The sequence below is a fragment of the Monodelphis domestica genome, chromosome 3, assembly GCF_027887165.1.
Source record: "Monodelphis domestica isolate mMonDom1 chromosome 3, mMonDom1.pri, whole genome shotgun sequence".
NCBI lineage: Eukaryota > Metazoa > Chordata > Mammalia > Didelphimorphia > Didelphidae > Monodelphis > Monodelphis domestica.
The window spans coordinates 382,808,312-382,952,490 of record NC_077229.1 but is presented as its reverse complement, the minus strand read 5'-3'; the positions used below and the strand labels follow the sequence as shown (position 1 = coordinate 382,952,490).

Genomic DNA, 144,179 nt, shown 5'->3' with positions numbered 1-144,179 from the left:
GGTGGGGGAGTCAATATACTAGAAATAACTATAAGTAAATTATATTTATGTATATAAATATATTGTATATTTATCCTAAAATCCAAGATTTGAAATTTTTTGGAGAAATTTTAGGAAAAAAACCCTGTCAAATGTTAGAGCCCAAAGGGGGGAAAAGAGCCCCAAAGACTCAGACCAGGGGCCAAGGGTCCCTTAGGTAGGAGTAAGAAATAAAGACCAGAGAGCTTAGAATCTTTGGGATCAGAAGGGCTAAACAGCTGATAGTTAATGCCAGCAAAGTTTATTGAGTAGGGGCAGGGTTTATAAAGGAAAAAAAACCACAGGAATGCAGGGGGTGGGGGGCAGAGCATGAGTACATATGGGTTTCAGCAAGTTCATGGTTAAATGGGTACAAAAACATTCTTTCTCAACATTGTTTTTTCTGATCATCTGTGCCACTTCCTAAGAAATTTAGTCTCCTGGGATAAGGGAAATATTCACATTCTAGTCTTTGTTCTTAGACCTGGAATATAATTTCCAAAGTTTGTACCTTTGCCTAATTTCTTAGGCCCCAAACTTGGTTTGTCTCTGCCAGCCAACACCTTGAATCAAGAAAGCTGATCCTTTGGAGAAGGTGCCATAAGAATGCCTTTGGAAACCACACACTGCATCAAAAGATCCAGAATGAACTTTGGGATATAATGAACTGAGTTGAAAGGGGTTGAACATTTCATTTATTCTGAATGTAAATTCTTATGCCAAAACTGTTTGTCAATACACCTATTAACCATTGTTTTTTGCTTTCTTTCTCTTTTATTTCCCTCTTATCTCCAACTATTGTAATTTCCCCTTAGAAAGTGCAATATTGTATGCACCTCTAGCTAGAAGAACTTTAGAGGTATAAGCTGGTTATGTGAAATGATTTATTGGAGAGACTAGGCATGTAAATCTGGGAGATTTCAACATGCTTATCTCCCAATAGAATCATAGGGAGGATTATGAAAGAGAATTTAAACTCTCTTTGTCCATTTTAAGTTAATCAATCAAGAACCTGGATTCCCCTGCCTATCACACTTAGTCATTAACACTTAGGACTTTTACTAGAAAAGGAAGTTCATACCATAAAAGACCATAAGCATTGCCCCACCCTGGGCAGTGCTAGGAAGATTGGGAGATTGTGATTGATTCCTGAGAGGTGACAAGGAGAGCTAATGGTTGTAGAAAACTACATATAGGAAATCCCTGGGACCCTGCATTCTTTTGTGGTCTTTTGCCTCCTGAGCATGAGCTCTGGTGAGATTCTTTACAGTCTTTTCATTCCTTGGAGGATCTAGCTCTTGGACAGCTCATGGCTAAATGTCTTCTGCTGCTTCAGATTTCAGCTTCCTGATTCAGACTTTGGATTCTGGGGAAGAGTTAGCTTTCTGTGTTGGAAACTTGGGCTGAAAAGGGACATTTATGCAGGCGAGACTCTTGCCTCCTTGGTGGGAGAGACTGCCTTTTCAGCATCTGTTTTTGGTTGTTGAAACACCTGGCTGGAGACACTTTCATGGGCTGGTGAGATTTGCATTCGGGGGTCAGGAGGCACTCGGACCAAGACTTAGGGTATTTTTAGATAGGCAATATTTTCTACCTACTTCCTATATTTCCCTCTCTTCCTATCTATACCTTACAGTAATAAAGCTACTAAAGCTTCTAATAGTCCCATGACTTAATATTTAATTATTATAAACAGCAACCACAACTTTTTTTATTCTTATATTTGTCAAACCCATTTTAATTATTACAATATTATGATAAATTAGGGCAGCTAGGTGGTGTAGTGGATAGAATGTCAGATAGAATAGAATCATCTTCCTGAGTTCAGATCTGGTCTCAGACTAGCTGTGTGACCCTAGCCAAGTTACTTAATCCTATTTGCCTCAGTTTCTTCTTCTATAAAATGAGATAGAGGAGGAAATGGCAAACCACTCCAGTATCTTTGCCAAGAAAACCTTAGATGGGGTCATGAAGAGACAGACATGACTACAAATGACTGTACAATAACAGTATGATATTTTGGAAATGATCAACAAAGGCAAGACACTAGAATTAGAGAGATCAGGAAAGGTTTCCTGTAGATAGTGTATTGTATTTCATAAAAAATCCAAGATTTAAAATTTTGTTTGAGAAAAATTTCAGGAAAAGAAGTGTGCTAACTCCTTAAATGCAGAGAATGAACTGTTTGGAGAAAGATGTCTGCAGAAACCTACACTGTGTCAAGAAGATCCAGAATGAACTTTGGGGTACAATTGATTGAACCGAAGGAGGTTGAACATTTATTTTGATTGTAAACTTTTATGCCAAAGGGGACTGCCCCCTAATTGGCTTTTTGTCAATGCACCTAGCAAAACATTGGTTTTACTTTCTCTCTCTTCTATTTCCCTCTTATCTCTAACTATTGTAGTTTCCTCTTAGAAGGTGCAATATTGTGTATACACCTGTAGTTAGAAAATTTTTAGGAGTAAAAGATGATTATGTCAAATGATCAGTTGGGGAGACTAGTCTCCTAAATGGCCACAAAGGGGATTGTGAAGATTAAATTAACTCTCCCCAGCCCATTTTTAGATTTAATCACCAAAAGCATATATACCCCACTTACACTTGAGTGAGGGAGGTCTGTGACTCACATGTGTGATAAGAATCAAATGACTGCCCGCAGGGCAGTCCTAAGCAAAGCTTTAGCTGTAATTGGAACACATAAAATGTGACTTTCTTAAAGTCACAGGAAGTGATGAAAAGTAATGATCTTTAAAAATGCCAAGAACTTCCTGTGAAGGGACTTTTTGGTCTTTCTTCTTCAACTTGACTTTGGAGGAGCTCTGACTGAGGACCACAGACTGCTTCTACTTTCCTTAAAACTACCATGTGGGGTGAATAAAAAAGACGGACTCCTTTCCTGGATTTTCTGAAGGGATTAACCTCAGGAGAGACGGACCTTATTGAGAGAAGCTTTCTGTAACCTCAGGTCCTCCGGCTCAAGGCAGAGGCCTCTACAGCTAAGGGCTAATTAGCCCTACCTGGGTTGAGCCAGGGGCCAGAGCAAAATACTTAGTGCATGGGCTAGATATCTTACCCTATCCTCTCTCTGATTTTCTTATTTTTACTCTTTCTATATTTGATAAATAAATTATTAAAATAAATTCCTTTGGAATTTGACTAAATTCCTGGTGACCCTACTCCTAAATAATCTAGTCCAACCTTTTATATTAACCCCTTACATTCTTCCCCTTACAATAGTGATATTTTAGCTGGAATCTGAAGAAAGCTAGAGAAGATGGGAGTTTGAGTTGAAATTGGAAAGTGTTCCAGGCATGGAACATAGCCAGTAAAAATGCCCAAAATCAAGAGATGTGTGGTACCAGGGCCCACTGACTAAAAATGGAAAAAAACAAGACTCTAAGATCACAAAGCAACAAACCAATTTATTACTCTTACTGGCAGAGGGCCTCATCAACCAAGATGCAAACCCTGTTGGGAGGTACCTGCTGAGCTTAAGGTAGGTGTTTAAATATAGTTTCAAGGTGGAGGTTGGGGAGGAGTGGGGGCAGGGTTCCTCATGCACTGTGGGGCTTACAATCCAACAACCAATCAACCAATCCTCTCTTCCTCCTTACTCATGATCACTTGAAGGTCTATACCAGGGGCCTGGTCATGTCAAAAGAGAAGGCTTAACCAAAGATTTTATAAAAGTAGAATCAATACAACTTGGCAACAGATTGGATAGAAGAAATAAAAAAGAGTGAAGTGTCAAAAATGACACCTAAGTTGTGAACCTGGATAATTGAGAGGACAGTGGTGCCTTTTATAGTAATAGGAAAATTTGGAAGGGAGGAAGGTTTTGGGGGAAAAGATAAAAATTTCAGTTTGGGCATACTGAGTTTAAAATATCTATGGGACATTCAGTTTGAAATGTTCAAGTGGCAGATGCAAGCAAGATTGGAGGTCAACAGATTGGTTAGACTTAGTTAAGGAGATTTGAGAATCATCAACATAGAGCTGATAATTGAATCTGTGATAGTTGATAAGATCACCAAGTGAAATAGTGTAACAAGAGAGGAGAAGAGTGCTCAGTACAGAGTTCTGTAATAGGATACTCACAATTAGCATCTATGACCTGGATAAAGATCCTACAAAGGAGACTGAGGAGTGGTCTAATAGGTAAGAGGAAAACAAGGAGAGGTGGATCATAAAAACCTGGAGAGAAGAGATTATCAAGAAGAAGAAGATGGATAATATCAAAGTCTACAGAGAGGTTAAGAAGAATGAGGACTGAGAAAAGGTCATTAGATTTGGCAAATTCGGAGATCATCAGTAACTTTGGAAAGAGCAGTTTGGGTTAAATGATGCAAGGCAGTAGAGAATTAAGAAGAGAGTGAGAAAAAAGGAAGCAAAGTATAATAATTAAAGGGATTGTAGAAGATTAAAGAAGTGCAAGGGATAAGGAAGGTTTTGTAACAGGGAATGGAGGAATTGAAGGGATAGAGGGAATATGGATGCTGGTGAGGTAAAAGGAGAGAGATATCCCTGCTGAGGGGCCCCAGAAATGGGCCAACTATGATAGCCTGAGGGGATGTCTTCTCTATTGATTGATGTGGAAAATACCACAGAGCAGGTAAGCACGGACCCACCTGAGGGACAAGCCTCCCCCCAGACCAAAGTCGCCCAGCAGGGGTCCAATAAGGACTGTTTGTGGCTGAATGTCTGTCCTTGGTTCAGCTCCCTCTATGTCCCCCTAAAATGATAGTCCTCTTATCTTATTGCAGATATTTAAATAAAGATGACTTTTAATACAAGTTTGGATTGGGAGGTATCAGGGAAGAGGGATTTTCCTAGATTGAGTTTGAGTCTCTCTCAGCTTTTGAGCTGAGGTCAGGCCTTGCAGGCTGGTAGAGGGTTTCTTTGTTTCTTTTTTTCCTGTCTACGCTGATCTGTGCTAGTTTTTTAAGTTCAAAAAAGAAAAGGTTCTGACCTTCAGAGCTGGTTGGGCCTGTCTCTTCAGGCTGATGCCCCTAAAGACTGGCCATGCAGTTCAAACAGCTCCCCTTAAATCCTTTTGTTCAATGACACGATCACAGGAATCCAGGTAGAGCACACAGTTGGGAAAATCAGGAATAGAGGTACTTCTATCCAGAGACAAGGAGAGAGGCTCCTTCCAGTCCGTGGGCCAGGAAGAGAAACCCCAGACCAACTGTCACTCCAAGTTCCCCATCCCCCACCAACTGTCATTCTTGTCAATATCTTCTCTCTAACATTCCAACTGCTGTTTGTTCCACCTGAGTGGCAGAAAGTCCAAAACTTGCTTCAGTTTTCCTTTCCACAGGAGGCACTTGTAAAATATCTTCTCAAGGAGTTTAGCCACTGAAGATAGCAGAAATATGGGTAATGATTAGGTAGAGATGCCTACCTAATAAATGCTTGTTGAATAAATTAATGAATTAATGCCTCCCTTCATGTTAATGAAAAGCTTCATGCAAAAATAGTTAGGAAGTTAGATAACTACAAATCACATACTCCAAAGTAAGCAACAGAATCTCAGGTTTGGGGATGAGAAAGATAGCAATTTGGAATAGTTCCTTTCATTTCCTCTCATTAAACCACTAGAGGGCAAGATAATTACTAGTTAAAACTGTTGAAAATTGAAGTTCTTATTCTCTTTAAAGAGCTACTGTCTAAATATGCTGCATTTGAGTTGTCTGGTTTATAACAGAAGGAAGAATTCTTAATAATGGAATTTAAAGAGACAGATTTAGGATGTTCCAAGGGAAAAAGCTTTTTTTTTTTAAATAAAAAAATTTCATTCTCCAGACAGAAATGGGCTGCATTGGGAAATGAGGTACTCTTCCTTACCAGAAATCTTCAGGAGATTTACAATTGAACACTTGGAAATATTATAGAAGGAATTCCTATAGAACTACAGCTAGACTAGAATACTACTCCTGGATTCTTTATTTTATAAAGCTATTATAATAAATCTATGAGTTATTATATGTTCATGTGTGTACCCAGTTCTGCATTGTATCTGTTCTTCTAAATAAACAATAACTGTCATTTCTGGAAAATTATATTCAGAACAGAATGTGCTAGAGTCCTCAATATCTTCATTTTAATAGTTATTTTTAGTATTAACATTTCCACTTACAACTTGTTTTGCTTACATTCATCAATTAGCATTAAAGGGATTTGGAGACTCATGAAAATATGTGAATTGTACAATAATAAAAAAATAAATTATTACTGAGAGAGTTATCAATTAGACTTTTGGTTGTTAACAGAATATGCTGAAGAGAGACAATTTCATAAATCTAGATTATAGTGTCCAATAAGTTTTCCTTACTTAAAAAAGTCTAGCTGTGGCCAATTATTTACAATAAATGACTTTTTTTATAATGAAGGATTTTAAACATTTTTGCATTTAAAAATAGATTAGAGGGGGCAGCTGGGTGGCTCAGTGGATTGAGAGTCAGGCCTAGAGACATAGGCCTAGGTCCTGGGTTCAAATCTGGTCTCAGACACTTCCCAGCTGTGTGATCCTGGGCAAGTCACTTGACCCCCATTGCCTAGCCCTTACCACTCTTCTGCCTATTACACAGTATCGACACCAAGATGGAAGGTAAGGGTTAAAAAAAATAAAGATAAAAATAAAAATAGATTAGAGTGATAAAAAGTGTCACAAACTTTATAAAGGATGAACTTAATATCTTTTTTTAATTTTATTTAATTAATCAACTTAGAACATTATTCCTTGGTTACAAGAATCATATTCTTTCTCTCCCCTCCCTCACCCCTTCCTGTAGCTGACACGCAATTCCACTGGGTTTTACATGTGTCCTTGATCAGAACCTCTTTCCATGTTATTGGTGTTTGCACTGGAATGTTCATTTAGGGTCTACATCCCCAATCATATCCCCTTGACCCATGTAATCAAGAAGTTCTTTTTCTTCTGTGTTTTTACTCCCACAGTTTTTTCTCTGAATGTGGATAGTGTTCTTTTTCATAGACCCCTCTGGGTTGTTCAGGATCACTGCATTGCCACTAATGGAGAAGTCCATTACATTCAATTGTACCACAGTGTATCAGTCTCTGTTTACATTGTTCTCTGGTTCTGCTCCTCTCACTCTGCATCAATTCCAGGATGTCATTCCAGTTCACATGGAATTCCTCCAGTTCATTGTTCCTTTGAACACAATAGTATTCCATTACTGAATTTAATTTCTTAATTTCTAATAAGGGAACTTTATTTCTCTCTGTGACCTGTGGGGGAAGCTATGCATGCAGCAGTTTAGTCAATGCTGATGATCAACTATTTGAGTGAACCATTTAGTGAAAAGAAAAACCAGGTGGTTCTTAGACAGCAGCAATGAAAACAAGTTGCAGCCAGAACATGAAATTGATTTATATTTTAATTACTTAAAATAGTGGCTATTTATGTGCATGGTTATCATGTTCTTAATTATTACTTGTTATTGCATCTAAATTTACCATTTCAGAATGCCCAAATAACCATTCTAAAAGAGAAAAATTCATTCAAATCAGTTGACTGTCATCAAGAAGCAGGACAGCACGACGGGAAAACTATTGGCCCCAGAATCAGAAGATCAATATTGGAGCCCTGGCTTCTTGAGGCTCTGTGATGACAAACAAGCCACTTCATCCTTGAATCTCAAGTTTTCTCATCTGCAAAATAGGGATATTTTTATTAGTTATTCACAGGGTTGTTGTGAAGATCAAATAGGTCATTTGTATAGCCTTAAAGTTCTATATAAAAGAAACCTACTATTTAGTATCACTAATTGATCACTAATTCCTACTATTTGCTCAACATTGTTCTAACAGCAAAGTATACAAAAGCAGAATCAAACACGGTACCTGACTTTAAGAAGTTTGCAATTTACTTCAGAAGACAATTTCACATCTTTGATGCTTTCTCATTTTCTGTAAAGATTACTTGAACAAACACAACCATTGTTTTTAATTGATTTGGTTAAACTGACTTTTGCCCAGTATAACTTGGGTCTGGATGATGTGCAGAGTGCATCAACTTGCTTGGTGATGCAACTTCCTTTCTTCTAAGGGGAAAAGGAAGGGCCAATAGTAATTCTTGCACTGGAATATCCTAGCATACCTGATCCCTACTGTATACTCTCTCCTGTGATTTAGAAGTAAAGGACCTGAGTTCAAAACCTGGTTCTACCATTTACAATCTTTGTGACCTTGGATAAGTCATCTGAGTTTCTAGACCTTAGTTTCCTTATTTGTAAAATGAGAGGTTAGACTAGATCACCTTTAGTCTTCTTCCAGTTTGAAGCTGATAATATCTTTATTATTTCCCTTTCTTCCTTCCTCACTTTGGAATATAATATTTATTTTTAAAACACACACACACACACACACACACACACACACACACAGAGCAAATTTAAAATAGCCTAATTCAGTCTAGGGCAGCTAGGTGGATAGAGACCCAGGCTGGGAGATGGAAGGTCTTGGGTTCAAATTGGACCTCAGACCCTGCCCAGCTGTGCAAATCTGGGTGTCACTCAACCCCAACTGCCTAATCCTTATGGTTCTTCTCCCTTTAAACCAAGACTCAGTATCGATTCCAAAACCAAGGTAAGAGTTTAAAAAATAAAACAGCCTAATCCCTCAAATAGAAATTTGCTGATTTTATTTTCAATTGTATATCAAGCTTTTAAAAAATGATTACATGTAGTAAATACTTCATAGGAACTGCTCCTACAGGCAAATGCCAGCAATTATCTATTATAATTTATCAACACAATAAGTTGCTTGTATGTAAATTGTTTTTACTTGGTTATATAATGGAAATGGCCTTTGGTTAGCCACAAGGTACAGAGTCCATTATAAATACTTAAGAGCAAAGAAACAACACTCATTAAAAATTAATGAATTCTCTGGAACAAAGAACATACCCTAAACAAAAATTAACGTGAAAAAGCTGCTTATTCTTTGTGATGAAAAATTTTTCAGCGATAAATAGCTTCTTATTTTGTATAAGTTACAATTTTCAAAAAGTATGAATTATTTTTACTATTTCTTTAGTTACTTGCTAGAAAGCATGGACCAAAATACAATTTATTAAATCAATCTGTATCAAGTAAGTCCATAGAAGGGGAATATTTACTGAAAGTGGATTCCTACCTTGCTAGAGATATGTATGTATTTTCTAGTATACAAAAGGTAAGGGAGACCTTCCTAAAACTTGTTTAGCAATAAAAATTTAAACTCAGCAGTCCTGTCTTCTCTCATTTTAGTGTTGCTGTTCTGAGATAACCAGTCATGTAACACTGCCAGATTCTGTTTCTTCCAATATCTTCTCTTTCTACTGTCAAACCTTCCAATATACTGCATTTAATTAAGCAACATAAACACCAAAACATAATAATAAACATAATAAGCAACATAAACACTGAAACAACATAAATATCAAATTAAAAGAAAATACTGTAGAAGAGAATATTGTAATAGAAAAATTCACAATTAACATAAATAATGAGCGAAATCTCATATCTCTCCTAATTGAGGGAGGCATAGGAAAAGAAGACAGGAATAAACCTACTGAAGAAAATTTACCATGGAATAAGGAAATGCCTCTCAACTTCAAGGTGGTCAGGTTGATGAAAATGATAATCACCTTCCCCTTCCTTTTAGCACATTCTCAGTTGCCAGGATAGAGATCTACCAGCAATTCTTTTGATCATTGCCTTTGATCATTTATCCTTTAGAGAATAGTTTATATATTTTATATAATCTTACATGTTCGTTGTAATAGCCTATGTATCTTAGATAGCAAAGTCTTTTAAGAAATATTCTATGCAAAAAAATTTCCCCCCAACCAACAACTCCATTTTATCCTACTTGCACTGATTGTAATCTTGCAAAAGCTTTTAAATTTCAAATTATCTGATCTTTCTTTCAGGATTGACTTTAACCCTTGTTTGGGTAAGCATTCTCTCTGTAGTTATACTGGTGAAAGATACTTCATCTGGATCTCTTCTTCTTCTTTTTTTTAATAGTGTGACTTTTAAAACTTAAGTCATATATTCATTTTGATCTTATAATGGGTTGTGGTATCATATATTCATCTAGAGGTGAATCCAAGATGGTGGATTAGGGGTAGCCATCTGACAGAACTTTCCCAACATTTCTCTCCAAATAATTTTAAAATAACACCTCAAATCAAATTTTAGAGGAGCAAAACCAACAAAATGTTGCAGTGAGTCATTTTTCCAACCTAAGCAAATTTAAGAGGTCAGTAGGAGAAGTCTTTGACAAGGGGTGGAGGCCTTTCCAGATCCCACAGCTATGATGAAAGGAATAGTATCAGCAGTTTCAGGAAGTCTCAGACCAAAGAGGGTAATAAAGGTCAGACAACTGGTCAAAAAGAGACTACAGGGGACTCTTTGCTGGCCCTGGGTAGAGTTGGAACTGATTAGCAACGCTATAGTCCATTAGCAGTTCTGAGTCATAGTTCCAGGATGGAGAAGAATGCTAGTGGTTGGTCACAAGGGAGCAAGGGCCCTGGTCATAGCTCCAAAGCAAAAAGGAATACTATCACTTGCAGTTGCAGGGGACCAGGAGAACACTGACCATACCTCTCCCAGTGTCACATCACCTTGGAAGCAACAAAAACTTGTAGATCCCCAGAACTAGCTCTGAAAACAGCAGCTTGAAATATTCAGAAGCTTGGGACAGTGCCTTCTCACTTTCTAGTGAGCAGAGCCAAACTTGAATATAAAGTTCAAAGATCTTTTTCTTGTTAAAATTTTTTTTTATTATTTGCTCATTTTTTTCAAGCCTATATGTTTTTTCTCTCTCTTTTTAAACCCTTACCTTTTAGAACATGATCTTCCCAGAAGGCAAAGGAGCTAGGATTACAACCAGTAATCGCCCACCCAGCAAAACTGAGTATAATCTTTTAGGGGGGGGGGGATTGGTTTGTTTAATGAATAAGAGGACTGTTAAGCATTCTTAGACCAGAGCAGAATGGAATTCTGATATTTAAATAGATGACTCAAGAGAAGCACAAAAAAGTAATCACAAAGGACTCAATAAAGTCATACTATTTGTGGGAAGATGAAATTTGTAATACCTAATAACTTTATGTCAATTAAAAAGAAGTTTACATAGGTGGCAGCTAGGTGGCTCAGTGGATTGAAAGCCAGGACTAGAGACAGGAGGGCCTAGGTACAAATATGGCTTCACATACTTCCTAACTATGTGTCTAAGGTATAGGATTTAAATTAATATCCAATACTCCAAGTATTATATTTTTATAAAGCTTATTATCTGACAAAATAGAACCACATGACTAAGGTTTTCCACCTGCTCAAAAATACCTGCTCTACCAAAGCCTCAACAGGAAGGAAAGAGACCTAGACATCAAACTCTACCCAATTTATACCTTTCTACATCAGCACATAAAGACAGGAAGTCAGTTGGGTGCTGGGAATCATAGTTTTGATGGGGATTGTAGTTTTTAGGGTAACAGATGCATTTTTAAAATTTTTATTTATTTATAAAAACCCTTACCTTCCATCTTGGAGCCAATAGAAGAAGAGTCGTAAAGGCCAGGCAATGGGGGTTAAGGCACTTGCCCAGGGTCACACAGCTGGGAAGTGTCTGAGGTCAAATTTGAACCTAGGACCTTGTAGGCTTGATTCTCATTCCACTGAGCCACCCAGCTGCCCCTAGGGTAACAGATTCAAATTACACACTGGGCAAGTCACTTAACCCCCATTGAGTAGCCCTTACCACTCTTCTGCCTTGGAACCAATACATAATACTGATTCTAAGGTGGAAAATAAGGGTTATGAAAACAAAAATTTTAAGAAAAGTTTACATAGATAGAGGGCATGGGCATGTCAATTATTTTTTTTAACCCCTTACCTTCCATCTTGGAGTCAATACTGTGTATTGGTTCCAAAGCAGAAGAGTAGTAAGGGCTAGGCAATGGGGGTCATGTGACTTGCCCAGGGTTACACAGCTGGGGAGTATCTGAGGCCACATTTGAACCTAGGACCTCCCGTCTCTAGGCTTGACTCTCAATCCACTGAACTACCCAGCTGCCCCCATGGGCATGTCAGTTATGTTGGAATGATCTCCAAAAATTGAAGAGGTGAGAAAGAAAGATGCATTGGAAGAAAGGGGAAGGAAAAGGTAGAATGGGAAATATTTCTCACATAAAAAAGGTGTCCAATGTTGTGAAATAGAAATCCACAGACTCCATATAGACAATTTGGATAAAGTCAAAAAGCCAAATTTCTCCAAGTCAAGGTAGAAAGTTAGATTTTATTGGAAGAGGGCCAAGTCCTTCAATAAAAGCATTCTCTTGCATGCATTACATTGTTGGACCTGGCAAGAGACAATTCCCAGAGGTTGAGACCTGGTTTTTATAACAAAATGAACACTTCCATACAAGATCACAAGACATAACATCATATAGACCTTATTTTAAAAACAGTTACCCAATTACAAAGCTGATTGGTTAGTTCATTTCGGAAAGCCCATATTAGTCCTTTGACTAATGACTTAGTCAAACCAAGTGACCCTTACCTCTCTCTCATATGATCTGGGGGAAGAGATGACTATTTCCAAAAAGAAAAGGGGGCGTGAGGTTTGTGCCATATTTGGACATGAGATCCAGAGAGTCAGCATCTTATGATAAGGGGAAGTACAATCTTAGGGAGGGGTTAGATATCCCGTTAAAAGTAGTTTTTATGCTTTAGTTAGAAATCCTTGTCAAAATTATGAATTTTATTGATTGTATTAAGATTATAATGGAATTTATACTAATCGCTTTAGAATCACAAGACTGATTATCTTAAACCTATCACTATCACTAAGATCCAATCAAGTATAAGGGAGTAGGGGTATTTTTCCCCACACCAACAAAGAGCTTTTATAATAGAGGGGGAAACAGGGAGTGTGTGGGCAATGCTTGAACCTCCTCTCATTACAATTGGTTCAAAGAGGGAAGAATAAATATATACACTCAGTTGTGTACAGAAATCTAATTTACTTAATCGAGAAACAGGAGGAGAAAGGGATAAGAGAAAATGGGGAGGGGGGGAAGAAAAGTGAGGGCAGATTAAGGAAGGGAGTGGTTAGAAGCAATATAGACTTTTGAGGAGGGACAGGATAAAAAGAGAAGAAACAGAAGAAAATGGAATGTAGAGAAATACATAGTTAACAATCATAACCATGAATGTGAATGAGATGAGCTCACCCATAAAATAAAAACAGCAAAATGGATTTAGAAATCAGACTCCAACAATACATTGTTTACAAGAGACACACTTGAAACAGAAAGACATACAAAGTTAAAATAAGGGCTATAGCAGAATCTAAAATGTTTCTGCTGAAGCAAAAAAGGCAGGAGTATCAGTCATGATGTCAAAGTAAAAGCAAAAATAAACTTAATTAAAAGAGATAATCAGGGAAACTGCATCATGCTAAAAGGTATCATAGAAATGAATATAAAAATATTTGTAACAAGTTTCTCTGATAAAGACCTCATTTCTCAAATATATACTGGTTATAAAATGGAGTCAATGTAATAAATATAAGAAGGATACCCTAATTGGTCAATAGTCAAAGTATACAAATAGGCAATTTTTAGAAGAAGAAATCAAAGCTATCTATAGTCATATGAAAAAAATGTTCTCTGTCATTATTGATTATAGAGAAATGCAAACTAAAACAACTCTGAGGTATCACCTAGCATTATCAGAAATGACAAATGCTGGAAGGGATATGGGGTAGAAGGGAAGAGGAGAATTTGCAATTCAAAATTTAAAAAGAAAAGAATGTTTAAAATAAATAAATAATAAATTTAAATGTTTTTTAAAATATCAGTCTGCATCTAATTTCCATTGGACTGACTTCCAGTTTCCCCATCATTTGTTAAATAGTGAGTTCTTATCCTATAAACTGAGATCCTTGGGTTTATTAAGCATTGAGTAGAAGTGTGGGGAAAAGTAATAGATTTTTTCTAGGTCTTATCTAGTCTGTTTCATTGATCAATATTTCTAATATTTAACCATCATCAGTTATTTTTAATGATTATTGATTTATAATAAAGTTTTAGATCTAATCATTCTAGGCCTCCTATAGTCTTACTTTTTCAGTATTTCCTTTAAGACTAGCATTTTCACACAACTTGTTAGTGTGTAATCAATTTCTGTACTCTAGAATTCCAATTCCCAGCATCCCATGTTCCTTTTCATGTTAGGTGCTGAAGTAGGGAGGATATAAATTTGGTGTAGTCTCACTTCTCACTTTCTCAGTGATAATGTGCTGTGGAGGTGAAGCCAGGCAAGAGGCAGGTGTAAAAATAGACTCGAATCCAGGACTCCAATCCCCAGAATGCTTTGCTCCACTTCCCCAGAATGCTTTGTAATCACACTGAATTCTCACCTGGGTGAGAACCCAAATGATTATTTAAAGGAGTTCTCCGCCTACTGAGGGGCTTTTGGACTTCCATTTTGGAACAGAGGTGGCTCTTTTCATAATGTAGGTGAGGTTGTGTATAGGCCTCTCTATAGCCTAGACACGTGTTTTCTTATCCTGTATTTTCTTTAATCCTTAATCTTTAATAAGCCTCATAAAAACATAATACTCTTTGCAGAGAGACACTAATTTCTACCTGTCTCTGTCTCCCCTAAATTTTAACTGTTACAGTTTTGGTGACCACGAAGGGACAACGAAATACTCTCAGTCTTCTGATTCTTTTCTGATCTTAAGTTCAGCTTTTAATAGCTAATGACTAGAAATTTTTTTGATCCACTTATCGCTGTCTGAGGTTTTTTTACCCTCGCAAAGCTGCTACTCATTCCAGCCATTTGATCCCGGCCCTGCCTGCCTGTTTGCTATTTGCCTCTCACCTGGTTCCCGGCCTCTTCTCCATGCCTGCGTGTGTTCCTGCCTGTAGCCCCCAATCCTGACCTCCCTCTGTCCTCACCTGGTCCCGGCCCTGCCCACCCTGGTGGCCCGCTCCAACTCTGGCTCCTGCTCTGGCTCCTGCTCCTGGCCTCTCACCTGGTGCCCGATCTCCCGGCCCTGCCTACCTGTTTCTGCGCTCCAGACCCACGAGCGCAACCCCAGCTGGCTCATCACCCAGATCCTTGGAGCAGATCGCATAGGACTCATTTCTACCAGCTGGTAACAGGGGTATTGACCATGTGAGCGGATAGGAGTGTAGGAGGGGAGAGATAAGAAACAGACTTTCAAGCAGGAACTTAAAAGCAATGGCTATTTTATAAGGATGTCTTTTAATTGAATTGATCCTTTTATTGACTTCACCTGCGTTCCTTTTAGCTAACTTTGGGGGAAAAACTCTGCCTCTCAGAAAACTGAGAGCCAGGCCTCAAGACATGTGGTCCTGGGTTAAAATCTGGCCTCAGATACTCCCCAGCTGTGGGGCCCTGGATGGGTCCCTTAACCCCCATTGCCTAGCCCTTACCACTCTGCCTTCGGACAATAGACATTTAAATGGATAATTAATTAAAAAAACACACACCTAAGGAACTTAAAGACTGGAGGTTCAAAGGCATTTCAGACTCCAATAGTTTATAAAAAATCTCTGTATTTCTATTGCATTTCCTGATTGTTCTGTTTAAGATATAACTTTGTGATTTTAAGTTCATATATTACTGGATTCAATATTATTCTGTTACACTGTTCATTTAATGTACTGAGTTTTAACTACTGTTGTTTTCCCCCTATAACTGTGCTGAACAAATATTATTGAATAAGCCCATATATGAAAAAACAGCCTTTCTATTTTTGACTTTGTAAATTGTCACATAGAGGATAGATGGACTTCAGAACTGGTTACAATTGCTATAACAACCTTTGGAAATTTTAATGTGCTAAATATCTCAACTGATTTTAAGGGTTTTTTAAAATATGATTTTTGTAATTTTTTTTTAACAATCTCTGGTCATTTTTGCCTGCCCCTACCACAAGGTAAGGCCCATAGCTGAAGTGAAATACATGAATAAAGAGTGATTTTGACTATTTAATAATTCTGTGTTTTTCCCCAGTCAACAGGTCAAAATAGAAAGGGAGGAGAGTATAGCTGGTTTAGGAGTAATGGCCTGAGGAAGAACTGAAGGGTTAAAGAATTGAAGGTCATCAAGAAGACAAAGTACATCCTTAGGGACTGCAAGAGGAAGATGTAGAATATTAACTGAACATGATCAGATAAATTTATGAACATGAAAGTGGTGTATTTGTGTGTGATAGCAAGAACAAGAATATTACCATCTTTGTGTATAGGTGAAGTAGAATAAAAAAGTAGGAAACTGGCCTTTTGTCAATGTGTCCAGCAATTATTGGGTTTTTTTTTTCTCTTATCCTCAAATTACTGTAATGTTTAAGTTGATTATGTTTTCATGATCCTTTTTGGGGAAACTTCTCTCCCTAATAACGATCAAACGGGGGGAAATGTAAAAATAGACTCGGATCCAGGACTCCAATCCCCAGAATGCTTTGCTCCACTTCCCCAGAATGCTTTGTAATCACACTGAATTCTCGCCTGGGTGAGAACCCAAATGATTATTTAAAGGAGTTCTCCGCCTACTGAGGGGCTTTTGGACTTCCATTTTGGAACAGAGGTGGCTCTTTTCATAATGTAGGTGAGGTTGTGTATAGGCCTCTCTATAGCCTAGACACGTGTTTTCTTATCCTGTATTTTCTTTAATCCTTAATCTTTAATAAACCTCATAAAAATATAATACTCCTTGCAGAGAGAAACTAATTTCTACCTGCCTCTGTCTCCCCTAAATTTTAACTGTTACACAGGAGAACTTGCTCATATGGTTTTAATTTTGTTAGATAATTAGGTTTTTTTACTTCTATTTCCTTTTTATTCCTTCTACTTCAAGAGATTATTAATAAACTCTATAAAATATAATTCTTGGAGTGTTGGATACTAATTTAAATCCTACATTTGGCCCATTGGTGTCCTGGAATTAACAATTACTAGCCACCAAAAGCTACAAATCATGGCTTGATTTATCATTTTGTCGATTGTCTAGAGTTAAGAAAGTGATAGAGAAAATGTTAATTCAGTTAAAAATTCTGTTGTGTGCACCATTCCTCCTTGATTCCTCTAACAGTAAGATTTAACTTTCCATGAAAGGAGACAAAAAATTGTCACTAAAATATGATTGGCCCTGGCTTTCCTGATGTAACTTCATGGTCATCAAATGGCATTAAAAAGTCACAGCCATATGGAGTCTGAGCCTTTTAGAATTGGTGTATGCTTGAGACCATTCAAGTCACCATATCCTTTTTCAATGACCTATTAACTAGATTCATTTCCATAAAGAGGTATGGGAAATCAAGTCTATCAAAACTGAAAATGAGTGTCACAATATCCTAGTTGCATATCTTTGTAATATTAAGGTGAAGGAAATCTTTCTGTTAACTGTTTACTCCCAAAGCTGAACCTGAATTATAGAGAATATACTAACTTTGGTCTAGCTCTTACATTTTCCTTGAAATTTTTCATCTTTTTTTTCTGCAGGTGAATATTTTTAAATTATTTTGTATAGTTCTATAAAGTAATCATTGATAGTCTAATTAATATGCCACTCAATCAGTAAATTGAATTTAGTAAAACCATCATTTTTATTATATAGACACAAGTGAGTCATGAGTAATTCTTAGCTACAATTTTTAAAAGCTCATGGTCCCCATGTTAAGAACCATTAAGCTTTACACATCTAAATTTATAACAAGGACTGATCAAAGTTATTATTTTTTATTTTTAGAAAATTTATTTAATTAATTAATTTAGAATATTTTTCCATGGTTACAAGATTCATATTCTTTTCTTCCCCTCCCCCTGATCAAAGTTATTAATGATAATTAGCTTGCCATTTTATATCTACAACTGAACAGTGAAGGGAAAATATAGGATCCACAATACTATTAATAAATAGTGGGTGACCTCATGTAACCCTTCATCACTGTAGGCTATCATTTTACCTTATGCAATAATAAACACACCAGTGCCAAAGAACATGAAAACAATATTTGGGTATGCTTTGAAGTTTTCTGGTCTGGTTCCATGAACTCACCATGAGGACAGGTCAATGAGATTGGTCAAAAAGTTACTCAAGCTGGATCTTGCATTTACCAGATTGTTTAACCTACTCAATTACTACAAAATTGAAAATACATTTACAATTATATGTTTTCTTATAAATCATTGACACTTCTGTATATTACTGACAAACCCCACCAAAAAGTGAAATTTCTTTTAAAATAACCATAGTATAAAATATTTGAGAATCTACCTAACAACACATACAAAGAAACTACATAAATAAAACTGCAAAATTCTTTTTTTCAGAAATGGACAGCCCTAAATAATTGGAGAAATATTAATTGCTCATTAATCACTCGAGCCAATATAATAAAAAGAAACAACCACACCAGATCTCAAGCTTTAGTACAATGTACTAAACTCAAAATTATTTGGAAATGAAATGGCTAAAAAGATAGAGAAATCAATTAGTGAAAGAGATTGGATATTATAATATACAGAAGGAGGCAGAGTATCCTACTGGTTGATAGGCCCAATTACTGGTATAAGAAAGTTATAAAAACATTTTTTTTTCAACAATATCTTCTGGGAAAACTGAAAAGTCATCTGGCAGGAACTAGGTTTAGACCAGTACCTTGCCCCATATATCAAGACAAACTCCAAATGGATATGTTATGGATATAAAAGATCATATCATAAACAAATTGGGGGATCAAAAAAGGAAATATCTTATAGAATTACTGATAGGGGAAAAGTTCATGATAGAGAAAATCATAAGAGATATAAGAGATGATTCTGATTATATAAAACTAAAAAAAACTTTAAAAAAAGAAATTTATAATAAAGGATGGCTTTCTGGTGAGAGGAAAGGAAAAACACACAGTGAGAAATGTAAGTAATGCAGAAACAATGCATCTCAAAACAAAAATCTATTAAAAAAATTTTTTTTTCCACAAACAAAACCAACATAGTTAACAGAAGGGAAAGAGTTAACTGGGGGAAAATCCAAGCCTTCAAAAGCCGTATGACAAAATACTCTAAATCATTAATCATTGAGAAAGGTAACTGAAAATTCCTCTGAACTTCTATTCATTATTATCATCATTAGATTAGCAAAGATGACAAAAGTGGAAATTGATAAATGTTGGAGGAAATAAAAGAACCAAGGCACACAAATACACTATTAGGTGGAGCTAAGGATTGATCCAGCCATTCTTGAAAGCCATTTGGAATTATGTTCAAAACATTACTAAAACTAAATATGCCCTTTGATGTAAAATATCACAAAGAAATATGTGTCCAAAAACATTCATAGCATTTTTTTGTGGTAGCAAAGAACTGGAAACTAAAGGAGTTTTAGTAATATTGTTGTTCACATGTTTTAGTCATGTTCTATTCTTCATGACTTCATTTGAGGTTTTCATGGCAAAGATCCTAGAGTTGTTTGCTATTTCCTTCTCTGGCTCATTTTAAGGATGAGGAAACTGAGGCAAATAGGATTTAGCTACTTGCCCAGGCAATTAGAGACAGACCAGATTTGAACTCAGTAAGACTCATTTTCCTGACTTTAAAAATACATATTGATACTCCTTCAAACATGTTAACATCTCAGTCCCTCAACTTACATTGTTTCCTACTTTTTTATTCTACTTCACCTATACACAAAGATGGTAATATTCTTGTTCTTGCTATCACACACAAATATACCACTTTCATGTTAAAACTGAGTGCTCTTGTTTGGGCAACCTCCGTGGATGCACAGTTGTTGACCCTTCGGGGTGGAACTGGCCATTCTGCATCTAAATGGGACAGAGACAGAGAGTACCCCAACATTCCCCTTTGGGGTATATACTTAAAATTGGGGGGGGGGAGATTGGCACTAAACAGCTTAAAGAAAAAGCAATTGATTTCTTTTTGTAATGTTGACTGGCCATGATACATCTTTGATAAGCAAGAGGCATGGCCTATCCATGGCACCCTAAAATTTTAATACCATTTTTTTTTCAGCCTGAGGTCAAGCCAGATAGGGACTAGCCAACCCAATTAAGACAAAGGGAGAAGCATGCTTGTAGGCCTCAACTATGGGGAAGAGATCAAGTCTAAGCAGCCTGAGAGAAAATTCAGTTGGATTTTTTGTTTGTTTGTTTGTTTTCTCTCATGTTAATGAGCAACATAAAAAAAATGATGAGAAAATTGGCTTTTTGTTACTCTAAATTCTAACACCAGGTGGCAATTAGACATATTATATGGACAAAACTCCTTAACTATTAGCTTTATTCTCTCACTAGGATCCCAGTTCTCTAAACTCTACTCTTTACTTGGATTTTAAGGCAAGGGCCTGCTGAGAAATCCAGGTGGAGATGGGGAAAAGGAAACTTGGAAGCTTATCAGTTCACTGTTCCTCTGCTGCAGAGAGCCAGAGGGTTGATTCTGAACAGAGAGACAACTGGTGAGAAAGCCCTATTTTGGGGATTTTAAAATGTCTTACACTTTTAAAACTAAGGTTTTTTTCAACTTGTAGAACAACCCATTAATTATCCTCTGTTTTGAGGTAAACAGGGATAGACAAGAAGACCTGATAAATCTCCTTTCCCTGTCTGCTAGCCAAAAGGAAGTAATGCTTAAATCTATAAGAGGTATTTATTGGCATTTTACTAATACCAATATAACTGTGATCATGTATTTACATGGGTTTGAAAAATAACATCCTAATTTTAATTTTGTCAGACAGTGAGAAAAATTTCAGTTTGTATAGAAAAGCCACGGATCAGTTTTGTAAAATAGGTTTTAGCGGTGTTTAAACTGACCAAAAATGGGTTTTTGTTTAAAATTCTCAAATGGTTTTCATCTCAATGGTTTTTATCCCAGTGTATTAAAGTTGGACTAACTTTATTATTACATTTTACTTCTTGATCTTGAAAATAGATAAACAGTCTGCTTGTCAAAAGGCTTGCTTTAAGGTTTACAGTCCTTAAAAGGTTTCAAATCTCTAAATTTAAAATAGGTCCTGTAATACTAAATGCTTTATGAAAAATTTCTAAATGTTATGTGAGTTGCCATTGAAATATGTATGTATTTTAAGTATTGTTTGGATGTAAACAACTCCATAACAATAGTACATGAATAACCCAGATGAATTGCTTGTCAACTCCTGGAGGGGGGAGGGAAGAGGGGAAGGAGACAACATAAGTCATGTAATCATGGGGAAAAAAACAAACAAATATTTTTTTTTAAATAATGGAAAAAAGGGGGACAGCTGGATATCTCAGTGGATTGAGAGGCAGGCCTAGAGACAGGAGGTTCTGGGTTCAAATCTGACCTCAGACACTTCCCAGCTGCATGACCCTGGGAAAGTCACTTAACCCCCACTGCCTAGCACTTACCACTCTTCTGCCTTGGAACCAATATACAGTATTGATTCCAAGATGGAAGGTAAGGGTTCAAATAAATAAATAAAATAATGAAAAAAAATTTGAAAAGTGGGATTCTGTATGAGACTTGAAGAAAACTAAGAAGTAGAGATGAAAAGGGAAAGATTATTCCAAACAGGGGAGAGAGCAAATGAAAATGCATGGAGATAGTTGATTTAGTGTCTTCATCATTAGATTCATTGTAATATCATGATGATATTCATTTAACAAACATTTACTACATGTTTTATATGCAATACAGTGGGAAAGATTCTGGTCATGTGCTGGGAGCCATCAGGATATCATCCACGTAGTATATTACATATGCATCTGGAAATTGTATTCTTATAGGATTTAAGGCAAGATCAACAAATTTCTGACAAAGGGTAGGGTTTGTCTTGCTGCTCTGGGGTATATTTTTCCAGTGAAAGCTTTGATATGGTCTTTTCAAATTTACTGAAGGCATGCTAAAAGCCAACCTGACCCTATCTTGGGGGGATAAAGGGATGGTAAAGAAACAATCTTGTAGATCAATTGCTATGATCTCATACCCCTTGGGAATGGCTACAGGGGAGGGAAGTCCTGGTTGCAAGCTCCCCATAACTTCCATAATATTATTTATTTCTCTTAAATCTTGTAAGAGCCTCCACTTGCCTGATTTTTTCTTTATGACAAATACAGGCGTGTTCCATGGGCTGTTACTTGGCTCTATGCGTCCCAAACATAGCTCCTGGACTAATTCTTGTAAAGCATGTAATTTCTCATCTGTTAAGGGCCATTGCTTGATCCAGATATTGGACTTCCACGTGATTGGATCAACTGTTATCTTGGCAATGGCCCCTATGGAAAACCATTATTCATTATTGGGGGGCATTTGGGTATCTTCCTCTGGTGTGACTAAAGAGACTCTCATTTGTGATAGTATATCTTGTCTCCATATAGTTTACAGGGAGAGAAGGACCACATGTGGACAGAACTGTCCTGACAGGTTACATTCTGACCATGTTAGAATCTGAGAGCTTTGTGCTGCATTAGAGATCTTTCCAATACCTATGAGGTTAGAGGGGCTGATTTTGGTGGGCTACGTTGGTGGCCAGTGTTTCCCTGCTATACAAATAGTGTCTGCACCTGTATCCAGTAATCCTATATTCTTTCCATTTATATTAAGAATTTTCATGGGTCTTGAATTTTTTATTTCCTGGACCCAGAATGCCCAATTAGAGGATCAGAATCCTCCCTGACCTCTGAATGTTTTGAGGATTGGATTAACTGTTTGTACATAAGGGAGAATGAGCAGTTGGGCGATTCTCTGTCCCTTCATTATTGCCACCATTTTAGATGGAGGATGTACTATTATTTGTAATTCCCCTGTGAAATCTGAGTCTATTACTCCCAGGGTTACAACTATTCCCTGGAGGGAGACAGAGCTCCTTCCTATAATGAGGCCCATTTTCCCCTTGGGCAGGGGGCCCTTCACCCCTGTATGGATGAGTTGGGGGGGGGATCAATATGCTGGGAGTCATCAGGCCATTAGGCCTTGACAGAGTCATGCGTGATAGCTAAGGAGGCCACAGTCCTCCTAGTCTCAAAAGGAATACTGCAAGAGCAAAATATCAGTATCCTAATTCTCTAAAACACCACCAAAAGATCAGACAATTAAACCCAATCCCACAAAGACTATCATGGGTTAACTTTTACTTAGGTACATAATCCCCAGTGAAACTGCAGCTACAGGCCAAGCCCAAAACTTTCCCACTCACAGAAACCTATTCTCATGAAGCCAGCACACAAATCAATCATAGAGGCCCATACAATAAGTACAAGCACATCAAGCTTCAATATGCCTCAGTGACTCGATTACAGAAATCAGTAACTCAGAAACTCCCTAGTAAAAAACCAGAAGTCTAAATTTGAATTTTATTCCCAGTACCCCTCAACCTCAATGATATGATTATTGAATTGTCTTTTAAGAACTGTTGATTAATTATTCCATTTTATTAAAAGCAATAAGTAATTTTCCTTGATTGTTTGTAAGCTCAAAACTTCTCACAGGGTAATGAGAAAATTAAGCCACCTATGACAAAATCATTCATCTTTTATACTGTCTGTAATCACAATATAAGATCATAGAATGTTAATCAAGTTATTTGCTAAAAGTTAATATATCACTTTTCCAATTATCTCTCTTTGAACATGCATGTGTTTTAGGTAATGTATTTGTGTGCCAAGAAAATAGTATAAAAATAAAAACCAGACATGGGAGTGGCAGAGCAGCTATCAGATGCAAAGCAGTCCCATGGCCTTAATAATTAAGCTGTCTTCCATTTGTTATTTTTTTGACTGATCCTTCATCACCTGCTGGGAAACCCTGGAGTCATGAGCAAGGGTGGACTTTGCCCGTGGCAGTCATGGCATGTGAATATATGATAAATGAACTACAGAAGTGACCATAGTATCAGGGGAAAAACTGGAAATGAATAGAGATAATGAAAGATTTCAAATACTCTTGTAAGTAAGGGCATCTGATTTTTATTTTTTACAACTTCAAATGCTTAGTTTCATTCCTTTATTCTATTCTAACTCCACCTGTCTGGGAAGCATGTTTAATACCAATGACAGATATGATTAAGCTGCTGTTCCAGGATAAACCAAATAACAAATAAACAGCAATTCCTAAACACTACTCCAATGTTCACTGCTTGAATCTCCATCTTCCTCTCTACCCCACAAAAACAAAATTTTATGTGGTTTAGAGGAAGATCAAGCATACAAGCTACATAAATATACCAACCATTGCACTGTATCCAATCACTGGGTTTGGTTGGAAAAGCCAACCATGAATCAAACAACCACAAAAAACAAATCACAAGTTTCAACACCCTCTCTGCCATTGGTTGGTTTCAATGAGTTCTCTGAGAGGAAGTGCTTGGGGTTGTTGGGATACATAATTCCAGAAAAGACCTAAAAATGCCTTCTCTATTAGAACACAAATAGCTATGGATAGAATGGTTTTCTTGCACTTTGATTAACTTAAGAGCCCAATAAAAATTGATTAATTACCTCCAATCAAAGTCTTATTTATTACCCAGTGGAATTACACATCAGCTGGGGAGGGGTAGAAGGAGGGGAGGGAAAGAACATGAATCATGCAACCATGGAAAAATATTCTAAATCAATTAATTGAATAAAAATTTTCAATTCAAAGTCTTACTTATTACTGAGCAAAGTCATTTGTGAAGCTATAGAATAAAGGATTTCACTGCAGTTTTCTAAATGTAAGAAAGATTTCACAAGTACCAATTACACATTACCCAGAATACTAGATACACTGATAGTGAAAAATTATGAAGTTGGTTAAGAGGAGAAGAGTAAAACACCTGGAAATCTAGTAAGTAGAAAGATACCATAATTCAAAGTACAGTAGTGGATCCTTAGGTGCCTAGGAGTGGAAGAAATACTTGCCTTACATCTGCAGAACTGCAAACTAAATCCAGGGGAGGAAGCAACTGAGGTCAAACTGGTTGCCCACTCTGAGCTATTTCCATCCTCTGAGCTCAAACCTCAGACCAAAGAGGGAAGCATGGGAGAGGGCAGGACACTGGAGACCAATCAGAATAGCTTTCTCAGCTGAAGAGTTCTTTTAGAGCAACCTTAGATTTGTGTCATATTATGTCTTATTATCTTAATGGATTTATTAAAACTTCTCAAAATAAAATTATTTGTAATTTATTTAAATAAACATATATAGGTATACACATATGACAATTTAGTAAAAATCTCCCCTAGTCTTGTATTAGCCACAATTTTTAAATGTACCTACCTTTCTCCAACATAGTACCACACCATAGAACCACACCTTAATACTTTAAGAAAAAATTATTTATTCAATTATTTAATTTAGAATATTTTTCCATAGTTACATGATTCATGCTCTTTCCCTCCCCTCCTCCCACCCCAGTCCCACAGCCAACAAGTAATTCCACTAGGTTTTACATGTGTCATTGATTAAGACTTATTTTGATATTATTATTTTTAATAGAGTGATCTTCTAGAGTCTACATGCCCAATCATATCCCTGTTGAACCATGTGATCAAGTAATTGTTTTTCTTCTGTGTTTCTACCCCCACAGTTCTTCCTCATGATGTGGATGGTGTTCTTTCTCATAAGTCCCTTTGAATTGTCCTGGATCATTGCATTGCTGCTAGTAGAGAAGTCCATTACATTTAATTGTGCCACAGTGTATCAGTCTCTGTGTATAATGTTCTCTTGGTTCTGCTCCTTTCACTTTGCATCAGTTCCTGGAGGTTGTTCCAGTTCACAACCACACCTCAATGCTGACTAATGTTATACATTTAAAACAGGAATGGACTCTCTATTCCAACCCCTTTATTTTACAGATGAGGATACTGAAACCCAAGGAAATGAAGTGACGTGGCAATGTAAGTGTAATGATAACAAGTAATTTAACAAGTAATCAGGAAGCTCTGAATTCAAAGCCTACCTCAGGTACTTATTAGCTGTATGTCCCAAGTCAAAAAATCCAATTAACCTATCTGTGCTTCAGTTTCTCTGCCTATGGAATGAAGAGGTTGGACTGGATGGTCTCTGACAATTAACTTTGCAAAAATACTCAAAATTTGAGTGTTTAAGTCTGTCATGCAAATAAATTCATATATTTTAGTAATTGGAAACACCATCAAAACAGCAGCACTAGTCCAGGAGCAGCTAAGGAAAGAAGATTCTCAATTTAATTCAACAAATATTTAATTGCTTGTTACTTACAGAATTAAGAACTGCTGCATTAGGAACTGGAGAAATTCACAAATTTACATGGAAACTGAATTTGAACAGGAAAACAGTTTGCCAGCCATGGGCCCTTGAAGGCTGATTTGTTTTGGGACTGGGGAGTGATCTGAAAAATCCAACTTGGGGCTAAGTCATTATTAGAACAGAAGCTGGGGTGGTGGAGGGTTTGGGGTTGGTCAAGTGTCAACTTGAAATCTAGAAACCCCAAGTTTGTAGCAACTTGAGATCTGAAGATCCCCAAGCTTACCTTGTCACATGAGTTTCTCCTGGAGGGAGATCCCAGACTCATGAGTTTCAGACCAACAATAGTCCTTAACCTTTGACTCTGTGTGGTTTGGGGCACTTGATTCTGTGTGGAGGCCTAAATATTAATTATTGATCTCCTGATTAAAGACCTGTTTTTTCTGACTATTTAATAGTTGTGTTTTTTCCCAAGTTAACAGAAGTCACACTCAGAACCTGGGCATGGACTGGCCTACTTTAACACCTGCTCCACTAGAGAGGTATGCTGCTGTAAAGAAAATTCCTAGATCAGTTAGGAAACTTTTTTCTCTGAAGTGTTAGAATGGGAACATCTCAGACTATATCATATCTTTGGATCTGTCTGGATCAGAATCATACCTCAAATCCTGAATGAAACTCAACTGACCAAGAAGGAGTGGACAAAATTGTTAGATGGGATAATAGACAACTTATTCATATGGTTTTATTATATTTAATACCAGGCTTTCAGCTGAACAATTCAAGACTTAGTATCTTTATTGAACACTCTAAATGAGCTTTTAATTAATGTTTTCCTATTAATCACCTTGGATGCCATAATAGCCATGGAGTCTGATTTCCTGGATTAATTTTTGCCTAGTGCCTTTAGTAATGGACACATGAGCAGTCAAAATTCTAAAAGCTCATTAATCTAGTCATTTTTCAGGGAAAAATTCTAATCTAATTCTACCATCTACAAGTTATAGAGGCCCTAAGGTGTAAAAGCTTGTTAGGATATTGCATATAAATTAAGAGCAAAGGGTCTCTGCTTTTGCTCTGAGTCCTGGCCTGAGAGACTAACTTTCTCATGAGTGAAATGCAAGAGCTTTGGTGCCTGGATTTTTTTATTTCTTGGCTCCATTTTAGATGGCAAAGGTGGCTAGATAAATGAGTTTAGAAGGAAAGAATCAAGGAATATATCATAAAGTAAATAAATTCACTTTATATTCACTTTGTATTCATGTTTAATACTTTTAATCTAATATGTACTTTTAAAACTATTTGCATATTAACGGTTTTCTTTTCTTGTGTCAAACAGGATTATTTTTTCAGCCCCCTCACATATGAAATTCTTTCTTTCTTCATCTCTGCTTCCTGGTTTCCTTCACTTTTCAGATCAAGTCATTCTTTCTATAAGAAGCCTTTCCCAATTTCCTTTAATATTAGTGCTGTCTTTCAGTGATTTGGTCCAATTTGTCCTGTTTATGTTTTGCATGTACCTTGTTCTTTGACTAGTCTCCTCTTGAGACTGAAATCCTTGAGAGTAGGGACTGTTTTTTACCTTTCTTTGTATAACCAGGTATTAGAACAGTGTTTGGCAAAGAGTAGATACTTAATCCTTTTTTACTTGACTTATTTTAATCATTACTTGACACTCATTTCAATACATAATTAGTAAACAAGAAAGAGTTAAAAGGCTTAATGATAATGATCATTAAATATATCAAAATGTATCCATGTAAACACTGAAGCAATTTAAAAAATAATAGAACAAATTTGGTAGAATTATCTATAATTTGAATTTGAGGGCTAATTTGAAATGGTAAATACTGTGATTTAAAAAAAAAACAAAGCCTAAGTAATACTGATTTAAAAATTGCAAATTTTGAGATTACTTTTGTGTAAAGTAAAAAAAATTAATTATTTTTCAGAATTAAAAAAATAATTCATTCTGTGGCTTTAAAAATGTTTTAGTTTTAGATGCAGTAGAAAGAATACATTTTGATTCAGGGTTTTTCAACATGATTATATTTATTTTTTTCCCAGAAGCTAGTAAGTGCCTCTTATTTAGCATTTTTAATAAATGTCTATTTAACCAAAGTGAATTTCATCTTTAAGCTTAGTAGAATTCATGCAGAATTAATTAACAAATGGGGCTCCAACTTGAAAACCATCAAACCATTAGATTTCAAATGAATAGTCAAAATAGTTGAAGTGTCCAAGGGGTTATAGAAGAACATAAATACTCTAAATTGACTAATAATGAAGTTTGAATCATGAAAATTCCACTAGTTACTGGTTTTTAGATGTGTAAGGCAGATGATGCAGCACATGCCTTTCCCTTTAACATCTGAGAAAACTTAAAAGGCTGTAGAATGATGCAGTCATAGCAAATGGTTTGTGGTGAGGCCTAGATAAGAACCTAGGTTTTCTGATTGCAGATTCCAGTGCTTTTTCCTCTGTGTTGGCCTTCCGATGTTTAGAAGCCTTGATCATAAAGTCATTCTTTTCTTAAAACTTCTAATATATATATATATATTTGGGGGGGGTTATCATGAAACTAGCAAACATAAACTTTCTTCAGGCTTTTGTGATCATATGATCATTAGCTTATTTAGTCCAAATTGCTCATTGAGTAAATAGGCCAGGAGAAGTTAAACAACTGGAGCTAGGGTCATACAGGCAGTCAGAGAAAAATTTATTTGAATTCAGAGTTTCAGTTTCCAGATCCAACACTACTTTACTATTTCGAATTACTTCCAGAAATTAGAATGTTCAGAAACAGCTAGGTGTCTTAGAGGATAGAGACCCAACTCTAGAAACAGAAAGTTCTGGGTTCAGATGTGGCCTCAGACATTTCCTAGCTGGGTGATCCTGAGCAAGTCAATTACCTAGCCTTTACCCCATTTCTTGGAACTGATACTTCCTATCAATTCTAAGACAAGGTAAGAGTTTAAAAAAAAAAAAAGAAAATGGAATGTTAAATCTGAAAGAGATTTAACGAGATTAAGTGATTTGCACAATATAGCAAAGCTAGGAATAGTAAGAAGACCATTTTCTATACCAAGGCACTTCGAACTGCTTTCCTAGAAAATAGACCACCTATTGACAACTATTCTTTCAAACAACTGTTCAGCCCTCTCAACTCTGGCAATTCTATTGCCAACTTTATTTCTGGAAATCCCAAATTTGCCCGGGTTCCTAGAGAACTTTCTTTAGGGGAAGTCCAAGACTGACCTAGTCTCTGACTGAACAAGAAACCTTAAAGTACTTAATAATCCCAGTTTAGGTGGGATTAGTAGATAGTCAAATCTTAAGTACCTTTTTTGTTTTAGAAGTTCTCTCCCAGTTAGCACAGCTTTAGGCTGAAATCCTCCTGTGGTATCCCAATGTAAAGCACCTGCCTCTCCGGGATAATCCAGCCTTGGACTCTTCTTATGGCCATTGTTAAACTAATTGATCATACTTCCCAGTCCTTAATTTCCCAGTTTTGGCTCTGTTTGGTATGTAGCACTTTAGGCTCTGTGTTGGCCTTATATTAAGAACTTGTCTATTATCCTGATTAAAAATTTGGTTATCACTACTTTAGGGGTTCTGTGTTTTTTTCCAAGTTAACACTAGGTAATCTCAGAAACAAAATAAAGATGTTAACAAAAAATTTTTATTTTCCTTATTCTAATAACTGGTTGATGGGGCCAAAAATAATTCATTACTTTAAAAGCTGTGCTTATGCTTTTTTTTTTTATTATTCATGCAAAACAAATATACATTGCTCTTTGCAATCCATGCTTATTTATAGCGAGTTTTAGAAAACAAAGCCTTGGGTGTATTTCTATGTTTAAAAAAATATTTAAACAAATAGTAATTGTTGGGTGCAGATATGTACCCCTGGGGTTCGGGAAAGATACCTTTTGCAAGAATGCAAGTCTCCAAACAACTTAAAAGTAAAGAGATTTATTAGTAATGTTGCATTTTTGGCAAGCAAGACAGCATGAGCGGAGCAACATGGGAGGTATGGGAGGTTGCTCCCCAATGCCTCAGTTCTGGGGTTTTTATATTCAATGAAGACTTGACTCTGGGGCTAGAGGCTGGGGAGGAGTTTTCCCTGAAGGCATGGGGGTGGTTCTCATGATTTGGATCTATGGGACAATCAAAGGAGGATAATCCTCTCAGGATCAGATGTTTTGGGTTGGGACTCAGAGGGTGTAAGGGAGCAAAGGATAATAGTTTGTCTGAGTTTCTGGGGGTACAATGCCCATGACAGTAATGATCAGGGATTCTACAATAACACTAGGATTGGCTTGGCTTGGTGTTTTAGAAAAAAATTACATATCTGTAGCTGATGGGACCTCATAGGCAATCCCCACTCATTTCACACATGAGAAAATCTTGACCCAGAGACCTGTGACTTGCCCATGGTTACATGGTGGTAATTTTTAGAGGCAGTATTTGACCCCAGGTCCTCTAATCCAAGGTTACTCTGTTGGTAATTTTCATAGGAGGTCTCTGAACCCATATCATTTAAATGAAAAGAAAATATTTATTATGGTATTACAAATTTAAAAGCCTATTTGTTAACCAAATGTAAGAAATTCTGAGCATTCAAAGAAGAGGCTTTCTCCCAGTTCTATAGTTAAGCAATCAATGTTATCCTTTCCTAGAATTTTATTAAAACTGACATTTGATTTTCAAAGGTTTTGTGTGGCTCCTGATTATTGTAAAATATAACAATATTTTGATTTAAGCTTTTTCCATATATATTTTTAATTAAATTTGGGGTTTGAGATTTTCAGTGGGGCTGGGAGTCCATTATTTCGGAATCCTTTATTTCATCTCTTTAAAGTCTTCTGTGCTTCCCTGGTTAAATAAGCCATGCCTCCACCCTTCCTCTCTTTAAGTGGCCACTCCAGGTCTTATCAGCTTCTCCGGGGTAACAAGTTCATTGACCTACTTCCACTTTTCGCTACATTTGTCTCAAGTTCAGTTGCTTCAGTTATTTAGTTTTTCTTTACTTATTTAAAAAGCTTTTATATTGAGAATTTAACAATCATCAACAAACATTTCCAAAAAGAATAAAAAGATTATACGTGAATTAATGAACTTGGTTAAAAAAAGGTATATTAAATATGACAAAATCCCAATAAAATTGTCATCTTTGTCCCTTTGGGGACTTTTTTGTGTTTAAAAAGTGTTATAATGGTGCTCTTTAATTTTTTTTTCATGATTGTCATTTTCCATTCAGATGCTCCCCACGTCCCCTCCATGGCTGCCTTCCTCTGGTAACAACAGAGTCAAGCCAAACGAAATGGAGAGTCCATAAGTGAAAATAAACGCTTGTGCACTGCTCACTCTGTATCCGTGAGCACCCTTCACTTTCCCTCCTTCTCCGCAGTAAGGAAATTTACAAGCCGTCAGTTTCAGCCTCCCCCATTCCACTCTGTAGTCTGAGGGCACCGAGGGAACTCAGCCGGACGTGACGCCAGTCCCGTCGTTGATGGCGCTCCAGTTCCTTCCGGTCTCCGCGGTACGCCAGGGCCTAATCCCCCCCCTCCCACATCCCCTCCCTCCCCTTCACCTTTTCACTTTCTTCCTCCCTCTCTTATTTTCTTTTTCTCCACCTCTCCCCCCGTCTCACTATCCCTCACGCACGCCTCCACCTAGCTCTCCCCTCCCTCGCCCTTCCCCTTCCCTCCTCCTTCCCCTCCCCCCGCCTCCGCCCGGAAGGCTCCTGCCTCGGGAGCATCCGCGGCTGCGTCATCGCCGCCCCCCCCAAACAAGATGGACACCGCCGAAGAAGGTAACGCGCTGTCGCCTCCTCCCCGTCCGCCCCCGTGACACCCGCACCCTCGCTCCCCCCCTTGTCTCCCCGCCCCCGGGCTGCGAAGATCCCTCTAGCTCTCTTCTGTCCCCGGGTCTCTAGCCGCAGCCCCCTGGGCTTCCTCGGAGGGGGCAGGGGCTGGGTGGGGGGTCAGTTCCCTCGGCACCCGAGCAGGCGACCTGGGAACCCTGGGGCGGCCCGGAGGCGCCTCCTCTTCGTCCTCCCCTCCCCCCGGCGCGGGCGGGGCGGGCGGGGGCCACGGCTGCGGGGGACCTCGTTCCCCTCCCCTCCGCTGCCCGCGGGGGGCGCGCGCCCCAGCCTCGCGGGTGGGATGCTGTGGCCGGGGTGGGGAGATTGGAAGACTCCAGCCGCAAAAGCGGCTCCGTTCGCCGCTGAGAGGGAGCTGGGCTGGAGCCGTCCCTACCCCGGACTGACCTGACGGTGGGTCAGCCGCTATCGGGACTAGGCAGCCGGACAGCTGGACCATGGGGGGTGGGGGACAGCGACGTCGAAGGTGATTCGCTTCTCCTGCCCCACCTTCGTGTGTTCGTGCGTGTGTGTGCCTGTGTTTGTGTGTGTCTGTGTGTGTTGGGGTGAAAGGTCCTTCGAAGGGCTTCTCTACCCATCTTCCAGCTTTCTTCAGGTGCTTTTTTGCTCGCGGAGGGAGGCAGTTATAAACATGACTCTCCTTTCTTCCTCCCCCTTTTCTCTCTCCTCTTTGCCCTCGCAGACCCCAAACCCTAGGAGCACCTAGGAAAGGGAACGGGGCTTCGGCTTGCAAAATGCGACCCTCTTCTAGCAAAACAAATAATGGGGATTTTGTTGCAGGCCTCGGTGTGTTCGATTTCAATTTTTTTTTTCTCTCTGGAAATTTGCCTATTGACTCCTAATCCCTTTTCCTTTGAAAAATGTCGATAAATTCCTTTGTTGACTTTGAAAGTTGTGAAGGAAAACAAGGTCACCACTGTCACTAGAGTGGAGTGAACTGTACCTGATCAAAAACCTGTCCTTTGCTTGGCTGTGATTGAAACAATTTATTTACTAAGTCGAAAAAGGAAGATTGGGGAAACTAAAAAGGTTTCGAACATTTCAGTGTAGAATGTGGACCTTGATGTAAGGGTATATATGTGGTGATGTGCTTGAAGTTACACACCTGGTCATATGTAGTAAACTGACTGTTCTTTAAACAAAAAACAAAACAAAAAAATTCTCCCCATTTGTTAGTAATGTATTATGGGCAAAATAACATAGGAAATTGCAGAGGGAATTTGTGAAAGGATTCATGATGTAAGTAAAAAGAGAGCCCTGAGCCAGAGTAATGGTTTTGGACTCGGGAAATTTTGATTCTACTATTGTTAATCATGTACCATGGACAAGTCACTTAACCAATTCTGTTTTCCTGTCTCTTGGATAAGGGAGATAATTCTTGCTGTGCCTCACTGACTGGATTATTGTGAAGAAAGTACTATAGAAATGAAATGTCATTAATATATTTCCATACCCTGAACTACTTTAGAGTTTTTTAATAGCTTCTAATTTATGTTAAAATGTTTTAGATTTATTTATGCAGCCATAAATATTTTTCCATTACATGAATAAATTGGATAGTTTTAGGTTATGTAAACCAAATTGGACATTTGAACAAAGTCATAACTGTTATAATTAGTGCATAAAGAACAGTTAAAAGAAGTCTGAATTTCCATTTTTAGTTGCTTTTATAAAATTCATTTCTGAGATTTTGAAAAATGCTCTCATAATAATGGGTAATGACTTCTCTCTGGATTAGGTGATGCTGGTGAATTATTTCCTTTTGGAGAGGTTTTTCTGTTGTCTCCACAGTATCCTTAATATATTCTTGAAATTCCATATGGTAATAGGAGGAGATTTCTGTGGAAAACATAGTAAAGAAGACAACTCAAAGTTCAGAATGGTCATCACTGTCACTAATATTTGAAATGAATATTGACTCTGAAGCAAGTGTTTCTGGGCTTAAATTTTATTCTGACTTATTTTTCTCTTTTATTCTGCTTATTGGATATAGCTATATCCAATAGTCTTTAATTATTATTTTTTCCTAAAACCCTTACCTTCAGTATAGGCCAGGCAGTTGGGGTTAAGTGACTTGTCCAGAATCACATAGCTAGGAAGTACTTGAGGATAGCCAATAGTCTTTTAGATAGAACTTTCCCAGTCTTACCTAAGAGACTAATAGAATGATAGAACTAGATGAGACCTTGGAGATCTCTTGCAGCTTCTCATTTTACAGATTAGGATATACAAGAGGCTCAAGAGAGATGAAATGGACTGCCTCATGTCATGGAAATGCAAATGGCATGTCTAGGAAATGGCAGTCCTATAATTTTCTTGGCCATTCTTTTCCTCCCAAGGCTTTATTATGGCTTATTGGAGATTGACACACACACATGAAGCCAGAAAACTTCTTTCAGCTAGTTCTCTTTTTTTTTTTTAAATATATTTTATTTGATCATTTCCAAGCATTATTCGTTAAAGATCATTTTCTTTTCCTCCCCTCCACCCCCCATAGCCGACGCGTAAGTCCACTGGGCATTAGATGTTTTCTTGATTTGAACCCATTGCTTTGTTGATAGTATTTGCACTAGAGTATTCATTTAGAGTCTGTCCTCTGTCATGCCCCCTCAACCTCTGTATTCAGGCAGTTGCTTTTCCTCGGTGTTTCCACTCCCATAGTTTATCCTTTGCTTATGAATGGTGTTTTTTTTTCTCCTGGATCCCTGCAAGTTGTTCAGGGACATTACACCGCCACTAATGGAGACGTCCATTACGTTCGATTATACCACAGTGTATTAGTCTCTGTGTACAATGTTCTCCTGGTTCTGCTCCTCTCACTCTGCATCACTTCCTGGAGGTTGTTCCAGTCTCCATGGAACTTCTCCACTTTATTATTCCTTTTAGCACAATAGTACTCCATCACCAACATATACCACAGTTTGTTCAGCCATTCCTCAATTGATGGGCATCCCCTCGTTTTCCAGTTTTGGGCCACCACAAAGAGCGCAGCTATGAATATTTTTGTACAAGTCTTTTTGTCCATTATCTCTTTGGGGTACAGACCCAGCAGTGCTATGGCTGGGTCAAAGGGTAGATATTCTTTTGTCGCCCTTTGGGCATAGTTCCAAATTGCCCTCCAGAATTGTTGGATCAATTCACAACTCCACCAGCAATGAATTAATGTCCCTACTTTGCCACATCCCCTCCAGCATTCATTACTTTCCTTTGCTGTAATGTTTCAGCTAGTTCTCTTGGTGTGAACTCATACCAATAAACCAATCCCAAATGTCTGTTTTTTAGAAGGCACTTAGTTAGCTCAGGGCAACCATTTATGAAAACAGGATTCATTTTGGGTATAATTTAAACCATTTTTGTTTGTTTTTAATCCATAAAAGAAACTGAATAGACCTTATGTTTCAATGGCCTAGCATGTATGGTAAATACTGTAGTAACATTTCATTTGATAACTTTCAAACATACTTCTGGTGTTGTATTAGGACATTGAATCATAAAATACCACAATTTTTGGTGAATTGAAATTGTAGGTTATAGAAAAGGCAGTGGAGAGACTCATAGTAGAAGTAAATAAGCTGAGCTATATATTACTCAAAAATAATTGTATATAAGTTTTATAAAAGAAGTAATAATAATAGTAATTGACATTTATATATTGCCTTAAGGTTTGCAAAGCACTTCATATCTCATTTGAGTCTTATATCAATCTTGTGCGATATATCGCAGATTTTAGTATCCACATTTTAGAGATGAGGAAACTGACTATAAAAGTTTGACTTGAGTTTTCTCATTTAGATACTGAGGATCAGAGTTGGAACTTGAACCCAGATCTGCTTCTTGACTTTAAAGTCTTGCACTTCTCTGCCAATCAGCCTGTCATTCAGTTATATATGACCCAAAAAGGAAGTGAGAATGAGGGATTACATAGTATAGATTAATTGCCTATAATGTTAAAATTGAAGGCCCCCACAAGTTTGACCTTATAGGAAGAGGGTCAGGGGTGGGGGTAGGGTCCAGAATAATGGACAAGAATTGCTCATAAGATGTAAGCAGGTTGCAAGTCACAGTATAGAAGGGAGTATACCTCTCTCCAGCAGTGATCTTGTCAAAGTATTGAAGCATTGGCATTCTATGTGTATCTCACATAATACTAGGCTAATAGAACTTTAAGATTTGCATCTTCTTTAGAGATTATTTAATCTCCTAAACATAAAATATGCTGAAGTATATGAATATTTTTCAGAAGGGAAAGTTAAATGATCAGTTAAAGGTTCTATTTAAATTAATTACCTTAATTAATTTAGAATATTTTTCCATGGTTACATGATTCATGTTCTTTCCCTCCCCTCCTCCCAGAGTTGATGGGAAATTCCACTGGGTTATACATGTATCATTGTTCAAAACCTATTTCCATATTATTAATATTTGCAATAGAGTGATCATTTAAAGTAAAAATCCCCATGCATATACTCATCAAAGGTTCTTCTATTTAGATTTAGATATTTCCTGAGGCATGTTAGAAAGGAAATGGGAATGGGAATAATCTACTCGTTCTTTGAGATTATCCTTGATGAAGAGAGAACAGGCAGGTTTTTTATAAATTATAGTCTATAGTAGATTACTTCTTTGGATGTACACAGTGGACAAAAGACTGTGCAAGGACTTCCTGTGTTTATTATTGCTTGTAAAACAGAATTTGACAGGGGGGTAGCTAGGTGGCTCAGTGGAGCCAGGCGAAGAGATGTGAGTGCCTGGGTCCAAATCTGGCCTCAGACAATTCCTAGCTGTGTGACCCTGGGCAAGTCACTTAACCCCATTGCCAACCCCTACCTGTCTTCTGCAATGTAACCAATACACAGTATTAATTCTAAAATGGAAGGTAAGGATTTAAAAAATTTTGATTCAGTAGAGCAAAACCTTACCTTAAACATGAACTTAATATTTCTTGAAAGATGTGATAATAGATTATTTTGAGTCTTTTATTAACATAAAATGAGCAAGGATATTCATTCAGTCATTAAAAGTCTTTATCACTGTCAAGAATATCCAGTGCAGTGTCTGACTGCTGGAAGAAGGATTCCCTGAGATCCTAGAGGAAACAGATGATTCTACCAAGCCTTGGAACATTATATTCTAGAGTTCAGTCCATTTGTACAGCAAAAATCAAGTGGATGAAAAATCTCCTACTTTCCAGATTTTGATAAGCATTTGGATGATAGAAAATCTGTATCCAGGCCATCAGTATAACTATTTAGATAAACACTGCAAACCAGACAGTGACTTGGTCCTAGGATTGAACAGGAGGAGGATAATGGACTATTTTGCCTTTGGGAAATTGCATAGTACTTTTACTGACCCCAAGCTTTCCTCTAGGAGAAAAAACTCATTTCAGATAATACTGTCTTAGCCATGAGTAATGGAATACTGATGCCTTAAGAACTAAAAGTTGAGCATCACCCAAAGGCATTTGGTAAGCATAGGTAGGCTGCGTTAACTTCATATTACTGTTTTGTTGTTTGAGAAGCAGGAAAAAAAGATCTCTTTAGGGAGAGATACATGTAGAGTCCAGTGGGTTACCTAATGAGAATGAAAGACAATCAGTGAATAATCCTTGCTTTCTTTTTGCATCTGTGAAATGTCAAAGAGTCTAAAGTAAGGTAACTAGTGCATTGTGTGTGGATGGGGAAGATTGGTGGTGCATCTGTAGGACATGTGTAGAATAGCCTACTTCTAAGAACTTTCAACTGACCATTTAACCACTTAGTTAATTCAGTACTCTAATGTGTTTTAATAAGTGTAACTAAGAGTCATAGAATCAGAAACCATGGATGAGTTATGATTTGGACCTTTGGAGAGAGTGTCAACGTGAATGAGAACATAGATCCATGATCCATTGTAGTTTGGGAGAGAAGAGAATAGGCTCAAATACTTATATGAATGAATGGAGAATATGTTAATGACTTGTTTATGCAGCATCTTTGGAATGAGTTACTCTATATATGAATTTGCCATAGAGTTGAAATTCCTTAAGTCCCAAAACTTGCTTTAGTTGAATCCTTTTGGATGGGTACCTTTCTAAAATTTAATTGACGTTTCCCTACTTGGCTAAATTGAGTTGACTGAGCTATGTGTCTATATCTATATCTATATCTATATCTATATCTATACATATTTTTAAAACCCTTACCTTCCATCTTGGAATCAATACTATGTATTGGTTCCAAGGCAGAAAAGTGGTTAAGGGCTAGGCAATGGGGGTCAAGTGACTTGCCCAGGGTCACACAGCTGGGAAGTGTCTGAGGTCAAATTTGAACCCAGGACCTCCTGTCTCTAGGCTTGGCTCTCAATCCCCTGAGCTACCCAGCTGCCCTCCATATATTTTTTAAATGACTTAGAAATCACTATAAGTATCACTTGTAATATTGCTCAGCAACATATCAATGGTGTCAATAGCTATTGAGTAGGATAGGGTTATTTGTTTCTATGCTTTTTACTACAGACTTTTGTTTTGGTCTACTTTTTATAGCTGTCATATACTCCTTACAGCTTTTTCAATGTGCCTAGCTCCTACATTCACTGTGAGTGGGAGTAGGGAATGAACATGCAGAAACCAATGCCTTCCATCAGATTACCTTCCTTCCATTCATGTTGTATATAATTTATATGTACTTCTTTGCTTTTATATCCCTGATCAAAATGTGAGTTTTTTCAGTTTGTACCATGTTTTCACCCTTCTTTATGTATCCAGCATATAGTATAATGAGTGGTACGTAGCAAGTGTTTATTAAATGTTTGTTGATTTACTGACTGGCCCCAAATTCAAATGGTTACACTTAATGGAATTGTTGGAAACCTTAGAGTAGATTTTGAGTGAGGTTTGGAGATACTTTCCTTTGAGTGAACTACTTATATCACAGAATTTGAGAGTTGTAAGGACCTTGTTGACCTTCTAGTACCACCCACATTACAAAGGAATCTCCACCATAACTAACAAATAAATGATTCTCCAGCTTCTTTTTGAAGACTTTTTAGGAGAGAGAAACCCTCATTACTTAGCTGGCTATACAACTTTGGGACTTAGGATTACTTGACTGATTTCTCTACTATGCCTTAGGAAGCTCATCATTGAGACAATGTCATCTTTAAGTTCTTCATCACCCTTAGTATTGTAATTCATTTCTGTTTTTATTTACCTTTCTGATTTTAGGGTAGGACCATGAGCTCCAAATTTCTATTTAAGGAATTAAATAGCTCAAACATCTTTTCATTTCTTACCTGCCTGTACTACTTTCAGACTTTTCTGTTTGACTTTTCTAGGGTGTTCCTCTTCCACCCCAACCTTTTCTTTTCCTTGTGTGTTGTCTTCCTCCATTAGATTATAAACTCCTTGAGGACTGTCTTTTTTCAAACTTTTATCCACAGCACTTAGCATAGTGTGTGGCACCTAGTAGACACTTAATAAATGTTTATTTTTTTTTTTTGCCTATTGATTGCTTCTTGAGGCAGTCCATTCTACTTTTGTGTTCAGCCATTTTATTCATGTTTGATTCTATGTGACTCTATTTGGAATTTTTTGGCAGTGATACCAGAGTAGTTTGCCATTTCTTTTTTCCATTTCATTTTATATGAGGAAACTGAGGCAGACAGACAGTTAAGTGGCTTGCTCAGAGTCACAGAGCTAGAATTTGTCTGAGGCCAGCTTTGAACATACGAAAGATGAGTCTGGCACTCTTATCCATTATTTCACCTGAATAGCCCTAATTGTTAGGAAGTTTTTTCCTGTTGTCAAACCACAATTAGCCTGTTACCAACATCCACAAATAGTTTATGGGAAATCGTTTAGACTCTGGACCCCTGACCATTCTGATGAAATAATAAATAATGAATGAATCAAAAAACAAATCCCAGAAACAGTAACTGTGAATCTGGAAATGTCAGGGAGAAGTGGCTACTTCCTTTGCCATCATTGTACCAAATTCTTTGGATAATTACTGCTTTATAGTATAGTTTGAGATCTGATCCTGCTAGGTCCCCTTCCTTCCTGCTCTTTTTCATTATTTCCCTTTAGAATCTTGATTCTTTGTTCTTCTCAACGAATTTTATTCCTTTTCCCCCACCTCTCTAAAGTAACCATAGGAGCTATCTTATTAGGCCTTTCTCCTACTAAGACACATCAGCAGCTATTCTCTGTTATAATAGGATCATGACATAGACCTGGAAGAGGTTTTAGAGTTGACTGAGTCCAAACCCTTTATTTTACATATGAGAAAACCGAGGCCCAGAGAGGTTAAGTGACTTAGCAAGAGTCACATATTGTTTGAGGTAAAATTTGAACCCAGGCCTCATTGATTCCAAGTCTAGGACTATCCCCATATATCATGTTTATTTTCATTATAGTCTGAAAGTATTATTTGGAGCATTGAGAAGCTCTTATTCACCTACAGTTTCACATTTAACCCAAGATGTGTGAGGCTTGAACCCAGGTCTTTTGAATGAGAGGCTTCACTTTTTTTTTTGGTCCCTTTGTCATGTTTTTTCATGGGCAGTCAGTCAACAAACACTTATTAATGTTTACTATTTGCTTAGGTACTAGGCTAAGCCCTGGTGATAGAAGGAAGGCAAAAGTGGGTCCTGCCCATAAGAAGCTCATGTTATAATGGGAGAGAATGTATAAATAACTAGGTACATATAAAATATACAAAGCGGGGGATGGTGGTGGTGGTGGTGGTGGTGGGGGTGATGGCCATAGAAATAGACCAAGAAAGGATTCCTTCAAAAGGTGGGATTGAAGTGAGTCTAAAAGGAAGCCTGGAGGAGGTATAGGAGAGAATGGGACATAGCCCATGTAGAAGTCATAGAGACAATAAATGGGGTGTCAGGTGAGAGGACCATCATAGAGGGCTGTGGTGGGGAACCTGTGGCACACATGTCAGAGAGGGCACTCAGAACCCTCTCTGGGTACCTGCACATTGCCCCAGCACAGAGTTCACCAAAGTTTGTTACTGGAAAGCACCGAACTAAGATTTGTATTTGATCCTGGAGGTAATTAAGAGCTACTGGAGTTTGTTGAATAGGGGATAACATGGCCAGACCTTTGCTTTAGAAAAATTACTTTGACAACCAAATAGGGGATGGATTGGAGTGGAGAGGTAGACCAGTTAGCAAGCTTTTGAAGATAGTCCAGGTTAGAGGTGGTAAAACCTGAAGTAGACTGTGACTGTGTGACTGTAGGGAAGGTAGAGTCATTGCAAGTAATTGTTTATAACACTAGGTTTTGCGCAATACTTACATATGCCTAATTTTATCCTGAAATATGCATGGCAGCACAGGTTTCTTTGCTTTCTACATGTAAACAAAAAGATGGATGCAATTCTTGCATGCTGAGGTAAAGAATTCTAGGAGAGGTCTAACTTTTTCTGTGAATGATGCAACATGAAGACAGTTGCATTTATAACAAAGCCTAGGTAGCTACCCCAAGGGGCAAAATTTATTTCAGTCTACTGCTACTTCTCATCTCTAGTTAAACTTTGGTTTGTTTTGGTTGATAGTTACAGCACTGGAAAGCTACATTTGAATTAAAGTATTCCTTAGCATTTAAAGTGGGCCTTCCTTTGAAGTGATTTGTCTTTATCCTCATTAGTTATATGTCTTGACAAAACTATGAAATAAAGGTTTTTGTCATTATTGATGAAATGTCTAAAAAAAGCACCTGGATTGTGGTATATGGGAAAGGGTGATTGAAGTCAGTCCATTATTTAGGTAGAATTTATTAAATGCTTTCTAGGTAGTGGGCACAGTGCTGAAGGCACTGCTGCCATAAAGAAAGGTAAAACAGGATAAATGGGGGAGGGGGGCAGGTAATGTCAGAAGACACTAGCATTAAGGGAACTTGAGACTTGAAGGGAGCCAGAGAATCTAGGAGGTGGAGATGGGGAGGTAGAGTGTTCCAGTCATAAGAGGCAGCCAGTAGAAACAGACTGGAGATGAAGTGTTGTCTTGTTCAAGGATCATCAAGGAAGGCAAGTGTCATTGAATTTAAGAGTACATTGAGGGGGAGGAAGGTGTAAAAAGACTGGAAAGATAGGAAGGGGTCAGCATGTAAAGGGCTTAGGATGCCAAACAGAAGATTTCATATTTGATCCTGGTGATAATACAGAGCCACTGAAGTTTATTGGAAAGGAGGAAGATATGGTCAGACTTGTGCTTTAAGAAGATCAGTTTGATAGCTGAGTAGAGAATGGATTGAAGTGGAGAGAGATTTGAGGCAAGGAGACCAACCAGCAGGTTATTGCAATAATCCAAGAATGATGTGAAGAGGACACTCAACAGAATGTTGGCTTTAGTAAAGAGGAAAGAAGGGGACATCTTTGAGAGATACTATAAAAGTAGAAACACTAGAACTTGAACACTGACTAGATAGGTAGGTATGAGAGCTTAGGATACTGGGAAGATAATGATATCCTTGGCAGTAATAAGAAAGTTAGGAAGAGGGGAGAATTTTTGGGGAAAGATAATGAATTCAGTTTTGAACACATTGAATTTAAGCTGTCTATTGGAATTCAGTTCAGGATTTATAAAAAGCAGATGGAATTGTGAGACTGGGAAAAAAAGAGAGAGAGGGTAAGCCTGGAAAAATCTAAAAATTATCTGCATAGAGATAAATGATAACCAAATCCATGGGAACTGATGAAATCTTTAAGTGAAATAATATAGAGGGAAATCATCTAAGTAAGGTCAGAGAGTTGTGGGATCCCCACTGTTAGCAGGTAAACCTAGTGAAGATCCAGCAAAGGAGCCTGAGAAGGAACAATCAGATAGGTAGGAGGAGAACCTAGGATAGAGCAATATCACAAAAACCTACATAGAGGAAAGTATGAAGGAGAAGAGGATGATAGCATCAGAAGTTTGCAGAGAGATTAAGAAGGATGAGGATTGAGGAAAGGCCATTATTCTGGCTTTTTGAAATTGACAGGGAACTGTAATAGAAAAGGAGCACAAAGGGCAACTGGTTGGCTCAGTGGATTGAAAGCCAGGCCTAGAAACAGGATGTCCTGGGTTCAAATTTATCCTCAGATACTTCCAAATTGTGTGAAATGACTGGGCAAGTCATTTAACCACCTTTTCCTAGTCCTTACTACTGTTCTGCCTTGGAAGCAGTACAGAGAAGGTAAGGGAGAAAGGAAGAAAGGAAGGAAGGAAGAAGAAAGAAAGATTGATTAGTTATGTAAAATTGAAATTTGAACTCTGGACTTCAATCCCCACAAGTCCTTGCTCCACTTCCCCAAAATGCTTTGTAATCTCACGGAATTCTGAGGTGGGCGAGATTGAGAAGGTACTTAAGCTGATTGCAAAGGCTTTTGAGCTCTCTCTTTTTGGACTTCTGTTTTGGAGCAGACATGGCTCTTTCCATAATGTAGGTGAGGTCTTGTCTAGGCCTCTGGCCTAGGCACATTTTCCTTATCCTGTATTTTCTTTAATCCTTAATTTTAATAAACCTCATAAAATATAATACTCCTTGCAGAGAGAAACTAATTTCTACCTGCCTCAGTCTCCCCTAAATTTTAATCTTTACAGTTATTAGTCATTAGTAACTTTGCAGAGAACAATTTCAGTTGAATGTTGAGGTTGGAAGCCAGATTATTAAAGAGTTAAAGAAGAAGAAAGGTACTAGAGATATCTATTATGGGAGTCTTCTCAAAGAGTTTAGCTATGGAAGTAGGGAGAGATATAGGATAAATTAAATTAGGGTTTTTTGAAGGTAGTGTATTTGTTGTGGTCAGTAGGGAACAATTGAATATTAGTGAGAGAACAGAGATTATAGAGATTATTATAGGCAGTCTGCTAGAGAAGAGCAGATGAAATGGGATCACTTGTATATGTAAAGGGATTTGCCTTTGCAAGGCATAGGCATATTCTTGCATATTCATGCAAGAATAAGGCCACTTTTTAATGTGAAATGGGTGCATAAGGACATAGTGACAAAAGGCACCTGAGATGTGGAGGAGACAAAAAGGAAGTTTTCTGCAAATGGTCTCCCACTTTTTTTTAAATGAAATATCAGGCAAAATCCTTAGCTGAGGGGGAGGGAGAAGTTTGAGAGTCTTAAGGTGGAGTTAGAGGACCTGGGGTTTAAATCCCTACTCTGCCACCTAATCTTGTCTGACTTTAGGCAGATCTTTTAGCTCTTCTACCCTGTATCCTCATTTTTGAAATGACAGGGTTTGCTAATAACCTCTAAGGTCCTGTCTGTCTCAAAATCTGTGTGATCTGTGTGATCAGCTCATGAAATCACCCTTTTGGAGGATGGGGAAGAAAACAGTATAGAATCATATATAATTCTAATTTGAGTTCCTTTAATTTGTTAATTTATTCTTCAAACATTTACCAAGACCCAACCTGCTTAAGGCATAATGCCAAGTGCAATATGTATAGTTATGTTTTAGAAAGATGCTATTATTCAAAGGAGCTTTGAGATATTAGTATGGACTTCTAACTCTATTGCACTTTTTATTTTTGGATGTGATTTAGATGCTTACCTGACTTCACTAAGATTCCTCACAGTAAGGGTAAACCACATTTTAGGGAGGAAACCATATCAACAATTAGTTTGGCATTTTTATACCTTTACCCTCATTTCCTTTTTAATGGTTTGCTTCTTACCAAGATTTAGAGACATTTCCTTTCATCTTTGATCCCTCTCATGCCTCTTAGCCTCAGTTTTGGCTTCAGCTAGTCAAACAACAAATATATATATATGTGCACCATGCTTCATGTCTTGTCTTCTTAGAATGTAAAGTGCCTGGCAGGCAAGGACTGTGTTTCTTTTTGTTACCTAGCTTCTAAGTGTTTAATACATGCTTGTTGTCTTGCTTGGTACTGTGTTAAGTACAAGAGAGAGACAAAAATGAGTCTTAACTCATTCAGAGGAAATAATATCCATATGTCTAGTTTTGTACAAAATGTTATGCAGAGTAATTGTGTAAGAAAGTAGTAAGGAAGTAGGTGAGGGAATCAGGAAGGGTCTTATATAGTGAGTAGTTGGTGGGATATTAAGAGGCAGAGGAAAGGAGGGAAAGAATTTCAGGCATGGATGACTATGTAAAGGACATGGAGACTGGAAATGCAATGGCATATATGTGAAGAATAAAAAGAATGCTCATTTGTTTGGACTAGTATATAGGTGCAGTATGTGGAAAGATAACTTGGAGCCAAGTTAACCAAGGATTTAAATGTGCAATTCTTGAAATAATTGCAAGTTTATTGAGCAGAGAGAGGAGTGGTATGGTTAGTGGCCTGGTTACTTTAGAAGAGTGGTTCTCAAAGTGTGGTCCTGAGTATATGATTTATATGCAACACAACTAGCCATATTACTTGTTGTTCAGTTGTTTAATCCTGTCAACTCTTTCTGATCCCTTGGACCATATCATACTAATACTGTCCAAGGGATTTTCTTGGAAAAGGTACTGGAGTACTTTGCCATTTCCTTTTCTAGTAGATCCAAGTTAAGTGACTTGAATAGAATCACACAATTAAGTGTCTGAGGTCAGATTTGAATTTAAGTTTTCCTAACTCCAGGTCCAATGCCCTATCTCTTGAGCCATCTAGCATATTACTAAGGAATTCAAAATTGGGACGTTATCTAGGCCAGAGAGCACAATATTTTCTTGTACCTTGGCTAACATAGAATAGTTTTTTAAAATTCTCTCTTACCTGGTTTTTAAAAATAGGGTTATTTCAATAAACTCATTTATATGCATAATTAAGTATTAAAAAACCCTTGGCTCACAATAACCAGTGAGGTAGGTAATATAAATAATATCTCATAATTAAGGAAACTGAAAGTTAATGAAGTAACTTTCTCAAAGATACATAGCTACAAAGTGTCTAAATCAGAATTTGAAATGAAGTACTGTATTTCTGATTCCAAATCTACATGATATTGATTTTTTTTTTCCTTCAGAACATGGAAAAATCCAAGCAATGGAGCAAAATATCCAAGAATGTTGTGATAAAGTTAGGGAAATAAAGCTAGAACATTCAACAATGCAGTTCAAAAAAGCATTTGTTATACAGTGCCCTCTGTGTAACACATTGTGCTCTGCTAGTCTCTGAGGTTGCAAAGAAAAAAAGGAACTTAAATTTAATGAGGTGAATACAAAATATACTCAGGTAAGGAAATACAAAGTAATTCAGAAAATAGAAAGCAGTAGATTTAAGTGGAGATTAAGAAAGGCTTCATGTAGGAGATGGTACCTTTAATAGGCCAAACTCAGGTTGGAGTGTATTCTAGGTATATTTGCCTATAGAGTGGTATGGAAATATGTGATGGAGTGTCAAGTTCTGGGAACAATTTGCAGTCTGGTTTGGTATTGTCTAAAGGGGAATAATATGAACTACTTTAGGAAAGATAAGTGAGAGCCATATTATAGAGTGCTCATTGTCAGACTGAGTTTATATTTCATTTTGAAAGTAGTAGGGAGCTTCTGGAAGATTCAGTGATCAAGGCAGTAACCTGGTCAGAATGGTGTTTTAGGCAAATTATTTTGGTAGCTACATGAGGGAAGAATTGGAGAGGCAGTACTTGGGAAGAAGAGATGAATTAGGAGACTATCATAATACAGGAAAGAAGGGAGATAGGCGTGAAGTAGGTTAGTGATTGTGAGAATGAAGATGGAGGTAAGAGTTGTACCAGTATAAGTTAGACTTCTCAGCTAATAAAAAGTAAGGGAGTAAGGGAGATGGAATCAAGAATGACTTGAAGATTATGAATCAATATAATCAAGATTAAAAAGAAAGCAGAATTTTGCAGTGAATATTTCTGATAAAGGTCTTATTTCTCAAATATATAGAGAACTATGTCGAATTTTTAAAAATGTCATTCTCTAATTAATAAATGTCAAATGATATTAACAGCTAGCTTTTAGATGAAATCAAAGACTTTTATAGTCATAAGAAAAAAAAACTCCAAATCACTCTTGATTAAGAGAAATGCAAATTAAAGCAACTCCAAGTACCACCTCACACCTACCACATTACATTAATCAATATGACAGAAAAGGATAAATGTTGGAGGGAATGAAGGAAATTTGAGAACAGAATTGTGATCTGATCCAGCTATTCTTAGCAATATGAAACTACCCAAAGGGTTCAAAACTGAACATACCTTCTGATACAGCAATACCCCTAAGACTGTGTCCCAGGAAGATTCTTTAAAAAATGGAAAAAGACTTATTTTTACAAAAATATTTATAGTAGCTTTTTGTAGTAGCAAAAAATTGGAAATTGAGGGGTTGTCCATCAATTGGGGAATGACAGAACATTTTGTGATATATGCTTATAATGGAATTATTGTGCTTTAATAAATGATGAGCAAGATGATTTTGGAAAAATCTGGAAAGATTTACACAAACTGTTGCAAAGTGAAGTGAGCAGAACCAGAAGATGTTGTACACAGTGATAGCAGTATATTTTAATGAATTGTGAGTGAACCAGTTGTTCTCAGCAGTACATTGACAATCCCAGAGATTAAAAAATGGCATCTGCCCTCAGAGAAATAACTGATGCAGTGTAAATGCAAACTGAAACATACTTTACTTGCTTCGTTCTTTTGTTTGTTTGAGATCTCTTGCACAAAATGATCAATATGGAAAAATGTTTTACATGACTTAAATGAAAAATTTATATCAGATTGCTTACCATCTCAAGGAAGGGGGGGAGAGATGGGAGGAAAGGAGAGAATTTGGAACTCCAAAATATTAAAAAATGTTAAATGTAGGACTAGACTATTGGAGAGAGATTAGGGCTAGATGTATCAATTTTGGAATCAGCAGTATGAAGATAGTAATTTATTTCATGGGAGCTTGAGTTCCTTTCTAGAGAATAGAGAGAAAGGAAAGGGGGAGGAGAAAAGATGACTAGAGGGAGGGTAGATCAAGGAGAAATTAGTCCTAAGCAAAACATCCTTAAGAATTTGTAAAAATATTTTTAGCTTTTTGAGGTGTCAAAGAAGTAGAATCTGGAGAGGCCCACTCATCATTTGGGAAATGGTCGATTTGGATTTGATGCAATGCTATTGGACTGAAAGAAATGATGAAAGGAATGGTTTCAGTGAAACTTAGGAAGACATGTATGAATAATGAACTGACAACCAAAACAATCTGTACAGTGACAATAATGCTATAGAGACAGCTTTGAAATACAAAGGAACTGATCAGAATAATGATTAACCACACTTTCTGAGGACTAATGGTAAAATATGCATTAGGTTTGAAAGAACTGATTTTTGTTGGTTTTAAAAATAGAATGTTAGCCTTAAAATACTGTTAGGTTGACCTATGGGGTTAGTTGTAGCATATACAACAGAAGGTTTTTTTTTTTTTTTTGCCCATTACCAGAATATGAAAAAGATAGGTGAATAGGGAACTCATATTTGAGAGCTCCCTTCACCATCACATTTAGTTTATCTAGTTTAGTTATGTCAGACTGCCTCCTTGTGGTTTGATCTGAATTTGTAATGACATCCTGGTGTAAAGGACTGGTCTTGGAGTCAGGAAGAGCTGAGTTCAAATACTACCTTTGATATATAATAGCTATATGACTTTAATCAAGTTCACTTCTCACTGCTCCAGGCACTCCTTGACATACTTTATTAATGAGCTATGATCTGCATCAATAGAGAGTTTTCATAATGAGCAAATTACAGATAGGAGGACTGAAGTTGTATATAATGAAATTTATGTTTTAATGAAATAAATGCCATCTGAGGTTTTAGTTGTTTTGTTTTTTTTGGGGGGTAAAGGCCAATTTGGAACAGTTTTAGATGATTTTACTTTCCTTTTTTTAAAAACTCTTACTTTGTCTTAACTTTTGACTCTGAAGGGTAATAAGGGCCACTCAAATAGGTTTAACTGACTTGCCTATGGTCACACAGCTAGGAAGTGTCAGGTTAGATTTGAACCCAGATCCTCCCAACTCCCGGCCTGGTTTGGTGCTCTGTCCACTATGCCATCCAGCTGCTCCCTTTCCTCATTTCTTGAATAACATACAAGTCACACCTGTGTTCCCCTTCCCCCAAACCAAAAATCTTAGTAGCCAATTTCTAATTTTTAAAAAAGCACTTAGAACTCTATCTTGGTCATGGTTTATTCTCAAAAATCAGGGTTTTACTACTTATTTCATACCTAAAAACTAGCTTTGGAGGTTAATGTTGATTATTCTGTTGTAAATATTTTCATTTGTGTATTGAATTTGGAACATAAATATGGTTATTATTAATTACTGTTTAGTAAATGATGTCTGAGTTTCCCCATGATCTTAGATTCTCAGTTGAGACTTACTCTGTCAATATTTTTGTATTGAGAATATGTGGGGTCTGTCTTAATCCAATAATTGATTTCAGCAGATATAATAAAATTACTGTTCTTCCCTGTTGGATTTTAGTATTTGTTTGATTTTCATCTAATTCTGCAATGAAAGCTCTTACTCCTATCTTGTTTGTGTTATAATTTTATATTATTTTCTCCCTGACCTCTGAAAAAAATAGCACTCTAGGAGGAAGAATTTAACTGGGAAGCTATAATAGTATTAGGGATCAGGAAGTAGAACTCAAACATAGACTTGATGATATTTTATGTCTTTTATCTTATTCTCATTTCATATTCTCTCTTTAATTTCCATTTTGGTATTTTATTTTTATGTTGTTTTAATATTTTTCGAACTGTTGCAAATTAAATTATTGCAAAGGTTAATGTTTAAGCCATTTAAGGGTACAAAAACAACGTTTGGATGAAGCATTTCTCAAGGAAATCTTTTGGTAATTTGATCATATCTCCCTATATTGGAAAGTCAGAAGCAAAGTCCTCACTTCTGCCTCTGAGGTTCCTTGGCTTCCTTCAATGCCATTGGGTATGGGAAAACTTTTCAGATCTCATTTTTTTCTTTTGCCAAATGACCATGTGTCATCTTAATTATCTATATAGTATGTCCTCCCAGCATAACATTAGCACCTTTAGGTTATGAGCTATATTTGATTTGGTCTTTTTTTCCCTAGCTCCTCTGAACATAATTGGTACTTAATAAATGCTGATCGAATTGGACTAACAAGAAGTAGTCACAAATATAATTTGTATTCCAGGTTAGATCTTTGCTAAAGAGATGTTTGAATTAATCCAAGTAGCAACGGAAGTGAATTAATAATTTCTCAACAATGAAAAAAGGTAGTAGTATCAGTATTTCTCATGACTGCTAATGAAACTTCACATACATTCTCAATGAGGAAGAATTTGAAATTCAAAATTCAAAAAAAATTAATTTTGTTTTTACATGTAATTGAAAATAATATTTTTTAAAAATGTGCTTCGGGCAGCTAGGTGGCTCAGTGGATTGAGAGCCAGGTCCAGAGACTGGGAGGTCCTGGGTTCAGATTTGGCCTCAGAGACTTCCCTAGCTGTGTGACCCTGGGCAAGTCACTTCATTCCCATTGCCTAGCCCTTACCACTCTTCTGCCTTAGAACCAATACACAGTAAGATGGAAAGTAAGGGTTTTATAAAATAAAAAATAAATCAAAATGTGATTAGCCATTCCCCAATAGATCAACATCTATCATATTTCAAATTCTTGGATATCACAAAAAGTGCTGCTATTAATATTTTGGTGTATGTAGGAATTTTTTTCTTACCACTGACTTTCTTATAGCCTAGTAATAGAATCTCTGGTTCAGAGTACGGACATCTTAGTCATTTTATGTGCATTATTCCAAATTACTTTCTAAATTTACCATTTCACAGTTCTTATAGTATATTAGTATGCCTATAATTCCACAATTCTCCCAACATTGACTATTGTCATAATTAATGATTTTGAATATTCATATGGTTGTCTCCACTTGGCAATTCTTTTGTTAACTGTATATATTGGGAATGTGTATTTATATATGTATTATTTATTTATCTTGGATACCAAACTCTTTGGAAAGATATTTGATAACAAAGGTTTTTTCCTATATGACTCCTTCCCTTCTTAAGTGCATTAATTTTGTCTGTACAGAAATTTTCAATTTCATATAATCAAAGTTACCTATTTTATCTTTTGTAATTGCTTCTCTTGTTGGGTTTAGGTTGGGTTAAGAATACATCTCTGACATAACTATGAGACGTATATGATCTCAAAAATTTTTTTAGTATGATTTTTAATATTAAGGTCAGGTATACATTTAGAATGTATTGTGGGATATGTTATTAAGATGTTACTATAATCCCAATTTCTGCCAGACTAGTTTTTGTAGCAGTTTTCATCAGGTAGGAAGTTTTCCCTTGGTAATTTATGTTTTCTCTTTTATCAAACACTAGGTTATATTGAGTTTTACTTTTTCTGATTCCTGTGTCAAGTCTGTTCTATTGATCTATATCCATTTTTTTCAAACAAATGCCAGACGGTTTTGATGACTGCTTCTTTATAATATAGTTTGAGGTCTAGAAGTACCACTAGTCCGACTTAAATTTCTATTTCTTTCCTTTGATATTCTAGATCTTTTGTTTTTACAGATGGATTTCATTAATATTTTATCAAGATCTATAAAGTATGCCATTGGTACTGTGGGATAGCATTAAAAGTATAGATTAATTTTGGTAATATTGTTATTTTTATTATTTTTGCATTACTTAGCCATAGACACTGACCTTTTCCTTTTATTTAGGTTGTTCATTTCTTTATAGATTTACTGTATATAAGTTAGTGTGCTTTGATGGTTGATTCTCAGATATTTTATTCATTTTAATTTTTAATGGGATTTCCTTTCCTATTTTTATTTTTGGGATTTTGTTCCGTAGAAATGCTGCTAATTTTGATTATTTTGTAGTCTAGCTTTACTGAAGCTATTAATCTCAATAAGTAACTTTGTTACACTTAATCTTTTTTAAATTAACTTTTTACTTACATAAAGAAACAATTTTTGACAATTGTTTTCTGACCTTTTGTAGTTCAGATGCTCTCCCTACCCATCTCCCCTGATAAGAGGTTATACCAGTGCTTTCATACAATACATATTTTCATATTTCTCATGCTGAGTCAGAAGACACAAATCACACAAAAAAAAACTCACTAAGGAAATTAAGTGAAAGATGGCATGCTTTGATCTTCAGGGGGACTCCAACAATTCCTTCTTTGACTATGGATAGCATTTTTTATCAAGATAACTGAACCTTGTTTTGATGATAATACTGGAGTCTGTCACAGTTGATCATACTAAAATATTTCTTTTACTGTATAGTGTCCTTCTAGTTCTGTGCATTTTACTTTATATCAGTTCAGATTAAGTCTTTCTAGGTTTTTCTGAATTCATCCTGTTTGTCATTTCTTATGGCACGATACTATTCCATTACAACCATATACCACAACTTGTTCAACCATTGCACAATTAATGAATATCCCCTCAGTTTCTAATTCTTTTCGACTACATAAAGAGCAGCTGTAAATATTTTTGTAAAAATAGTCTTTTTTTCCTCTATCTCTGATTTTTTGGGGATACTGACCTATTAATGGTATCTTTGGATCAAAGGGTATGTGTAGTTTTATGACCCTTTGCCTGTGGCTCTCCAGAATGGTTGTGTCAGTTCATAGTTCCATCAATAATATCAGTGAGGGGTAGCTCAATGGATTGAGAGCCAGGCCCAGAGGCCAGAAGACGAGAGGTCCTGGATTCAAATGTGGACTCAGACACTATGTGACCCCCTGGGCAAGTTACTTAACCCACATTGCCTAGCCCATATCACTCTTATGTCTTAGAACCAGTACACAGTGTTGAATCCAAGATGGAAGGTAAGGGTTTAAAAAAAACCAAAAACCAGTGTGTCAGTGTCCCAATTTTCCCACATGTTCAACATTTATCATTTTCCTTTTTGGGTTATATTAGCCAATCTGATATGTTTGAGGTGGTGTCTCAGAGTTGTTTAATTTGCCCTTCTCTAATCAGTAGTAATTTGGAGCATGTTTTCATATGGTTATATTTTCTTCTTCATCTGAGAACTACCTGTTCATATCCTTTGACCATTTATCAGTACTGCACTTAGTTTTTAGAAATTTAATTATGTGGTTTCTCAGTCCATGGTAGCTTAACACTAGCAAATTGGAGTAATAGTGTGGTGAAGAATGCCAGAGATGGGCATTTTACTACTGATAGTAGTAAAAAGTGACTTTAGCAAAAGGGAAACAAATATAAAAACGGACACATGAACACAAAAGGATAGTTGGTTGGGAACATAGCATCAATAACTTTAGTCCACACTGCAATAAATATTGTTCATAATTATGACCCAGTTATTAAAACATTTTTATGTTCTTTTTTAATTTTAATTTTTTTAAACATTATTTTATTTGGTCATTTCCAAACATTATTCATTGGAAACAATATGTTCTTTTTTAAGAGGACAAAGAAGAAAAAAGTACCATAAAATAGTTTGAATAAAGTAAATTTTGTTGCTTAAAAGGATAGTTTTCAGTTATCTAGAAAATTCACTTAAATTTTCATTGTTGCTGATGTTGGGTAAGATGTATTATTTTTCAAATAGAGAATTATAGATTGTGAAGGGTTATACATTCTACAGGAAAAAGCCATTCATGGTTTTAAGCTCTGATATATAGGGAACATTGGAAAATGCATTAATTTACCATATGCCTTTTAAGATTGTCATATCTGTGGATTATTTTTCTGGCATTCCTCTTAAAGCGCTGGATTATTTTAAAGATAAAAGCATTGTAATATAGTAGGAAGACATGATAGTCTTTCTTTCCTTGATCTGGTCAAACTACAACTTGAGTATTGTGGTCAGTTGGCCCTCTACATTTAAAATGTTTAATTAAAAAGAAGTTTTCTCTCTCTACTGCTCTCTGAAAAAAAAGGGGGGGGGGAGAAAACCTTGTAACTAATAAGCTTAGTCAAGCAAAATAAATTTCCATATTCTAGACACTATATTTTAAGTGGATTCTTTATATGACCATAGGGAACTAATTTAAACTTCCTAAACCTTGAAGCTTTTCATTTGTAAGATATGGATAATAATACGTGGGAGTATGTATTTCATAGGATTAGGGTTCAAATCAAATGTCTCTTTAAGATGTTTTGTAGTATAATGCAACAAATCTTTAGCAGCCTTTTCCTATATTCTGAGAGAACCAACAACTGGAGAATCAGGAAAGACTTAACAAGGGAGTTGTGGTGCCTGAGCCAAGTTTTGAAGGAAGAAAAACTCTGAAGGGGGTAGGAGAAATACAGATGAAAAGGGTGCATATTCCAGTTAAGGCAGTGGGAATGGAATGGCTAATACTTTCCATTTTGCTGTAACAGAACTTTTGAAAGGGAGTAACCTAAAATGAGAATAGAAAGATAGTTGGAAGCCAAATTGTGAAGGACCATAAATGTGAGGTTTCTTACTTCTCTGTCTGATTTAAGATCCTGTGCAATTAGAATTTCTGTACCCTAAAACGATGATTCTCAGCACCTCACTTTCCTCCTCATGTTATATGCTGGGAATTGTGATTTTAGAGTACAGAAATTCTAATTACACAACCTTCATACCTCAAGACATAGTAATCCTGAAAGTGATTGTGCAAAAACTTTGTTCTGAAGGTAAGTTTAAAAACCAGTGATCCTAGGAAACCTCTTGGTAATGTTACCAGATTTCTACTAGACTCGGAATAGTTACTAGCAGTGCTTAACGCAGTGTTGAAGACACAGATGAGTGTGATCATCCCCTTTGGGACAGACAGTTTAGATGTTTGGTTTGCCACAGCCTCTGAATGCATTGTGATTTATACTAATGAAAGCAATGCATGTATATCTTTCTTATTCCTTGTTCTCTACTTCCATTCATTTGCCAATCTTTTTAAATATAATCAGACCTTTAGTTAGCCTGCATTTGTTGATGCTATACTGTGTGTTAGGCACTGTGAATGGCAAAAATAGGTCCATCTTTCAAGGAACCTACTTAATGTGTTGAAAACAAATAGGTATATAGAAGATAGATATAGAGTAGAAGCAATGTTACTCTACCTGGGAAGGCTATAGCAGCTTGAGTAGGTGTTGGGGAAAAGGATCATAAGTAACATTAACTTGACCTATACCTAGTAGAGGCTTTAGTAACTATCTAGACCAGCACGTGTTCATTTCACAGAGAATGCTAGTCCAGAGAATTTAAATGACTCATTTAAAGACACTCATATAAATGGTCCATGATGACCTGCTGAGGTTGTTAGCAAAGACTTTAAACTCTGGATAGTAAATTATTTTTTCCAGCTATTTCAGTTGAGCATCAGGACTAGAACTGATCATTCTAATACTGTTTATTCTGATTCTGAAGCATATGATTTTTCATTCTCAGATATCATGAATGACTTTTGACTCATTAAATTATCAGTTTATCAGAACTTTATTGTAAATATGAAATAATGCAATTTTATAGCATGGTCTAATGAAAATCTGCCTCTTCTATGTTGATCATTATTGATCTTTTTGATGTCATCATTCAGTGCATTCTTACATACTTTGGTATCACTGCTAGAGTATGTGAAGACCTGATGTTTCACAACATCCTCAAGTTCTAGCCAAGTGACTACTCACTATTTTCAAATGTTGCCATGCCCTACTCCCACTTTTGTACATTTCTGAGTCCCTTTTGCCTGGATGGGCATTTATTTCTTATTTTTCTGTCCTATCGAATCTTAAGTTCCTTCAAGACAAGGACAATGGTTGAGAAATTTTTCCATGTCCCAGGTGAAACTAAATTAAAGTTAAAGATAATTTCCATGATTTTTGTCTAAAAAATTCTCAATTTCTTTTTTTGTGGACAATTATGGAGCCATGGGGACCTTTTTTTTTTGTCTTTGTATCCCTAGCACCTAGCAAAGTGTGCCTAACAAATACTTGTTGATTGATTGTGAAAATCTTCATGTTCCAGCCTCCATTAAAAGCCTTTCTGGATCCCTCTAATTAGAAATGATCTGTCCTTCAAGTTTCCTATCCCAATCTTTTGGCTTTATATTAATTTATGTTTTAAAACATGTTCTAGGCATGTGTATATAGTGTCTTTTTTAAAAGTCTTATTTTGTAGCCACTTAGTAAATGTTTGCTGAAATGTTTGGAAGGCATACCCAAGATTATAGAATTCTCAAAAAAGTAGAGACTGTTTAATTCTTTGAATTTTTATCTTTTGCATTTAGCACATAAGCACTTAATAGATGTCGATTGAGTGATTTGTTGATTTTAAGTATAGGACCAGAAGAGTCTTCAGAGGCCGGTTAGTCCAAATACCATATTTTATAGATGAGGTTCCTGAGGTTAGGCAATTGGACCATATCTCCAAGATTTCTTCAGATTCTAACTTAATGAAATCATAAGACACTGTATAGTTTTGTATTGGAAAGCTAATTGCATTTTTCTGGCAAAGAAATGTAGAAATTAAAAAGAACTTTTGAATTAAAGAATAATAGATACCTCTTTATTTTTTTATTTTTTTTAAACCTTTACCTTCTGTCTTGGAGTCAATACTGTGTATTGGCTTCAAGGCAGAAGAGTGGTAAGGGCTAGGCAATGGGGGTCAAGTGATTTGCCCAGGGTCACATAGCTAGGAAATGTCTGAGGCCAGATTTGAACCTAGAACCTCTTGTCTCTAGGCCTGACTCTCAATCCACTGAGCCACCCAGCTGCCCCTGATGCCTCTTTATAAATAAAAATTTATACTTTTTATAAATATATAAATATATATAAATAAATAAATATATTTAACATATAGGTTGAGTGAAAATATATATCATTTCAAAAGATTAAAAACTTAAGGAAAGATGCATTTAAATATTTTTTAAAATTTTAATATGGAAAGGATTTTTAAAAACATAGTAGAAAGTTCATCCCTTCCCAACTATCCAATTTCCAACCATCCAATTTAACTATCATATGAAGTGTTCTTTATTATAATTTAAGAGAAAAGAAACAATTTTATCTAAAGAAGTCTTTTACTACCAATTAATAGCATAAAAGTATGTCCAGTGTATATTTATGAGAGAAATTATTTCTGTGTAGAAGTTACTGTTTGGTTCAGATAAGCTATGGTTTCCTTAAATTAGTCTTCTGTGATTTTAGAGAGAGTGGCAGAAGAAAATGAGTGTATTTTGCTACCCTTTTGTGTATGATATGCTAAGTACTATTGCTACTGCTATCGTGCCAAGTAGTTCATCAGATGCTCTCTCTTGTATATATTCATTGCACTGAGTAAGAGTAGTTGCTCTTTTTCATATCCTATGTAGCATTTTGTAAATGTAGCATTATTGGGTAGTAGGCATAGAAATAAAAACTGCCATTTCTGCCCATATCGACATGAAACTATTAAATTTATGTAGATTATTTTGACCTTATGAATTAGATTTTCATTAAGTAATAAACATTTTAGTATCAGATTTAAAAATTTTTAATTTTATGCATGCCTACATAATACTATTATAGCACAATGTCTTTATTGTATTATAACATTTCTCAACTTATTTTTTTACAAAGATAATTAAGCCAAAGACAAATGAATTTTTATTCTTGATTAACAGACATATGTAGAGTGTGTCGATCAGAAGGAACGCCTGAGAAACCGCTATATCATCCATGTGTATGTACTGGCAGTATTAAATTTATCCATCAAGAATGGTGAGTAGACTTTTTAGAAATTACATTTTAAAACTCATTTTTATTGCTAGTATAATTTACTTTTTTAAAAGTAGAAACCCCTTTATTTTTAATATTATTATCTGTTAGGATTAAAAAAAACTTAATCATAAAATTTTCATAGGGAGAAGGGAATATAGACTAAACATAATTAGTGTCACAATTATATTTTAGTCCTCTAGTAGATAAGATTTTTCTCAAAGTTTATATTAATAAGCAGTTAGTCAGTTGGCAAAACAGTGAGAAAATTTCCACTCACTAAATTCAAAGCATATTTTATATAAATCAGTGAATAAGAAAAGAAAGCATTATATTCTTACCCCAAAAAAACAAAATAAAACCAAAAAACTGTTACCTTCTGGCCTAGAATGGATACTATGTATCAGTTCCAAGGCAGAAGAATGGTAAAAGTTAGACAATTGAGGTTAAGTGATTTGCTCAAGATCACACTGTTAGGAAATATCTGAGGCCAGATTTGAACCTGGGATCTCCTGTCTCCAGACCTCGTTCTCTATCTACTGAGCCTAGCACTGCCCCCAAAGCATTGTATTCTTCTTAGAGGGCTCGGATATCTCTTATATCTACTTTTCCTCAATGTCTGAATTTAGATATCCTGTCAAGGAACACAGACTAAGGCAAAATCATGACAATTATAGTTAAACAAATAGACAACGTTTTGAACATGATAGGATATAGCTTGAGTTTACAGAAAGGAAGAGGCAAGAGAAGGAATCAGATATATTCTTCCTTTCTTCAAGCTTCTTGAAAATGATTCAATAATCAGTATGTACTAGTTCACTTCATATGAAATAACAATTACTTACTAACTATATGCTATACCTAATAATTATAGAGTACCTATTCTATGCTATATTTCTGTGCTAGGCATTGGGGTTTTAAAGACTGACTTAGGGGGAACAATTTAACATAAATGGCATTTCGAATTAGATAAAAATCACAAAATGTGAGGAAGGTTGGTAGAGCCATCATTGGCCATCTAATTTAACCCATAGGTGAAAGGTGTTCCAACTTTGACAGACTTGATAAGATAGCTTCCGCTTGAAGATTTCCTGAGGAGAAGGGAACCCAACAATGATTCTTCCTTCCCAGTATTGCAGTTCTAATGATGATATTATGTGATGTTTGAGGGGAAGCATGAATATCCTATGAAAAATATCTAAATGATTAGCATTATATCCTCAAATAGCTAACTTCCCTAATAAAATATTATGGATATACCATCCATGTATTGATCTAAATACTTCTTGAATTTATATTTTCAGCTTTTACTATCTGTTGGAGGTAAGGAATTCCATGTGTTGACTAACCTGCTGGGTAAAGTAGTTCATGTGCACAAATAAGAAATTTAAAGTTTTTTGAAGACAAAGACAGTGTCCTATTTATCTCTGTACTTTAGCACTGTGCCTTGAAAAATAAATGGTGCAAAAGAAATGTTTATTGAATTATATATATATACACACATACACAGACTTTGAAACGTTAAAGAATACTTCCTAATTCTACTATGGACATACCTTGACTAATACTGGATTGGGTTTGCAGAAAGTTTGTTGACCTAAATGGCAACATAAAAGGAGAATCAAGTGCAGGGAACATTGTTATAAATAGGATCCCTGTTCTTCCTTTGCCTAAATTGGTGACTTTCGCTGGGTTGGGCCAACAATAGTTTTCTGATTGGTTACAAAAGCCGCTCATTACCAGTATTTCCTGGGATTGGAGATTTGGAGGGAACAACTACCATTTACAATAGATTCTCCACAGAATTCCTGGTATACCTGACTTTGGTTATTTGATATAATTTTGAAATAATATTGATTTGGGACATTATATGGTGTGTCTCCTTTCTAATATTTGGTGACTATGCCCAATATTTGTTCTACTGATAAAATCCAAGATTAAAAAAATTGGCTGATTTCTCTTTTAGCCTTTGCAGATTGCAGAGTCCTAATTACTTATTCTTTGTTCATATAACATACTCTCCAGTTTCTTAATTGGCCTGCTTTGTATTTTCTCTAGCTGTGTTGCACTTATTTTTTGAGTATGGCTATTAGAATTGTTTTTCCAGATTTTTCCAAATACAAGCAACACAGGCTTTAACAAAAAACCAAACGCATTATTTGATGATGAATTGTACAAACTATAATTAATGTTATTAGTATTAATAAACACCAGGTAAAGTAGAGAAAACAGAATGATATAATGGAAAGAATATTTACTGAGAATCCCTCATCTGTACATTGGAGGAACTGAAAATAGCTACCTACTCCAGGTCAACTTGAAAATAATCACAAATAAGTAGGAACTTTAGTTAAATAAACAAAAGATAGTTACTAGAGACCAAATGATAATCAAAGAATCTTAGCATTGTAGAGCTGGATGAAACATTAGAGAACATCTAATTTAGTATTATTATCCATCGAAGTTTTTCTAATGTCAGGTTTTTTTTTTTCCTTGAAGTAGTTTTGGTACTTAGAAGTAATTGCATATTACTTGCCTTTACACATTTAGGTGTTTTAAGCCAGCCTATCCTCTACTTGTTCTCTCTACACAATATTCCAGCTTTTGCCTCTGTGGCTCTTAGGCTGAACCCTCTATTTGAAGCATTCTTCAGGGTCAGAGGCCTCTTAGAATTTCCAGATTCCTTTAAAGTTCAGCTCAAGTGCCGTCTTATACATATGAAAGCCTTTCCTAATTCCCAAGTTGTGTGTATTTATTTTGTATTTTCTTATTTGTAAATGTAAGGTATCCCATCTGGTGAACTGTTAGCTCCTTCAAAGGGGAAGAGTTGTTTCATTTGTGTATTTTCCATGACACTTAACAAATACTTGTTGATTAACATATAATCAACTTTATAGATTGTCTTTTTTGTTGTTAAGTCTTTTTTCAGTCAAATATGATTCTCCATGACCCCACATTATGTTTTCTTGGCAATGATCCTGGAGTGTTCTTTCCCACTTCCTTCTCTAGCTCATTTTACAGATGAGGAACTGAGGCAAACAAGTATAAGTGACTTGAACAGGGTTTTACAGCTAGTAAGTGTCTGAGGCCAGATTTGAACTCACAAAGTTGAGTCTTCCTGACTCCAGGAAGTCTTCTTGACTCCCAACTTCCTACACTGTATCCACTGAGCCACCCAACTACCCTAGGTTGTCTTTAAGTTTTTTAAAAATTTGTTCCTAATCAGTTTTTTGGTTTTTGTTTTTTAAATGGCCTTTGCTTACTGACTGTATCACTGAAGGTACTATTAGGTTTTTAAACTGAGAATTCTAGCCCTTGGGGCATTTTCAGTTTGAGGAGGGGGGAGTTTATACTTCCTTCCTGTGACAGTCTTTTCTGCTTTGTGTTCTTCCTGTAGTCCCATGTTTCCCTCTGTGACTACCTTGAGAAGATAATTTTCTTCTACTTCTCATTTTCTTCCCCAAGATTCTACTTACTATTCTTGTATCATATAGTTATACAAAAAAATGTTGTATGGTTTTATAAAATGTCAAAAATAAATGCAGTGTTTTGAAGATGGGGCAAAAAGGTTTTTGTGAAAAAAGTAAAAATTATAGTTTTTATAAACCTAAAATTAAAAAATATATTTTGTGTGAATATACCATTTTGCATTATTATTTATAATTGACAAATATGTATTTGTAATTTCAGCTTAGTTCAGTGGTTGAAACACAGCAGAAAAGAATACTGTGAACTATGCAAACACAGATTTGCTTTCACACCAAGTAAGTTTATAGTATTAACAACTTTTACTGTGCTTATATGTATTGTATCTTTGCAAATTTCAATGTGAAATGTAAAAATATATTAAAATCTTTAGCCTTTCATATTTTATTCCTTTTCAATGTTTGGTAAAAACAAAAGGTATTGTGAGTTGTTTTTTTGTGTTACCCAATATTGTAGTTTTTATAGTAATTGTAATGAAACAAACATTCATTAAGAGGGTATGTATGTGAGAGAGAGAGAGAGAGAGAGAGAGAGAGAGAGAGAGAGAGAGAGAGAGAGATTAAAATTTTTCTGGGATGTAAACTTTGTAAGAGTTAACATTTTTAAGTACTTTGAGTCACTAATGTGTATGTAGTAGAAATAAGTTATTATTGAATTTGTATTTTTTTTTTAGTGTTTAAATATGAATTATTGGGAAACAAACTTCTCTTTCTTTGACAAAGTGTAATTACATTAATATCCTCTGGAAAATCATATGCCTGAGTGAGAAGAAATGGATTTGACTTTTGGCTCTGCCACTTATCAGTAGACTCTAGAACTCAATTTCTTCATCTCCATAATAAATGTTTCAATTATATAATTTCTGGTAGCACTTTTATCTCTGAAATCTAGCGATCAGCTTCACAAAAGTCAATTTTATTATTAATTATCACATGCAACTTAAAAAATTAATAGGTCTTTTGACCAGACAGCAAATTAAAAACCTAAACTATTAAGCTTTGTTTTTTATGAAACTTTTAAAAAATATTTACATCCATAAGTTTTTTTTTTTTAAAGGAGGTTGTTTTCTTTCTAATTTTTTTTTTAAGGATGTTGTTTTCTCTAGCATCCAGTTAACCTCCAACATCTCAAATTTGGAAAACACCTTTGGGACATCTATTTCAGCCTATACTTGGACATTATACCCTCTCCAGGATAAATATCTGTTTGTTCCTTCAAGTGGTCTTCATGTGGTCTGATCTTCAGTTCCTTCACAAACCTAATTGCTATCCTATAGACTATTTTCAGTTTATCATTGACCTTCCTAAAAATGTGCTATTGAAGGTGTTGTCTCACCAGAGCAAAATACAGTAGAATTATTGCTTTCCTAATTTTGGCTACTCTTAATGTAGACTAAGATCTTGTGACCTGTCCCACTCCTGCTTTCTGGCCTGACACAAAAGGTTCAGAACTTTGCAGCTGTGGTTCTTTGGGGTTGCAGCCCTAGCAGGCTTTTGCTCCTAAAAGGCTGTGGCCAAGCTGGCTGTTGGGGATGAGCCCTAGAGCCCATATCTCCATGGCACTGGAATGAGGGAGAGTGGGGACTAGAATAGAGGGGTGGATTTTGATGTAAGCCTGTTGTATCCTTGTCTCTGCTAGTGTGGCTTTGCTGAAATAGTTTGAGAGCAAGTGGAAGGATGCTGAGTGAACTCTTTCTTGTCATTCTTGATTTTTATTATTAACCTTCTTTTGTCTTCTGGGTGTCCTATATTATGAAGACAATTGAAGTTGCTTTGTCTTTGGTGTTGTAAACCTTAAAATTTTTTAGACTTATGAATGTTGGAAATTTCCCCATTGGGAAATTTCATACTTGAAAAATTTCCTACTGATAGTAAGAACTCTATCAGAATGTGAAACTCATTGACATGGGAGGATCTTTCTCCTCCCTACTTTAGACTACTTTAGGACAGAAACCTTTTGCTAAACAATGGAAAGGGCTTTGACCTATGCTTAAGCATAGAACAGGAAGTTCTTTGAGTCATGATTGATTTTAGAATTGATACAATTGAGATACTTGGAATGACAGAACCAGGTCTTGGAACTTACAATCTCCACCCTACTCAGAGTAACAGGATTTAGGAAGGGCTGCAGCAAAGATCAAGATTTAATTATTTGAGAATATGACCTTCAACAGACATGTGCAAAGGAAACAGACCTCTGGGGGGTCCTGGGTTAAGCTAGAGCCACCAATGGCACAGGGGAGACATCGACAGTGATTGGTAGATGTGATAACTGAGGGGAGGGGACTTAGATGGTTTCCTTAAAGATAGGGGGGTCTGAGGACAGGAGGAGGAGGTTTTGCTCTGAGAGGCTTGCTCTGAAGGAGGCTGGAGGTGGAGGCACCTGAGACTGTTTCTCCATTTTGGTCACTTGAGTGATAGGGACTGATCTCTTTTCTTTGCCTCAGCTATCTAAGGGCTTGGGCCTTTGGCCCAGCCTAAGCAGAGGGGGTATTTAAGCCCTATTCCCTTCTTTCTCCTTTCTCTCTCTCTCTCTCTCTCTCTCTCTCTCTCTCTCTCTCTCTCTCTCTCTCTAATACCTTTCTTCCTCCTGTTTGTAATTAAAAACTCCATAAAAGGTTGACTGCTGACTTGAGTTTTCATTTAGGAATTACATAGCTGAATTCCTTGGTGACCTTAAATTTATATATATCAGTCTTTTAAAGTGATATCCATATCACAGTGTATAGTATCGTTTCTGGAGAGATTTGAGAGGTTGTCGGAATTGGAGAAAATGTCTGGTTCATTATCATGTTGCTCATGTAATCCAGAAGTCTCGTCACGTTTGCTTTTATTACATAGACATATAATTCTTCTGGGACATTGCATTTGAATTTGCCAATTATTCTTTTACTATATGTGTTCTAGATTTTATTCTGTTAAGGTTTTTATTTTGCCCCTTCAGCTATTTTTTTTTAGAGAAAACAGTAGGAAAAGAAGAATTTAGTTGTTTTGTCTTATGTCAGCTGTCTGTTACCTTCCCAGTCATCCCAAATGGCAGTCTGATCCTTTTTTTGTTTCTTCTACAGGGTTAAAAAAAAATTCCTTTGAGAGCCAGGCCTAGAGACGGGAGGTCCTAGGTTCAAAAATCTGGCCTCAGATACTTCCCAGCTGTGTGACCCTGGGCAAGTCACTTAACCCCCATTGCTTAACCCTTACCACTCTTCTGCCTTGGAGCCAATACACAGTATTGACTCCAAGACGGAAGTAAGGGTTTAAAAAAAGAAAATTCCTTTTTCACCCCATTTTATGTTTCTTAGAATTTTTTACTATATTCATCTCATTCTAAGCTTTAGCCTACCTTATTTATTATTGTAAGTCTATGCTACATTTTAATCATCTTGTTTCTATCTTTTTTACATATGAATTTAAAGTCTGAGTTGGTTAGTAAGTATATAATATATTCATATTGTTCCCTTTGTATATTTCTCCCCTTTTTTCCTCATGGAATTGTTTCTCTGATTTTTAAAAAATTTCTTTCTTAAGAGGTTCTTATTAATCATTCTTATTCCTGATTTTATTTCATTTGTAGAATTTTAAGCTGTATGATCATGTTTATTAATCTTTTAATTTTATTGATTTTTTTTAACATCGGTATTACAAAGTATAGCTCTTCCCTAATCTATAAGCCATCTTTTGTAACAAATATTAAGGAATAGAAAGGAAAAAAAGCAGTTCAGCAAAGTCATCTAGCACATCAGATGGTCTGATAATATATGAATCATTCCACGTACATAATCCCCCCCCCCCCCCTTGCAAAAAGAGGATAAAAATACATTTCTCAGTTCTCCTGGAATATTCATTTTTTAAAAAAAACCTTACCATGTTAGAATCAATACTGTGTACTAAGGCAGAAGAGTGGTAAGGGCTAGGCATTGGGGGTCAAGTGACTTGCCCAGGGTCACGCAACTGGAAGTGTCTTAGGTCAGATTTGAATCTAGGACCTCCCATCTCTAGGTCTGGCTCTCAATCCATTGAACTACCCAGCTGCCCCACCCCCCTGGAATATTCTTAATCCTTTCCTTTCTCCGAATCTTTTGAAACATGATCTCTCCCAAATCCAGGTTGCATGTCAGATTATTTCTAATTTATTTACAATCATAGATTCTAAGATTAAGTCTTCTTTCTTCCCTTTCCCTAAGATTCTGATCAATTGTTTTTTGACAACTAATTTTTTCCTTCTGATGAGAATCTGATCCAAAATGGGAAATTTCCTTTCTTGATTTCCCTATCTTTTGATGGGAAATGACTTCATTAAGATGGGCCAAGAGATTATTAATTGCTTTATTTTTGTGAGAGAATATTCCAGAGATGTCTTAATAATTGAAGTTTCTCATACTGCTGTTTACATAGCTCCATGCCTTAATCTTGTGATCTATTTTTATTTCTCTCTAGGCAGTCTGTATTATTCTTTCATGACAGTAACAGTTCTTTTGCTGGCAGTCAGAAGCTGAGTAAATAGGGAATGTGATAGTCTCATTATTGTTGTTCCTGGTTAGGCCAAATTTGGGATTTTATGTCCAGGTCTAGCCAGTACATTTTAGGAAATTCATTGACAAACTAATGGATGTGGAGAGGAGGGCATGTAGCAGATGGAAAGGATTCCTAAGCAAACTATATAAATGTTGATCAAAAGAATTTAGTATGCCCAGCCTTGAATGGATTCATTTTTTAGTAGTGAACATATGGTACTAATGTTGACTTTTTTTTACCTTTCAGTATTAATATACTCTCTATGTAGTGCTCTTTTAGCTATTTTTTAATATAAGTAGCTATTATTAAAACAATGTTAATTTTATAAATTCTATTTTTTGTTTTCAGTTTATTCCCCAGATATGCCTTCAAGGCTACCAATCCAAGATATTTTTGCTGGACTGGTTACAAGTATTGGCACAGCAATACGTTACTGGTTTCACTATACACTTGTGGCCTTTGCATGGTTGGGAGTTGTACCTCTTACAGCATGTAAGTATTAATTTTTCAGTGCTGGATTAAATATTACATAATAGATTGTTTCATTGTGTTATTCCATGTCATATCCATTAATGATTATGTAATATTATGATGTTCTCAAGCATAAGGAAATATCACGATAAAAAAGTTGAACAAATGATATTTATTTATATTAGGAATTCATTTTTTCCCCCATTTGAATTAGTTTATTTAGTCAATTTAGAGCATTATTCCTTGGTTACAATAATCACATTTCCCTCCCTCCTCTCCCCTCCCCTCCCCACCTTTCCTGCAGCCAAGGCGCAATTTCATTGGGTATTACTTGTGTCCTTGATGTAACTGCCAAAATGTGGTTGCCAAAACTGTGAATGTTAAAAACTGTAAATGCCAAAACTGTAAAGTATAATTTTAGTGTTTTGACTTAAAATCTAAATAAGTGGTCACCATGGGAAATTCCCAAATATGAAAAATACCCAAGTCAGCTGGGATTTATAGAGATTTTAATTAGAGAGAGAGAGAGATTATTCAATAATCCCCTTCCTTTTAAAGAAATTTTCTCTTATGTCATCTCCCCTAAATTTTCACATCTGGCAATCACAGTAGACTCTTTTTTCCAGGACTGCCCATTCTTAGTTCTTTTCTTTTGTTCTCGCCTTCTCTGGGTAGACCAAAACTTCACACCTCTTTTTGTTAAGCTTGCCTTTTGTCAATTGCTTGACCTTTTAGGTACTAATTTAACCTTTATATGTACTTAGCACCCTTTTGTATTAGATCTAAAAATAGACCACCTAGCTTAAGGTTCTAGCTTTACTATGAGTTAGGGACTTTTCATTGTTCAATCAGGAGTTTTCAACTTTATCTTCCCCTAAGGCACTGAGTAGGGTGGAGTAATTTTAAAAGTTCTCAATACATTCCTGATTTAGTACCTCCATTGTTAAAAATGGGGAATAACTTAATCAAATCTTCTGAAGTAGAGTCTGAGTAGTTTTAAGATTCACATTGAGGGGCAGCTGGGTAGCTTAGTGGATTGAGAACCAGGCCTAGAGACAAGGGAGGTCCTAGGTTCAAATCTGGCCTCAGCCACTTCCTAGCTGTGTGACTCTGGGCAAGTCACTTGACCGCCATTGCCTAGCTCTTACCACTCTTCTGCCTTGGAGCCAATACACAGAAGGTAAGGGTTTTTTTTAAAAAAAAGATTCACATTGATCAGAACCTATTTCCATGTTTTTGATGTTTGCACTAGGATGTTCATTTAGTCTACATCCCCAGTCATATCCCTTTGATCCATTTAATTCAAGCAGTTGTTTTTCTTCGGTGTTTTTATTCCCACAGTTTTCCCTCTGAATGTTGAAAGTGGTTTTTCTCGGAGATAACTGCAAGTTGTTCAGGGTCACTGCATTACCACTAATGGAGAAGTCCATTACCTTCTATTGTAACACAGTGTATCACCACAGTGTATCTATTGTACACCAGTGTATCAGTCTCTGTGTACAATGTTTTGGTTCTGCTCCTTTCGTTCTGTATCACTTCCTGGAAGTTGTTCCAGTCCCCATGGAATTCCTCCACTTTATTATTCCTTTGAGCACAGTAGTATTCCATCACCAACATATACCACAATTTGTTCAGCCATTCCCCAATTGATGGGCATCCCCTCGTTTTCCAGTTTTTGGCCACCACAAAGAGTGCAGCTATGAATATTCTTGTACAAGTCTTTTTCCTTATTATCTCTTTGGGGTACAAACCCAGCAGTGCTATAGCTGGATCAAAGGGCAGACAGTCTTTTAGCACCCTTTGGGCATAGTTCCAAATTGCCCTCCAGAATGGTTGGATCAGTTCACAACTCCACCAGCAATGAATTAATGTCCCTACTTTGCCACATCCCCTCCAACATTTATTACTTTCCTTTGCTGTCATGTTAGCCAATCTGCTAGGTGTGAGGTGATACTTCAGAGTTGTTTTGATTTGCATCTCTCTGATTATAAGAGATTTAGAACACTTTTTCATGTGCTTATTAATGGTTTTGATTTCTTTAACTAAAAATTGCCTATTCATGTCCCTTGCCCATTTATCAATTGGAGAATGGCTTGATTTTTTGTATAATTGGTTTAGCTCTTTATAAATTTGAGTAATTAGACCTTGTCAGAGGTTTTTGTTATGAAAATTGTTTCCTAATTTGTTGATTCCCTTCTAATTTTGGATGCATTAGTTTTGTTTGTACAAAAGCTTTTTAATTTGATGTAATTAAAATGATTGATTTTATATTTTGTGATTTTTTTTTCTAGCTCTTGCTTGGTTTTAAAGTCTTTCCTTTCCCAAAGATCTGACAAGTATACTATTCTGTGTTCACCTAATTTGCATAATTTCCTTCTTTATATTCAAGTCATTCACCCATTCTGAGTTTATCTTGCTGTAGGGTGTGACATGTTGATTCCAACCTAATCTCTCCCATACTGTCTTCCAATTTTCCCAGCAGTTTTTATCAAAAAGTGGGTTTTGGTCCCCAAAACTGGGATCTTTGGAGTTATCATGGACTATCTTGATGAGGTCATTTACCCTAAGTCTATTCCACTGATCCTCCTTTCTGTCTCTTAGCCAGTTACAAATTGTTTTGATGACCACTGCTTTATAGTATAGTTTGAGATCTGGGAAGGAATTAATTTTTGACAGTTTGATCTAGGTACTTTTCCTAAAGATATTATAGGAAAAGAAAAATGAACAAAACATGGAAAATATTATTTAGGCAGGAACCCAAAATCCAAATTCAGACCCTAGGCAAATGATGTTCTTAAGTCCTTCAATCATATTGTAATTTTCTTTAAAATTTACAAATTTTTTAAAGCTGATATCACACTCCTAAAGTTTTAATTTTCTTTTCCATTTCATTTTGAAAACTTGCCTACATGACTAAATCTGGAATTTAAGTGGCCACTGAGGTCCACATGGTAGTGACCTCAAGTAGACAAATTGAATAGGAATGCCTCCTCTTCCCCCTATTTTTCAGAGCTTCTCCCTCCAATAAAACCCAAAACCCAACTAACAACAAAAATATCCACATTTTCTGTCATAGTGAAATGTAGGTGTTTTTTGGAAGACTAGGTTTGTAATTCTGGAGTGTGGATAACAAATATGTGGCAGGAAATTCTAGGGTGCAAGATTAGATTTGGATAAGACATTCTTTGAGAAGTAAGATGGCTTAGCAAGAGAGGGATGAAAACACACAATGAAGATTTATGATGGATAAAATAAGCACACTTTACAGTTTTGTTAAGGGGCCTGTTTGCAATAAGTAAAAACTGAAAGTACCTATTTTATGTTGCTGATGCCTTGTTCAAAATATTAGGAATGACTTGGCAGGTTACAAACTTCAGTTTTCCTTAGTTTATCCTTGTTGCTCCTGTTTAGCCCACTCTTTTTAGTATTTATTCCATTTGTTCTCCTCGTTTTGAGGAGTGGGTAATTTAAGCAATATAGGAATCCTTCATTTTTTGCTTTTGTATTATGTTTGATTTATTTGTATAGATTATGTTATTTGATGGACTTTAAGAAGAATATAATTCCCCACAAATCCTGAGTGCATACTGTATTTGTTCTTTTTTTGGCTGTTGTATAAAACATCTACTGAATTAGATTTTCCTTTACCTGAAAGAGTTGTTATATTTTAGAAACTGATCTCAAGTCTTGTATTGTTATTGGTACGTTTCATTTTGTGATTCTAGGATTTAAAAGTTATGCATGAAATAAGTTCTTATTCTTTTTTACCTTTGCTTCACAACTTATTTCTCTTAAATAAGTTCTGAAGTAGTATTGTCAAACGTATCTCTACTAAAGTTATATGATGAGAGTGATCCTAAGTTCCTCAAGACTACATGTTTGGGAGTACAAGCCCTGGCTCTTCCTACCAAGCTGATCAGACTTTAGATATGGTCTTGTTGACAAACTGTGTATCTCTTGTTTGGAAACCAGCCTGAAAAATTAACCATGATGTGATAAAAAAAAATTCTATCTCTTTAAGTTCTTGTAATTGGTAAAATCGCATTATCTCTCTTAGTGGTTTTTGTATCCCAACATCTATTATAGTGACTTGTCCATGGTAGACTAGCCATTTTATAGGTGTCTGTTGATAATGGTAGAGTGGCAGAAGAGGGTGCATAGGATTCTAAGAATCAAAAATCCTTAGACTGTCTACAAAATTTAATTTAATTTATGGCTTTATATTAATGAGTTATCTTTGTTCAATGACATGTTGTTGGAACAACTAAATCATGTTCATATTGATGTTGCTATAAATAAAACCAGAAAAGAATTTACAACTAAATGTGAGAATGGCTGGCAGTTTCTACTTAGAGATGCAAAAACATTAATTATTTTTTGAAAATAAGATTAGAACCATCACATTTGGACATTAGTTCTTGATGTACTACATAAAATATTAATAATGATGGGCCCCATGGACTTTTGGCCTGTATGGAGGTGGTCCCACACCTGTATCAACAAAATCCTGAAATTCACACCAGACTGAATAATGATTAAGAAATGCAGTGAAGAACTATAGTTAACTCTTTCATCTCATGACATCAGAAACAGCCAGCCAGAAGCCTGTAGTCACTGGTAAAAAGGAAACAGCCTCAAAGCCAGAGTTGTCAGACAAGTAAAGCTTGCATATCAGCAAAAGTCGAGAACTCCCTTGAGAAAGCTATAGTGTAGAAACCTTGAAAGCTCTGCAGTAGCAGTGACCACTGCAGCATGACTGTACTCGAACAATATAGCAGTACCCAGGAGCATTGAGATGCCTTGTCCTCTTTCTTGAGATGCCATAGAGTCTTCTGAAAAACTCTGTAACTTCAAATATCCAGGGAGACTGGATCCCAGGGGGTGGCAGTTAGTGCAAGAACTTAAGATACTTAGGCAAGAGGAAGAAGAGCCTACCATCCTACCGAAAAAGGCAGCAGAGTTCAGTGTCTAACCCTGGCATTAAACCCTAATTCAGGAACAAAGGCTGGAGAGATGAATAAACCAGAGATTATACTGAAAAGTATTACAATTTATTATAGATCATTACCAGAATGAAAGAGGAAAGGAGGCACTCAAAAGAAAACATGAATTTTCTGCAAAGGCAATAATATTAAAAAGGCATAAGATTTAGGGTAACAACCAGGAATTACTATTTTCAAAGGTATTATGAAATAAAGAACACCCCTTTTATGTCTGGAGGTGACTAGCTTTTTTCTTTGAGAGTGCCCTGGAATCCTGCTTGGTTATTTGTGTTGATCAGAATTCTTCAGAGTTTAAATTGTCTCTACTATATTGTTATTATATAAATTATTGTTTCTATTTTTACTTTAGTTCTCTGATTTAAATTAATGTCTAAAACTCCAAGAATTATATTTTATGGAGTTTATTAATACTGAATCTAGGGCCTCCTGTCTCTAGTAGGCCTGGCTCTCAATCCACAGTGCCACCAGCTGTACCCTTCCTCCACCCAGTAATTTTAAATATAAGCATTATAAAGTCCATCTAAAAGTTGCCACTGTTAATAGCACTTTCATTTATTTATTTATTTTGCACAGGCCGTATCTACAAGTGCTTGTTTACTGGCTCCGTGAGCTCACTACTGACACTGCCATTAGATATGCTGTCAACGTAAGTGTAAACCTTTGTAATATAGAAAAGATGCTGAATTCATATATTTTGTTTTAAATGCTCATTTGTTTTCCTTCCTATGTGGAGTGGAATTTTTGTGAGGCTCGTATCCCCAGAAATCACTCTAATAAACAGACGGGAGACTTGATAAGCCAAATACTACTCTGAGAATTACATACACACTTCCCATGCTCATTTCACATTATAATATTTGTTATAAATGGTGTAGTCAGTTTTGTACAAAGAGTTCATGTTGAATTCACTTATAACTTTAAAAACAAAGCAATAAAGGATGCCAACAAAATGGTAATTCCCTTTGAGTTGAAATATGGCACATTCATCTGTTTCATGACATTTAGGGTGTGATCTTTGATTATTTACTTCATTGTCACAGTGTTTCTTAATTCTAATATGTAAAATATTTTATAACTTTTTAAGAATAGAAGAAAGCATTTTGCTATATGGTTAATAGACATTGAAGCATTGGGAATTGTTAACCTTATAAAAAACTTTCATATTGTTTTGCCCATTTCAAATTTACTCGTTCCTTATTACTTAATCTTTTTTACTTCTGCTTCTCCTTATGTTAATGGGGGGAAAAAAAAGAGTATGTGGATCTATTTAGAACAATTCATTGAGAGGTCCTCTAAAAACTCATCCAGTCGTCCCTAGCTATATTGCAGCTCATTTATCGTGGCTTCACTGTATTGTGGGTTTTAATATATATATAATTCTGTATTGTGGAGTTTTCGCTACATCTTGGGATTTTGTGGATGAATACCGGACTGTACACAATGGAAATGCAGTATGCCAGTATTGCTTGCACAAGCTTGCCAATGTGAGATTGTACACAGCACACTATTGGCTGCTGGACTTAAAGGTGACCAACCACAGCGTGTGTTCTGTGTCCTGGGCACTGATTGACTCAGTGTTTGTAAGTGTGGGAAAGGTTATTAAGAGTGTGAAAAAGGTTTATAGGAGAGTGGGATGGGTTTATAAAGCCTTACAATACATATAAGTAGTAAAATAAATATACTATTTCATGGATTTTCACCTATCACTAGGGGTCTCTGGAATTTAACTCCTGCAATAGCTGAGGGGTCACTATATTTCCATGCAATTAACTCAAAAAGGATATGATAAGAAAGGCTTAATATTTAAAACTTATAATAGACTTGAAGCTTTATCCTCCTTAAATCAATATAGGGTTTTCTAGATACCTTGCATTTGGAACCATACTGCTTTACATTGATAAAAAGCTAATCATTGCATTTAGAACTATAAGTATAATCTCTACAATGTGAAAAATCAAGATTTTAGCAACAATCATTTATTTAATTTGTGAACTGAATTTGGACTGGAATAAAAATTTGTTTCTTAAATATACTTGTTTGATATAACAATTAAAAAATTTTGACATACAGACATTTAAAATTTGAGAAGTAGCTCATATTTCATTTGAGCCTTGTGATAATAATCCCTTTTATAGATGAGGAAGCTAATAGATAAGTTTTTGTGACTTGCCTTTAGTCACAAACCAGTAAGTATAGGAAACAAAATGTGAACTTGGGCTTTTCTGATTAAGTTTAGGATTATATCTAATAGACATTACCATCTCTTTTAAAGCTTAATTTCTGTGTCTGTTTCCCATTATATATAGAATGGAGATTTAAGATGAAATGAATTTTAAAATTCATGGAAACTAAAATGTTAAAAGTCCTCTCAAAAAGCAAAACATGGAAGTTTTGTCATGAAGTCCTGAAAGGAATGTAAATAAAGGACTTTTTAGTGTATGTGCTGGCAAAGTGAGCACTAAAGGGTTCTAAAATAAAGCAATAAAGAAGTAGAAGTAGACAAAATATTACAAATGAATAAAATATAACGAAAAGATTTGATTTTGCTCAATTGACTGATTTCCCTGTTCTCTTTTTATTTCTATGAATGTTCAAATCCAGAAAAGCGAAAAGTGTGGTATTAATTTAGGACCAGGAAAATTTGAATTGGACTCATATATGTCTTAAATTATCTTATATATCTTAGGTACACCCTCCCCTCCCCCCATTATGATCCACTTTATGTGCTACCTCTCTAGGAAACAAACCATACCAGTTAAGTTTGAAACTCATGTCTCTTGTTGAGTATATATCTTTAGCTGGATCATAGATAAACCTGTTGAGATATCCAAAGATTCAGAATGGATGAAGACATATAAATGTAACGAATGCCACACATCATTTGACAAACACATCATTCTTTATAATTCTAGTTTTCAGATAGTTAACTGGAAACTTATATGAACTCATTTTAAATTGTTTTTGTTACTGTGGAAATAATTCTGTAACTCTTTTTTTTAATAGGGAAAATTTATTGGCAGATTGTTTGCAGGGTTGTTTTGTGGTGACCTGCACTCTTTGTGCATTCATCAGCCTTGTGTGGTTGCGAGAACAAATAGTCCATGGTGGAGCACCACAGTGGTTGGAACAAAATCATGCTCAACCTCTCAATGCTGCTGGACAACAAAATGAGGTAAAATACTTGTCCCAACTTTAGTTGTTATGGAATTATTCCTGCTTAGTCATGAGTTGAACATCAATTTGTTTCTTTTCTCACAGACACATATACTTGTAAAACAATAGTACATGTTATTGAAACAAGCCATCCACAGATTTAGGAGAATGAATGATATTATGGTGTGGCTTCTTGATGCTGATTTAATTTCTCTTTCTGCTTGTCTGGGATGATGTTTAATATCTAACTTGAAAATACAAAAGCTATATCTTATTTCTGGATCCCTATTTTTTATTTGCTTTGTGACTTTAAGAAAATAATTTAATCCCTTTCCATCATTTTGGTTTCTTCAGCAATACAATGCTTATCCTATCAGAATTATGTTCATTGTGATAGAGAAGTTGGAAATTTATGTGTCAACTTTTGTGTGATTATTGGTAGAAATATTCTTAATATCATTTTTTTTTCCTGAACATTAGTGTAATCAGTAGAAGCAAGATCAGATATTCAAAGCATGAAAATGAGTAGGTGGAATTGATGAATATTTTAAAGATTATAGATATACAAAAGCATGCTGTCTAACCTTATTTGATAATCACACTGGCTGTGTAGCTATCTGTTTTGAGTATTCAAATGAACTATGGGAGAGTTATAGAGAACTGCATTTTTTAGACTGTTAGGCAAAAAACAATGATCTACACTGACATGTCATTGTTACTTTGTGTATGGAAAACTTTTGGTATTCCATCTGTCATTTTTTTCCCATATATCTATATCTATATATCTATATCTATCTATATCTATATCTATAGAGATATAGATATAGATATCTATATCTCTATAGATATAGATATAGATAGATATAGATATCTCTATAGATATAGATATAGATATATAGATATATAGATATCTCTATAGATATAGATATAGATATATAGAGAGAGAGACGGTAGTGATAACACAGGTACTTAAGGATCTATTACCTGGTTCAGAGAATATTTATATTTTAAATCAACCCAGTAAGGTTATTTGAAAGTCTTTACTGAATGGGACAATAAGTGAAGGCATGAGAGAAATAAGAGGAATTTGGAACACAAACCCCAAAATGTAATGCAATATATCCAGATATATAAACTTCTTCACTATTCACTGCACAAAGTGATTTGTATTTATATACTAAGTTGTTTAAAATATGCAAACTTTATAGAGGTTATACTTTAATTCAGAATAACAAAGGGGGGTTAATATGTTTGGTATCATATAAAGTAATTATTTTCTTAGAAATTGATCAAAGCATAGCAAGACTAAGAAAAGTTATCCACAAATCTGGAATATCGTATTATTTTAGGCTCCAGGCATAGGAAATGGTGCTGAAAATGTTGCAATTGATCAGCCTGCTAACCCACCAGCTGAGGATGCAGTAGTAGGGGAAAACCCTGAAATTCAGGAAGAACAAGCTGATGAAGATGAAGAAGACAATGAGGATGAAGAAGATGCTGTGGTTGAAGATGCAGCAGATGCTAATAATGGGGCCCAAGGTAATCGCTTTTGTAAGACAGCTTTTCAGAATAATGATACAGTCCTAATTTAAATTTAATTTTAATCTAAGTTAATGTTTTCTGCTTATTTTTAATATCCATAAGTCTTAAAAGTATGTGTTTCATAGACTATACATATGAAATCTACATAGGTGTATATGTATGGATGTGTGTATAATAGGAAAGAATAAATGACACTTGGACAGAAGTTTATGAAATGTTATTAAAATGTTGATTTTCAGTCCCCTTGAACTAATTTATTAAATTTCCTCTTCCTAGTGTTTCAACTATGTAGATATGATGCAAAAAAATTATAAGTGCTTTCTAAGTACTATGCTCATAATGGAACTAATGAATTGCTTTCAAAATAAGATTAGGTGTTTTATATTTATAGAAGTATCTGCAAAGTACTTAATTCAAAGACAGTTCCTATAAATATTTACAGCCTCAAGTTTCCTCTGGCATTTCTAAATTATAATTATTATTTCAGATGACATGAACTGGAATGCTTTAGAATGGGATCGAGCTGCAGAAGAATTAACATGGGAGAGAGTGAGTAAGAGCCCTTTTCATCAAGTACTAGAAGTTGTAGGTTCTTATCCTCAGAGTAGCCAAAATATTTAACTAAGATTAATTGTACAAGTTAGATTTAGAACGTTATTATCTCTATTTAGATGAGTTGTAATTCAGTAGACACTTTTAGAAAAACTATTTTTTATAGTATAGTATCATAGCTAGGTTTATTGTAGGTAAATATTATGGTATTAAAATTTATTGATAAGCCATCTTCATAAGTGTATATTTCATAAGTGTACCTTCATAAGGTACAATTTGCCCTAATATACAAAAATGTAAAAAAAATATATATATATTGAGGAGCAAATTAGTGACTCTTTCTGTCCCAAATAGTGTATTTTTAGGGCTTTGTTTTAAATGTGTATTAAAAAAACATTTCTAGTGTCAGGAACAGTTTGTGAAATGAGAAATTCAAATATAATAACTAGATTGATAGTTTCAAATATGCCTATATTGATTGTATGATAATGGAATATATAATGCTATAATTAAGCACCAAGATACTAAATTTATTTAGACTTTTATTTCAGGGAAGTAGGGAAAAATATAAATTATCAGTGAAATATACATCAACTGAAATGTTCCAACTAATGTATGAAACCATTGCATTTCATTGGTAGGCAAAAATGCACATAAAAATAAAGGAAGTTCTTTGAACAGAAAATCATATTGACAATTATTATCTAATTATTTTATTTTTTTCCTTAGATGCTTGGACTTGATGGGTCACTAGTTTTCCTAGTAAGTAAATTCACCCTGTTTAAAAATGAAATTGTGATTTATCTATTTATTCAATATTTCTCTTGGTAAATCGAATCTTAATGTTTACAGAGGTCATTTAAAAATAGGTTTTTTATTATATTTTGTTTTTATAGTGCCTAGATTTTCCCTCTTTATCACCCTTCTTCCTTCCTGAAAACCATCACTTATTACAAAGAATTAAAAAAAAAAGATGAGAAGAAAAAATTAAGCAAAACAAGTTAATATATCTAAAAATCTGATGTTATTCAGTGGTTCATACTTGTGAAACTTCTTGTCTCTGTAAAGGATTTGGGAATGGGGTCCTGGTGGTGGTGTTAAACAGGATAATCTTATCATTTAGAATAGAAGATCACTTTACTTTTGATTATGTAGTATCAAGAAAAAGTTTTTTGTGTTTATTGGAAGGACATTCATTTGAAGAAAAAAAAATGAAAATGCAGTATGAGTAAAATTTTAAAATGTAAGATTTTGTTCAGTGCTGCAGAAAATAAAAATATAAGACATAAGATCTTTCCCTGTGAGGTTGTCAATCTAATAAGATAATATAGATCGCAACATAAATGATTAAAATAGGTATAAATAATGGATATAACACAAATATCTTGAATACAGTGATGTTTTACAATTCTGTATTGTAATAGGCAAAAAAAATGGTGAAACCAAAGCAGCTCTGAGTATGCAAAGGGAACATTTTTTATGCTGTTCTTTGTTTATCCAGGTAATAGTCTTTTATTTCTAGAATGCCAGCCATGTATGAGGATATCTGTTAGGCTGTCTATACTTCCCTGTTTCAGGAATCCCTTCCTCTGTTCTATAGCTTTTCAGGACTAAAAGTGCCATTTTTTCCCCTTCTAAGTTTATGAATAACATAGATTTAGTCTCCAGGGACACATAAGGGAGAAGTTTGTTGTTGTTGTTGTTGTGTTCTTCCTGTGTTTTTGAAGACCAGTGATACCACAATATAAAATCAGTGTACCCTGTGTTCCTCTATAGCTGATCAGTCCAGTCTTAGTTTGGTAGTTACTACCACAGATCAGGCACAGGTCGTTTATTAGAAAATAATAGAGTGGGGGCAGTTAGCTGGCTCAGTGGATTGAGAGCCAGGCCTAGAGATGGGGTGGGGTGGGGTCTGAGCAGACACTTCCTAGCTATGTGATCTTGGGCAAGTCACTTAACCCCCATTGAATAGCCCTTACCACTCTTCTGCCTTGGAACAAATACACAGTATTGATTCCAAGATGGAAGGTTAGGGTTTAAAAAAAAATATAACAGGGTAGAGGTGACTCTGGGTTTGTAGTTCACACTCCTTTTGTACTTTTATGATTCTGTTTTGCTTATGAAGCCCAACACCTTCTTTCATGTGGGTATACTATTCTGGGCAGTCCTGTACCACTGTTTCTCATGTCTCACAATCAGTTCTAAAGTGCTTTAGAGAGATACCTTGAGTTTCCATTTGGACATTCAGGGCCAACCCATTGGAATTGTGCTCTCTGAAATAAAGTTTGATTGCCCAGAAGTTCAGCTCTAGAGAGGACCTAGGACCTAAGTATCTAGTACCTTATCTTTCTAGGTAATCTTCATGATCTTTCTGAGACAAGGTGGAAATGATTTTGTTTTCTGTTGTGGTAAAGATAGACTGCCCAGGTTTCACAGGCATACAGCAGTAGTCAGCACAATGGTTCTTTAGACACATTCAGTTTGGTATGAAAGTGATGCTGAAGGTAGAAACACTCAAACTTGACAACCATTTGGCTATGTGGGAAAGAGTGAGGGCTCAACAGTGACACCCAAGTTGCATATTTGAATCACTGGAAGAAGTATGATATCCTTGAAGGTAACAAAGATTGGGAAGATGGGTGCTCTGAGGACTTTTCAAAAGAAGTGTGCTGTTTTTGACTTGAGTTTGAGATGCCTTTGGTGCATCCAGTTTGAACAGTGCAGTAGATTGATGACAAAATTCTGCAGCTCAGGAGGGAGACTAGGGTAGACTAGGTAGAGCTGGGAGTTCCCTGCATGGGGATGATTATTAAGCCCTTGGGAACTGATGAGTTCATAATTTGAAAGAATGTAAAAAGAAGTCCCAAGATAATATTGGAGTACTCTCTTAAAGAGGATGGCATAGATGATGATACTGTAAAGGAGAGTCAAACAGTGGCCAAATGGATAAGAAGAGAACGAAGAACAAGGAATATCATGGAAACCTAGAAACATATGGAGTGGCCAGTGACATTGAGAGATCAAGAAGATGAAGATTGAGGAAAAGCTGTTGGATTTGATAATTAAAAGTTCATTGGTAATTTTGGACAGAGGGGTTTCAATTGAGATCATAAACCAGATTGCAGAGGGGTGAGAAGTAAGTAAGAGGAGAGAGAAAATGGGAGACAAGCCAGACAAGTAGGCAACTTTTGTCAAAAAAAAAAAAAGATGATAATTTGAGAAAATTATAGGATCTAGTGAGTGTTAATAAGGATAGGGGAGACTTGGGCTTGTTTTAGGTGGGAGGAAAGAAAATGATAGATAAGGTGAGAATGAAGATTAGAGATAGAGAAAGGGTGATTGAAGGGGCAGTCTTTTGGAGAAGATAGAAAGGCACATGTTACAAGATGATTATTATGTATTTTTTAATAATGTTTTCATTTGGGCTGGTTTATACAGTTAGGTAGAGCACTGTGAGTATGGAGCTGTAGTTAAATCATAAACCAGTTTGATTCACACAGAGGGAAATTAATGTCGCCATGGTAACACATAAACTTAGCCAGATCTCATAAACTGGTTACTTGATTATAGGTGAAACTAATTTGTTGTTGGGTTGTTTTTTTTTTTTAAACCTTTACTTTCCATCTTGGAATCAATACTTTCTATTGGTTCCAAGGCAGAAGAGTGGTAAGGGCTAGGCAGTGGGGGTAAAGTGACTTTCCCAGGGTCACACAGCTGGGAAGTGTCTCAGGCCAGATTTGAACCTAGGGACCTCCTGCCTCTAGACCTGGCTCTCAATCCACTGAGCCACCCAGATGCCCTCCTAATATATGTTTATTAGTTTGAAAACAAATTTAATTATTAGAAAAACCACCCATTTCACAATATTGGTAAAAAGACAATGGTCTTTTTATATGAATCAGAATAGGTTGCTCAGAATTGCATATAGTTTTCAAAATGCTTTTCTTTATTTGGTATCAATTTAAGGCAACAATTAGATTGTTTTAAGTTATTGCTGCAATTTTGATGATATCAAACATATTAAGGAAATGTTCATGATTTGAATTTTTCTTACAAAGGCTTTCTTCAACTGCAGTATTTTTTTTTAGGTTTGAAAATACTCAGACATTATGTATTTAAGGCTTTAAATTAAATAATTTAAGAATTTAAATTATTTTCTAATTAAAAGTTAACTGACTTGACACTTTGTGTTAAATTTATACTATGAACTGAGCAAAATCTAGTTATATTAATATATATTTTTCTTCTATGAATGTACTTTTATTAGTATGTTTCTTTTTTATAGGAACATGTCTTTTGGGTGGTGTCTCTGAATACATTATTTATTCTTGTCTTTGGTAAGTATTCAATTCAACAAAAGTTGGTGAAGTGCCAGCTCTTGCAAGGCACTGAACTAGATAAATGTTGGGTATACAAATATGGAAAACACTGGTTCATTCTGATGGAAATGACTTCTTTTATCCTAGTGTCATCCATCTCCCCCCTTATCCATCTCCCCCCTTCATTTCTACTCCCTATTGCTGCCTTGAGGGAAATTCTGGCCTGCCATTCCTCACCCTTTAGTTGATGTGTTGTCCTGTAACTGCTAGAGATCATTATGACCTAACCCTCCCATTTGTGGTCCCAGTGCCAGAGTTTTGACCTCTCTTGTTACTTTTAACTTCACTCCTTGTCTTCAGAGTCAGTCTGGTTCTACCTCATTATTCCTGTAGTAGAAATTCCTTTTCTCTGGCTGTTAGAACCTTACTCAGTCTCTGCTTTTCTATTATGAGACTTTGTCCCAGGAGCTGGGGCCAGTGCCTTAAGCTAGATGAGCTTCCATTCTTACTTCCCAATAGGACTTTTGAGAGGGAAAGAATGGAGTAGTTTGGGTAGTATATGGCATCTCTGTTCCTCTTTGATTTTTTAGCAGTGGAATAGCGATTTTCACATGAAATACTGAACACATTTTGATAAAAGTTATTATAAATAGTAATTAAAATTAATTAATATTGTTGGGTGGTTTTGTGAAAGAGTGAAGAGCCTCAGACTTGTCTTCAGAACACATTGATTTGGTCCTAATTCTGTCATAAACTAAGTGTGAACTTAGCTGAGTCATTTGATAAAATACTACCTGAATTAGTTTACAGATTTAATGCTATACTGTTCAAACTACCAGTGGGATATATTAGATAGAGCTAGACAAAATAATACCAAATTTTTATTGTAAATTAAGGATTTCTCTATTAGCTTGGAGTATTTAAATGAATTGTCTGCTTATTATCCTTCCTTTTGAATTAACTTATTTTGCAGTGAGTGCTTTAAAAAAGCTACATTGGTTATTCATTCAAGGATTTTTAAGTGCTGGGTATGGGCTAGGTGCTGCAGATATAAATTCAAAAGTAGGGACATCAGTAAAGCCCAACATTATATATGCAGTGTTCCACTACTCTTATTCCTTCATGTCTGCAAAAATGAAAGTAAAGTACATTCTCATACTTCTCATTTGGAGCCTCTTGTGCTTTTTACCACCACCACAGTAATACTTTTTCCTTACTCCAAATGATGACTTTAAACTTTCTCAATAGCTGCTCTTTTTCTGGATAGAGGAATGAGTCAGCTAAATTATCTTCAAATATGATATATGTAGATAGTACAGTAATATAGACAACATTGGCCATCTGTATATTAGAGAGTTTTTTAAAACAAGAATGAATGCCATTTCTAATTCTAATATCCTAATTCTTGATATCTTATTCCATGCTGTTTATGGTGCAAGGGGTAGATTAGTCTAGAAAAAAAATTAGTTTGACATTTTCATTTTTTTTCCCTTTAGCATTTTGTCCTTACCACATTGGTCATTTTTCTGTTGTTGGCTTGGGATTTGAGGAATATGTAAGTATGATGGATAAAAAATCTTTAAAGATATTCATTTTGATTAATTGCTTTTAAGCACTTGACACTTTAAAGATAAATCTTGAGTAATACATCTTTTCTATAGCATATTGTTATACTTCCCAGATTACTTTATGCTTCGAGAATGATTAGTCAGTGTAATTGATCCTTTATTTTTATATTACAGTAGTGTAATCATTTGTACTCCAATGACAACATTGAAATTCTTGAAAAGAATATCAAGTAGTAAGGGTGATAGTGATCAAGTGATAAATTGCAAAAATGAAGGAAGGAGGGAGATATCCAGAATAGCAATGTAGATGTACTAGTACCCTAAGATACTGTTTCCTCACCAGTATGTTGAGGCATATCTAAGTATATTAATATTTTATTGAAAAACTTTTTGTAATGACTGTGTTTCCTGATCAGTAAAAATAGCCAAGGGTTTTCCCTAATCCACTATCTTTTCTTTTTGTTTCCCCTCTTTTATCTTAGTGAAAACAGTAGCACATTTTCCAAAAGACCTAACTTCCAATTCCCTTCACCAACACTCTTATAACAGTTTCATCAAGAGAAAATATAATGCCAAGCCCCTAGTGTTAAATCACTGCCAATTTAGAAATAAACAAAAATACTATTGAATAAGAAATATAAAAGGATTTTCCTGAGGTATGGATTGTAGGAACCATCCAGGAGGAGGAGATGTCTTTAATGAGCATTTATGATCCTGAATAATGCAATAATTGTATCTGAAATATGGAATAAATAATATCTCTAGTATGTGTTGCTTTTATGAGTAAATGCCACAAAAAGCCATCTTGTATAAGAGTTTGTGATTACTCTGAAAAAATGTAGAGAAATGTTCCCATTTTGAATTCCCAAAGCAAAATAGCTATATAACTTGAGAATTTATTTTACCCTGCTGTTAGGCAAATGAATATACTAAGTGCAACCAAAACAAATTTTCCTATCTTTTTCATTTTAAATGTTCAACCACTTAAAATAAGTAAATTGATTTATGTCTCAAGTTTTGACATTTTTGCACTGATGTAATTTGATAGCCTATTTAGCCTTTAGCAAAAAGCAGGGCAAAAGGGTCCAAAAGTTGTCCAAATTAATAGAATACCTAAATGAAAACCCAGAAGACTTTGTCCCCTGAATGTTTAGGTTCCTGGATCTTGAATTGTTAATACTTTTTTTTTTTAATTTTCAGGTCCAAGCATCCCATTTTGAAGGCCTAATCACAACAATAGTTGGCTATGTGCTTTTAGCAGTCTCATTGATCATTTGTCATGTATCCTTGAACAAAATGATGCAGATACCTCTGATAACTTAAAGATTTATTTTTACGTATCCCCTGCTGGAAAAGTTTTAGTGATTCTTTCTTGGTTTTAGGATAAAATAGAAACTTCTGTTTGAATTTTAGAGCTCTTCCCAGTCTGGCTCTAGCTTTTGTTATCAGTTTTATTGTACGTTACTCTTAATGTATTCTATAGTCCAGTCAGATTGCTCTATTTGCTTATACATGACATTTTATCTCCCATCTCCATGCCTGTTCATAGTCAATGTTCTCCATGTCTTTGGAACACACTTATAGAATCCATGGCTTCCTTGAAATCTCCATCAGAAAACAACTTAAAAGAAGCCTATCCATCTAATGACTAGTTGTCTAGAAATCACTTTGGATAGTATATTAATTTGTTTTGTAGATGTTGATTCACACAAAAGGTAAACTTTTTGAGGGCAGGGACTGTTTTCCTTTAGTGCTTGCATTTCTTGTTGCCTAGTTCAATTTCTGGTGTACAGCAATCTTTGAACTGAATTGAGTCTGATAACTTTAATTGGTCTCTCACTACTACTCAGTAATTCTCATAATTATATATCTTTGTTTAGAAGTTAGGGTTTGGCAATTGAGGTTATTTTCTTATCTTCGTGGCTATGCAGGATAGTGCAAAAAAAGCTTTACACACACTCAAGAAAACTGGATTTGTTTACCATTTCAGACTTTAAAGGACCAAGTGCAAGTTATTTAAATTTCTCAGAGACTTAACTCATTTATAAAGCATACAACTGGCATCAATATATGAAAGTTCAGAAGAAACAGATTTAGGTGTGGCATAAGGAAAAACTTCTTCAGAGCTAGGCTCTTCTAAAAAAAAAAGAAAAGAAAAGGTACCTTGGGAATTGCTGTTCTTTCACTGGAGGTCTTTAAGCAAAGAGTGACTACTTACTGGGAAAGCTGTAGAGATTATTGTTCTCTATATGGTGAATAATTAGAATTTTCTCCCCAGGGACTCTCTTCCAGCATCCCATTTACATAATTTATGCTAACATACTAACCTAGGGAAGAAATAAATTTTGTGTCGCTTTGCCCTCTCACTCTGCTCCCAGGAATGCTGCTTTGGTGGTTGGGTGAGAGCCAGTCAGGAGAAGTTTACTCACGTGGTCATAATTAGGTTTTGTATTTTTTCTTCTTTTTTTTTCCTACTTCAAGTGATTATTAATACATCTTATAAAATATAATACTTGGAGTTATTGGATATTAATTTAAATTTTACAGTGGTTTCTTGTCCTCCCCTCCTCCCCCACACACTTCCTGTTTCTTTTTTTAAACTCTTACGTTTTGTCTTAGTAACAACTCTAAAACAGAAGATTAAGGACCAGGCAAATAGGGTTATGTGGTTTGCCCAGGCTTACAGAGCTAGGAAGTATCTGAGGTCATATTTGAACCCAAGTCCTTCTACCTCCAGGTGTGGTACTCTATTCACTGTGCCACCTAACTGCTCCTCAGGTTCCTTTCAGTTTTAAGATTCTCTCATGCTGTAATATTTTTTTCCATATAGTTATTGATTGTTTTACTCCTATTATTTGACTATTTGAGAGTATGTGTATACAATTGGTTTGAAAATGACTTCTACATATGTAACCAGTGACTTTGTCAGATGCAATTTTATATTCCATTGCATTTAGTTCTTGTCATAAAGCATTTTCTAACTCTTGCAGAAATTACTTATGGCATATAGGGGAGACATTTCTGAATAGCATACAGTCCCCCAGCCTCTTTCATTTTTTATTTTTTTAATGTTAAAATTTTTTTAATTGGCAACATTTATTTTCTTTCCACATTCCCCCACTGAAAACAAAACAAAGTTCTTATAACAAATATGCATAGTTAGGTAAAACAAATTACCACTTCATACATGTTCAAAAATATATGTCTCATTATTCATCTTGAGCCCAGGCATCTTTCTCCCTTAGGAGGTGGGTAGCATACTTCTGTTTTCTTAGATCATGGTTGTCATTGTTTTGATCTAAATTATTAAGTCTTTCAAAATTGCTTGTCTTTATGATATTATTGTATAAATTGTTCTTTGGTTCTGTTCATTTCTGTGTAAGTTCACAGAACTCTTCTCAAATTTATCTGAAATTGTCCCTTCTGTCACTATGACACAGTATTCCATTACATTCATAAATGATAGTTTGTTCAGCCATTCCTCAGTTGATGGCAATCCCTTATAGTTTGCATGTCTTTGTCACCACAATAATTTCTGCTCTACATATTTTTGTGTATTGTCCCTTTTCTTTGATTTTTTTGGGTTATAGATTTGGTAGTGGTATATATAGGTCAAAGGGTACATACTTACAGATATAGTGAATCTTTCTGAAATCATAGGACTAATTCATCAACCAGCTCTACCAGCTGTACCTTAATGTTTAGTTGTCCTTAAGCTTCTTAAACATTTGTCACTCTCCCTTTTGTCAGTTTTGTCAGTCTGACAGGTGTGAAGTAGAAGCTCAGACTTGCTTTAATTTGTCATTTTTAGAAGTTTGGAGCATTTCTTTTTCAAATAGTTCTTCAGAGTTTGTATTTTTTTCCTCTGCTGCTTTTTCTGTTCTTTGACCCAATAACTTCATTTCTTAATCATGAAATATATTTTCTGATATGCCAACATATTCTTCCTTCCTCCACACACAGATTTATGTTGAAATCACTAAAAATCAATATTGACTTGGTTTTTGGACTCTTATCCAGTTTTTTGAAACATCTCTCTCTTCATCTGTAATAGATGTTGCTCTATTATGTCAGAATTATATTTGAGGTAGTCATTTTGCCTATGCTTATCATGAGAAGCTAAAGTGACTCTAGTATCCCAAGAAATTGTTTCTTTTTGCCCATAGATGAATGATGAAAACAGTTCCACCAGCTACTTTCTTTGACTTTCCAAAAAGAACCTCTGAGGTACTTTCTCTTTGGATGTATCTTCATTATGTTTTTGTGTAATTATTGATAAAGGTCACTTCCTTTGTTATTATATCAACTCATTCATTGAGGGGCTATTTTTTTTTTCTGTTGAGTATACTTTATTTTGTTGAAAATATCATTTTCAGGCAAGCATTTGATATTGGTAGTTTGGGCCCTGGAGGGGCTGGAGTTAAGTTTAGAAAAGGGAATATGATTTAGACTGGATCCTTGTTTCCTGGTGTCCCTTTAATTTTGGACTCCAACCTGAGTGCTCCCAATCTGTTGCTCCCAAAGTCTTTTTTCTTTTACTGCTGAAAAGCTATAATTTTCAATAAATGAGATAACTTGCATAGAGTATTCTGCAAAGCTTAAAATGTTAGTTTCTTTTTTCCTTCCCCTTAACTATTAGGGGAAAAAAAGAGGGGCTACTTTTTAATGTACCTTACCATACTAAATGCACAGGACACAGTCAAAAAAAATAGGCCCTGCCCTCTAGGAGATTGCAAATTTAGAACGTTCAGAGTGTCAAAAGTTAAATTAAGTTTATGGATAGTCTGAATGATATTTGACACTGATTAATGAATATTTTATAGCAGTGTAAATATGGAGGGATTTACTTTGTTTTTTAAGCTCCTGTGAATTTCATTGGTAGCTTTTTTATGAGTCACAGCAAGTTGTTGAGGGAGATGTTAAAAAGAACTGGTATTACTTGTTTTTAAGCAAGTAAATTAAACTACTATTGACACAAGATTATGTTCTTTACTTCTTAAAAATTCTCAGTGAATGGAGATCCTAAGACTTTTTTCTTCAAAACTATGGCCTTATTGAATTTTGGTTAGATCCTTTTCCTCCAGCTATCTTTAACTTAACATTAAAATTAGTAATCCATAAATTATTGTACAAGTGTTTTGGTTCTGTATTAAATTATTTCCTTGACTAACCAATATAGGGTTTGGCAGCTCTTGTGAAATTTCAGCGATCCCGTCGCTTATTAGGGGTCTGCTATATTGTTGTTAAGGTAATTTGTAGTTTATGTATTTAAACTATTGAAAATATTTATGTCTGGTATCATAGTACTGATGAAATTTGTTTTTGCTGAAGGTCTCTCTATTAGTGGTAGTAGAAATTGGAGTATTCCCTCTCATTTGTGGCTGGTGGCTGGATATATGTTCTCTGGTAAGTATTGTATTTTTTTTTAAAATATAATTGGTGAAATTAAGATTTAGTTCATTGAAGTCTCTTTCGAAGGGATATTTCAACTAGCAAACTGACACCCCCAGCGAAATGTCTAAGTAACCTTGAAAAATCAGGTTTGAATTGATTCAGTCTTTTTTGGAGAGCAATTTAGTCCATGCCAAAGGGCTATAAAACTGATATATACTAGGTCTGTATACCAAAAAGATTTTTTTTAAAAAAGGGGGAAGGATTTATTTATATAACAATATTTATGGCAGCTCTCTTTGTGGCAAAGAATTGGAAATTCGTCAGTTGGGGAATGACTGAACAAGTTGGTGGTATATTATTCTAACAAATACTATTGTGCTATAAGTGGTGATGAACAGGATTATTTCAGAAAAACTTGACAAGACTTAATATGAACTGATGCAAAGTGAAATGAACAGAACCAGGAGAACATTGTACACAGAAGCATCAATATTGTGTGATGATCTACTATGAATGGCTCACATATCCTCAGTAATGCAAAGATCCAAGACATCAGCAAAGGGCTCATGAGGAAAAATGCTGTATGCTGCTAGACAAAGAACTGTTGAAATCTCAATGCAAATTGAAGCATACCATTTTCTACTCTTATTCTCTTCAAGAAGTTGTTTTTTTTTTTGAAGTGATACATATTTTCATCTGTGACTTGATGGATATTGAAATGTTTATTATGTGACAGACAAATTTATTACCTATATAAATTGCTTACCTTTTTGCAGTGGAGGAAGAGGGAAAGAATTTGGAACTCAAAGTGTGAGAAAATGAATGTTAAAAATTGATTCGAGGGGCAGCTGGGTAGCTCAGTGGATTGAGAGCCAGGCCTAGAGATGGGACGTCCTAGGTTCAAATCTGGCCTCAGACACTTCCCAGCTGTGTGACCCTGGGCAAGTCACTTGACCCCCCATTGCCTAGCCCTTACCATTCTTCTGCCTTGGAACCAATACACAGGATTTATTGATTCCAAAACAGAAGGTAAGGGTTTAAAAATTTTTTTTGATTCAGCGTGTAATTGTGGGGGAAGTAAAAAAAAAAAGAGAAGTCAAGTTTATATTTGTAATCTTTGGGCTATATAAAGATATAATTGTTAGAGGAATTTTTTTATAGTGCCTCATTTTAATATACAGCATTCTGTTTTTTTAATAGCAGATAGAGAATAGTAATAGTCTGTTTTAGCCATTTTAATAGTAATTTTTTCCTGATACCAAGAATTACATAATAATAGACAATAAAGGCAAATTGAGAAGTTAATAAATTAAGATTCCATACTAATGTCAGCTATAATAACTTGTATTAAAGAGTTAAATTAAATACACATTATACTATACTGGTTCTAGTGTCTTTAGACATAAAAGGTTTCTACAGAGATAACTATGTCTAGTAAAGGAACTGAGGCACAGAAACATGAATTGGCCGAGGTCATAAAGCTAATATACTTGGTACAATTGAATTTCAAATCCATATTCTCTTAACTCCAAATATATTGGTCTTACTACTATATCACATTTATTTGTGTTTATAGGTTGGAAAGTCATCAAATTTTCAAATACTTTTAATTATTTCTGTAGACATTATTCTTCTATTACTTAACAGACAGTTTTATAATTGCTAAATAAAATTTCATGGTCAAAGTAAATTAATTGCCCGGGAGATAGCCTTTGGGTGGTGAATATTTCTAAACTTAGCTCTGTGAATCCTTGGGTAATATTCTGTACATATTCTCAGTTTTTATAGCTCAATAGAATATGCTAATGCTTACGTAGTTTTCAAGCAGCCAAGCCATCTTTGCAATGAGACATTAGAGTAGGATGTTAATAAACAAAGTAGTCATAGTAATGATTATTATGTCACTTGAAGCAGTTAGTGGTCCAGTGGATAGAACACTAGTCATGGAGTTAGGAAGATCTGAGTTCAAAATTGATCTCAAACACTTTTAACCTCTATTTGCCTTAGTTTCCTCCATTATAAAATGGAGGTAACAATAGCACCTGCCTCCTAGGGTTAATGTGAGGACCAAATTAAATAATTTTTATAAAAGTGCTTAGCACAGTCTCTGGCACATAATAGATGCTATATAATTGTTTCCTTCCCTTTTCTGTAATAATTGGAGATATTTTGAGGTAGTGGTATATCTATAATCAGAAAATAGGATTTTTAAGTTGTTGCTTTAATATTTTCAGTGGTAGAACTATATTAAAACATTCTTTAATTTGCTAATGGGTTTTCCTGTGCTGTCCCTAGGAGGCAGCATATGTACTGCTATGCTTATGTGAATGTTTTATCAACACATAATTTTTAATTTTCCTTTGGAAAAACACATTTTCTTAATAATTAAAGCTACACAATTGTTTTTGTGTGTGTCCAGACCAGTTTTCCAGTCTGATTCAAAATACAGATGTGATACTATGAGTCATCAGAAAAGTCAAATTTCTAGTCTAAAATTTGTTAAAATATATATAAAGCATCTTATTTTTACCCATATAATCTTTCTTATAAGCAAGATGGATAAATTCAATAAATTTAAGTGTTAGAAAATTTGTTTCCCCTTTTTCATGTATGTATACTTTCTTCTTTGGCTCAGGAAATGTTTGATGCCACTTTGAAAGACCGAGAATTGAGCTTTCAGTCAGCTCCAGGCACCACAATGTTTCTGCACTGGCTAGTGGGAATGGTCTATGTATTCTACTTTGCTTCTTTCATTCTTTTACTAAGAGAGGTAAGTTCTAGCAAAAACAATTATTAGATTACAAAATGTTGAAAAAGTATTATTGCCATAATTCCTTGTTATATTTCCTCAAAGGATTATGAATGTTTTTGTGTGTATCTTCATAATGAGCACTTCTTTTTCTACTTAAAAAATGATGATATGATGTGAATTTGGCTTAACTTGATAATTAGAAGAGACCTAAGAGTTCATCTAAAAGTTCAGTTTGACTATTGGTAATATTAATGTAAGATTCCTATTTGTCGACCAACAAGCTAGAGCAACTGAATCATGACAATCTTAACCATAAAAGAAACTACAAGAAAAAAGGAAGTTTTAGTTAAAATGAAAGAATGACTCACAGGCACTCCTTTTAGAGGTAAGGAAAAAAGGTAGTAGAGTAGGCCTTATCAAATTTTGATTTTCATGTATTGCAGTACCTTTGGTGTGCAAATGAGTGAAAAAAAACACCATGAAAGTAATTGCTGCTAATGCAATAATATCAGTGGCTGAGGATGATGTGGTAGAGAAATTTTCTGAAGAACCACAGAAGACCCTTAACAACTTGCAGTTGTTAATGCTTTCTGTTGAGCCACTAAAAAAATACCATAAAGTAACACCATAAATTTCTGTTTTCAAGATAATATGATTATGATGCACAAAGATTAGAACATTATATAAGCTTAACTTCTCTGTATCATACTGCTAAGACTAAAGAGGAATCTCTCAACTGTTAATCTTCAAGTAGTATCAAGTGCCACTGTGATTTTTCTCCTGATTAATTTGTCTTTTTATATAGAGAAATTACGGTTGTATAGAGCGTGATTTTAAGAGAAATTTAGTCTTTGGAAATCTTTTGCCTTCCTGGAAGGACTATTAATTTTCTAGCATTTCTGTTTTAAATAGACTTTCCTCAGCTGAAAATATGTTTCATAATTCCATATATTTGTGCACAAATAGTGGCAAAATCCTACTTTTGTAAACTTGGATTTTTATTTCCATAACAACTCAAAGACCAGATCTTGGTAGTGGAAAGTTAGAAAAATTTTAAATAGTGCAAATGTTGCTTTAATTTTATTTCTGTCTTAGTAATTAATAACTCGTTAAGACAAAAGGGCAAGGGCTAAGCAAATAGGGTTAAGTGACTTAACTGGGATCACACCTCTGGAAAGTGTCCATGGCAATTTTGAATCAGGTCCTCCAGCCTCCAGGTGTGATTGCTGTATCCACTGTGCTACGTAGCTGCTCCTTGAATAAACTTAAAAAAAAAATGTTCTTATTTCTCCCAATTCAATTTATATGGTTATAGGAAGGCCATTCATTAAAACCTGTTTAAAAGTCATGTTGAAGTTTAAAAGAAATATGCATTGGAACTCCATCTACTTTTTCCAACCATGGAAATCTCATGGAAGATTAGATTTTGCCAAATTTCCTGGATATTGCCAGAAGATATACTTACTACAGGCTTATTGATTATTAGTCTATGTTGATCCATTAAATAGGAATTCGGGAGTTTTCTGTGTAGTACTCAGTTATGCATTCATTTTTTCTCCTTTGTATAGAAGCAATTTTGTCAATATTATCATTATCACATTTCTCAACTAAAAAGATATCCTGGAGACAAGGTTCTGGGTTCAAATATGACCTCAGACACTTCCCAGCTGTGTGACCCTGGATAAATTACTTATCCCCACTTGCCTAGCTCTTAGTGTTCTTCTGCCTTTGAACCAATACTCAATATTGATTCTAAGGCAGAAGGTAAAAGCTTTTAAAAGAATCAATAAAAGAACAAAAAGAGTTCTTAATTTTTGGGTGAGGAGAAAAAGAAGCAAAAGGTTGTGATTGTGCTGCTTTTTTGTATATGAATCAACAGTACACTACTTGCCACATAGTAAGAACTGAATAAATCTTTTTTTTTATTTTACTCACTATCAAAGTGATTGTAAGAGCTTTTAAAAAAATTACTTTTTTTTGTCTCATGTATATACAACTATGTCCAAATTAGTTTCTGCTAGTATTTCCATATATTCTTATTCATGTTTTTTATGTTATGAATATGTAAAATATTATAATTGATTTGAGTTCAATTTAATCAAATGTAGTACTAATTCAAATAATGTGACCACTTTGGGGAATTTTATTCACATTAATTGGGAAGTCGCTATATGTAGAAAACTTGATTAGTACATTTTTACAGGTTTGGATTTATTCTTTTATAGGTGCTAAGGCCTGGTGTCTTGTGGTTTCTGAGGAATTTGAATGATCCAGATTTTAATCCAGTACAGGAAATGATTCACTTGCCCATTTACAGACATCTCCGAAGATTTATTTTGTCAGTGGTAATGAAATATTTTTATTTAGTCTTGAAATAAAGCATGTTTCTCTTTATATAACTTGACTAATTTTTATTATACTCTTTCTGTATATTTTCAATTACATTGCAAGGGACCTAAAACAGTGGAACTTTTTGTAAAACAGTGGAACTTTTTACTCACCTGTTAAAAAATAAAATTATTATATTTACTACAATTGCAAAGTTAATGATAACATTTGAAATTTACAGTGTTTTAAAGTATACAAAGTATTATATTTACATTATCTTGTTTGATCTTCCTTATAACCTTATAAGTTAGGTACTACAGGTATTTTTTGCCTGTGCCAGTAATTTCTTTATTGGAGCAAACTCCTTGACTATTCCCCACCTTAGCCAATTTATTGAATACTTGAATTCATTGATACTTGAATCCAGATATTCCTGACTTCAATTCTGGCTTTACATCCATCCTCCACACCCCTCTCTTGTCAGGAAGACCTGAGTTCAAATCCAGCCTCAAACACTTACTGGCCATGTGATCCTGACCAATTTCACTTAACCCTATTTGCCTTGGACTTCTTATCTGCAAAATGATCTGAAGGAGAAGGAAATGATAAATTATTCCAGTATCTTTACCAAGAAAACCCCAAAAGGGATTATGAAAAAGTAGGCACTAATGAGGCAACTGAACATTGTTATCATTCACATTTTGTAGATAATAAAATGGAGGTTCACTTGTTAAAGTTATTCATGTGGTGTTGGAGATGAAATTGTCATCTTTATTATTACTTTTTCAGGATCCAGATTTCTTCCATTGGTGCCTTTTGGTAACTTGTCTATCACTTGAGAGTTTTTTGTTTTTGTTTTTAAACTTTTGCCTCTGGTTTTAGAATCAACACTGTGCATTAGTTTTTAAGGCAAAAGAGGGGTAAGGACTAGGCCATGGCAGTTAAGTGACTTGCACAGGGTCACACAGCTTAAAAGTGAGGCCTGATTTGAACCCAGGACATGACTGACTATCCACTGATACCACCTAATTGTCCCCTCACTAAAGAGTCTTGAAAAGCTTTCTCAAGCTACTGAGAAGTGTTTTGTCCTTAGTTATACAGTTATTATATGTTAGAGGCAGAGCTGGAATCCAGCTCTTCCTGACTAAGACCACAAGTATATTTACTGTCCTGAGCTGCTTCTCCAAGATCAAGTTGATAAAGAATTAGCTGTCCTCCATATGCTCCTAATCAAAGAAAAGGACATTATTATACTCTTAATAACTGACATATATTTGTAAAACTAATCATAGAATTTTTTTAAACTTTAACCTCAAATAAGCCAATTACCATTGTTATAATTTAATATCATTTTCCTTGTTAACAGATTGTCTTTGGTTCCATCGTCCTTCTTATGCTGTGGCTCCCTATACGTATTATTAAGAATCTATTGCCCAATTTTCTTCCATATAATGTCATGCTATATAGGTAAGTATTCTGTATTTCAAATTTCCTTCTTTAATGATTATTTTGTATTCCAAGTCAGTGCATTATTACTTTATTTTTTCTTACGGGATTTGGGGGAAGAGAGGTTAGCTAAGTTTTAGAAAATATTAGAACTGGTAAGCATACCCTATTCATGCATTTCTTAAGAAAGTGACTTTTTTGGGTAAGTGCAATTTGTTTAATATTAAATTGTTAAGCATATTAAAAATGGCATGCTATTTCCTAATAATATTGGTGGTATTCTAGAACTACTTAAAAAGTTAAATATTTCTGAAGAAAATATGTCCTTGCGTTATATTTCTATAATCCCAATAAAAAAAACAGGTTTTACTCTCATGACCATAATTTTTTTATAAATAATGAGCTAGATTGTTTCATTGTTTTGTTGTATAGGGAGAATTAAAAAACCCCAAATCTTTTCATTATCTTTTGTTTCATTATTATTATTATTTTTTTAAACCCTTACCTTCCATCTTGGAGTCAATACTATGTATTGGCTCCAAGGCAGAAGAGTGGTAAGGGCTAGGCAATGGGGGTCAAGTGACTTGCCCAGAGTCACACAGCTGGGAAGTGTCTGAGGCCAGATTTGAATCTAGGAGCTCCCGTCTCTAGGCCTGACTCTCAATCCACTGAGCTACCCAGCTGCCCCCTTTTGTTTCATTATTACCACCTCCATTTCCAATTATATCCTCCTTTCTGCTCCGGAGTCTTGTAAAAACAAATAAAAAAGAGAACAAAAAGCCAGACTATGGAACACATCACCTGAGTCTGACAGTATTTATATATTCCATACCTCATAGTTATCCAGTGATGCCAGAGAGGTATGTTATCTCAGTTCTTCAAAGATGAGCTTAGCAAATATGATTACATAGTGTTCAGTTTGGGGTTTTTCATTCTTTCTATTTACATTGTTAATACTGTGACAATAAAAAAAAGACCATAATGTCATTATTTTCCTGCTTTTTGCCTCATTCTCTTTTCATTTCATCTGTCTATGCTTCTTTGGATTCTTTATATCTTCCTTTTTTTTTTTTTTTAATTTTAATATTATTTTATTTGGTCGTTTTCATACATTATTCACTGGAAACAAAGATCGTTTTCTTTTCCTCCCCTCCCCCCCCCCCCCCCCCCGCCTTTCCCTCTCCCATAGCCGACGCATGATTCCACTGGTTATCACATGTGTTCTTGACTCGAACCCATTTCCCTGTTGTTGGAGTTTGCATTATAGTGTTCATTTAGAGTCTCTCCTCAGTCTTATCTCCTCCAACCCTGTGGTCGAGCAGTTGCTTTTCAGCGGTGTTTTTACTCCCACAGTTTATCCTCTGCTTGTGGGTAGTATTTTTTTTTAGATCCCTGCAGATTGTTCAGGGAAATTGCATTGATACTTATGGAGAAGTCCATCACCTTCGATTGTACCACAATGTATCAGTCTCTGTGTATAATGTTTTCCTGGTTCTGCTCCTTTCGCTCTGCATCACTTCCTGGAGGTTGTTCCAGTTCACATGGAATTCCTCCACTTTATTATTCCTTTTAGCACAATAATATTCCATCGCCAACATATACCACAATTTGTTTAGCCATTCCCCAATTGAGGGGCATCCCCTCATTTTCCAATTTTTGGCCACCACAAAGAGCGCAGCTATGAATATTTTTGTACAAGTCTTTTTGTCCATTATCTCTTTGGGGTACAAGCCCAGCAGTGCTATGGCTGGATCAAAGGGCAGACAGTCTTTTATCGCCCTTTGGGCATAGTTCCAAATTGCCCTCCAGAATGGTTGGATCAATTCACAACTCCACCAGCAATGAATTAATGTCCCCGCTTTGCCACATCCCCTCCAGCATTCATTACTTTGCATAGCTGTCATGTTAGCCAATCTGCTAGGTGTGAGATGATACCTCAGAGTTGTTTTGATTTGCATCTCTCTGATTATAAGAGATGTAGAGCACTTTTTCATGTGCTTATTAATAGTTTTGATTTCTTTGGCTGAGAATTGCCTGTTCATGTCCCTTGCCCATTTGTCAATTGGAGAATGGCTTGATTTTTTGTACAATTGATTTAGTTCTTTATAAATTTTAGTAATTAAACCCTTGTCAGAGGTTTTTATGAAGATTGTTTCCCAATTTGTTGCTACCCTTCTGATTTTGGTTACATTGGTTTTGTTTGTACAAAAACTTTTTAATTTGATGTAATCCAGATTATTTATTTTGCATTTTGTAATTCTTTCTAATTCTTGCTTGGTTTTGAAGTATTTCCCTTCCCAAAGGTCTGACATGTATACTATTCTGTGTTCGCCTAATTTTCTTATAGTTTCCTTCTTTATGTTCAAGTCATTCATCCATTTTGAATTTATCTTGGTGTAGGGTGTGAGGTGTTGATCTAAGCCTAATCTTTCCCACACTGTCCTCCAATTTTCCCAACAGTTTTTATGAAATAGTGGATTTTTGTCCCAAAAGCTGGGATCTTTGGGTTTGTCATATACTGTCTTGCTGAGGTTGCTTGCCCCCAGTCTATTCCACTGATCCTCCTTTCTGTCTCTTAGCCAGTACCAAATTGTTTTGATGACCGCTGCTTTATAATATAGTCTGAGATCTGGGACTGCAAGACCCCCTTCCTTTGTATTTTTTTTCATTAATTCCCTGGGTATCCTTGATCTTTTGTTTTTCCAAATGAACTTTGTTATGTTTTTTTCTAAATCAGTAAAAAAAATTTTTGGGAGTTCCATGGGTATGGCACTAAATAGATAGATGAGTTTGGGTAGGATGGTCATTTTTATTATATTGGCTCGTCCTACCCATGAGCAGTTAATGTTCTTCCAATTGTTCAAGTCTAGTTTTAGTTGTGTGGAAAGTGTTTTGTAGTTGTGTTCATATAGATCCTGTGTTTGTCTCGGGAGATAGATTCCTAAGTATTTTATTTTGTCTTGGGTAATTTTGAATGGGATTTCTCTTTCTAGTTCTTGCTGCTGAGCTGTGTTGGAATTATATAGAAATGCTGATGACTTATGTGGGTTTATTTTGTATCCTGCAACTTTGCTAAAGTTGTTGATTATTTCAATTAGCTTTTTGGTTGAATCTCTAGGATTCTTTAAGTAGACCATCATGTCATCTGCAAAGAGTGATAATTTGGTCTCCTCCTTGCCTATTTTGATGCCTTCAATTTCTTTTTCTTCTCTAATTGCTACTGCTAGTGTTTCTAATACAATGTCAAATAATAGAGGTGATAATGGGCATCCTTGTTTCACTCCTGATCTTAATGGGAATGGATTTAGTTTATCCCCATTGCAGATGATATTAGCTGATGGTTTTAGATATATACTGTTTATTATTTTTAGGAATGACCCTTCTATTCCTATGCTTTCTAGTGTTTTTAGTAGGAATGGGTGTTGTATTTTATCAAAGGCTTTTTCTGCATCTATTGAGATAATCATGTGATTCTTGTTGGTTTGCTTGTTGATGTGGTCAATTATGTGGATAGTTTTCCTAATGTTGAACCAGCCCTGCATCCCTGGTATGAATCCTACTTGATCATGGTGGATGACCCTTCTAATCACTTGCTGGAGTCTTTTTGCTAGTATCCTATTTAAGATTTTTGCATCTATATTCATTAGGGAGATTGGCCTATAGTTTTCTTTCTCTGTTTTTGGCCTGCCTGGCTTTGGAATTAGTACCATGCTTGTGTCATAAAAGGAGTTTGGTAGGACTCCCTCTTTGCTTATTATGTCGAATAGTTTGTATAATATTGGGGTTAACTGTTCTCTGAATGTTTGATAGAATTCACTGGTGAATCCATCAGGCCCTGGGGATTTTTTCTTAGGCAGTTCTTTGATGGCTTGATGGATTTCAATTTCTGATATGGGATTATTTAAGAAAACTATTTCTTCTTCTGTTAGTCTAGGCAATTTATATTTTTGTAAATATTCATCCATATCACCTAGATTGGTAAATTTGTTGCCATATAGTTGGGCAAAGTAGTTTTTAATGATTGCCTTAATTTCCTCTTCATTTGAGGTGAGATCCCCCTTTTCATCCTTGATGCTATTAATTTGCCTTTCTTCTTTCCTTTTTTTAATTAAATTAACCAGTACTTTGTCTATTTTGTCTGTTTTTTCAAAGTACCAGCTTCTAGTCTTGTTTATTAGCTCAATAGTTCTGTCACTTTCTATTTTATTAATTTCTCCCTTAATTTTTAGGATCTCTAGTATGGTTTTCTTCTGGGGGTTTTTAATTTGTTCATTCTCAAGTTTTTTGATTTGCATTTCCAATTCCTTGGTCTCTGTCCTCCCTAATTTGTTAATATATGCACTCAGGGATATGAATTTTCCTCTAAGTACTGCCTTGGCTGCATCCCATAAGGTTTGAAAGGATGTTTCGCCGTTGTCATTTTCTTCAACGAAATTGTTAATTGTTTCTATGATTTCTTCTCTAACTATCCGATTTTGGAGTATCATGTTATTTAATTTCCAATTAATTTTTGATTTGGGTCTCCATGTACCCTTGCCGATCAATATTTTAATTGCCTTGTGATCTGAAAAGGCTGCAGTTAATATTTCTGCTTTTCTGCATTTAAGTGCCATGTTTCTATGACCTAGTGTATGATCTATTTTTGTGAATGTGCCATGTGGTGCTGAAAAGAAGGTGTATTCTTTTTTGTCCCTATTTATTTTTCTCCATATGTCTATTAATTCTAATTTTTCTAAGATTTCATTCACCTCTTTTACCTCTTTCTTATTTATTTTTTGATTTGATTTATCTAAATTTGATAGTGGTTGGTTCAAGTCTCCCACTAATATGGTTTTACTGTCTAATTCCTCCTTCAATTCTCCTAGTTTCTCTATTAAAAATTTGGATGCTATACCATTTGGTGCATACATGTTGATTAGTGATATTTCCTCATTGTCTATACTTCCTTTTAGCAGAATATATTTACCTTCCCTGTCCCTTTTGATCAGGTCTATTTGTACTTTGGCTTTGTCAGATATCATGATTGCAACTCCTGCCTTCTTTCTATCGGTTGAGGCCCAAAAGGTCTTACTCCAACCTTTAATTCTAACCTTGTGAGTGTCAACCCGTCTCATATGTGTTTCTTGAAGACAACATATGGTAGGGTTTTGGGTTCTAATCCAATCTGCTATTTGTCTGCGTTTTATGGGTGAGTTCATCCCATTCACGTTCAAAGTTATGATTGTTATTTGTGGATTCGCTGGCATTTTGATGTCTTCCCCTAGTTCTGACCTTTCTTCTTTAGCTTTCTCCTTTTGAACCAGTGATTTACTTTAGGTCAGTCCCCCTAGTCCCCTCCCTTGAGATGCTTCCCTTTCTAGCCCCTCCCTTTTTATGCTCCCTTCCCCTCCCCCCTCTCCTTCCCTCCCTTTTTGTGCTCCCTCCCCCCTCCCCCTCCTTAATTTTCCTTTCTTTCTTGCCCTAATGGATAAGATAGAATTCAGGATCCCACTGGATCTAGATGTTCTTCCCTCTCAGATTTGATTTCACTGAGAGTAAGGTTTAAGTACTTCCACTTCACGCTCTCTTCCTCTCCTTCTCATATGAGAGTTCTTCCCCTCCCCTTCCCATGTGTATCTTTATATGGGAAAGTTTATTCTATTGATTCCCCCCCTATTTCTTGAAGTTAATCTTAGTATTATCACGGTTCCCCCCTCCCTTTTCCTTTTTTTGCCCCAACTTTCCCCAAATCTTCTTGATTCCCCAATCTTTCCCTATGCATGTTTCTTCTAACTACTCTTATGATGATACAATTTATGAGAGTTACACAAAACATTTTCCCCACATATTAATATATATAATTAGATGTAAATGTAGTCCTTATAGAAGAGAGTTTGACTTAAAGAGAAAGATAGGATTTATCTCCTTTTCCCTTTCTTTCATATTTACCTTTTCATGTTTCTCTTGCTTTCTGTGCTTGGATATCGAACTTTCCACAGAGCTCTGGTCTTTTCTTAGCAAATGCTTGGAAATCTTCTATTTTGTTGAATGCCCATACTTTCCCCTGGAAGTATATAGTCAGTTTTGCTGGGTAGTTGATTCTTGGTTGGAGACCCAGCTCTCTTGCCTTTCTAAATATCGTGTTCCATGCTTTGCGGTCTCTTAGTGTGTTAGCCGCTAAGTCATGTGTGATCCTTATGGGAGCCCCCTTATATCTGAAGCTCTTCTTCTTGGCTTCTTGTAGGATTTTCTCCTTTACTTGGAAGCTCTTGAATTTGGCAATTACATTCCTAGGCGTTGTCTTTTGGGGATTTAGTATAGAAGGTGTTCTATGAATCCTTTCTATTTCTATTTTGCCCCCTTGCTCCAGAACGTGGGGGCAATTTTCTTTTATAATCTCCTCTAGAATAAAATCCAATTTGTTGTTTACCTCTGGTTTTTCTGGGAGACCGATGATAAGGAGATTTTCTCGTCTTCCTCTGTTCTCCAGGTCCGTGACCTTCTCAGTGAGATATTTTATGTTTTCTTCCAATTCATTAATTGTTTGGGTTTGCTTTATTGATTCTTGCTGTTTTATCATCTCACTTTCTTCTAGGTGCTTGATTCTGGTCATTAGGGACTGGATTTGCTTTTCAGCCTTGTCTGCCCTTGTATTGGATGCTTCGAGTTCTTTTTCCAATTGAGCAGTCTTATCTGTCAGACAGCTGATCTCTTTCTCCCATTTTTCTTTCCAGAAGGTTTCCATCTTTTGGATAAGTTCCAGTTTGAGATCTTCCAGAGCTTGTTGATAGTTTCCATTTTGGGAGGCGTGTTCTGAATTTTTTTGGATTTCCTCTTCATTCTCCTCTTTCCCTTGGGTACTTCCACCATAAAAGTTTTCAATAGTCACTTTTTTCCCTTTCTTCCTGGAGGCTTGATTTTGGGCCATGTGAGCCATCCCTTTGGTGGTTTTATTTCCCTTTCCTTTTTGGTCTGGGGTCTGGGTTATAAGAGTGGTTTTTCTGTGAATTTAGGTTGCTTCAGACTAGTTCTTCCCAGCCTCCGAGCCCAGGTATTCAGCTCCGCCCAGATAATCCGTGCGCCTTGTTCAGCGCAGCCCGCCCGAAGTCCGCTGGCTTCTCCAGTGAAAGCGCCCTGAGACGTTTTTTCCTGGCAGTCCCCAGATCCCAAGGACCCTGGAGTGCCCCCCCAGACAGAGACGCTCCCCACTCACTCGCTGTCCCGGTGAGCGCTCAGGTAGCTCACTCTGGTTTAGTGGGGGAGGTGGGGTGGGGGAAGGGCGGCTCAGTTCACTTTTCTGTGCAAGCTTTTCCTTCTTATTTTAGTGTGGAAATGTTCAAGCCCCACGCACCTTTGCCTCTGTGGGGTACTGGGGAGTCCTTCTGTTCCTCCAAAGGTGATTTTATGCTCCTTTGATGTAGTCTATTTCGTTCGGTGCTGGGGAGAGGAAACGTGCCGCGTCTAGATTGCAGCCATGATTACCCGGCTATATCTTCCTTTTTTAAACAGAATTATATTGGATTATATTCACATACCACTCTTTTTAGTCATTCCTCAGTTGATAAATGGAGCACTTTTTGGTATACTGTACTAACATTTTGTTATATTAGTTTACTTATCCTATAGACTGAACCATTCAATTTATGTAAAAATCTGACCCATTTCTACTTTTCATTAATTTCATAGGAAGAATTAATATCAGAAACATTTTAAATTTGAAAACTCTAAACCACAGAAATATTAAATAGCAAACTTCTTAAGTTAAGAATAGAAAGCAAGTCTTTAGAATTATTATTATTATTTTTTTGTTGTTATTGCTGTTTTGATGGGGAAGGATAGGTAGTGACATACCAATTTTAGTCATTGGGAGGCATAATTGTAGCCTTTGTCATTGTGAGTAAAATATGATGATTATAGGAAGATTTCATTAATTTAGACTCCATTTAGTCTGAATTAATAGGAATTTGGTCATGTTCTTGCTTTTCAACTCTTCATTCACTCACAGTATTTGGGTAGGATTTAAGTGGTCCCTTAGATTCCTTCCAACTCAGAAATTTTGTGATCTTATGATCTTGTTCCTGCTCTTATTGGGTGTCAGGAACATAATCATGTAGGTTTTGGAGACAAGGGTGTAATTTGAAACATAATTTTAAAGAATGGGCAGTTAGATTTTTTTAGTTATTAATATAAATGCAATTTATTTCCTCATATATTTGGAATTTTCATGAACTTAGGAAAGTATTTTTCCTTTCAAAAAATTAATACAAATTTATTAAGGTGTAATTCTAACTACAAATTTAGAAGACTATATACAACAAAAAAACCACATATTTCTAACAGTTATATGTTATTACAAAGGATCCTTTGAAATAAAAACCAGGAGCTTAGCAAAGTTCTATGTCATATCTCAGTAGAGATCACCTTAAAAATAGGTAATGTTACAATGTTTTCATTTTATTTTATGGTCCTTTTTATTGTTATAGTGATGCCCCAGTGAGTGAACTGTCTCTTGAGCTGCTCCTGCTACAGGTGGTATTGCCAGCTTTACTTGAACAAGGACACACTAGGCAGTGGCTGAAAGGTCTTGTCAGAGCATGGACTGTTACTGCTGGATATTTGTTGTGAGTATAAACAACTGACACTTTAATTATATCACTTGTACCTTGTTTTTTTTTTTAACCTTGTTTCTCTTAGTGGTCCTTACCTAAACAGGTAAAAGTAATTTTGAAAACAGTTACTAACATATGAATATACATAGAACTGCCAATTTATTTATTTTTATTGTATTAATTAAAATTTCTTCTTGTGCTTCAGTTTTACTTTTAGTTAAAAGTTAAATCTTGGCATATGACCTGTGGGAGTTAATATTAATTTTAAATGAGCTATTCTTAGTAGTGCTTTTCAGTTTTGTAAGAATTTCTTAAATCTTAACACAATGTATATATTATTGTTTAATTGAACATTGTATATAGCTTGTGATGAAAGCTAAATTTTTGTGGTAAAGATTGTTTTCAAAAAAATATTGCCTCTCAAGTCTATTTCCTATTATAAGTTGAAATGAAAGACATTGTCAAAATCTCAATTTTCATTGATAAGTTTGATTTAGTAGAAAGAGCACTGGATTAGGAATCAAAAACTTGTGTTCAAATCCCTCCTTCATCATTTATTACCTGTATGTTCTTAAGCTGGGCAAATAATTTAGTCTTTTGGCATCACTTTGTTCATCTTTATGGGAATTGGACTGGATGATTGTAAGATGTTTTCCATCTAGAAATACTGTGATCTTATGACTTGGCACCAAACAGAAAACACTAATAGTAATATGTAGCATGGTTAATATCTGTGGATATAGAAGAAAAATGTTTTCAATAATAACATTTTATCCTCATGCAAATACTTTTGGATTACTGATTGCATTTGCGTTATCAAGGGAACTTCACAATACATCTTGGCATAGGATACTTGATTTTTGAAAGGTTTAGAATAGATTAAGGGAATCAGTATCTACTAAACTCCTACTTTTCAACCTACCCCCTTAAGAAGGAAAAAGCAACACAATTTTACATTGTAATAAAGAAGAAAAAGGATTAAATTTACAACCAGAAAGTATGGGCTCAAATCATACCCCTGCTACTTATCATACATTGACCCTGGATTCATTAAAAGGCTATGCCAACGAAACTCAGTTTGGAGATGACTCATGCCTAGAATTTCTGATCAATTATGTCAGTCATTCAAATATAAGCCTAGCTCTCTAAAGGAAGGTTAGAAGACTGGTTGCTAGATGATTTTTCTCCCCACTCATGGTGTAGAGAGAGAGCTTGGTGATGATAAAGAATATCTGTACTGATGAAATTTTTACTTAGTGACATAAGTACAGTGTGCTGGATCAATCTGTAGAGGAAATATCTACCATGTTGTCTTTTGCATTAGAAGCATGAAAGGAGCACTAGACTGTGCCAGTTGACCTCTGGTACAATTTTGGTTCTTCCGCTTGTCAGCTGGATGAACTTGAATACTTTGCTTTCACAGCCTTTAAGTTGCTCATGTGTAACGACAGGATCAGATTAGATCATCCTGAGTGCGATTCTTTGATTCTAGCTTCTTTCCCCTATACTTGATTTATATTTTGAGCTGAAGAGACTTTTCATTGGTCCTTTTGATACAGGGACCTTCATTCTTACTTGCTTGGAGATCAAGAAGAGAATGAGAACAGTGTGAACCAACAAGCTAACAACAACCAGCATGCTCGTAATAACAATGCCATCCCAGTAGTTGGGGAAGGTCTTCATGCAGCCCACCAAGCCATACTTCAACAAGGAGGACCTGTGGGCTTTCAGCCTTACCGTAGGCCTTTAAAATTTCCACTCAGGGTGGGTACAGTAAATCCTTTTTCAAAATCTTGGATTCTTTAGGTTTATACATGATTTCTATTGTGAAATGCTGTTCTTGTAGTTACCAGGCCTCATATAACAGTAGGTCTTTCATTGTTGTTTGTGTTATTTATCATGCTTGTAAAGGATGAATGAAGTACATCAAATTTTCAGAGGTGTTTCAATATTATATGGATTGTTGTAGAACTTTAATGCATAATGAAAATGTATAAATTTCAGATTGCTCCAAAGTAGTTAGATTTTTTTTTTTAAACCCTTACCTTCCGTCTTGGAGTCAATACTGTGTATTGATTGGCTCCAAGGCAGAAGAGTGGTAAGGGCTAGGCAATGGGGGTCAAGTGACTTGCCCAGGGTCACACAACTGGGAAGTATCTGAGGCCAGATTTGAACCTAGGACCTCCCGTCTCTAGGCCTGGCTCTCAATCCACTGAGCTACCCAGCTGCCCCCTAGTAGTTAGATTTTTAAAATGAATCCATAGGCATTTATTACACTATATGTTAAACATTTGCAGTTAAAAAATGTCATAGTTTTGTAAGTATAGAAATTATCAAACATTTTTATCAAAGCATTTTTCAAAACTAAACTGGGTTTCTGTAAGAAATCCTGATTTGCTATTAAATAGAACATTACTTACTATAGATTATTGCCATTAAATTTGTTTTATAAATTCATGTAAATTTAGATCATATTGTATTTATTTAAAAGCAAAATCTGGGGCAGCTGGGTAGCTCAGTGAATTGAGAGCCAGGCATTGAGATGAGAGTTCCTGGGTTTAAGTCTAGCTTCAGACACTTCCCAGCTATGTGATCCTGGGCAAGTCACTTAACCCCCGTTGCCTAGCCCTTACCGCTCTTTTCCCTTGGAACCAATACACAGTATTGATTCTAAGATGGAAATCGAGGGTTTAAAAAAAATAAAAGCAAAATCTCATACTTTTGGCTCATACTATTTTGAGTAACTTTTAAAAATAGAATATGTGCTCATATGCAGTTATGTATTTACCATATATATCAGCACATAAAATGTATTTAATTTCTTATTTCAAAAAGCAAGCTCAATCATAATATGTATATACTAATTTAATTTATTTTTGGAGAAATGGCCCCCCTTTTTTTAAAGCCAGGGATAAAGAGCTCCTTTTGTGTTGTGGACCCTATTACCAGTCTCGTGTAGCCTGTGGATCCATGAAGCCTTTCTCATAATTATAATTTCAGATAATTGAAGGAGAACCTAAATTTTGATTAGAATTCTGTTAATGAAAATTAATGATGTAATTTTTTTTCCTGAAAAGCTTTTCATGGACCCTAATTAAGAGCCCCTGCTACAAGTATTTTATGAAATCATTTGGGTGATGGCATTTCAGGGATACATGTAAAATTAATATTTTTACTTTTTCATAAGGAAAGCTTGTTATGATTTCTGGTTTCAACTTAAGTAAATGAGATGTGGAAAAAATTGGCTGCTGTTTTGAAAGTTTTTTTAATGCTCTTTATATAAATACACTTGCCTTTTACTTGTCAGTACACCTTATTAGTTGAGAATAGGAGCCAATAGAAGTTTTCTTTGGTCTGTTTCTAGTTGGATAAAATACATTTTCCCCCTTTTATATGTGATGGAGTTAACTTGAATATAAAACTTAAAATTATAAGTAAACTTCTATTATAAAGGAAATTATTATAAAGAAATTAAACACTCACAAAATGTTTATGCTTTGTGCTTCATATCACAGATATTTCTGTTGATAGTCTTCATGTGTATCACCTTATTGATTGCTAGTCTCATCTGCCTTACTTTACCAGGTATGTTTTTTATTCTTATCATTAGCTTAATTTATCCTTGATACCATTATTTTAAAAGGAATGTGTTCAAGTTTGTGTTCATCAATTTATAATTTTTAAATGACGTTTACTGATTCACATATATAAGTGAGGTCCCTTTGAAAGGAAAAACATGAATTCTAGGCTATGCTAAAATGTTATATTAGGCATATTTGTAGAGAAATATGTATCTTACATTTCAGTTAATTGATGCTTTTATTCTGAATGTATATGGGCTATTTTCCATTTAATGTTTCCCACTTGGGTTATTTCACCTATATTTATATTAGAGAGATTTAGAAGACTTTGTCAAGGAAAGAGTATTGTCCATTGTGAAAAAAAGCAAAGTATTAGTTCATATCATCTGTATTTTTTATGGACAGTATATTTTTAAACTATTCCTAATCAAATATGAAATACTTTATAAAAATAAGCCATTTTTTAAAAAAGAAATCTAATTGATTCAGATTTTGTTAACACCATTATATTGTGATATTTATGATTCATTACCTATCATTAGTAGTGATCATTATGATCTAGGAACAGTTTACATTCATTAGTGAGCGGCTGATTATTTACAAATAATAAAATGTTCTATTTCAGCTACTTAGAGTTTAAATTTTGTAATCTCAGTTGTATCCTATCTGGAAGTTGAAAAGCTATAGATAGGAATAGTTGGGAACAGATCTTCCTCTCATCCCCTTAGGGCAACAATAACTAGGTGGGAATAAGATAGACCCTATATTATTAGAGATAACCCATTTTATAGACAAAGAAATTGAGTCTTAACAATATTGAGTAACTTGCCTGCTGATTGGGAGTCCCTTGACTTCAAGTCCTTTGCTCTAAAAAGAATAACAGCAACAAAAATTAACTAGCATTGATATAGTTTTTCTTATATGCTGCCAGATATTGCGCTAAATTATTATTGCATTTGATCTTTACAACAATCCCAGGAGATAGGTGCTTTTAATATATCTATTTTACAGATAGGGAAGCTAATGCAGATGGAAGTTAAGTGATTTACCCCAGGGGTTACACAGCTAGCAAGTGGTTGGGGCTGAATTTGAATTCAAGTCTTCCTGACTACAGGCCTGGTACTCTATCTTTTATATTACCCAGCTGTCCATAAATCTGTTCTTTGTCTTCACTGCGACCACTTTTCCAAGATTTCATTCACTTGTCTTACCTCTTACTTATTTTTTGGTTTGATTTACTGAGTTCTGATAGAGGAAGGAAGGTTCACGTCTCCCACTAGTATAGTTTTTCTATCTATTTCATCCTTAAGCTCCCCTAATTTTTCTTTTAGTAATTTGGATGTTATGCCATTTGGTGCATACATGTTGAGTATGGATATTTCTTCATTGTCTATACTGCCTTTTTATCAGGATGTAATTACCTTCCCTATCTCTTTTAACTAGATCTAGTTTTACTTTGGCTTCCTCAGATATCATGATTGCGGCTCCTGCCTTCTTTTCATCAGTCGAAGCCCAATAGATTTGGCTCCATCCTCTTACTTTTACCCCATGCATATCTACCTTCCTCATGTGTGTTTCTTATAGAAAGCATTTGGTAGGGTTTTGGATTCTAATCCATTCTGCTATTTGCTTGCGTTTTATGGGTGAGTTCATTCCATTCACATTCAGATTTATGATTACCAGCTGTGTATTTCCCAGCATTTGATTTCTACTCCTGGTCCTGCCTTTTCTTCTTTCACAATTTCCTTGTACACCAATGTTTTGTTTTTAATCAGTCCCCCTAATTCCCACCCTTATTTTACTTCCCTTTCTACTCCCCCTTCTTATTCCCCCTTTATTTTCTTTACAGTCTTTTTAAACTCCCTTGTACTGCTTCCCTCCCCACCAGTCCATTTGTTATCCTTCAACTTCTCTATAGGGTACAAATCAATTCTCTGCCCCAATGACTCTTCCCTCTTTGAGTCAATTTCAATGCACATAAGAGTTGAGTATTGTAAGGATAATTTTAGGGTTGTGACCTAATCTAAATTAATTTTGGTCGTCAGGGAATATCCCAAATAAAATACGCAAGTCAGCTGGAAATTTATGGGGATTTAAATTAATATAGAGGAAAGGAATTAAGGAGAAGGGAGAGGGAAAGGGTGTAGGATTTCTCCTACCTGGCCTGTGCCAGGGGAAGTTCAAAGTCCTCTGCCACAAGGTCTCTGAAGAAGACTGGCTTTCTAAGAGGATAGTGTTTGGAAGGTAAAGAAGAAAGAATCAGCCTAAACTCCAAGAGAGCTCAGTAAAGATGCCTCACCTGAACTAGGCTACTCAGCTTCCTCCAGTATGGTATCAAGTTTCGAAAACTCACCGTGAAACCTGGACAATAGAAGCCGCTATGCCAAGATGCTGCAATGCTCAGCATGCTGTCGCCATCCACCTCTCCACTGCCAAAGAGGCCAGAGAGAGGAAGTGATGTGAAATATATAGATGGTTTTTACATCACTTTCCTGTGTCTCACATGTACCAATGGTAGCTTAAGCTTGACTTAGGACAGCCCAGGGATCTGTCAGCTATTTCTGATTTGTCATTTGCTAGCACATGTCTATCATAGGCCATCCTCCTAGATACTTAATCCTTAAGTATGATTGTAGACATACCTGATTTTGTTAGACTAAGTAGGGTGGAGTAATCTAAAGTTCACATTTAGGCTTTTCTTTCTGCCTTCACCCTTGGAGTTTTGTAAGTAAGTCTCTCAGTGCAGTCTGTGGGGATGGGGTGTTAGAGCTTTTGCTTCCCTACTCTCTGGAGGCTGGGTTGCTGGATGTGCCCTGAGGCCAAGGGAAGGGGGTGTGGATATTGAGTGCCTCCCCTGCTGCTACTATGCCTCCTGCTCTGCTCTCTGCGTTTCTCCTCTATCTGCTTTCCCATTGCCTGTGTTGGATGCTCTGAGCCTGACACAGCTTTGCCCACAAGGTAATCCCTCCAGACCAGTGCCTTTGTCTGCCCAGAGGTTCCAGCTGCCTTCGGGGGCTTAGCGCTCTAGGTGGGGGAAGGGTCCTGGGACCTTCCTTCTTCCTTCCCCTTTAAACAGGAGTGTTCTCGAATTCTGGCTTTTGGGGGTGTACCTTTTAAGTTGAGTCCAGCAAGAGGGTTCCTAGGCTCTGTCTTGTTGTTTGGTTTGATTTTTAGCCCCCTAGGAGCATTTGCTTTGTAATCAGTAAAGAAGGGTTTTCAGAGGTCTGAACGTTTGCTTCCTCTACACCGCCATCTTGACTCCGCCACTGTGACCACTTTTGCTTGTTCACCTCATCTACACTCTTACTCTAGCATCACTTTATGTTCCTTTCATAGTATTGAATCTATGATTAACCACTTCATCTGTACAGTGTTCTTTTTCTTGACTCTCTTGTTCCCATGTCCTATCACTAGTAATAACTTGCCTAATCCTATCCCTGGGTTACCACTATCAGCTTCTCTTTTTGATTTATATGCTGCTGAATATTGGTCAAGGATATCACAGAACTTTGCTCATTGGGTCCATTACAAGTTTTTTATTCTATCTTTTTAAATATATATGTATGCATTACATAAACTTGTAATAGATCCACAAGCATGAGGGGGGCATGTATGTGTACACATGAAAATATACATACAGATGTAAGATGCGTATGTATTTTAAATTCTGAAATTTAAACCCCCCCAATAGAATTTCTACACCCAACAGAAAATAAAAATAATTTATTACCTAATGCTTTAATTCTATTAGTAATGAGTTTCTATATCCTTAACCAGGTAGTCCTACTGCAATAGACTTAGTCTGACACTAAGACCTTTTTGTTGTTCTTCAGTCACATCCAATTCTTTGATCTGTGGACTAACTGTCCATAAGGTTTTCTTGGCAAAGATACTGGAATGGTTTGCTATTTACTTCTCATACAAGGTTACACAACTATTAAGTGTTTAAGGTTAAATTTGAACTCTGGTCTTTCTGACTCCAACTCCAAGCTTCTATCCACTGTGCCATCTAGCTCCCCCACCATCTTAGACTTTTCCATCATGGGAGGTCATGTCAGAATTTATACTCTATTGGGATAGTTTTCAAAAAACTATTGTCACTTTCATCACAGTTATTGGGATAAGATTCTGCTGTGACTTGAGGTGATTACTTTATAGAAATATGTATACACATATCACATATATTCTTTGTTAATGTAAAATTAGTTTTACTTCTTGATAAATTAGCCAGTTCCAAGAAGCTAAGTCTCCAATTTTTTATATTGTTCTTTTTTAGAATCTTCAAAATATTACATTTATCACATGCATAGCTCCAGATTTAGCCTGTGATTAACATAATTATTTCAGTGAATGGAGGAAAATCAGCCTTCAGTAGAACTTTCCCCTAAAACACAAAAAAATGCATTGGCATTCATGTCAAAGATTTTTGAGAACTTCTTAAATGTTTTCTTTATATAGAATATTTTGGGACAATTTTAATCAAACAGTCATAAGCTCATTCGGCTTGTCTGTACCTTAGTTTCTTTAAAAGTAAAATGAGGGGACTGACTTTGATAAATTTTGAGTTCCTTTCCACTAACATTTTGTCGTTTTTTAGAGAAAGTTTTAAAATGAAAGACATTTTTACAAGAGTCATGGCAAGTCATTATAATGAAAACAGCTAATAAAAAATGTACCCTATTATTAACAACTGTAAAAATAACAATTCTCTTTACTTAGCCATATGTCTCATTTATCAGCCTTTCTTTTTTCAGTATTTGCTGGCCGGTGGTTAATGTCATTTTGGACGGGGACTGCCAAAATCCATGAGCTATACACAGCTGCCTGTGGTCTTTATGTCTGCTGGTTAACCATAAGGGCAGTAACAGTTCTAGTTGCATGGATGCCACAGGGACGCAGAGTGATCTTTCAGAAGGTTAAAGAGTGGTCCCTTATGGTAAGTTTTCAGAGAAAGGTTAATTTTGCTAGGTGGGTATATTTCTTTAATTATTTTTCCCTTTTCCCTCCCCTTCCATTTTTAGGTTTATTCAGCTGAAGTCATAAGAAGATTCTATTGAAGAATAATGTCTTGATTCCTCTATGAAAGATATAACTAATATGTATCAACCTTTGACATTTAAGAGAATAAATAATATAATTTTCACATTGTATGAGATTAAATGACATTCTTAGCAGTGCCATAACTTAAAAGCATTATTTATTTTTTATGGATTACTTTTAAGATAGAATGTTGAACCTGCTAATAAAAATAACATTCTAATAGGGGAGTTAGTATTTTGCCATTCTTTTCAAAGGGCAGTTTTAAAATAATTAATTGGAGTTTTAAGACTTTTTTTAAAAATTGCATTTAAAACTAAGAATTCTGGGGGTTTTGGCCTTAAGAATTTTATTTAAAAAGATACTTTTTAAAATCAATAATAATGCTAATTCAAGAAAGGTCTAGAGAAACTAGAATTATAGTGGTGATTTATAGTTAGAACTAGGTCTAATTTTTAAGAGCTTTGTTCATGTAAATATGAAAAAAAAATTCTAAGCTCATGTGTATGTATATATATATACAAATATTATAGTTAGTTTTGGTTATTAATATAGTTTCTAACTCACTTTAGGTTATATTTTATAATTTATTTATAAATGTATATATAATAATGAGTTATGATTGATAAATGAATAAATATTAAAATTTATAGAATTCTTATGCTTATTCCTTTACTTATCTAAAATTGCAATATTTCATGTTGAGTTTATAGTCTTATAATTGAGTTAAATTATAAGTATATTTCATTTTTTAATATAAAAATGTTTAAGTGAAAAATACATTCCCATCTGTCTTATAATCAATACTGTGTACATTCCAAGGCAGAGGAGTGTTAAGGGATAGGCAGTAGGCATTAAGTGACTTGCCCAGGGATACACAGCTAGGAAGTGTCTGAGGCTAGATTTGAACCAAGGACCTTCTGTCTCTAGGCTTGGCTGTCAATCCACTGAGCAATCTAGCTGCCATGGGCGATTTTTGACTAAAAGACTCATTGCCATTGCCTATTAGAGATCTTGAGAAATAAATTGTATTTCTCTCTCCAGGGAATGGGAGAGAGTGGCAAGTTTTTAATTGCCAAATTTTGAGAACTATTTATAAATGTACTGAACAGTCATATATTATCATAGTTGTTATTTATCGCTTTTCTAATATATTTGTGTTTGGAACAAAAGGAAATATTGACATGCACAGAATCAAGTATGACATTCTCCTTGCCAGCTTTGTTAATATGTATAATAAATTAGATTTCCAGTTCTTTTTTCTTTTTTTGCTATGATACCATATGCAAATATGGCTTGCCATTACTAAATTGGGAAGAGGCCTCTTTCCCCAAAATTTTATGTTGACATAGTGACGCCATCTTGATTCCATATGTATCCCAAATGGTGACTTAGCTATTGTGAGTTATTATATTGGTTGTACTTTTCCTCATAATCTCGCTTGTTTAAAAATTGAGGGCAGTCTCTCATGTATATAGTGGGAAGGAGAGGACATCTTCATTGCTTTTTTCTTTGAAAGGAATAATGAAGATAAAAATGAATGCAATTTATTGATTAGAAAAATATGTCAGGAAAAATTTTACAACAAATAAAATCTTTGAATATGGTAATAACGGATAAAATTTTTGAATATGTACTGTTTTTCTTTCAAAGTTACCTTATTTAGGTCTGTATCTTATTTTGGGAAGAAGCTGAGCTGTATTCAGACATGAAATATATATATACACACATATATATATATGTATATATATATATATATTTTTTTTACTATAAGTTATTCTTCTTAAAAAAGATGATGTTAAAGGTTCTGGTAAATATCCAAAGTATGTCACCTCTTATGTCATTTTGTTTGTAATTAGATAATGAAGACTTTGATAGTAGCAGTACTACTTGCTGGTGTTGTTCCGCTTCTACTTGGACTTTTATTTGAACTGGTAATTGTTGCACCACTGAGGGTTCCACTGGATCAGACACCTCTTTTTTATCCATGGCAGGTCAGTTCTTGTCTCGTTCAGTTGGCATTTTCCTACTAATTTGGAAACATGCAGGTCCTCATAAAGATTTATTTAATCACTTTTGAAGAATCTACCAGATCTTCTTATGATTTTAGGAAGCAGTCATAAAAATAGTTGTCATTTTACTTATAATAATGGGTGTTATGATGTATTTTAACTTTGGATTTTGCCTCTTAAGCCAAAGACAGATGTAATTAATGTTTGTTTCATAAATATATATATTTAAACTTAATGTTTTATAAATGCTTAAAGAGATATGAACTCATTTTTAGTGAACCAAAAGAAGGTGGTTATTTTTTGCTCAAAGTTTATGTACCTTAAATGCAGCATTTACCTCTCATAACCATAATGTCTTGGTTTAATTATAAGATACTGAAAAAAACCTGTTTCACCATCTCTCTCTATGTAGCTGCTAAACACAAGTTTCACCAAGTTGTTTAATTAACTACTGAGGATGCTCCAATTGTTCTCTTTTGCTTCTAAGATCAACTACAAATCCCTTCATTTGATTATTTAAAATTTTTCTTAACCAAACTCCAACCTCCTTATTCCCTTTTTTCACACTCTGGCAAATGGGACCTTCAATGCAATAGCACTCCATCTAGCCTTTTCATATCCCTGCAGTGTTCTCCCACCTCATGCCCATCTTGTAGAATGTTTAGATTCTTCAAAGGCACCTTTCTTCATGAAGTCTATCATGGTTCCCCTTGATGCTAGTACCTTCTCAGAAAACCATCCTAATATTTAGTTTATACAAGTATGCATATTATTTCCACAGTGCATTATTCATTTGATAGTAGCATTGATAGTAGGGACTGTTTTGTCTTAGTATTGCCCAGATAGCTATTCTATCAGTGCTTTTGATTAAGTATAAGTTCTTTGGAGATTGTAAAAGAATTTTTGTTTTTCCATGCCTGGTTTGACACCATTCCTAAGATTTTGAGGTTCAAAATAGCTAAAACTTCCAGTGTTGCCAAAAAGCATGAGTCAAAATCCCTAAAAGGACTTATCTCAGGGTCTCTTTCTATACTGCCAGATTACATAAAGTTATTGATTGCTTTGAAGAGTATAATAGTAACAGTATTAACTAGAGATAATCATAATATAGTAGTTAGATACCAGTCCTTGGACTCAGAAAGATATAGGTTCCAGTATCATTTGTGACACATACTGGTTATGGGTCCTTTCACCTTTCATTGCCACCAGCTATCTCTCAAAGACTAAACTGATTTCTTTAGACTGATCGTGACTCTCTTGTCCCTGGGTCAATAGATATTTAAGGACTTTAAAGTAGAATATTCTGAGGACTGTGATCTTTGCTCATCTCTTAAGTAATGACCAATTAGGAACTCAACAAATTTACTTTGGAGCTAGGAGCCAGTCCCACAACATATAAACCAGATTAGTTTGTCCATTAAAAAAAAACAATTCTTATCTTTTGTCTTAGAATCAGTATGGTATATTGGTTCCAAGGCAGAGGAGTGGTAAGGTCTTCCCATCTCTAGGCCTGGCTCTCAATCAACTGAACCACCCAACTGCCCCCTAGTTCATCCATTTTCAAGGAACAATCAGTGCCATAGGATATTGGTTCCTTTCCAAAGGTGAAGGCTCAAATAAGAGTTGAGCATGTGTATGCCCAGAGAGTACTTTCTGGGCCATTTGTGTTGGAAGAGAAAGTCCTGTTAGTAATGCAGTTTGATTCTTCCTTCCCTCCCTCCTTCCAACCTTTCTTCCCTCACCTTGAGTAGCTCCCATTAATATACTTAGAGAATGTTACTAATGCTCACATGCTGTCAGAATTGGTGGTAATTGAGAAGTTTGATGGAAGGCCCAAGTACTTCCATATTGAATGTTCATATTGAGGAGTTTTTCCAGTTCTGTAGATTGCTTCTTTTTAAGTTGCAAAAAAGTACAATAAGGTACATTTGTGTAAACCAAGTGGAAGAATAAAGTATACATCTGAAATTTCAGGTAAGATTGTATAAAAATTATGAGATCCTCAGGAGAATGAACTGTTAGAGTCCTCTTTCACATCAGTGTCTTTGGCTTTATTTTGGGGTTTTGGTTATGTATGATTTTTGCTCTTACAACAGTGACAACCAATATGGAAGTGTATTTTGTATGCCAATAGAAAATGAAGAAATAAATTGCTTTCAGAGTCTTAAGGACATTCTTTTGAGTAGATAAAACAGGGCCAAAACATCATCCTCTGAAAGATAGATCTGAGTTTTTAAAACAGACTAAAGTAATTCAGAGACAGGTCTGATGAAGAAGGCAAAAGATCAAACTGTCTATTACTCTTTGGAATGTTTAAAAAAAAAGAATTGTGGCTGATTAATGAAAGTAATAATTTTCTTGTGACTACTAAAAAAATTATGAAATCTCATAATGAAATTAATAGATGAAGTATGCTACAGTCACTTAAATCCTCTGATTTAAGTTTTCTTTAAGAAGGCATGTATTGATTATTGAAAGATATTTTGGTATTTATTCCCATAATGGCATTGGGATTTAGCTTTTGGTAAAAGGAAATTTTATTTTTTAGTACTGGTTTATTGATATCTTACCATAGACTAGGGCTAAGAATTTTTCATCAATATCCTTTTTTTTCTTGACCTGTACTTTTTTATTGTCTCAATTACATGTAATAACAATTTTCCACATACATTTCCTGAAGTTAAAAGATCCAAATTGGTGAGCAATTTGATCTGGGTCATGCATGTATTATCAGGTAAAATATTTCCATATTGTTCATTTTGGTAAGATGTGAAACCAAAACCCCAAAATAAGACACAAACACTTTAGTTTTAAAGTGAAAAATAGTATGCTTTGATCTCCATCCCAACTCCCAATAATTTTGTCTCCCATTAGAATTGTTGCCAGTCATTGTATTGCTGAGAGTAGCTAAGTCTATCACAGCTGATCATTCTACAATATTGCTGTTATTGTGTACAATGTTCTTCTGGTTCTGCTTATTTTACTCTGCATTTGTTCCTCCAGATCTTTCTAGTTTTTTCTGAAATCATCCTGTTTGTCATTTCTTAGAGCAGAATAGTATTCTATCACCAACATATACCACAATTTGTTCAGCCATTCTCAATTGAAGGACATCCTCTCAATTTCTAGTTCTTTGCCACCACAAAAAGAGCAGCTATAAATATTTTTGTTTAAGGAGGTCCCCCCTCCCCTTTTTAAAAAATCTCTTCTGATACAAGCCTGGTAATGGCATTACTGGTTCAAGGAGTATGCACAGTTTTATAGCCCTTTGGGAATGTTTTCAGATTGTCCTCCAAAATGGTTGGATCCATTCACAACTCTGCCAGCAATGCACTGATGTCCCAATTTTGCTCCCCTCCAATATCACCTTCTTTTACTATCATAATGGCCAATTTGATAAGTGTGGGCTGGTACCTCAGAATTTCTTTTATTTGTATTTGTCTAATCAAGAGTGATTTTGAACATTTTTTTTCATGTCATTGATAATTTTGATTTCTTCATCTAAAATTGCTCATTCATATCCTTTGATCATTCATCAATTGGAGAAGGGATTGTAATATTATAAATTTGACTTAGTTCTCTAAATATTTGAGAAACGAGACCTTTATCGGAGTAATATGTTATAAAAATTGCTTTCCTCACTTTGTTGTTTGCTTTTTAATCCTGATTATATTGATTTTGTTTGTACAAAAACTTTTTAATGTAGTCAAAATTATTCATTTTATATCATAATGTTTTCTATCTTTTGTTTGGTCATAAATTCTTCCCTTCTCCATAAATCTGATGGGTAAACTATTCTATATTTCTCTAATTTACTTATGGTACCATCGTTTAGGTTTAAATCATATAGACATTTTTACTTTATCTTGGTATAGAGTATGAGATATTGGTCTGTACCTAGTTTCTGCCATACAGTTCTCCAATTTTCCCAGTAGTTTTTGTCATATAGTGAGTTCTTATCCCAAAAGCTGGGGTCTTTGAGTTTTTATCAAGCACACTAGATTGCTCAGGTCATTTACCCTTGTATTTTGTGTTTCTAATTTATTCCATTGATTGGCCTTTAAAAGAAAATGTGGAAGCTCTTACATATTGATCAAAGAAATTTTTTAGCTTATATATTAATAACAAATTCATCTCATTACTTAAATTGAATAGTTAAATATCTCTGTACACTAGGACTGGGCCCTTGGAGTTCTTCATGCCAAAATAATTGCAGCCATAACATTGATGGGACCTCAGTGGTGGTTAAAAACAGTGATTGAACAGGTAAGAAAAATTTTCCGTTTTAACAACATTGAGACTTCATTGCATGTCACAATATTTCCCTTAATTGACTATTATTTATTTGTCATTGTTCTTAACTGTCAGGAAAGAAGCCAAAAGAAGATTGTGTGCTCCAAAATATATTTTACCACTTCATGATCTAATACTCTTGTGCTTTGTAGGCTTTCATTCAGAACCACTTAATATATACATATATACATACATACATACATACATACATACATACATACATACATACATACTTAAAAAATATACAAAAGGTCATGTAAACATTTTGGAACTTTTGATTACGAGCAGAAATTCCTAACTCTTAACTCCTGAGAACATCTCTGTCTTAGGCAATAATCTATTAATTGATTTTCATAATGATGGTCTGGAGTCATCAAAACAATTTAAAATATATCCTACTTTGTTTAAGAAGACTAGGAAGTATATAGTCATTTTAAGAAAGATTTTCATCCAAAATTATATGCTACAAGAGAAATCTTTTGGTACTCTAAGGACTAAACTTATCTGTTTATTTTTTGTCAAAGGCTTTTTCTGCAGCTATTGAGATAATCATGTGATTTCTGTTGGTTTGGTTGTTGATATGGTCAATTATATGGATAGTTTTCCAATATTAAACCATCATTACATTCCTAGTATAAATCCCACCTGATCATAGTGAATAATCTTTGTGATAACTTGCTAGAGTTCTTTTGCTAGTATTTTATTTAAGATTTTTGCATCTATGTTCATTAAGGGTATTGGTGTGTAGTTTTCTTTCTCTGTTTTTAGTCTGCCTGGCTTTGGAATTAATACCATATTTGTCAGGAATTTGGAAAACTATTTGCTTTTTTTGTCAAATAGTTTGAAGTTGTTCTTTAAATGTTTGATAGAATTCACTTGTGAATCTGTTTGGACCTGGGGATTTTTTCTTAGGGAGTTCCTCGATGTTCAATTGTTCAATTTCTTTTTCTGAGATGGGATTGTTTAAGAATTCTATTTCCTCTTTTGTTAATTGAGGCAATTTATATTTTTGTAGATATTCACCCAATTGCACCTAGATTGTCATATTTATTTACATATAATTGGGCACAATAGTTCTTAATAATTACCTTAATTTCTTCTTCATTAGAGATGATGTTGCCCTTTTCATCTTTGATACTGTTAATTTGATTTTCTTTTTTTTATTAGATTAACCAGTACTTTATCTATTTTATTTGTTTTTTCAAAGTATCAGCACCTAGTCTTATTTATTAGTTCAGTAGTTTTTTGACTTTCAATTTTATTAACTTCTCCTTTGATTTTCAGGATTTCCAATTTAGTTTTTAGCTGGGGATTTTTCAGTTTGTTCTCTTTCTAGTTTTTTAAGTTGCATGCCCAGTTCATTGACTTCTTCCCTCTCTGATTTGTTGTTATATGCACTCAGAGATCTACAGTTTCACCTGAGTATTGCTTTGGCTGCATCCCATAGATTTTGATAAATTGTTTACTCATTGTCATTCTGTTCAATGAAATCAGTAATTGTTTTTTTTTTAATTTGTTCTTTGACCCACCAGTTTTGAAGAATTAGAGTATTTAGTTTCCAATTAATTTTGAATCTAAGGGCTAAATTTATTAACCTGGAAAATTCACTGGCATAGACTATTTCATTCCTTGACTATAGGTAAATATTAATATTCTTTAGAAATACACATATACTTCCACTTTCAGGAAACTAATTATGTTTCAATAACTAGATCTATAAAATAAATTGGTTAGAAGATCACTTAGGAGATCATTTACATCCTCATAGACTCTACTTGTTTTATATGATGTATAGATTCATACTTCTTTCTTAAGTAATGACCCCTGTCTTATTGAAATATATGGGATTTATAACCACTTCCAAAAAGGTAAAGTAGTATGGTTTGTGGTTATTTGTTTAGAAGTAACGATTAAATAGATTTAGTCTTCTAAGTTTTCTAATTAGTAGATGGCAGGTCAGGCTATAACTGCATTCTCTACCAGATGGCAAAGAAGAATTTTAAAAAATTGGAATTTAGTCAGAGTTTTTCTATTCTCTTCTGTCTTATCATATATGTTTTTGTTCAGTATCTAAAATACTGTATTTCATTCCACCCATTCATGTTTTCTTCTCAAAATTATTCATGCTCCAAAATTATCCCTTTTTATCAACTAGCTCATCTTCTTAGGTGGGAATATGTTGATTGGACAGAAAGTAATGACATTATAATGTGTATGGTTTACTCTAGTCTAGGTATACTTATATTTCCAAATAGGAACATATTAATCCAAAAGAGTCTCTCATTTGCTCAGTATTTGTAGGAGTGGTTTTCCTTTCATCATGAGCATATTCCCTTGTTGCTTGTTTAGTAGGAGATGCAGAATACAGAACTTATGAACCTACTCTTCCTTACAAAACAAATCCTCCAAGGTATAGAATGTGTCTAGTCAACATTGTTCAATAGGTGTATGCATTCATAGTGTCAGAAGTTAAGAGCTAGGCACTTTTATAGATAAAGAAAAATATCCACATCTAACATGTTAAATGTTTTGCCTAAGATGAGACAGGATTTGAACAAAAGACTTCTAATTCCAAGACCACTGCTATGTTTACTAAATTTACTACCTCTCAAGAGAGAATGCATACTCCCAAAGCAAGATGTCTCTTAGCCACCGAATAATTTATTAAGTTTTGTGTTCTCGCACTTACCTAGTTTTCAAAGGAAGAAACAAATTTTAGTGATTTTGGTCTGGTGAATTAAATGGGTAGAACTTTGGATCTTTTGATATCTTTTCTACTTTTGAGGTTTTTTTCTTGTTTACCTACTTATGACTTTTTTTTCATTACTTTAGGTTTATGCAAATGGCATCCGAAACATTGATCTCCATTATATCATTCGAAAACTAGCAGCGCCAGTGATATCTGTACTGTTACTTTCTCTTTGTGTACCTTACATTATAGCATCTGGTATTGTACCTTTACTAGGTGAGTAAAATATTATTCTGTTTTTGACTGGTCTTACTTCAGTGCTTCAAGAAAAATTGGGCTTAATAATATAATATTAGTATTAAGCTATTCTCTAGTTATCTTATGTCATTTTCCAACTTTTCTCCTAGGAGGAAATAGGAAAAATTAAAATGTTTATTTTTATCTGTGGTATTCTATTTCTTTAATGTCGTTGTAATAATATAATAATTTAAAACTATATATTGGATATGATTCATTAATGGAAAAATATGATAAATATGCCTAGTAAATTGAAGCTTTATTTTGCCAGTGCAATTAAGAAAGAGGATCCTTAAGTATGCTCTACTTATAATTCTTAGGCTGGTTTTATCTTCTTATTTTTACTTGTTATATATTTAAGTGTAATAACATAATACAGCACAAATTCAAAGGAAAAAAAGCTTAAGACTTTTTTACCCCATTTAACAAGAAAGTACTTTCAAAAAGAAATGATTAATTATTTTCTATTCAAGGAATTCATGAGTCAGTCAGACATCAAGATTAGAGGATCTTAGCAAGAGAAATTATTCCAAAATGAAATATGTAACAAAATATAGAACATAAATAGTTTTATCATTTTCTCATTTTAGATAATTGACTTTGTGCAGCTTAATTATTTTGTATGAATATTCTATATACCTGCATTCAGAGAAAATGGAAGAAATGTATTTACAAGGTCTAATATAAATGAGTAGTAGAATGATTTATATTATACTGTTCTCATTCACTCTAGGAATAAAAAATAAATAAATTTCTTCAAATTATAGACAAATAATGTTTTATGCTCAATTAAAAAAAACAAATTCATCTTAACCACTAGAGGACTTAGATTTATAAAATATGTAAAATGAATTTTGCTTTGGTCACATAAACTATTTGATAGTACAGCTTGTAGTAAATTCTTAATAAATGCTTCATGACTTAGTATAATGCAAAAGAATTGAACTAGGAATTGAGGAAACCTAGATTCTACTCCTGGCTGATATCAATTGACTATGTGATCTTAAGTAAAACATATAACTTCTTTATATAGGTCTCAGTGTGTTTATCTCTAAAGTGAAGGGTGTGTAGACTAGTTAAAACTTGAGGTTTATTCCAGTTCTTCCTATCTTGGCTTCCAGGATGAAATGTTTTTTGATATCTTTCTAGACTCCGTAGAATTTTATAATTGGAGAAGACCTCAGAGATACATACTCATTGCTTCATTTTCTAGTTGATGAAAATCAATCTAATATAGACTTAATTATCTACTGAATGAGCCCTACAGCTAGTTATTGAAGGACTAGAATTAGAACCTTGGTCTCTTGAATTCTTTTCATTTTCTACTACATATCTAATACATACTACTGCCTCACCATTGGGAAAATTAGATTTTACTTTCAATTTTGATTATATAGAAGCACTCACCTCTTTTGTCACATATGCTGAGGGTTTGCTTTTTATTTTACAGGTGTTACTGCTGAAATGCAAAATTTGGTACAGCGCCGAATTTATCCTTTTTTACTAATGGTGGTAGTTTTGATGGGTATCCTGTCCTTCCAAGTTCGACAGTTCAAGCGCCTTTATGAACATATTAAAAATGACAAGTGAGTCTAGAGGTTTAGTTTTGGATAATATTTTTTAACTTTTTCATAGTTTTTATTTTAAAGTCAAGATTAACTGGAAGTAAAGAATACAAATAGGCTTTTTTTGGTTCATCTGGAACCATTGGGTTAGGGACTCTGAAGTCTTTAATTTTCATATTTTCATATTAGCATTCTTCATAGTTGTGGCAAAAAAAAGTCCATTTACACATTTGTGTTTTAAATTAATGATCTTTAACTTTCTAAACCACTTTTCATACCAATTATATTGTTTCACAGTATCTCAAATGGTTCTGTACGTCAGACATAAAAACCACAAAGCAAATATGATATAGAACATCTGTACCTGAATCAACTAGCAGCACTCTTTGTACCTTTCACAATAGTGGTTGGGTAGATTATTGCAAAACAACATGAACTTTCTCCTGATGTAAGAACATGGTAAAGAAATTCTTGTAGAAAGAATGATAAAATTGAATCCTATTGAGATAAATGATGCTTTCTTCCTTTTTTTTTCTAACAGCTAGTTAAATTTTCCTCTAGTTTTAAAAGAATGGTTTCTAGTAATGAAATTATATGTGTGTCTAACAATCAAAGGCTACAAAGCTAATTGAATTTTCTTCCTGGTAAAATTTCAAAATCAAGGTTACTCCACAGACTACAATAAATTCTTTCTTTACCCATTAATGTTAGGAAGGGTCATTTTTAGTGATTAAAGTAAATTCTAGATGACTACAAATGAATATAATGCCTGCCTTAGGTCACAGTATTGCTGTAATGCCTTCTTTAGGTGACACTATTTCCTTCATCTTAAAGACACAAACAACAACTCGATCAAAATTATGATCTGGAAAGTTATATTGTTGAAAGACTTTAGGTGGTAGAAGGATCATTAAAGGCAAATAGTTATGTCATATTAGTAGGAGAAATATAATCTAGCTAGCATTTATTACTTACCTATACTTTGCAGAAAAGACTTTGTTTATATCCTCAAGAAACTAATAGTCTCATTGGGGAGATAACAACATATACAATCATACCACACTTGACAAAGATTCATATATAACAAAGTACTTTGGGAGGCTTGAAGATCAAAGTACGTTGTCTTTGAAGTTATTAGAGGACAGATTGAAAAATTTAAACAAGCAAACTACAACTTGAACAAAGGCTGCAAAAATAAAATATTCATTTAAGGGCAGTTGGCTAGACAGGAGGGCTTTGAAATGGTAATGAGAATAGATTGACTTTACTGGGCAGCTACTGAAAATTGGCACAAGAAATTATCCAGTAGTTGGGACACATGGTAGGTGTTCAATAAATGATTGCTGAATTATCCCCATTTTACAGAGATAAATTTGTAAGATGGGAAATGATTCATTGGTGGTCACACATCTTAGCAAGTATGTGTGGATAGATTTTGGTTAAATCTGTTAAGATCTCCAAATCTTATTTTCCTCATATATAAAAATGAGATTATTTCCTTTCTTATACAATGCTTTGAGGAAGCCACTACATGAACCTTGAAGCATCATATAAATCTGATTTATTACAGCATTTTAGATTTTATGTTTATCACTTAGATCTTCTCATCCTCTTGCTCCTACATCCCTTACTTGTGTTATCTTTTTCCTTTTATTTTGATCCTGTTCTCTATATCTCCTTCTAGCCCCAGAACCTCCTAACTTCCTGGTGGTTACTGCTGAAAATCAGATCATTTGATTTGATGTTCATTTGTTGCTGTATTTTCCAAACAGCAAAATGTTATTATCCTATATATAATATAATATGCTTTAAGCCTAGATAACCTATTTCATTATATATGTTGTTATGTAAAGATGCATGAATTTTCCCTAGATACTAACTCTGCTCTTTTAAAATCTAGATATCTTGTGGGACAACGACTAGTGAACTATGAACGAAAGTCAGGTAAACAAGGCACGTCAACACCATCTCCACAGTCTTCACAAGAATAAAATAGTTGTCTTAAATACCTTGACCTTCCTTTTGCCTTTATGTGTCCTTTTTTGTGGACTCTTCTATCTCTGGATAATATTTTTCCCGGTGATCCTCACAGCAATGTTTTTACTTTCACTTTTTTTAAAAAATTCATATCCTTAGCATTTAGATAGCAGTTAATGACCTGCTCCTCTATCTGCATCTTTTTCATTTTTCATTGCTGTCTGAGATCTGTATATGTGTAAATAGAAGTATCCTGACACCCTAAAACCTTGGATTAAACAGAATGTGCATTGTACATCTTTAAACAAAATGTATATTAATTTATTAAATCTAGTTGTCACTTTACTTTGGACCTGCTGTTCTCTTGACAAGAAAAGTGCCACAAAGCAATGGCGCAAAGAGGCAAGACTTTCAGTGAAATCTGGAACTCATTTATGGTGTCCCTTATAGTTCTTATTAAATTGATGCATTCTGACTTTCTTGGGTGGAGAGGCCTTACCAAGAACCTTGAAAAGAAACAACTACAAATCATCAGTGAAGTGTCTGTGGTAAGAAATATGAACTGTGCTTCACTGTCAACCTTTTTGAAAGTTATTTTGTATAGCACCAAAGCTGTTGTACGTTTTTCTAATGCCTGTTTTTTTTTTCATGAGTCTGTTTGTAATATTGTACAGTGTCTTACTGTAGGTAAGGAGTTTATTTTACATTTTGATAATTTTAATAACCCTTGAGATCAGCATTAAAAGTCAGGTTTTTGTGCTTGTTAAGGGCATGTCTACACTTACCAAAAAAAAAAAAAACAAACAAAAAAACCCCAAAACACCAAACCAAGACTTTTTTTGTTGTTTCCTTTACTCATTTGCATTTGTTGGTAGCATTGGCCAAAAAGTCATACAATATCATAAATCTTATGACATCCTAAACAATGCTGTACTGAAATTTTACTGAAGTTAGTACATTTTTGTGCTGTTTTTGCTAATTGTAGATGTGGCTTATTTCCTTAGGGTAAAATATGTTGGAGAAGATTCTTTGGAAAAATCTAACCCTGTGAGCTAGTAAATGACTGGGTGGGAATTAGGAAATATATTTCTCCTACTTTTTCTTTCTTTCTTTTAAATTCTTACCTTCTGTCTTAGAATTGATACTAAGTATTGGTTTCAAGACAGAAGAGCAGTAAGGGCTAGGTGATTGGAGTTAATTGACTTGCCCAGGGGATCCCACAGCTAAGAAGTGCCTGAGGCCACATTTAAACCCAAGACCTCCCAACTCCAAGCCTGGCTCTCTATTCATGAGCCCCCTAACTGCCCCTCTTTCTCATACTTTTCATGCAGCCATCTCCCCAAATTTCAGAAGCTTTATATGTGAGTGGATGCATTGAATCCTGTTAACCAACTAAATTTTATCTGAAGGGCAAGCCATCTAGGCTGTTTTTTTCCAACAGAAATAGACTCTGTTATACAAGAGCCTTGCTATGAAATCTCACTTTAAAAATTAGTTTTCCTTCTAACCAAAGCTGCAAATTAGAAGCTCTGCAGGGAGAACTGATGGGCAAATGGGCTGAATGTTTTAAGTGGTTTATATATATTATATGAAATGTTCAACAAGACTGCCTTTTTAAAAGAAAGGCAGTATTAACTTTTTTTGGTGAGTCATAAATGGTCATAGGAGAACGTTATTTGTAAAATTATAGAAAAAATCCGTATAGTATTAAAATACATAAAATGAAATCCCCAGGTTATTTTATATATACAAAAAGTACAGCCAAACAGACCACCAAATCAAGTGCAACATTTTCTGGTAGTTTCATTTTTTGGAGTCATCCGTTCCCCAACCCCCCTAGTAGTGAGTGATTATTTTCATTTAAATTTTTATTAAAAAACAACAATATCGATGGAAGAAGCTTTACATGGGGTATAGTATTACAGCATTTTGCACTTTGTAGTACCTCTCTATGTGTATGCAGATTTCTTGTACTGCATTAAGGAATGTTCAAGCTAAAGCTCTGCTCAGTCCTTTTGTCTAATAAAATTTTGGATTTTCTTTGTTCTAAATACTTGATAAAAATCTGTCATGTTAAATTTGTATAAAAATTGTTCTTTAGGAGGGGAAAAAAGACCTCTTGAGTTTGACAAGTGAAATTTGACTATTATATTTACCCCCGCTCTTTTAATGCTTAATTTAAGTGTTAACAGGAATTTCGATTCCATTATACAAAAGCTTAATAACTTAATGTGCATTTGTTTAGCAACAGAAGGTTGGGCAGTTTTCCAAGACATCAATAATTGATATTCTCCAGAATTATATACTGCTTCATATATTTCTTGGTAATTTTCTGATAAAACATTACATGCAAAAAGGCCAAAATAATTTTCCCTTTCATTCACTCATGTGTATATTAATATCATTAAATGTAAATTTGGATTATTTTTATCATAAATTATTTTTAGTTTGAATGTCAGTATTCCTTTAATATTCTGTAATTTCTAAAGGATATTTTTTACAAAGACAGAATTTGCTGAAAATAGTTTGTTAGCATCAAAATTTCTCCTTAAGTCTTGTAAATATTTAAAAATCTATATTGTTGCAATCCTTCATGTAGCTTTCCCCCCTAATAGTGCAATCTCATACATTTTACATAGACTGATAACCCAGTCTTTGAGGAATATTAAAATTTGTTAAGTAAGGCTCTTTTGTCTTATTTATTTTATTGTTATTTTTTACAAATTTAAATAAATGAGAATTTAGGGTTGGCTTAGCATGACCAACTTACGAACTTCATCAGAAGCCAATGTTTATGTCAAGTGCATAGTTGTTCATTGTCAGTAACTTATGATTTTCATTTTAAAATCATGAAGCACTGTTTTTAAAAAAAATAAATCAGTCTGATTACTTTTAAAAAGTGCTAATGTGAAGTTTGCTGATTATAGCAAAGATCCAAAAACCTCATTATGTTTTCTTTAGATGATTTTTCCTATTTACATATATTGAAAAGCAATGGGGATTAAATGAAAACAAATGTCATTGGACACCTTCAGATGTAAACATAAACAATTTTTTATTTTAAAGTTTAATCTATCTCTTAACTATTACTGTGTGAATTATTGTCTTTTGTCCCCCTCTTTCCCCCATTTCCTTATTAAAATAACAAAGGCTAATTTTCCTTCAAATGCTTTGATTTTTCTAGTATATACTTTTCTCACACCTGGAAAGGCAGCCATTTAAAATTTTGTTTTTGGGTTGCCATAAAGATTTTTAAAAATCTTTCTATATTAAGAAAATGTTTGTATAAAACACTGGTGTGAATATAGTTGGTGAATAATATAACATGTAAAAAATAAATTTAGTTTTCTCATTTTAAGAATGATGCATTTTAAATTAATTTACTAAGGTCAGTTTTATGTTATTCAACTTTGTTTAAAAGATTTTTCATAATGAAAAGCAAAAAGTATCTTTTTATGTTACTGCTTCCATTTATTACAAATATTGTACAAAATCCAGAAAGTATTCTCAAAAAGCATGACTGATATATATTCTATCAGACTTTTGGTTAAATTATTTTATTATTCTGATTTGTTGTTTTAATTGAATATTTTCATTTATAATAGCTGCCACTACATACTTTTTTTAAGTGTCCATTCTTCATATCTCACTCCCTAATATTCTGGATTTTTATTATCATGTGTTAATTAGACAGTGTACCTTTTATTCCTGTGTACTTTTTATATATGCCTTTCACTTTTTATTTGTCATGGATATAAGCTATGTCCATTCACAGAACCACCATCAATAAAAATGTGAAGAGTGGAATGTCAAGGAGGAACTTTGATTTAAAAAAAGGGACATCTAGTATTGGAGAAGTTCAGATTTTTATTTACTGTTTTTCATAGGGGCAAATGTCAGCAGCTATTAAAGTTAATCTCAAGCAAACATATTTTAGTAATTGTCCATTGTCATGAGGTAGTTTGTTTAAAGAGAGCATAATTTTGAAATCAAGAAGACCTGGATTTTGAATCCCAGCTTTGCCTTTTGCTGACTGGGTGACCATGGACAGATTACTTTGTCTTTCCAAATCCCAATTTCCTCAGCTTTAAAATAGGAATAATAATGCTTCCCCTGCCAACCTCATAGGTTTGTGTGAGGATCTAAGGATCTAATGTTTATAGAGCACTGTACAAATACCAGCTGTTACTCAACATGTTTATTCTATGGACTGTGTGTATAATATGCTAAATGTGGAAGTCACATAACTATCACATACATGTACATGTTCTCTCAGGAGCTTTTAACATTTATAAAAGGGAGAGAAAGGACTTGTTCTCGGTGCAACATTTTAGGAAGAACATTGATAAGTTGGAAAATGTACCAAACACAGCAAGTAGGGTATTGAAGGGTCCCCAGTTTGTGCTGTAGGAGGATTAAATGGAGACCTGGAGGGAAATGCCTGTCATTGTGTATTTGAAAGGCTGTTCTGTGATAAGATGGGTGAAATCTTATCATTTGGCCCAGGGATCAGAGCTTGAAGCAATGATAAGAAATTTAAAAAAAGAAACATCCCAACAATTTAAGTAACACAAAAATGGAATAGGCTATATTAGGGGCAGTAGCGGTTTTCCTGACAGTGGAGGACTATAAGCAAAGGCAGGATGATCACTTGCCAAGTATGTTTTAGAACACAGGTATCAAATGCTACTGTCAACTTTTTGGAGTGCACCTAACCAGTGCAATGTAATTGAGAAATGTTTAACAAAATAAATAAAAGTATGATAAAACATGATGCTAATTTGTGGTTTTCTAAGTCAGATATGTAGGTGGCCTTCATATTTGTTTGAGTTTATTACCATTGTTGTAGAGGATGACTTTTTTCAGGTATAGGTTTGTGATTTTTGGCACATAGATAAATAGGAATTAGAATAAGAAGTTCTAGTAAAATGAAATAGTCTAGGTCAATCTGTACCTGTAGGAAAATTGCCTCCCAGACATCCTGAATAAAGACTTTTTGATGTCTTTGCTTAAAATCCTATCATGAATAGAAATCCAGACTTATTCCTAAGGTAGCCCATCCCACATTTGGATAGTCCTAATTGTGAAGTATTTCTTTATGTCAAGTTGAAGTTCACTGTCTTTTTGGATAATGAAAGGAACACTGAAATTAGGCCTATGAGACCAGTTTCCTTATCTGTAAAATTAAGAGGTTGACCTACAATACCTGGAAAGGCCCCTTTCCAGTTCTAGGTCTATTCAACCTAGGCTTTTACTCATTTACTGTTCCAAGTTCTTGCCCTTGGGCTTGACGGCAAATCTAATCAATTTGGCACAGGAGAGCCCTTCAAATACTTGATAGCCTTTGACTTTTTTTCCCTTCCAAGCTAAGCATTCATGGTTAGTTGAACTTATATCTATATGGCATATCCTCCACTTCCCTCACTATCTTTATTGCTCCTCTCTGTGCATTCCCACTTGTCAACATCCTTCCTGAATTGCGGCACTTGGAGTTAGACATAATACTTTAGTTGCAGAGTCGTCATCAATTACTCAGTTCTATAAATTTTGCCTCAGTGCTGCCCAAGATGATGTTTGTTTCAATATCCCATTGTTGATTTATATTGAGTTTGTAGTATAACAAAATCCCTTAAGTCTTTCACATTAACTCATTTGTAGCCATACCTCCATCATATATGAGGGAAGGTGATTTTTTTTTAATTGAGTTCGAACTTATTAAATTACACTCAGCTCTTGAACATACCATAGCAACTCAAATTGAATCTTTATTCTTTAATCAAACATATTACCTAACTGACATAGCCTGACATTTGAAAATTTAGCCTGACATTTGGAAATTTGGGATCAATCTGTTCAACTAATTCCAGATCCACCTATTATCATCTACTCCAAATATTTCCATTTCTTATCAAAGGATCTCTTAGAAAAAGTTATCTACATGCATTACTTTCATTTCTACCTAATTTCTCAAACCTTTGCAGTCTATCATCAGTAGCAAACAGATTGCTTTCTCCAAGGTTACTGATGTCTTATTTGTCAGAATTCCTAGCCATTTCTCAGTCCTTATCTTCCTTAGACTCACTCCCTCCTCATTGCTCTATTTTCTTCGATTTTTCAGGACATTACCATTTTTTGCTTCTGCTTTACTGGTCATACCTCTGTGAATCATCACAGTTCTCTTAGCCCCTTTGTATGGATGTGTCCCAGGATCCTCTCCTAGCTTCTCTACTCTGTTATTTGTCTTAACAGCTCCTGTGTATTCAAATATTGCTGACATGCAAATGACTCCTAGATCTCTCATCTCTTCTGAACAGTCCCATGACACCAATTAATTACCTATTGGACTTCTCCAACTATGTGTTCCTTAAATGTCTCACATTCAACATGTCCAAAACAAGTTATTTTTCCCCTCACCCCATCTCTCTTACTTTCATTTCTTGCAATGGCACCACCATTCTTCCTGCTACCCAAGTTGGAGTCGTACTTGATTCTTCTCTCATACTCATTTTTCACATCAATTCAGTTGCCAAGTCTTACCAACTTTACATCTTTCACATCTGTTTCTACCATCCATTACACAACTGCCACCTTAATTAAGCTCTGATCTCTCACCTGTACTACCTCTTAATTGGTCTCATAGCTTTTTTCCCTTTTTAGTTCATCTTCCACACAATTGCCAAATTAACATTTTGACAGCATTGGTTTGATAATGTCAGTGTCTTTGATGATGATAGGTTTCAGGTGTGTATCACCTTCCCCTGTTATAGAATATAGGCAGTTTATCTTTGTTTAGTCCTTTTCTGATTCTCCATGTTTGCCTTTTTAATTTTTCTCTTGATTCTTGAATTAGTATGTCAGAGTTTCTCTGAAGTTCCATTCTTTTTTATCAAGAATGCTTGGATTGAGGGCAGCTGGGTGGCTCAGTGGATTGAAAGCCAGGCCCAGAGATGGAAGCTCCTGGGTTCAAATAAATGTAGCCATGCTGTGTAATCCTGGGCAAGTTGCTTAACTCCCATTGCCTAGCCCTAACCACTCTTCTGTCTTGGAACCAATCAGCATTCATTCTATGACAGAAGGTAAGGGTTTTAAAAAAAATTCTTGGAAAGTCTTTTATTTCCTTAAAGATCTCACCCCCCCTTTAGATTTATACTTTTTTTTGTGACTAAATTATTGTTCTTAATTCTTCATTCTTTATCTTCTGAACTATTATTTCAGGTGCTTTGCACCTTTATAGTTGTTGGTGCTAAATCTGTGGTTTTAACTGTGGTTCTTTGGAACTTAAAAATTCTGTTTCTGATTGTAGTGTTTATGATTTGACTTGGAATCTTTGGACTCTGGCCATAATTTTCTTGAGAGTTTTCATTTTTGTTTTGTAAGTGGAATTCTTTTTTATTCATTCTTCCAATCTACTTTTTGACTTCGGAGTTGACATTAGGTCTAAACTCTGCACACTTGTGAAGATGATGTCAGAGCTGGCCCTAATGCTTTTTTGAGGTAGTGTTTTGTTATTCCAGGCTGTCTGTGACAGTTTAAACTGGAAACTTGCAACTTATCGGAAGGAATACACAGCTTAATAACAACATTAGAAATAATAACTATAGAAATGATGATAATAATCATAGAAACCAGAATTTTAGAAATTTTAGAAATTATAACAATGATTATGGAAATAACTATAATGACTATAGAAATAAGAATTATAGAAACCAAAATTTCAGTAGTAGGAATTGGGAAAATAATGACAATGCTCCAAATGAAGAAAATGATAATACCCAACAACAATATATAAGAAATGGTGCTCGTCCAAAAAATACTCGAGGTGCTAATGCCCCTCAGGGGGATGCCCTTCAGGGAGGGTGCCCAAGGAATATCCCAAACACAATGAAGGTGTCTGGGTGGGTGGGGGTGGCTGGGGCACATGAATCAGAGGATACAACCTTCGATTTTTCTGAACCCTGATGTCCTACTGCCTGTTTTCCCTATCCGCTGCCCTCCCCATACTAATGAACCCCATGTTACCTTAAAGGTGGGTAACACCTATTATGATTGTCACTTAGACACTGGAGCTACCAGGTCTGAAAGAATGTACCTGATTTAAATTGTTATTCCATTGACTCACAAAGTGTAGTGGGAGTATCAAGAATACCCCAAAGAGTTAAAAAACTTCCCCCTAGAATGGTGTCTGTAGGACCCCTAGACGTACAACATTCCTTTCTTTTGATGCCCGACTCCCCTTTAAATTTGCTGGGGAGAGACCTTCTATGCAAACTCAGAGCCACAATAACTTGTTCACCTGATGGTTCTTTATCATTAGAAATACCAGAGGAATCTTTAAATTTACTCCCTGTACTTCTCTCGGAAAACCAGGAGGCAAAAGAGCCTTCCACTTTTGAAATACCTAAGGATATACCGGAGTCTCTTTGGGCCACATCATCTTCCGATGTAGGCTTACTTAAATCTGCTGTTCCTGTGCAGATAAAAACTAAATCTAGCCCACCTCCTTCCATTCCTCAGTATCCCCTCTCAAAAGAGGCAATTGAGGGTATTACACTAGTTATTAACTCATTAATTAAACAAGGAATAATAATACCTTGCAAATCTGAATACAACATGCCCATCCTGTCAGTTTAAAAATCGAAAAGAGGGCCTGTTGGCAAGCACCTCTATAGATTCATACAGGATCTGAGGACGGTGAATACGTTATAAAAAGACACCCCGTAGTTTCCAACATAAATACTATTATTTCCTCTATTCCTAGCACAGCTATATACTTTACAGTAGTAGACTTGTGCTCAGCTTTCTTTTCCATACCTATACATGAGAACTCCAGGCATATATTTGCTTTTACCTGGAAGGTCTCAGAATATACATGGAGTTATTTGCCACAGGGTTATGTGGAAAGCCCGTTTATTTGTGCAAATTTTGAGCCAAGGCACAGATAATATAACATTTAAAAATAGTAAATTAATCAAATATGTAGATGATCTACTCTTGGCTTCAACAGATGCAAAAACATGTCAAGAAGATAGTAAACACCTTCTTTTGGAATTGCATAAAAGAGGACATAAAATCTTGAAGGATAAAGTTCAGTGGTGTCTCCCTAAAGTAGAATATTTGGGATTCATCCTGACTGCTGGTGCTTGTTATATTTCTCCAAAACGAATTGAGAATATTCAGAGTGCTCCTACTACTAAGAAACAGTTGAGAGCAACTTTAGATGCAACTGGGTTTTGCAGAAAATAGATTCCTTGCTATGGGGAAATTACTAAACCCCTTATAGCAATAACACAGGATTCGGTTCCTGAACTCCTCAAATTAGAGCCTGAACACTTGTCAGCTCTATCAGAGCTAAGAAAGGCTATTCTGTCTGCCCCTGCTCTAAGCATCCCAGATTACAAGCCATTTACTTTGTATGTACATGAACGAAGAGGAATAGCTTCAGGTGTTTTAACTCAGAGTTTGGGACCTTCTCAGTGCCCAATTGCTTATTATTCTGCCCAACTGGACCCAGTAGCATCAGGAACACTTACTAGTGACAAAAACTTTTGATCTAGTATTGGGATGCCCATTAACAATTATGTGCCCACATGAGGTAGAAGCATTGTTGCTAAAGCATAGAACACAGGCATTCTCGGATCAGAGAATTACGAGGTATGAAATAACCTTGTTAAATAGTGAAAACATTACCTTGAAACGCTGTACAACCCTTAACCCTGCCACCTTGCTTCCACGTTTACCAACTTCAGGAGAACCATTACACACTTGTGAGACCCTAGTGTCCATAGCAGAAAGGCCTCGAGATAATCTCTTGGACATTCCCTTATGCATATGCTACACTGGAGCTGCCGTAGTCTCAGAATTTGCCACTGAGTGGTCAGCTTCACTACCCTCTAACATTAGTGCTCAAGGGGCAGGACTCATCGCTCTGAAGCACGCTTGTATAATTGCCAAAGATAAAAAGGCAACAATTTATATGGATTCTAGATATGCTTTTGGCATTTGTCACTCAGTCGGAATGCTATGGCTCCAGAGAGGATTTTTAACCTCAGCCGGAAAATCTATAGATAATGTAGAAATTATTAATGAAATTCTTTCTGCACTCCAGCTTCGTGAAGCCCTAGCTGTAGTTCATTGCTCTGCCCATACAGGTGGCACTGACCCTGACTCTAGAGGAAATAATTGAGTAGATGTCGCTGCAAAGCTAGCAGCCATAGAAGGACCTGAATTGATTTTAACATCAACAACCACTGATGATTTAAAATTGTCACTTTCCTATAATGAAAAGGAAGTGGAAAAATGGAAACAAAAATTGAAAGCAAAACAGATTAATGGAGTATGGGTGTCATCTGAAGGAAAACCCCTGCTCCCTAGAAGTTTCTATCACCAAATTTGCCAATCTATACATAAAAGTGGTCACTTTGGTACCAAGGGCATCGTGGACTCTGTCAAGAGAGTATGGATAGCTCCTGGTATAACAACTATAGCCTCTAAAGTGTGTTCAGCCTGCTCTACGTGTCAAGCACATAACCAACATGCATTTCGTGGAAAAGCCTTTGGTGGACGTCCTCTGGCTTACACACCTTTTGAACATCTATAGATAGATTTCATAACAATGCCAAAGGCTGGACGTTATAAATTTTGTCTAGTCATTGTAGATCAACTAACCAGATGGCTGGAAGCATTTCCTGCAACCTGAGCCATGGCAGATTTTGTTGCTAAGATACTTTTAAAGGAAATTATTCCTTGCTTTGGACTGCCAGCACGTATTGATTCAGATAGAGGAAGTCATTTTACTGATTTTGTCCTAAATCAGATATATTCTTGCTTGGGGATAACTCCCAAATTCCATGTTCCATATCATCCCCAGAGCTCAGGCCAAGTGGAGAAGATGAACAAAGAACTTAAAACTGTGATTGGAAAAATTATGCACTGAGACCCATTTAAAATTGCCTGAAATTCTTCCTCTGGCCTTATTTTATCATAGAAGCGGGCCTAGAGGAGACCTACACATCTCACTATTTGAGATGCTTTTTGGATATCTGCCTATACAGGCTAAACCTTTTCCCCCTGCATATACCTCACTATTAGGGGGGAGATACTACTATTGCTTCCTATATACAGGAGTTACAACACAAACTACGTGAACGTCATGAATCCGGAGCTGCAGTACAAGCCGGACCACTAGACTTTTCTCTTCATGACCTGAACCCAGGAGATAAAGTGTATATTAAGAATTTCAAGCATACTGGAACAACTCAGCCTTCATGGGAAGGACCATTCCAAATATTAACTACTCCAACACCTATAAAGGTTGGAGAAAAGGACTCTTGGATTCATTGCTCACATGTGAAGAAAGCATCTTCTGCTGAGACTGATTGACTGTACCCTATCACATGCTTTGGAGATAATCCATAGACAAATGGATGCTGTTTTTCAAGAACACATTGAATTCCTGATTTTTTCCTTATTTTTATTATTGCTTTTCTTTATTTTTGATTAGAATGTTTTATTTTTTCTTTTTTCTCATTTCTTTCACTAAAGGTACATATAATTAATAATTTTTTTCTGCAGTAATACAAGTTTAATATATGTGTGTGTGTGTATATATATATACATATATATGTATATATATATATATATATATATATATATATATATATATATATACTTGCTATAATATCAATGCATATCCAAAAGCTTTAAACTATGGGAACCTACCATTTACTGATAAAATATTATGGTACTGTGATTAATGTTTGTGTCTGATTCCAGAATATGGGATAAAAACAAGGAGCAAAGAACCTGAAAAGTGCCAAAAAGAGCACACAGGTCAAAATGAAACCAATCCATGTGGGATTGATGAACTTCTACGCCAATATGGAAGGAGTTGAAATTAATGTGGTCTCGAGGTTGCTTAACATATGTTTAGTCATAGGACTTCCTTGTATCTACACTCTTTGCGAAGTACTCAGACAAGTACAAAATTTGACTTTCATGCTGGCTCCCTATATCCATGAGAAGGTCAAAAATCAGATGAGGGAATGACACTTCCCTATCAAAATAGAGTTCTAGTTCCTTTTTCTTCTTATAGTATGGCAACCTCCTGTAGTCTTGGCTGCAAATGGGTAAGTGAAATATTACTACATTCTGTCCTACAGACTTGTGGGATAGAAGCTACTTTAAATTGGACCTATACAAGGGCCTATTTTGAATTTTTTTTCCCTTATGTTTTTTTGTGTTTTTCTCTTCCTTTAATAATTGACTCATACACCACCATAACTCAGCATTGACTCCTGAGCTAAACTGGATGTTTTTTTAACACCTGCTTCAGGGGGGGATTGTATTTTAATTTAAAATCCAAGATCTTTTATCTTTTGTTTGAGATTGTATTTTTATAAAAATCTAAGATTTTGATTTTGTTTGAGAGAAAGATCTTCAAGGAAGAAGCTTATTAACTCCTAAATCCAGAGAATGAACTGTTACAGAAAGATGCCAGAAAACCCACACTACATCAAGAAGATCAAGAATAAACTTTGGATATGGTTGATTGAACTGAAGTTTGATTGAACATTTATTGTAAATGTACACTTTTAGGCCAAAGGGACTGCCCCTAATTTGGGTTTCTTTCAATGTGCCTTGCAAAACATTGATTTTGCTTTCTTTTCTATTTCCCTCCTCACTACTCTAATTTCCTCTTAGAAAATTGAATATTGTATGAATCTGTAGTTAGAAGTGAGTTTAGGACTACAAGATGATTATGTTAAATGATCAATGCGGAGACTGGTCTCCCAATGATCTTGGGGGGATTGTGAATCTTAAAATTTCTCAGACTCTACCTTGGAACATTATCTTAAGATTATGGTTAAAGTTATTCCCCATTTAAACAATGGAGGTACTTGGTCAGGAGTGTATTGAGAACTTAACCTTACTCCACCCATATTTAGGCATACCTTAAGGGGAAGATAAAGTTGTAAAACTCCTTACTGAACAATGAAAAAGTCCCCAATCCATACTTAAGGCCAAGCCCTTAAGCTAGGTCTATTTTTAGATCTAATACAAAAGGGTGCTAAGTACCTATGAAGGTTAAATTAATCACTAAAAGGGCAAGCTTACCAAAGAGATGTGAAATACTCAGAAGTTTTAGTGTACCCAGAGAAGGTGATAACAAGATGTGAATTAAGAAGGTGACAACAAGATGTGAATTAAGAAGGTGATAACAAGATGTGAATTAAGAATGGTCAGTCCTTTGGAAAATGTCTACTGTGATTAGTAGACTTGAAAACTTAGGGGAGGTGACATAGGAGAAAATTCTTTTTAAAAGGAGCTGTTTGAACCAGTTCAGGGGAGTTCGGATCAGTTGAGCTCAGGAGCTTAAATTGGAGGGTCTCTCTGAACATTAGCATTTTGCTTGGGACAGTCTTGTGGTGAGTGATTAAAGACTGACTTAGTTTTCTCTCTTAAAGCCTTCCTATTATCCACTTATTCTGTCTCTCTCCCTTTCTTTAAATTCCTTCATTTGTATTAATTAAAATCTCCATAAAACCCAGCTGACTTGGGTATTTTATATTTGGGAATTTTTCCCATGGTGACCACTTATTTTTTATTTAACTCAAGACACTAAAAATTATCTTTTACAGTTTTGGCAATTCAAAGTCTTGAAACCCACATTTTTGCAGTCATAGTTTATGGCAACCACTCTTTTGTTTGTAACAAGAGATGGGCAGGATATGTTATAATAGTGAGGTATTTTACTTATTAGAGATGAGAGATTGTGTTAGGCTATTGAAATAGCCCAGCAGAGATGAGGGAGGCCTAAATAACAGATGTGACAGACTTCAGGGGTACAATTGATCGCACATGGCACTTTCCTTGGACGTGTGTGTCAAAAAAATGAAAATGGCCCAGATCACAGAAAATTGCAGGGCTATTAACAAGGGAAGGGAACACAATGGAGAAAGGATGACAGTAAATGTTTAGACAAGTTGAGTTGTAGGTGCTAGAGGCATGGGTAACTGGAAATGAGTTTGAAACTTGGGTATGAGGTCAGGTTTAGAAAGATTTGGATGAATGAACTGTTACTTAGATGTGTGGGCCAAGGATGGCGCCTTAGAAAAAGTAAGTTAACTAAATTTTAGCTCTAGCCTAGCTTTTGTTTTTGCTGTTGCTGTTGCTTTGGTGTGGTATTATGCTTTGATAAGTTGTTTTCCCTCAGGGCAAAAAGTTGGTTTATATCATCAGCTGCTGTATATTTCAAGTGAGATGCCCCAAAGAGATCTCAAACTCAGCATGTCTAAAAAGAAGCTTACCTTCCTCCAATACCCCTCTTTTTTTTCTTTTCTTTTTTTTAAACCCTTTCCTTCTGTCTTGGAGCCAATACATAGTATCCTATATACATAGTATTGGCTCCAAGACAGAATAGTGGTAAGGGCTAGGCAATGGGGGTCAAGTGACTTGCCCAGGGTCACACATCTGGGAAGTGTCTGAGGCCAGATTTGAACCTAGGACCTTCCATCTCTAGGCCTGGCTCTCAATCCACTGAGCTGCCCAGCTTCCCCCCAAAACCCCTCTCATCCAAAATTCCCCATTTCTGAAGACACCACCATTCTTCTAATGTTTCAGGTTGATAACTTTAATTATAAAATTCAGACTTGGGTCCTTAGATTTTATTAAAGTTTATTAGAATTACTTGGATAGGTAAAAGATGAGACAGAGACAGAGACAGAGAGAGCTATTAAGGGATATTAAGGGCTAGGCTAGCATCCAACAGTGGCAGGTCCTGTGGCACCCCAGCATCAGCTTCCTTTGCAGGACACCAGAGATAGAGGTGGAGAGCACTTTCTTGGTCGAACCTTTTGTCCTCTTTTTCATGTCTGGTTCAAATTCTGATCAAGTTCAGAGTCACTTAGCCTATATAGGTGATGTAGGTGTATGCAGGGGACATGATTCCAGGAAGAAGAAAGGATAATTTCCCTCCATATACTCCCCTCTGATTCTTTGGAAGACTAGCATGTTAAATCTCTTCACCCAGGTTTTTTTAAAATACAGAGCCTATACATTTAAAGATTCTCTTACTAGAAGGGTATAAAAGATTGCACCTTACATAGAGGGAATTACAACAGTTTAAGGGATAAAAGGGAAAGGAAGAAAAAAATGACCGATGGATGCATTGACAAAAAGCCTACCAGGGGTTACTCCTCTTTGGCATAAAAGTTTACATTCAGAATAAATGATAGGTTCAACCCCCTTCAGTTCATTATATTCCAAAGTTCATTCTGGATCTTTTAATGTAGGGTGTGATTCCTATATAGGCATTCTTATGGCATCTTCTCCAGAAGATCCACTTCCTTGATTTGGGTGTTGGTAATCTTTTCCTAAAATTGCTTTAAAAGATCTTAAACCTTGGATTTTAGGATAATTATATAACCTTGACATTATCCTTTACTCTTCATTCTCATTCACCCCATCCAGTAAATTGCTAAATCTTGCCATTTCTACCTCTGGATTATAAAGTGGTGGTTTTTTCCTAACTCGGGGTCAACAAAATTGTTTTTAGGAAAAAAATCCAACTTGATAGCTTTCATTATAATCAAGTTGTTTTTTTTTTTGTAATCTTTTATGCATTTTAAAACATTTTGAGGGGACATATGTTTTACCAGATTTCCATAGCAGACAAAGTTAAGACCTCCTGCTTTAACAACATCCATTTAACATCCTACCCCTTCTTTTTACATATTAGTTCAAATCCTGCTGTCTCTTGCTTAGACTATTTTAACGGATTATTTTCCCAGATTCACTTCTCTTCTCCACTCAAATCTATTCTCCACACAGCTTCCAAAATGATTTTTCAGTGACTCTAATCATGCCACTCCTCCACTCCGTAAACTGTGATGTTCTGCTATGACTTCTGGAATGAAACGACCTGTTTTGCTTCCTAAGCCCTTCATAAACTAGTCTGTAACCTCTTTCCAAATTTGTTATATCTTACAACCATTTTTGCACACATAGTAGCCTCCCATCTTAATGTCTTTGCCCTGACAGTTGCACATGCTTGGAAAACACTCTCCTCCCCATCCTCCCCCTTCATGCCTCCCTTCAAGTACTTTGTACTTAAAGCCTTTCTTGAGCCCATCAACTACTAGTGCCCTACCTTATCTTGTAAAGCATTTTGTATTTTTTCTGTATATATTTATTATTCTTATATACTTAAATGCAGGCAGGTTGTTTCTCCTAATGGGATGTTGGCTACTTGATAGTGCTTACTGCACTATTTTCTGTTTGTGTCACCATCTTCCCTCACATAGCAGTCAATAAATAATTTGTGAATTAGACAATTTTATGGAGAAAAACCACAAACTTTCCAGTCTCACATCAATATTTTAAATGTAAAATGTCCCTATTTTAAACATAATTAAGCAGTGGTTTATATTATTGAGTGTCAGGGATGTTCCATTCATTTTGGACCAGGCAAAGGATGTACAGAATCAATTCATCTAGCTTTAAGCAGATGACTTCTCTTCCTTTTAAATGACCGGTTATAGAAAGTTATTTTAAAATATCCACAGGGGGCTGCTGGGTAGCTCGGTAGCTCGGTAGCTCAGTGGATTGAGAACCAGGTCCAGAGATGGGAGGTCCTGGGTTCAAATGTGGCCTCGGACACTTCCTAGCTGTGTGACCCTGGGCAAGTCATTTAACCCCCAATGTTTAGCTCTTACCTTGAAACCACTACATAATATTGATTGGAAGGAAAGGGTTTAAGAAAAATAAAATATCCTTAGTTTGCCGGCAGTTATTTAATTCAAGTGACATTTATTAGGAATTTTGTCTTACATTGTGCCTTGTGGCTGGGAATATGCAAAGTTAAAAAAAATTGCAATCCTTGTTCTCGTGGAAAAGTTATTCTGTGGGTTCCAGTAATCAAGTCTCATTAGTCCACAAATTGTTTCCATAACAATGGGTTCCCACGATAAAAGTGGTAGTAAAATAAACTAAAAAAACATTCCTTTTAACTTTCCATACATAGATTGTTCTTATTGGGCTCACTCGATAACTTGTTCTCTCCAAATCATCTGAACTGGACCATTGTCCGGTCATTGTCCGGGAACTCCCAATGAAGGACTCCCCGCTACTGGTGCTCACCAGCATCTGCTCTGGGACATACAGGCTTAAGAGTTATTGGGGGGGAGGGGGGGAGAGGAGCAGTTAACTGACTTGTTCAGGGTCACATAGCCAGTAGGTGTGTCAGAAGCAGTGTGTGCCTTCACTTCTAGTGACGAGGTATCTCCTCTGTTTAGCTGCCTGTCTAAAAGTCACCACCTTCTCCACGTCACCATCCCAAAGACCGAAGCGCGTAAAATGCAAGAGACACGGAACCTCTAAGATCTTTGGCACTGCCTCGTTACTAATCAGAGTTCCGGTCATCTATGCAGAGTGACAAGCCCACCCACCGCCCCACTTTCCCTTTTAAAGATAGGTGCAGGGATCATCTTCATTATCGCAGCTGAACCTCCACCGGAAACTCCTGCTCTCCGTGGTGACCCGAAACAAGCAAAAAGCTCTTTGCAGTTCCCTACTACATTCACCTCCCCAACCCAGTCCATGCACTTTGTGCGCTTGGGGGTTGGGCTTAGCGGAGGGGTGCGGCGGGAAGAAGGGGGCGGGATCGCGCGTACGTCCCCGTTGCCTAGATACGGCGCGAAACAATTGTGACCCCTCCCCGTGACCTGTGGCTGGGTTTGTAGCGTGATCTCGAGGAGCCGCCGTTGGCCCACATTTCCAGTGAATCAGGAGGAGCGGGTAAGAGCTGCCCCAACAGCCCCGGTCCCCCTTCAGGAGCCACCCATGCTCTCAGCTCCAGCTGCCTTTACGGCTACCCCGAAGCTGCGCCCCGTCCTCTGGAAAGTCCGAGCGCCGCAGTTTGACAGGTCTCTCTGCTCTGGCTTCCGGATCCTCCCCATTCCTAGGGAGGAGGAGGAGAAAGAGGAGGAGGGTTGGTTTCCTGGTGACCACTAAGCTTCCAGTCCAGGGAAGAAGTATCTGCATGGTACCGCCTTGCCGGAGTGCTTTTCTCTAAGGGGAGAGAGATTGGGGGCTGTTGTTGTTCAATTCATGTCCGACTTTTCATATCCCCATTTGGAGTTGTCAAAGATACCAGAGTGGCTAAGCCATTGCCTTCTCCAGCTCTTTTTACAGATGAGGAAGCTGGGTTAGGAGGGTTAAATGACTTGCCCATGGTTACATTTGAACTCAGAAAAATGCGTCTAGCTGACTCCAAGTTTTGCGGGGGATGTTGGGAAGTTCACAATCCTGCTTTATGATCCTTCCCCTCCTCAAATGACTGGGAGTCTTTAATACTTGCAGTCAGTCCCTAAACACACACACATACGCAACACACACCCGCGTGAAAGTCTCGCCTCCTCTCCCTTCTCTCCCCTCCCGTCCCCTCCCCGTCCCTCCCTCCTGCCCCGGGCCTCAGGATAATTAAAGCACCGAGGTAAATTATTCTCCTCCTAGAGCATTTAAAGCAGTGGGCCTCTTAATTATCTCAGAAGGACATTTTATTTTATTATTTTTCTTTTCAAAGCTTGGGTTGCTAAACTCCCGAAGAATCATGCCTCTTCCAGATACTATGTTCTGCTCTCAGCAGATTCATATTCCCCCGGAACTTCCAGATATCTTGAAACAGTTCACCAAAGCTGCTATTAGAACTCAGCCAACCGATGTATTGCAGTGGTCTGCAGGGTAAGCAGCGTCCGTGGCATTTAGAAACATCTGAAGTTGCGACTCCACTGCCTGGATTGAGTTTTTGTTTCTTTACTTTTTTTTTTTGTATGAAATCTTTAATATTTTGACAACTCACAAATCCCGTTAAGAAATGAGTACTCTGCTGTTGGAATCTTCCTTTTTCTTAAATTATTCGTAGTCAACAAGAGTTTTTATTCTGCCCAATGAATAACTTTCTTTGACAAGGGACCATTTCCCACTTTGTTCCTAATTTCCTATGAAGACAACTTTGGAAAGACCAGAGATGTCTACTGCTGGCTCTAACTCTTTCGGGAGAGAATCCTTACTGATTGGCTGCTCCATGACATGTGATAGGGTATGATTAAAACTGATCTCGAAGAGAGAATTTTACAAATCCCCTGAATTAGAGAAGTTGTGACAATGTTCCCGAGTTTTTTTGTTTGGGTTTTTTTTTTCAGGGTGATGTGAGATTTTTGTTAATCTCATAATTGTACTGTCATATGTCAAGATTACCGCTGTACATGGAAACGTAGTGTGGAGAACAGTTTTGAAGGAAGGGGATGGGGGGATCCTTTAACTTAGGGATCTCTGAATAGATAGATTTCAGAGGGGATGCATGACAGGATGAATTTTAAAAAATCATTCTTATAAATATTTCAATATGTAATTGGTTTCTTTTCTAATCATATATATATTTCATTTTCGGCATTTAGAAACATTATTCTACCAAGGGATTTCATAGGCTTCACCAGACTGTCCAAGGGATCATGATACAAAAGTTATGAACACCTGGTTTAGAGCCATTAATTTTTTTTCCCCTCTCCACCTCCTAAAGCTTCTGGAGGAAAGTGATCCCATTCCCTAATACTTTCGCTCTTCATCGCTTTGTTATAGATCCTTTCCCCTTATGCCTTATGTTGTCATAATTTCCTCCTCCAGTTCCCTTCAGTAGGTCAGGATGATGGGATTCAAAAGTTCAATGCCTCATTCTTTTTGTGATTCTTGGTGGGATTCTGCCCCAGTGATTTTGGGGATG

At 35.5% G+C, this 144,179-nt stretch overlaps 2 protein-coding genes across 8 annotated transcripts in view; both read left to right on the top strand.

Moving 5' to 3' along the window:
* Window positions 1–31,769: 31,769 nt before the first annotated feature.
* Window positions 31,770–129,176, top strand: MARCHF6 (membrane associated ring-CH-type finger 6). 4 transcript variants are annotated; one of them, XM_056824304.1, is made up of 27 exons: window positions 31,776–32,093; window positions 57,745–57,841; window positions 59,143–59,161; window positions 61,529–61,602; window positions 66,184–66,327; window positions 71,883–71,955; window positions 74,313–74,481; window positions 75,812–76,001; window positions 76,492–76,553; window positions 77,286–77,318; window positions 80,842–80,893; window positions 82,372–82,430; window positions 83,644–83,724; window positions 87,623–87,691; window positions 87,775–87,849; window positions 90,473–90,607; window positions 92,815–92,934; window positions 94,284–94,384; window positions 102,826–102,963; window positions 104,511–104,715; window positions 106,467–106,536; window positions 111,287–111,468; window positions 113,429–113,563; window positions 117,758–117,847; window positions 120,707–120,839; window positions 122,311–122,446; window positions 124,326–129,176. In XM_056824304.1, exons 1-27 carry the CDS (start codon window positions 31,791–31,793, stop codon window positions 124,414–124,416), a joined length of 3,036 nt encoding a protein of 1,011 aa, XP_056680282.1. In that variant the 5' UTR covers window positions 31,776–31,790; the 3' UTR covers window positions 124,417–129,176. The 4 variants fall into 4 exon arrangements, with proteins under 4 accessions (XP_056680285.1, XP_056680282.1, XP_056680283.1 ...); XM_056824307.1 differs by lacking the exon at window positions 59,143–59,161 and having other exon boundaries at window positions 31,770–32,093; XM_056824305.1 differs by lacking the exon at window positions 59,143–59,161 and having other exon boundaries at window positions 31,811–32,093; window positions 111,272–111,468.
* Window positions 129,177–142,040: 12,864 nt separating this feature from the next.
* ROPN1L (rhophilin associated tail protein 1 like) overlaps window positions 142,041–144,179 on the top strand; it is a 23,187-nt gene continuing 21,048 nt past the window's right edge. Inside the window, exons 1-2 of one of the 4 annotated variants that reach the window (XM_007486821.3) lie at window positions 142,041–142,195; window positions 142,983–143,140. In XM_007486821.3, the coding sequence (XP_007486883.1) occupies window positions 143,010–143,140 (131 nt within the window). In that variant the 5' untranslated portion in view covers window positions 142,041–142,195; window positions 142,983–143,009. Of the gene's footprint in view, window positions 142,443–142,753; window positions 142,893–142,982; window positions 143,141–144,179 lie in introns of those variants that run through there. The other 3 variants (XM_007486822.3, XM_007486820.2, XM_001372055.4) reach the window with 3 other exon arrangements.

Bases quoted from the DNA above. Each gene is read 5' to 3' on its own strand.
- MARCHF6 (XM_056824304.1), top strand. From the start codon at position 31,791: ATGGCGCTCCAGTTCCTTCCGGTCTCCGCGGTACGCCAGGGCCTAATC. The intron at 71,956-74,312 runs GTAAGTGTAAAC...TTTTTTTAATAG, and splicing joins CCATTAGATATGCTGTCAAC to GGAAAATTTATTGGCAGATT. The intron at 92,935-94,283 runs GTAATGAAATAT...CCTTGTTAACAG, and splicing joins GAAGATTTATTTTGTCAGTG to ATTGTCTTTGGTTCCATCGT.